The sequence below is a fragment of the Brachypodium distachyon genome, chromosome 4, assembly GCF_000005505.3.
Source record: "Brachypodium distachyon strain Bd21 chromosome 4, Brachypodium_distachyon_v3.0, whole genome shotgun sequence".
NCBI lineage: Eukaryota > Viridiplantae > Streptophyta > Magnoliopsida > Poales > Poaceae > Brachypodium > Brachypodium distachyon.
In genome coordinates, this window is record NC_016134.3 from 25565135 (window position 1) to 25707443 (window position 142309).

Sequence of the window (142309 nt, forward strand, 5' to 3'; positions counted from 1 at the left end):
GCCTTTATTTGCCGGGTCGTCTATGTAGAAAACTTGCTTGCATTGTTTAGCAAAGACCCATGGTTTCTCTCTTGTTCACGAGGGATCTCAGGAGGTAGCACCATCGTCGTGAACCTATGACTTTCTTCTTTGTCACCTTTGGTCCATCTTACACGGAACATTGGGATCTTTATGATCGAGTACTCCAATTTCCAGATCTCCTCGATAACGCCGAAGAACGCTTTGGTTTTGCTGTTGTCGTCGGTCGTGGTCTCAGAAGTCATGACTACACCACTATTTTGATACGTACTTTTACGGTCCTGAGACGCAGTGTAGAAGTTTTAGCCGTTGATCGCATATGATTGCCAAGTAGAGACGTGATAAGCAGGTTTCAGTGACAAACATGCAACCGTCTCTTCTGATACATTGGTCGTCTTCCTTCCGTACCAATAATTCTTCAGCCACGCTGCGAATGTTTTATTGTGCTCCCAGTGGATCCAGACTTCTCCTCTTAGGGTTTTCATTTCGCAGTTGTTCCATGTGCATTTCCTGATAAGACCAGCAACAACCGACAGTTTGCAACACAACCAAATGTGCTCTTTCAAAGTCAGCTTCCCTTCCTCTTCCATAGACATTAAGGTATGTATGTCCAAGGCCACCTTTGCCATCGAGCTTGCCCATGTGCCGTGATTCGGGAACACCTATTGATTTCTGATCGGCCAACCAATCCGTGCAGAACTCGATGCACTCTTCTGCCCTAAAGCCTTCCACGATGCTACCTTCCGGACGCGATCTGTTACGAACGTACTGCTTCAGAACCCCGTTGTATCGTTCATGGCCATACATGTTATGCAGGAACGAGAGCCCTAGGGACAAGATCTCATCGCATATGTGGATCATTAGATGGACCATGATATCGAAGAATGATGGATGGAAGAACATCTCGAGCTCGCACATAATTTGTATCATACTATCGTTCAGTATCTGGCATCGTCTAACGGTGATTGACTTCTGCGAGATGCTGTCAAAGAAGTCAGAAAGCTTCATGATTGTCTCCCTTACGTGCGGCTCCATGATACCTCTGATTGTGACTGAAAATAACTGAGTGAGTATGACATGGTTGTCGTGAGACTTCATGCCAGATAGCTTGTGACTCTTCATGTCAACTAGATGCTTGATGCTCGACGAGTAGTTCGATGGGACTTTAATGCCCTGCAGGCACTGGCAGGGTTGTAACATGCAAGACGACAACGCGTGGTCACCGTCACGAAACCATTCTCGTTGGCTGCCGACACTTGATCTTTGCCCCACAACTCTTTCCGGATAGACATGAGTTCCAGGTCCTTCCGTGCATTAGGTCCATCTTTCGTCTTCTCTTGAATGTTCATCAGCAACCCCAGCACGCTGTCGCATACATTTTTCTCCACATGCATGACATCTATGCTGTGGCGGCATTCTAAATGTGCCCAGTACTACAGGTCCTAGAATACGGACCTCCTTTTCCACACGACGCCTTCAAGTTCCTTATATTTCTTCGCAGCAATCTTTTCGAGGGCAACCTCAAGATCGTTCACAATTTCAAGGATTTGCATACCAGACTTCTCCTTCGGCGCTGTCCCGTGCTCCGTCTTCCCATTGAACCTTTCCTTGTCATCCCTCCAAGGGTCTTTAGAATCCAACCACTTTCGGTGGCCCATGTAAACAATTTTGAATGAAGTGGGCAAGTTCTCCGATGTCGTGTTTTTCCCGCACTTTGTACAGGCCTTGTACCCATGTGTCACCTGGCATGAAGTATTTCCATTCGCGGGGTAGTTATGCACGCAAGTCATAAGCGCTGCTCTCATCGTGAAGTACTCCCTCATGTTTGCGTCCCAAACCACTCTGCCAAGGTTCCAAAACTACTTCAGCTCATCCTTCACTAGCTGCAGATACACATTTAGGTCAGCTCCCGGCTGCTTTGGACCCTGTATGAGCATGCACATGTGGATGTACTTTATCTTCATGATTAACCATGGAGGAAGGTTGTAGACAAATAAGATCACTGGCCATGTGCTGTGCTTGTTGTTCATGTTTCCGAAAGGATTTATCCCGTCAGTGCTGAGACCGGGCCTCAGGTTTCTGGGCTCTATCCCGAAATCCGGAAATGCCGTGTCGAAGTTCCTCCAGTGAGTCCCATCGGCAGGGTGTCTTAGGACCCCAGGTTCCTCCACACGGTAGTGCCCGTCAGGATCGAATGCAGCTTGCGCCGGATCGTGATGGACGAGATACCTCGCGTCCTTAACGTTCTGCATCCAACGTTCAACTCGGCCACCTGCCTTAAGATACCAGACAGTCTTTGCCGGCCCGCCCTTCATCACTTCTTCCCCATCGTCTTCGCCAACTCTGGCGTTTTTCTTCTTATATCTCGATGCACCGCATATGTGGCAGCTCTCATGGTTCTCGTACTCTCCAATGTATACCATGCAGTCGTTTGGACATGAATGATGTTTCACGCAATTTAATCCGAGCAGGCATGTAATCTTGTTCGCCTCGTATGTGCTCTTGGGCAACTTGTTTGGCTGTGGAAAAACCGATGCAAGGTAACTCAACAAGTTCGTGAAGCTCTTGTCTGACCAGCATGATGCTGCTTTCAGCCTCAAAAGTTCGAGCGTCACTTCGAGCACGTTGTTTTCTTCGCCAGCTCCATCATACAAGGGTGTGTTTGCGTCCTCCAACAATTTTTTGAACTGAGCAGACTCTGCCTCATCTTCGGGGTCCTCCAGCTGGTCCCGTAGGTACGGGTCATCTAGCATTTCGGCAATCCTGCCACGTGGAGCTCCTTCACCTTCCACATTAGCCTCCTCATCGACCCTTGTTTCTTCCTCGGAATCATTCGCCAGATCATACCACAGGACATCATCATCTTCGCTACCGCTACCGACATCAACCGCATCCTCCCCGTGACAAGTCCAGCGAGAATAACCTTCCACAAAACCCGATGCCAGCACGTGCATCTGAACATCTTCAGGCTTCATCATGCATGTGTTTCCACATTTGCGACATGGACAACGCATCATCAAAAGTCCTTTTCGTTCCGTATCACCTTTCGTGACTCCAAAAAAGACCGTCCATTCGGTTATCCATCGAGCATTGATTCTTTCCTTGGCGTATATCCAAAAACGGTCCTTCGATCTACAACACAATACGCAAGAAAACAAACAAAACAAAATAGTTAGCCTAGTCATTGACAAGGGGATTAAGGTGTTAATTAACCGAAGCTAACTAATAATTTGAAATTAGAGACATTCGGAGAGAAATTGGAGGCCGGCGAGAAAGATCGGGAGAGAGAGAGAGCTCGCAAGCGAGAGGGAAGCTCCGGGCGACGATGAGGAGGCCGCATTTTGGCCGGCGGCCGCGGAGCTAAATTTTTTGAAATTGGGGAACTTCAGAGAGAAATTGGAGACCAGCGAGAGAGATCGGGAGGGAGAGGGAAGCTTCGGGGTCGAGAATCGGAGCTCGCCGGCCGTTGGAGCTCCAAAAATAGAGCTCCGCGGCCATGGCCGCCCGCCAGCCATGGAGGCGGCGCCGCCGGCGCGCGGGGGGAGGGGGGGGGAGAGGAGGAAGGGGGAGGAAGGAGGGGCTACCTGGGGGGCTCGCCGGCGGCCATGGCGCCGTCGGGCAGTACCTCGGCGTCGCCGGAAGTGAAGGGGCCGCAACTGGTCCGTTACGACGCGCGGCGCGACCAGCTGCGGCTCTGCTCAGCGTATTTAAATCGCGACGATTATCAGTGTCGGTCGGGGTTTGCGCAACCGTTACTGATAATCATTGGCACATCAGTAACGGTCGCTTCTTAGCCGACCGCCACTGATGTAACTCGCGAGCTATGATTATTCATCAGTGGCGGTCGCCTCGTGCGACCGCCACTGATGTGTGGCTGGGCGGGGACGGGCAGAGCCTGCTCTGTTCATCAGTAACGGTCGCGCCGGACCCGTTACGAATGTTCCGTTGCATATAGACCGTTTTGTAATAGTGTACGACAATGTTCGTACTATAAGACGGGTTAGGTTTCATTAAGCCAAAGATTTGATTTTTTTTACACAAGAAAACATGGTTCTAAGTAACAGCTCTTCTACTAGTGAATTTAGCTGTTACTTCTTCTATTAGAGAAAGTAAACTTGATGCCTGGATCAAAAGGAACGAGGTGACGAATTTCCTTGATAATCGGCCTCAGCGTTGATCTTGTTTCAGAATCGTCTAAGAGGAGCGAGATAAGGTTCTTGCAGTCGCTCTCCACGATCAATGGCAAATGACTGAATTACTTTGTATATTGATATTTGATTTATATGATACAAGTCTGTATTACTAGATTCATTTTTAAAAGTACTTGTTAATAATTGCGATTTATATCTTATAAAGCGCGTACTAATAGAGTAATTCTTGATCAAATTCTTGTATTGATGCGCACATTATATTAGATAATAATGGAGTTTGGAGGAGTATCTATTAATTATATATATACTACCGAAGCAGGGGGGGGCAAGACGCTATAGGTTTTGTTGAGGAAGATGTACACCAACACATTTAAAACATCAACTTACAAGCTAATATGGGGACGACTTCGTCTGGTCACTTAATTTATCGGCCGGAAAAAAAAATTGTTACAAGTTCCGTGATGTATGGGCTGGCCGGGCTGCAGTTTTTATCACGTACGGATATATATATATATGGTGTTCTTTACACAAGCACACCGTTACAACTACTGCTCCGTGATATCTCAAAACGAGCTCAAAACCGTCTATGATTAGGCTCTATATATGGGTACCATTTCTGTAGTAGCACATCGTTGTTGTTGCAGCTAGCACCTTCTCTTGCATTATGTTAATTTGGATATCTTGTCATGAAATCAATAATGTGAACACCGTTTACCAGAAAAGGGAGATGCCAAAAGAACGAAAAGAGTGGAGACTGACAGTGTTAGCCTGCCATTGCTAAGCATCTTTAATTTCCCCCTGCAAGCTCCAGAGCACATTCAATATTACTTACAAGGCAAGTAATGCACAGCATGGACTCGAAACCGAATCAAATTATTAACCAAAATGATTGATCACTAGGTTCTTGCTTTATTTCCACCTTTTCCCGTTTATGTGTGGATGATCTTTGATCAGTGTACAGTGTACTTCGTGACCAGCTAATTTCATCTAAATTATTATGTGCAATCAGAGAGAAAGACCGGAACTTTGTAAGTTAGTGATCGATGTAAAGGAAAAGATAAAAGGTGAAAGGGGATACATAGAGCTGCAAGCCAAGCTAAAGCAATAACAAGGTCATATTTTTGGCCTCTTTAACCCTTTAGACCAAGTAAGAATCATGCACTTTAGAAGAGAGATTTCTAGCAGGAGTCTTCTAGCTAGCATACAACTACAAGAGGAAGAAGCATCATCTTTAGTTGCATGGCATTGCCACCTCTCTCTCTTTCTCTCTCTCTCTCTTTCGCTAGACGGATCGATGAAATAACTTTGTGGACGGCATGCAAGGTAACTGTTATTTTGTCAGTGCACATGCATGCAACCTGGTTCTATAATATATATGGTGATCTTCATCTTCAAGCTCCTCGTGTCAGATTAATTCCCGTTTGATGTTATACACCTTTGTATGGATTGGCAGGCGCCTAGCAGGAAGTAGCCTACGGTATCTTTCCCATTTTAATTTGCAGGAGGAAATTGGATTTACTTATTCAATCGATGCCCTTTTGTCATTTAACGATTAACATAGGAGCTATCCCAATTCATATGAGCGTGCACATGGTTTACTATGCTTGCGAAAGCTCCTCAAGATCCACCTCGCTCGTAGGCTTCTTCCTCTCTGAAGGTACGGTGATGCAGGAGGGAACGTGGACATGGAGGAGGACAGGAACCACAGGAGGGAGGAGATCAGTGAATGGATCAACATGAGATTGGAATGTGAGAGCGGATAAAAAGAAAGCATTGAATTAGGTTTAGGGTTTACAGAGCCTCACGGAGGCCTCGCGATAAGATATATAACTCTATAAATGGCTGAAATTTAGTAAACCCGGCGTGAAGTTTTAGTGAAAGTAAATGAAATATTCATAATATTTGAAAAAATTATTTCGTTATTCGTTCCGGCTACACTTTGGTTAAAATCCCTTTTCACAACCAAAATGAAACATTAATGGCAATTTAAAATCTTAGTGAAATCGAAGTGAAAATTTAATGAAACCATAATGAAACATATATAAAATTTGAAATGTTCAAATTTCACTCCGGAAGTCTGAAATAACTAAGTTTTCCCCACAGTTTGATTACCCATACAATACAGTTTTGTTATCCGCTTTATAAATATAGCCTTGGTTAGCTTGAACTCTATTGGGTGATCAGCATGAAGGGGCAATGTTTTTCGGAACGATTTTGCTAAAATTTTCTTATCCTTTCCATAAAATATATTATGAATGTACTTTTATTACCGTCTTCAAAATGTCAGTTTTAGTAAAACCGTCTCAAATAACCATCATTCGTGTTGGTCTTTCTGAATCTCGAACTAGGGTAAAATTAAACTAGGGTAATAATTACCACGTAAGGTTCTTACGGACTAGGATCCCCTGACGTGCTAGAGGTGACGTTGGGTCACTGACATGTGGACACTCGATTTGTGAGGCCCCACACGTCACCCTACAGCACGTCAAGGCCAGAATGCATCTCCGTTTTTACTATTTTTTTCCGAAAAAGAGGTTGAGACTTCTGACCTCTGCATATCTCCGTTTGTACTATATGGCTTAGTTTGCAGTTGATCGAACCATGTTCTGATGAACTTATTTGATAATCTACAAACTGTAAAAATACACACACAAATGGAGAAAGTTGGTTAAAAAAAGGACAAACACATGTAAAAGCGGGTTTCAAAAACAGAATAACGATGATCCACCTCAATATATACCAATCGTCGCTTAAATCTACACTTCTCGACCTAGTTCCTATCGGCTTCGACACCCGGTGTGTCAAGGTACGTGGTACCGCATCATGATGGGCATGCTTAATAATAAGAAGCGCTACAACATTTGCAACGTGATCCACATAGTATTAATTGAAATGGATCTAAGAGATACAGCCAGGATCCGTATGTCCCGCTTCTAAGCTAATATCTAAAAAAGTTATTTAAATTTTCAATAATTTATTTGAGCTAGCAAATCAACTAAATAGGATAAAAATGATAGAGGATCCCTGCATTCTTGCCTAAAGTTGGGGTCCTCCCATGCTTCCTACTGTTGACGTACGCACTCAGAAGAGCTGACGCACACGTCCCAAGTATGATAGCTGGGGGTGCTCTTCCTGGTTTCGAATGGCAGCAGAGAACGCTTTTGCATGGTCACACTGGATGCGCACTCACTTCCTCACCTGGTTTCCTTTTCAGTTTTATATGAGCTGATCATCCAGATATATGTATCCACTGCACCGCTGCCTTTGCTTTTGACTTTTCTAGTTTAGCCTCTCTTTTCGTACATACGTAGGCCATGGTGTGCCAAGAGAGACCGATCGAGACTGGCCATCGATGAGGCTTGGGCCGTTCACTACTTGTGAGAAATCGGTGGAGATGTTTTTTTTTTCGGAATAATGTACTCCCAGTCTCCCGCCCTCACATATTAATTGACTCAAATTTATCTAAATATGAACGTATCTGCTAAAAAAACGTTGTCGTACCAGTGGCTCACGGAGTCCTACTGATACGGGACGCGTGGGTCGTCACTAACGAAGCCCCGTCAGGAAGGCCTTCCGGTAAGCAACGAGTCCGGCAAGCCTGCCCCAAGGAGACAGTCTTTGGTAGAGGTGAATCTAAGGGCGGAATATAAGAAGCCACCGGGAACCCCGGTCCCGGGAAGCTGAAAAACCGCTTCCTGGCAACTAGCCGGGTGCGCTAGCCGGGAAGGGGCACCCCAGCAACCCACGCTCGGGCATGCAGACAGCGCCCGCGGAACAGTGAAGACAGGACAAGACGACGGGCGCAGTGCATTTAATGCACTGACAGTAGTCTTATCAGCAGGCCTAGGCTTACTTAGCAAGGTTAGGGCGACTACTCTGCGAACCATTTTTTCTACCGTGTACAGTGGACCGGGCGCTGCATGGCGTCCAGCGTGGATCAGCGGGCCCGGCTTGCAGGAGCCCCGAGACGTCGCCTGCATTCACGGGGGAGCGTACGCTCTCACGTCTCACGCTGCCGTGAAGCGGCTTACGCGTGAGGTCGGCGCCCTCCTCCCCAGTGTGGAGGCGCAGCAACCGTTGAGGGGGTCGCATGTGCCGATCACTTTCAGCTCGGACGATCACCCGATCCGTCCCTTGGGGTCAAGGGTACTCCCCCTCATGGTGTCACCGATCATAAACAACGTGACGGTGACTAAGGTACTGGTGGACAGCGGGGCAAGCCTCAACCTGCTGTTTGCCAAGCTGGTGGAAAAGTTTCAGTTGCGCCTGGAGCAGATGAAGCCCACCGACCCGTTCCGGGGGATCAACCCCAGAGTGGTGCATCCCATGGGACGAATCACGCTCCCGGTGACCTTCGGTTCCCGGGATGCGTTCCGGACTGAGCACATCGTTTTCTATGTAGCTCACACCCTGTTGCCATACAACGGGATTATTGGTCGGCCAGCGCTGATCAAGTTCATACGGCAACCCATTGTGCCTATGGTGTGATGAAGATGCTGTCAACATATGGCGTACTCTCCATCAAGTGCGACTTGAAGGACGCTGCTTGGTGCGTGGGCGAGGTCGTGAAGATCACCGTAGTGGCGGACCCCGGCGACTACAACATTGCCGGGAGCGAGGATCCACTTGCGGGTGAACAACCCGCATAGAAAAAGGCGCGAGCCGCTCCCGGACAGGATGTCGGGGGCAGCTCCAGCTCCAGCCCGCACGTTAGCAAGGGCGCGAAGCTGAAGGAGGAGGGCGCCAAGGTCATGAAGGTGCCCCTGCATGCCAGCAACGAGACACGCACCCTCTCCATCGGTGCGAGCCTCGGTGACAAATAGGAAAGCACCCTCGTCGTCTTCCTCCGGGAGAACTCTGACGTATTCGCTTGGGAGCCATCAGATCTTCCCAGAGTCCCCAGGGAGGTGATCGAGCATCGGCTGGCGGTGCGGCCAGACGTGCGGCCCGTCAAGCAGAAGGTTCGCCGGCAAGCACAAGAACGCAAAGACTTCATCCAGCAGGAAGTGGAGAAGCTCAAGAACGCCGAGGCGATCAGTGAAGTGTTGTACCCCACTTGGTTAGCAAACCCTGTTGTAGTCCCTAAGGCTGGAAATAAATTGCGCATGTGCGTAGATTTTACTGATCTTAATCGTGCATGTCTTAAGGACCCCATCCCTGTACCCCGAATCGATCAAATAGTAGATTCTACAGCAGGTTGTGAGTCTTTGTGCTTTTTAGATGCCTTCTCCGGCTACCATCAGATTAAGATGACAGTCGAAGACGAGGAGAAAAAAGCGTTTATCACCCCGGTTGGTTGCTACTGTTACACATGCATGCCTTCCGGGCTGAACAACGTGGGCTCGACATTTCAGCGCGCCTTGCGTGAGTGTTTGGGACCCCAGCTAGGCCAGAATGTCGAGGCCTACATGGACGATATCGTCGTCAAGTCGCGACGTAGAGACTCGCTCGTTGGCGACCTGCAGGAGACGTTCAACAACCTCCGCAGGATCAAGCTCAAGCTTAACCCCGAGAAGTGCACGTTCGGTGTGGACTCGGGGCACCTGCTGGGCTTCCTGGTCTCTCACAGGGGAATCGAAGCCAGTCCACAGAAGATCGAGGCGATCGTGAAGATGGAGGCACCCCGCAAGGTTAGAGACGTCCAGCGCCTCAACGGGTGCGTTGTGGCACTTGGGCGTTTCATCTCAAGGCTGGGCGAGTGAGCCTGGCCTTTCTTCAAGGTGATGAAGAAGAAGAGTCCAATCAATTGGACTCCCGAGGCGGAAGCGGCGTTCCAGGACTTGAAGAGATACCTAAAATCGCTGCCGGTCCTCGTTGCCCCCAAGCCGGGCGAACCGTTGCTGCTACACCTGGCAGCGACGGACCAGGTAGTGAGCTCCGTGCTCGTTGCCAAGAGGGAAGAGCAAGTCCCGGGGGCTGGGGCGGAAGGGCCGGGGGCTCCCGGTGAGCTGAAGCAACTCCCGGCTACCGCCTCATGCAGGCTGCCTCCCGCAAGCGACTACTGCAGCACCCTGTGTATTTCGTCAGCACGGTGTTGCGCGATGCCTGAGTACGGTACCCACAGGTCTAGAAGCTTCTGCTTGGGATCCTGCTCGCTTTAAGGAAGCCGCGCCATTACTTTCAGGCGCACAGCATCACGGTGGCATCGGGGTTCTGCTTAGAGAGGGCCCTCACCAACCATGAAGCCACCGGGAGGGTGGCCGAGTGGAGGATGGACCTAGCGGAATTCGGGCTGCTCTCGCTGACTTCGTTGTGGAGTGGACATCGACGGGCATAGAGGAAGAAGAGCCGGAAGCGAGCCTTCCCGGCAGATTAGACGAGGGGTACTGGGTCATGTACTTTGACGGCGCCTTCTGCTTGCAGGGCCTCGGTGCCGGAGTGGTGATCGAGTCTCCCACTGGAGATCAGCTCAAGTTTGTAGTATAGCTCGACTTCGCCAACTCCACCAACAACACAGTAGAGTACGAGGGACTGCTTGCCGGGCTGCACGCGGTGATTGCCCTCGACATCAAGCGCTTGGTTGTTCGTGGGGACTCCCAACTCGTGATCAACCAGGTAAATAAGGACTACGACTGCCCCCAGATGGCAGCGTACGTAGAGGAAGTGCAAAAATTGGAGTCTAAATTGAAGGGACTTCGGTTTGAGCACGTGAAGTGCAAGGACAACTTTGTTACGGTTGAACTGTCCAAGTGTGCAGCGGAACACAGCAAGGTGCCTCCTGGGGTGTTCGTGCAGGAGCAGTCAAAGCCCTCTGTTGACCCCAAGACAGTTGCCGGGGAAGCCCCTCCGGCAACTCAAGGTGACCCTGTAGCTACGAGGGACCGTGCCGCCAAGTTGGTGGCATACACTAGCTGGGAACCACCACCCTGAAGGACCGATATTATTCGTTACCTCAGGGATGGGACCCTCTCGGAGGAAGACGTTGCCGCGGAGCAAGTAACCCGGCAAGCTAAGATGTACGCCTGGTGGACGGGGAACTCTACCGGAGGCGTCCTAATGGAGTCATGCTCCTTTGCGTGCCCCAGGAAGAAGGGCGCACGTTGCTGGAGGATATACATCGGGACACATGCTCGCATCATGTGGCCTCCAGGGCACTAGCTGGGAAAGCGTTCCAGCACGGCTTTTACTGGCCGACAACACTAGCCGATGCCGAACAATTAGTCAAGACCTGTGAAGCGTGCCAGTTTCACGCCAAGAAGAGCAACCAACCAGCGCAATCCCTGCAAGTCATCCCGTCCTCGTGGCCGTTCGCGGTCTGGGGGTTGGACATCGTCAGCAAGTTGCCGAGATCAGTTGGTGGCTACGAGTACTTGCTCGTGGCCATCGACAAGTTTTCGAAGTGGATCGAGGTGGAGCCTGTCCAAGCCGTCACGGTGCAGGCGGCCATCAAGTTTGTCAAGGGCATTGTGTGCCGGTTTGGTGTGCCTAACGGCATCATCACCGACAACGGCATGCAATTCACTAGTGCGGTGTTCCAAGCTTACTGCGAGGACATGGGCACTAAGATTCACTTTGCTTCTGTTGCTCATCCGAGAAGCAATGGGCAAGTTGAGCGAGCCAACGCAGAAGTGCTGCGGGGGCTCAAAACAAGAACTTTTGACAAGCTCATGGGCCACGGAAAACACTGGATTGATGAACTCTAGCCCATGCTGTGGTCGCTGCGGACCACACCAAGTCGCGCGACGAGTCAAACTCCGTTTACCCTTGTCTACGGGGCAGAAGCTGTGCTGCCCCTCGAGCTCAAGTATGGGTCACCTTGGGTACACGCGTACGGCGACAAGAGCCAACACACGCAGAGGAGTAATGACCTTACCTTTATCGAGGAGATTTGATGCCGAGCTGCTGTGCGAGCTGCAGGCTACCAGCAAGGACTCCGTCGTTATCACGACAGGAGAGTCCGTCCCCGGGGTTCAAGGTTGGAGACCTCGTCCTGCGCCGGATACAAGGAACGAAGGACGGTAACAAGATGGCTCCAATCTGGGAAGGCCCTTTCTGGGTAGTGCAATTGACCAGACCAGGGGCTGTCCGGCTGGAAACCGAAGAAGGCTTGCCGTGCCCAGTAGTTGGAACATTGAGCACATGCGCAAGTTCTACCTGTGAAACGGTGGCGCCTTACCCACGGGTGACGCTGCGGCAGCGTGTCTCTTTAAGTTAGTGTACCGGGCAAGGCCCGATTGTAATCCGCTAGCACAAAGTTGAATAAAGATAAGTATTGCTTCAATGAATATTGTGCTTTGCTATTTACGAGTGCTTTTGCCTCCTGCTCTAGGTGCATAGAATTGTCTCCTCGTCCTTGGCTGTGAGCAGGGGGCTGCCGGAACCCCGAAAACCAAGCTCGTTGCCGGAACGTCCAGGAACGAGGCCTAGCAGTTGCCGGACCCGTCCACAACGTGCTACGTGCCCGCAAGGCACCATGGGAATAGGAAGATGCTCACACCCAAGTCTTAGGTCGACTCTTCCATGCCCGGGGGCTGGGAGGCAGGAGGTTATCCAGTTTGAACCGTTTTTCGTGCATTTCAAATTTTTTTGCTATGCACCTTGGGCACTGCAGGAATCTGATATGCAGGATAAAGACGGGGCGAAGGCACACTGTGATGCTCGTGGGGTGGTCAGGGGTGTCATCGTCTTGCGAGTAAGTTGTACATATATGGCATTTACTTCGAGGCTTGATGCAGGAAACTGAGACAGTGCCAGTGCCTCCACACAATGACAGGTGGTCCCGCGCGTGTGGAGGCAAGGGCAGTGCTTCGGCTATTTAAGGAGACCGGGGCAAGTGCAACACCAGCAGCTGGCAAGAAAGCAAGAAATGTCGCAGAGAGGCGATGGTGGTGCATCCCTCTGCGCTTGTCGCTGAGGGTGTTCCCACCATCACGGCCCTACCACATCTCTTATAGAACGACATCAGAAATGGCGATGAGACAAGCGAGAGGCGTCGTAAAGACGCAGTGGCGGTGCATGCCTCTGCGGCTTCGAGGGTGCTGCTGGAGGGTGCACTGCCACCACGTCCTTGCCACGGCTCTCAACAAGGTGCTACGAGACCAAAGAGAATGGAAAGCTAAGTACTTTGTCTTAGGTCCTTAGCTCTTCCTCTAGTAACGCTGGTTTGCTGAGGTAAGCTCGGTCCCTGTGTTGTCGGAGCATAGGAAGGACGCTTGCGGGGTGAGGACGCCCCCCACACGTGGCTCGCGGGTTCGTCCCGGAGGCGTGCACGCTGGGGTAGTTAACTTGTAGGCGGAGTGACTAGCCGCTGCTGTTTGATCCTAGGTTGGCACTGCGGGTCCGTCCCGGGTCCCTAGTCTGGCCAAGCGTGTAGTTGGCGAGTCCCCGGATATGCAAGGCTAAAGCACGAGAAGGACATAGCCCCTCCCCGGCAGGCTAGTCTTAGACAAAGAAACAAGTAAAAGTGGCATTGGATATATTGAAGCATGAGCAAATGAGTTAACAAATAACACTTGTGGTGATAAGGAAAAGCTAACATGAAAAGTTCTAAGACGCCATTCCCCACTTGCAGGAAAATAAAAAACATAAAAACAGACAATCATGCGGGAGGTGCTCCCGGGGCGGCTGCGTCGGTGTCAGGTGCATCCTCGGCATCGAGGGCTTCTCCGGCAACCTCCTCAGCAGCGGCTTCGTCTTTGTCGACCTTGCGCTGCATCCGCGCCACCATCTCGTCCACGATGCCCTGCACCGCTTCTCGGTGGGTCTTGGCTTCTTCCTCGTCAGACCAGGCGTCGACCGACTCGAACGGGAAGTCGGGGTGGGCGGAGTGGACCCGGGTGAGAATTTGCCCGGCGACCTGCTCGGCTGCAAGGCCGACTTGCCGGTCCCCGAAGGCCGTAACGCAGCTCTACAGGCCGCTCAGCCGGCCGACGAAGTCTGCGAAGAAGGAAGTAAAGCTACCCATGTCCGCCCCGTTGAAGGAAGCCACAGGGATGTCGAACCCCTGCAGCGCCTCCACCGCCAAGTCCGCCAGCTTCTTTAGCCTGGCCACCTCCCCTATCCTGCGGGCCCGCAGCTCGGTGCACGCATCGCGGGCCATCTGGGCCTGCAGCTTGTGTTCGCGGCACTCGGACTTCAGCCTGCCGATCTCGGACACCTTCTCGGTGTTGTCGTCGTCGATTAGCTGGAGTTCCTGCCGCACCATGTCGAGATCGCCCTGAAGGGACGAGCTGGCATCTTGGGCGGCCTTGAGCTGCCCCGCAAGCTCGCACTCCCGGGAGCGAGCCTGGTCCTGCAGCTCCTTCTTCCGGCGCGTTGAGGCTTCGGCTGCTGTTGCAGCCGCCGTCTCCAACTCTCCGACCTCGCGGCGGAGGCACTGGATCTCCAAGAAGTAGTTGGACAGTAAGTTCGTCTTCTCCCGGAGACGCCCCTGGAACAAGTTCAGAGCCGCTTGGTGCTCCTCCTCACTCTTGGCGTGTGTGGCCTTCACCAGCTCGAGCTCCCGCTGGTGCTCTTGCTGGAGATCCCACAGCTGCTGGAGAACTTCCGCCTCCGGCACCCCTTGCACAGCAGGCGTCGCCCCGACTTGCCGCGCCTGCTGGAGCTCCTCTTGGAGCCGCTGCAGCTCGGTGCGCTACTCCTCCGCCTCCCGTCGCGCTGCGCCCCGTTCCGCCACTACGCGGGCGTGGTGCTGCTGCGCGTCACTGAAGAAATCGACGAACATCCGCTGCTGCTGCTGGATGTTGTCGATCACTTGGTGTCCCTATTGGAACACGCTGGGGTCGAAAGTAATCCGACCCCATGTCCGCCCGGCGAGCTCCCCTGCTCCCGGGTTGAAGGCGGCTCCGGCGGAGGAGGAGGACCCCGCCGCAACCATCTGTGATCCCGAGGGCGCGTCGGGATTTGACGGCGCGCCCCCGGCCTGGCCAATACCCGATGCTCCTTGCCCGTCCAAAGGGGCGGGCTAGGGGCTCGGGGGCTTCTCCAGAGCACCGCTGTTTGCTCCGGCTGGCAGAGGCTGCTCTGTGACAGCCACCACAGATGGCACCCCCTGTGTAGCATCGCCTGCAGCAGCAATCGCAGCCCCGGCAGGCTCCGTGGCCAATCGCTGGAGGGCTCCGATGGAGGCAATCTCCGCCAGAGCATCGTCGTCGACCTCGCCGGTGAGGTCGATTACCCGCACCTCAGTGGGCGTGGGTGCCGTCGGAACATCCCCGACAAGTGCACGAAGAGCACCTGCGTCAAGTATGGGAGATGGCGCGAGTGGGTGAAAGAAATGTTGGAACTCGCACGTACCTGCCACCGGACCGGTGCCCTGCGAGCTTGAATCAGGGACCCTCGGGTCCCCAGCGGCCGCTGCCACCGTCACAATAGCCGCGTTAGTGGCATCTCGGTCGCCGCCGCCCGATCCCGGGCGGGGCTTCTTGGTCGGGGCTGCCGACGACGTGCTGGTCTGCCCCCTCTTCCTCGACGAACTGGAAAGCGCAAAAACAAGTTAGTCAGGCACACAAAAATTTACGAAATCGCAAGTGTTCTGGACAACGTTCAGCTCACCCGCCGGTTTGAGCTTGAGCACCCTGTCCGCCAGGATGCTCATCGCCGGGGGGGGGGGGGGGGGCGCTCCGTGCGGGTGGGACTGGCGGAGCCGCCAGGTAGTTGGGGCGGCTATCGCTGCTGCCGGAGACCCCAGCCCCCACGTCACTGTGAGGCTCCTAAGGCTGCGGGCTGGCCTCTTGCCTTCTCGCCCTCTCCGCCGCAGACCGCCTCACCAGGGGGACATCGTCTTCCTCGTCATGCTCCTCTGGCGCGACCACTCCAGCTGCCGGGGGAGCGTCATCGTCGTCGTCGCTGAGGTCTCCTCCAATGCCCAACGAGGAGTCATCAGAGTCCGAGCCCTCTGGCGTGGCGGAGGCCTGGCCTGGGCCCCCCTTCCACGAGTCGGCTCCTTGCCCTTGTGGGGCCTGGGCTGCGGGGGGGGGGGGGGGGGGAGGGTTACGCCGAGGGGTCCTTCACGATCCCCCACTCGTCGCAGAGTGGGAGAGTGGGAGATCCCGGGCTCCCGGGTTCGGGATCGCGTGGAGCGGGTGCGCTCCAAGCGGGGGCAGCCGGTAGGCTTCGTCCTCGCCGGTGATACCCTTCACCCAAACTTGCACCTCCTACGGGAGGAGGTCTGTGCGCTGCAGCCGGGTCCGGTCGTCGGGCCCGGTGTACATCCACGCCGGATGTGAGCGCCGCTGCAGGGGAGCCACGCGCCTCCCAATAAAGTGGCGCGCCCCATCCGTGTCCGCGAACCCAGCCTCACGGAGCGCCTTGATCTTGGCACAGATTGGGGCCAGCTCCTCGTCCCTCTGGTCGCGGAGCGTCCAGTCGTCAGAGCCCTTCGAAGGCCCGAGGGGCTCCTCGTGGAACTCCTGGAGCTCGTCGGTGCGCACCCAGCACCAGTCGCGGCGCCACTCATGCTCGATCTTCTTCTTCCCCAGCTCGATGAACTCCGATTTGATCCTGTCGCGGAATCAGAACACCACTCTCGAGGACAGGGGAGCCTTCTTCTCCACCCTTGGGTAGTAGTAGTGGCGAAACAGAGCCACCGACGGCATCACCCCCACGAACGTTTCACAAAGGTGTTGGAAGACAGCCAATGTGTAAAACGACGTGGGGTGAAGCTGCGCCATGATGAGCCCCTAGGTCTCCATGATGGCTGAAAGAAAGAAAGAGTGCGGCGGCACGAACCCGGTTTGGAGGAATTTCCTGAAGATCCGGAAGTACTACGGGTCGCGCTCCGCGCCGACGGGGAGAACCCGCGCCGGCCCATACTCGTTGTGCTTGGTGGCAAGCGCCAAGACCAGCTTGTCTACCCCCTCGCCGTTGTACCCGGGCGGGAAGAAGACGAACTTAGCCCGCATTTCCTCATCCTTCCGGGCTCGGTCCGACAGCTCCTTCTTGCTGACCTTCTCTCGCTTTTCCCCTTTGCTGGTTCTCCCCTTGGGACGGTTTTGGCCGTTGGAAGACATCGGCGGAGGTGGAGAGGTGATTTGGTTGGAGCTGGGGCACGGAGAGCTTGGGAGGAGGCAATGGCAGGAGCAAGAGGCAATTGGGAGTGCCCGCCGCCAGCCTTGGGTATTTATCGGGGTTGGCGGGCTGCAACGGACACCCCCACGATCGGCAGTAAAGTGCCCTAAAGAATCGAAGATTAAGAGGGGCGTGCGCGACGTGGCCTTAACTCTCTGGTGATTAAGGGGGATAAGGCATGAAATCGTGCGCCCGACCGTTTCGCTCGGAGAAGTGGAGCCATAAATGCGGCCCTTGACCAAGGATAGCACTTGCTGGGAGCTTCAAGACTACCGGCCCACGCCCGGGGCATACTGTCGTACCAGTGGCCCACAGGGTCCCACTGATACGGGACGCGTGGGTCGCCAGTAACGAAGCCTCGTCAGGAAGGCCTCCCGGTAAGCAACAAGTCCGGGAAGCCTGCCTCAAGGAGACGGTCCTTGGTAAAGGTGAAGCCAAGGGCGGAATATAAGAAGCCCCTAGGAACCCCGGTCCCGAGAAGCTGAAAAACCGCCTCCCGGCAACTAGCCGGGTGCGCTAGCCGGGAAGGAGCACCCCAGCAACCCACGTTCGGGCATGCAGGCAGGGCCCGTGGAACAGTGAAGACAGGACAAGACGACGGGCGTAGTGCATTTAGTGCATTGACAAGAGTCTTATCGGCAGGCCTAGTCTTGCTTAGTAAGGCTAGGGCGACTACTCTGCGAACCATTTTTTCTATCGTGTATAGTGGACCGGGCGCAACATGGCATCCAACGTGGATCAGCAGGAGTACTTTTCTTATGGCTGTGACACGCGTCTAGGAGACGTGTGGTGCTGCATGCATAGGCACCTGTGGTATCCCCTTGTTTATAAAAGGAGGACCAATGGCACCGGTCAAAGGGTTCTGTTCCGATCAGTCTTAGTTTGAGCCCTAGTTAGAACCATCACCAAGTAGCTCCTCGGGAACTCCCGGGACACTCTGTAAGCCACGTTCGTAATCTTGAATACAGCAAAAGGCAGGACGTAGGGTGTTACACCTCCGTGTGGTCTGAACATGGGTAAATTCGTGTGTCCACATTTCGTGTCTATCGTCACGCCGGCGATTGCCTCGCCCTCCACCGAACCAAAAAAGGGGGTGCTCGGCATCCCCGGTGCCGGAGACTCGTGCTCCGACAAACATATATATACGTGTAATATTTTGGCACTTAATATGGGACGTTACGTTAATCTATCAACGAAAACATAATCTATATTTTTTTGCAAGGAATATAATCCATTTTAGTAACACACCACAACTCAAAGACCGGACCCAAAGTGGTTGCGAACTGAGCCTAACTCAGGTAGTTGGTTCCTTGTGGTGGAACCAGCCAACCCAGGTTCAAGTCTCCAACTTGACGTGGCTACTCGTATTTTCTAGGATTTATTACAAGAACTAACCGGCGTTGTGCTTTCAATGTAAATGATGTACCCGTCAACTACGAGGCGCTTGTGGTGACTTCGTCAGTCTCAAGATGATGTACCGGACCAGTCTCTCGGAGGTGCTCATAGGGATAGGGTGTGCGTGTGTGTGTTCATAAGGATGAGTGTGCGTGTGTTCATATTAACGAATTGTACTGTGTTTCCTCAAAAAAAAATATTTTGCAACAGGTAGACCCGGTACAATTCTTTACTGTTTCTCACACCAAAATAGTCAATTTCTTATTATCGCTATGTACAAGGTGATCATGGATTCTAATCGATTAGAAAAATAGTTAATTTCACTTATTACCTCCTGTAAGAAAATTTGTCACATATTTTACTCCATTTAACAAAATACCTTCGTGTTGCTCCATTTAAGAAAGTTTTAATATTGTTTTACCCCTTTTAAGTTTTTGGCCATCCGAGAGAGTAGCCCTACATGTCAGGCCTATGTGGTGCCTCCACATCGGAGAGTATATCATGAATATGCTTCCTACCGTTGTTTAAAATTGTGCCAACCCTAAAATTTTGAAGGGTCACCAACATTTGGAAACCCTTGTGGCATTTGACAAATTTTTACCAAACTTAAATTCTAGATTCTAGGATTTAAATATATTTGTTTCGATTAATCATTATAGAGGAGCCCCCCGTGTCGGGCATACATGGTAACTCAGAGCAGCGAACGTGAGCGACTTAGCCAACTCGGGCTTGAGCGACCCCAAATTGTCAAAAATTCAGTGGGCAGAAATGTCTACCTCAATTTATTTAACTAGATTAATGAAATCAATATCTTGACAATTTAAGTTTGGTCAATATCTGTCTAAATTCAATGAATTCTTGTCAAGATAATTATACCGAAATGAGGTTTTCAAATTTTATAAAATTTTGTGACTTTGAAATTTTAGGGTTCCTGAAAGTTAAAATCCTGAGGAGATACACCCCTATCGTGGAAGTGCCATGTAGGCCTAGCATGTGGGGCAATTATGTCAGGCTAGTCGAAAAGCTTAGAAGGGGGAAACTGTATCATTTTTTGTTTTACGAAACAACACAATATGTCATTATATTGCCAAGAGAACCAACAAAACGTCGAGCCGAGAGTCACAAAAAACCAATCAAAAGAAAAAGAAAAGAGAAAAAGAAAAGCCCTAAGAAAAGGAACCTAGATCAAGCTAGGGACATCATCAACTCCGGACAAAAAGTTTCAAGCCCTACATTCCCGGCAGTGCACCACAGAGCTGCCTCCTCAACAAATAAGCGGACCACGTCTGCATGAGTGGAGTGTCACAAGTTTTAATAGAACGAATTAATTTTGCTAAATGGAATAAAATGTGTGGCAAGTTTTAATAGTGGGAAAAAGGTGGAATTCATAAAAAAAAATCTAAAACTGTTGAATTTTTTGCTGTGTTGGCCCCTCAGATTTCGCAGTTGACAAAAATGGCTCCCTCTCAAATGCAATGTCAAAAATAGCCTGGCAGAAGGCCCATAAAGCATCACGTTGGGCTTTCTGCCAACTGAGCGTGCGCCGGGACCTTTGTGCCATTGTGATTGGCGGAAAGGCCTCGACACGGAAAAGCGTGGTGGGCCTTCTATCCTTTGCCTCCCGACACAAGACGTTGATTCCGGTGTGGGCCCTATCGCTGCTTTTTTTTTTCCTGAGATCGCTTGTTTCCCGTGCACTTGGATGCCTCGTGGCCAGACGCCAGGTGTCGATTTCGTTTGTTGGCCGCCGAGCAAATATTATGATTTTACTTTTTTTTCTTCTCTTTCATTTTCATTGACTTTTTGTATACTTTGATTTCCTTCGCCTTGTTGCCTAAATAACTTTATCTTTCTTTCCCATGGTAAGAGGGGGATTCCTTGTCGCCGTGCAAAAAACCTTTGTGGGTTTAACACTTGAGATTTTCTTTGTTGCAATTAAGCAAATTAGCCTGTAGTTTAAATAAGAGCGGGATGTAGAGCAGATGTGTGGATGAATAAAGGATAGGAGAAAGCAAGACGGCGATGCTTGTCATGACAAAAATTGTGTTTCTGTCATCAGTGTATTGAACAATATTAATTAGTATCTTTATATGTTTATTATTGTCTGTTACAATATTTAATTAGTATTTATATATGTTTATTATTTTCCGTAACAACGCACGGGCACTATGCTAGTACATAGTACTGATTCTCTTCCGGACTGGACAGAGGGCCCATCCAAGTCCTTTCCGCCTATTTAGAAGGATTTATGTGCTTTCCGCCGATCCCGTTGGATTTAAACACGTTCCGCCTATTTTGTTGGCACAAAGGCCTTCATTTTTGACATTCCATTTGGAAGGGAGCTATTTTTGTCAATTGTGTTTGCCAGGCGGCTAAAGGAGCAAAAAAATCCCTCCCTATAGCCGACCGCCAGGGTCTAGTAATCGATTAAAGCACATGAAAAGAACAATGCGGCGTTGTGGCTGATCCAAGGAAGGGATCGATCGATGCTTATAAGTTGAATATGTGCATGTTGGTTGATCTCTTCACGAGGAAAAGAATTATGCTTGTATAAAAGTACGGCTATGGTCATTGGCTATATAGGCTGAAATAAATATTGCTTTGAACGCCATGCTTCAGGGAAGCAAATTGAACGGATGCACTTGGAACCTGTCTTTTTGAACTGCGCCATGATGTCTCAAAGTAAACATATTGGGGAAGACCCATAAGCTAATGATGCTGTGCTTTTATTTTCTTGTTTATGCCGATGTTCTCCGTAGCATTGTCCCTAACCATATTCCTGCTGATGGTCAAGTTTGAGCTCAGTCGCCGAGGGCTTTACCTTAATTGGGTTCAAATTTTGAGTCAAACAGATATAAAAAAAGACTTCCTTTTTTGTTTTGCAATGTCACTTTGTAGAAATATGGGTACAGGAGTGCTCCTGAAGAGATTGTGGAATGCCCTAGAATAATTATAAAGCTAAAAAAGTAAGAGCTCGAAGTGATAACCTTTTTCTTAGAGTCATGTTTCTTGAGGGGCAAACTGATTACACTCACTAACTAAATCCAATCAGAGAAATAGAAACCAAGATGAGCAAGGCCCTTTGACAAAAAGAAAAGTTATCTCAAACCCAATGTACTCCTAAGTCGTCATATATTACTTGAGCCTTCAGATTGCAGCTAGCATTATTCCAAGCCTTCAGAAGAACTGCTGAAAGCCAAATCTGCAGAAGTAGCTCGAAGGTTTTGAAAAACATGCATGAGTTGTCTACAAACTAAAATTAACATGCTTAATCAACCAGTTAAGATCATGACTAGCCGAAACAAGAAAACCACACACAGAATATGACAGACTCGACTCCATCGTCAGCACCACCGCCACCGCAAAATTTGATCTAAGTGTAAGGCGTTTTTTTTGAGGGAAACGGTACATCAATGATCTACTGCAATTATATTAAGATAAAAAAGGTGCTATGTACAAGGCAGATAACCAAAAATTATCAGGTCAACACTTAAGCATCTATCTGAACCTATCAACACTAACCGTAAGGCGTTAATCCACACTCCACAAAACACTGCATCCAAGTGATGACGCAAAACCCTCAAAAAAAAGTGATGACGCAATGACAGAGTTTATTGTTGTTAAAAGAAATAAAAGAAAAAAAAACTCTTGATTAAAAAGAACAGGTTTGTCTCTGGGCCAACTTATCAACCAGTTATGCAACAGGCCAAGACTCCAATGCTCCAGCTGAGTACGTCGTATAGGCTTTGGGCTTACATTTTGAGAAGCTGGGCTTTCACGTTATGTACTTTCTGAACTATGGCCACTATTCTTGTGATCTTGAAGCGGCCGTAAGCCCGAGATTGTTTATCTAGGTTGTGATGCTAGAGCGTTGGTTTATGCACATCCCATATTCGGTCATCAATCTGTACTTTTGCGTGTTGGATTTGCTACTACTTTATAAAATCGTGTGCACACAAAAAGCCGAAAATCCCACCCCATTGTAAATCGCATAAATTCTCATCTGATTAAGCTTTGAGCCGTCACTTGTCATGCCTTCTCATCCAGCACTATCTATTCTTCTACATTATGTGTAAACAATTAATTTACTCTAGTTGATTAGTATGCAACACTTGTTAATTCTTTCAGTGCGGGGCATGAGCTAGCTAGCTGATAGCTAGGCTACAAACCTACAACACTGGGATATATCTGGATCTCATTGAGCATATATATTATGCTTTCCATGCAAGGAGTTTTTCTCCTTTTCGAAAAAATATGCATGCAAGAATTTTGATTGGTTTGCTCCATCGAACAGAAAAGACCATGCGAGTAGTAAGGTCCCTTTAGCACCTTCTATATTACAAGTATGTACTGTGAAAGTTAAAAAGAAACCATTGTGATAATCAAAGTCATTCAAGAACTTACTTCATCCTTTCCTAGTTAAATTAAGGTGTTTTAATTTTGTCCTAATAAATATAATAAATTATACTCTCTTTTTCACAAAGGTTGGCGTTTGGTTTTTTTAAGACAAGTGTTTGACCAATGATAACTTTGTGATCAATAGGTAATTTATATGATACGAGACCACATGCATAATTATTAGCAAAAATTTTTGAAGACCAATCTACTGATATAAATTTAATCTTTGAAAAAACACATATTGTTGTAGTAATTCTTGGTCAAAGTTTTGTCTTAACGAAACCAAATACGCTAACCTTTTTGAAAATAGGAAATATACCACATATAAAGATTTAATAAAACTAATTATAGATGTTCTAAAACTTTTAGAAGCTTGACTTAAGATAAACTTTTTTTAAGGGAAAAGACAGTAGATCATAGATCTACCGACATATATCACAAAAAATTATGTACAAAGGCAGAGCCTCAAGGTTCTATCTAAAAAGTGAGATCCATGTCTCAAAATTTACATATTTCTTTCTCTTAGATCTATGAAAGACCATATTGAGTTCCTCCTTGAAGAGTCTTCTGCAACGATAGAAGCTTGGAATAACATTGTTGGATATGTAATCATTCCTCGTTTTCCAGATGCTCCATGCACATAGTGTCATGATCTCCACATGGAAGGGTACGCTGAGCTCTTCTTTGATATGTGACACATTGGCATGGACGTTCTGTTTAGCAGAGAAGTTAGGGCAAAGGTATCGCCAGCAGGTCTTAGAAAATTTGCAGTGAAAGAAAAGGTGATCCCTCTTCTCCAGAACATTTTCATCACACATGATGCAGTTATATGATGGGACCTGGAAATTCTTAAGGAGCATGGCTCAAGTGTTGAGTCTGTCAACGAGAAGAAACCAAAAGAAGAATTTATGCTTAAGTTGGCAACAGCTTTCCCAAAGCCATTTGATGGAGCTAGGAATGTCAATGTTGCTGATCTGGGCAAGGTAGGCATGTGCAGGAAGGAACTCCTCTTTGTTCCAATTGACCAGGCCTCAGGTAACTGACTGAGTTATCCTCCTCTCCTCTGTTTTGTTTAGTTCTTGGGGTTTGTACTTTGTACTCTCTTAGCCAGGAGTTCATTCTAAATTTAATTCCTGCACTTCATTGCAGACATGGCTATATGTTTTAGCAAGGTATTATAACTAACACGACTCACTCGTTCAACTCTGTCTTAATGAGTTGACGACCTGACGTCTGGCTGTTCCTCTCCGTCGATCATGTTAATAAAATGGACTAACGGTGATCCCATGCCTGCAGATAAGCAAGATTTAACTTCGATTGTTGCGTGTCATTCATCTATTTGTCCCCAAATTTTCATATCGTTTTGACTGTCTTGATGATGCACAGGTCATGGGACAACGGGCCCCCCTGATTTGGCTATTCGCCACAATAAATTGACGCAAAAAATAGTGTGACCATGACAGCAACACCACCTTCCTTAATGCGGCAAAGTTAACAATGCACACATGGTTCCTCACAAAGGTATTTAGAGAAAAGATCAAGGGGTCGCGTGCCTGGGCGGGCCTTTACGCGGGCTTTTTGCTTCGAGCGAGAAAACGCATCGGCAGAGACAAGCGCGTCGAAGAGTTTCGTGTCAGGATTGTTTCCATTAGATCTGACTGGATGTTTTATTTCCTATAAAATGTGAAGGGTAGGAAACCAATCCTGTGAAACCTAAATTCCAGTTCCTGTGTTTCAAAGGACACAAAGGAAAATTTTCCTACAAAAATCCTATCCTACAAAATTCCTACGAGAATCCCTTGTTCCAAACGAGCCCTTAGTACAGCTGGGTGGTTCTTCTTTGAGCAGCAGGGGCTCAAACACTGGACGTCGCTATACCCTCCTCTTCTCATGCACAGCCGGCCAGGTGGCAGCAAGTGCAATCACATCACATCTGTATACCCATGGTCTTGATCCTAAGGCTGATTTCACCCAAGCATTTGCAGCTGCATATATGATGATTTCTGTGTGTCCCTTGTGTCATGTAAGGATTTGTTTCTGTAGAATTGTTCTGTAGATTGGAGCTAGATTTCATTTGGAAACCTGCACGATCACCACTTATAAATAAAAAACGTAAATTTTTGTCTGGTAATTAATCTATTAAAAATATATTCAAATTGATAAAAAATATTTATTATCGCTCTAAATTTTTGAAGTCTAAAATAGTTGATTTTCTAAGTTTCGAAAATTGCATTTTATAAGATCAATAAAAATTGATGCACGTAGGGGGAGGCCACTGCTTAAAACATACAGTTTCAAAGAAAAAAATTGTGGTCAGCAACGTAATAATGCTTCCTTTGCTATACAGATTACATAATATATGCAGAACCATGCATGTCAAGAATATGCTTCGATTCCTTTGCTCTCTATAACTGGCGGGCGTTGCGTGCAGTCATGCGTGCCAGACGGATCTCTAGTTCTTCAGTAAACCACTGAAAGTTTCTCATCATTTTAATAATCCACGAACACATGTCAGCTAGCTATAGCTAAGCAACGAATTCGTATCTGCCGTACTGATCCATCAACACCGGATATGATTCCTCTTGCCTAATCACATATATCACGACCCCTGTTATGTTTTATTCAAATCAAATTGCGCGGCCCACTTGGATCGATGATCACAATTGAATATCCTCATGCATATATGATATATCCATGGTTAATCATCAAATCATTTTCCAAGTCGCATTGTATATAGTCGGCCGTTTGCTTGCCGACCTCACTCAATTGATTGCCATCTCGATTGATTTGTCTAGTTTTAAATATGTTGGGGAGACGATTGCATCTGCAAATTTACATGCATATGCTTCCAATTGTGCCAACGTTGGTGTACATTGACAATATGGAACGGGACGTCCATGGCTGCCAACATTGTTGTGCTTTTGAATAGTCGGAGGAGGCCCCACGTACAGGGTGCAAATTCATTTTTTTTAAAGGCAAGTGGCAAGTCCTTGTATGCACTATGTAGTCATGCCTTTTAATTGATCATATCGGATAGGACCTATGTCTAAAACGTAATCATATAGTATCTGATCAAATCTGACAACATTGACGCGTAGATATATTCATGTGGGAATTAGAAATTCAATATACACACTTTTTTTTAATACAAAGTAGTAGTCGTTACTTAAAACGGAATGCCTTCTTTGTTTCTTATATTCCCGTATATATGAAAATTGAATTTGGATTTCAATTGTTCTAAAAACGCCTTTTATCTTGGTTCAAACTTAAGGTTAGGTCCTGTCATAAAACTATGTGAGACGCAGACTCCATAACTATAAGACAACTCCAATCGGATCCAAACACGATCCGAGAGTCAGCGATGACAATGAACCATTGAAACACACCGCGAATTCATTGCCAGATAGTAGCTCCAAGCTCAAACGTTCCTAGAGGCCTAAGGCTCTCCCACCTGTGAAGCACGGAATTCGAGAACTATGGTGTCCACTGTAGTCGGCACCCCCCCTCCGGTGCCCGGCCAAACTCCGAGCTATGACATTATAAACCAGCACCAGGATGAAGGATGGGTGAGAGCTCGAAGACGCTGTAGTCGAACAAGGAGGAGACAAATGTTGATTTCTTGGAGCATCCCTAACAGGCCTACGTAGCCATATTGTACCCCTTTTTTTCTAAGGCATTACTATTTTTTCCGATTTTGTCCAAAGTTATTAGGAGTAATGATTTCCATGGATTTCTTGGTTTGCAGCTCCAAAAACCAGCTATGGTGGATTGTCCCTTTGTTTGTTGGATGATCTGACTCTGTTGATTTGGTCCACCTAATCGAAAAATTAGCATAATGAAGGCTCCGTATTTCTGTGTTAATTAAAGAAAAAAAAGATAGAATATTTTTTTATGAACAGTTACGCTTGTGTTCGTACAAAAATACGTGTCGTATTCGGCCGGACATGGATGCCGTGTGGGCAACCAACCTTGATGCTGCCCTGCCAACGTGGCAGGGATTTTATCCTGGGGGAGCCAATGGGGGAGAGAGCCCCCTTCAGCCGGGCAGAATGCAGGGCCACTAGTAATACGTGGCGGCTAGCCATACGACACCCCATGCCTGCATCTAATTTCAATTCCTACCTATGCTTTCTAAAGGAACAATAATCAAAGAAATGAAGACTCTATCCATTCCTGAAAGAAATGCTAGTCTGGAATTCCAAATTTAATTTGCAAATAGTTGATGCTTTCTTTCAGAGATCTCTTTCTGTTAACCTGATGGAGAGCTAGTGTTGCCGTAGCAGTCATCACGAGCACTGTGTAAGCCTGTACGCAGATGATGCTGATGTTTCGGTATGGATGGACAGATGGATGGTTAGTTTCCTGCCAGATCAATGACGCATTGATGCTCCTTTTAGGAACATTGATTGTGCATTAACAATCTATGATGGGTATAGTATAACTCAGCAAACTGCTTTGCATCTGTAGTCTGATTCTAGCTTTTGGTTGGGTTTGTTATCATTGAAAAACAATGTTTTCTTGAAATGAAAATTAGTTACATAGAAACATTTTCTTAAAAAAAAATCCCATCATGCATTCCTTATGTGTTGTGTCCATTGTAACATATAATGTTTCTAGGCAAACTAGAACGAGAATCAGTGGGTGTCCACAATGAGATCATACTAATGTTCCATATTTCGGTCAAAGGGGACATTACAACGCCAAGATAAAAAATCTAGCGAGTGTCCAATGTACCATGGTAGTATAATGTAGGTTCGTCCTCACATTGTCACCGAAACTATTTTGACGGACATCTAAAATTATACATATCTTTTTTTTAGAAACACGGTACAAACTCAGACGCTCACAACACGTGCGTACACTCACCCCTATGAACGCACACATGTACACTCTACTCCTATGAGCACCTCCTAAAAACTGAGCCGACAGATCTTGAGAGATTGACGAAGTCACCGTAGACGCCTCGCTGTTGATGGGTACGTCACCTACCACTGAAAGAATAGCGCCGGTTAAATTCTGAAATAATTCAGGAAAATGTGACACCCATATCTTGCTAGACCTTAGATCTAAAGGGGGGCGGGATTGCAAGCATGACAGGTGGCGGCGACGACTCAGGACATAGAAGGGCATTTGGAAGTTTGTGGTCCGTTTTGCATCGGTTTTAGCCGGCGTGGGTACGATGCAATTGTCATGGTGTTTTTAGTTCATTGACAGTTTTGAATGGTGAAGTAATGATGTATTATAAACATTTTTGTCGGTGAATGACGAAGATGATATGTCCGAGAGTTGTTAATAGGTGGAGCTACTAAATGATGGTATGTTTTTTGCTAAGGTTCCTATTTCGAATTTCACATTTTTTTACGCTCATTCACGGGGTAACAATTAGGTATATTTTTTTTCTCTTTCCGAAAATAAAATCAAGCCAAGACCTGATATAGGCCAATGCTACAGTATCACGGGTGACCTATAGCTTTGGGATTTTGCATGTCTCACTGCTGACCTCATTTCAGGCCCCTTTCCACCCAACCTGACGACGACCATACAATGCAGCTCTAGCTCCTCGTGTCCTCATGCCGTAGCATTGCCTGCAGAGGAGGGTCACTCCCACGTTGTTGGAACAAAGAAAAGAAAAGAAAAGATATACTTCACAGAGCTGGAACCGCCAACATCTTGAAGGGAAATTCTCACGAACTGCCGTACCGTGGATCCCTCAACATAAACAGAAAACAGCTCCTGCTGATATTCAATTATCCATTCTGACTTTCACGTAGTACCGAAAAGTCTTCGTGTTGTAGTACCTCTTGTTTGTGCAGTTAGCCAGTAAAAATGGCCGGTTAATTATTTAATTTAACATACCCAAAATAGTAAGTCCACTTCTACATATACATGGTGCGTTACATGATTCCACGACACTAACGTGAAGCATGAGCAAACGGGGATGTCTCGTTTCCATTGGCGAAGCCAGCCGACCGTATGAACCTGCGCAAGTTCTACTGATTTCTCCGTCCTAAATTAACTGACGTAAATTTGTATAATAATATACATAAATCCGCGTCAGCTAATTCGGGACGGAGGAAATACATGTGTCTACTTCTACATATATTTACCCAAGCAAATGTGTCTTTAATCACCTGAAGCGAAGCTATTTGCCGCTCCCTCTGATTCATAAAAGTGCCACTTAGCACAAAATTATACTTAGTATAAAATGGGTAACACTTTTTATGTATCGGAGGGAGTAACCATGTCAAATTTTGAATTAAAATTTTGACTAGCAGGTTTCTAATAGCCTGGAAGCGAGACATAAACAAGTCCAAGGGTCCTGCTTGCATCTTCGTGGGCAAACCACCTCTTTCTAATTCATATCTACATGTTTGGTTGGGTGACCACGGATTCATTGTTACCCACCATGGAGAGGATTAGCCATATATGTATTTGTGCAAAACATTGTAACTAGTGCAAAATGAATCTAATACGCCCACATATCGATCCCATGCATATCCACCAAATCGTCACGAATAAGTAGTATTGACAAAATCTGGGGTTAAAAAACTTGTGGGATACCAAATGAAAAAAATGAGAATCCAAAAACGCGTGGTATGTGCCCCCTTATTTGTGACCCTCTTGGGGTGACTACTCGGAAAAATTAGCTCAAAAGTAATAATAAAAACATGTGGATGAACATTCATGTACTAGTGTGTGGTTTCGGTGGAATATCAAGAACTTTTCTTGGAGTATAGAGATTAAAATGATTATAAAAAAAGCATAACAAGGATTATGGGGAGTCTTGGCCTGCATTCTCCTCCATCTATTTGCCGTTTTAACTACCCCTTTGTATTAACATGTATATTTAAATACAATCTGATCAGAAACGTGATTTGCAAGGCCATGTTTTGCAAGCTTAGATCTTGGAATCGGACTCGAAAACGGCTACAAAATGTCAAATTGCATAGTGATAATGCAAGTAAAACCAATCGCGGGTGTTTTGTGCAAATGAAATCAAATTAGGCCCTGGGGGGTGTGCAATTTACTCTATGAAAACCTCAAACCACTAGAACATCACTCTTTTTGGAATGTACATACAAAACTGTATTGTATTATTTCCTTTTAGAATGAGATAAAGCCTCCCATTTTTAAGAACAAACTAAGTCGATGCAGACTATCAAATTTTTATTGATGGTCCTAATAAGAAATAAACCCATTTCGAGGTAACCATTTCCCAGGTGTTCTCTGTCCCCATTTGCAGAGAAACCTCTCAGCATCCACGAGAAGGAAAGGAGGCAGGACGGCCGCATGCCGCCGTTCAAACGGCACATCCTCGTCAGCATGCCATTGCCAGAAAGAAATGCCGCCCACAAAAGTCAAAACCACATAATAGGCCACTCGATACAAGCCACTCGCTCTTCCTTCCTTCTTCAACCGCTGTCCGTCCCTCTCCTCCAAACCCAGCCAAACGGCGCCCTCCCTCAGTCCCTCTCCTCTTACCTCCTCTGCTCCTGCGTTCTTCTTCCTTGGTTCTTTGGTCTTCCTGCTGCCTGTTTGCTCTTCATTCGACGAGAATAGGTGTTAGAAGCCAGACGAAAGAGAGTTGATCAGCAAGGCCAGCGGAGTGGGGATCAATTGACCAGGCTCAGGTAACTGACTGAGTTATCCTCCTCTCCTCTGTTTTGTTTCATTCTTGGGGTTTGTACTTTGTACTCTCTTAGCCAGGAGTTCGTTCAAAATTTAATTCCTGCACTTCATTGCAGACATGGCTATATGTTTTAGCATGGTTTAAAATCCCTTTTTGCTAGCTGCTTGCACAATCTGAGAAACAAGAGTAATTAAGTATGTATGTTTTACTCCTTTTTGCTGCTTTATACACGAGTGAAACGAAAGGTACAAGTACAATGCAATTCTGTTTTTGGAGTTGTATGATCGTTTTGATAGCGAAATGATCCGACGCCTCTAAACAGCGTTCCAATGCCTGTAAATTGACTCTTTTTTTAAACTAACCTCCAAATTGGTTTCTGTCTAGTCAGTTGCCACAACCTGAGCTTTAGGACCATAGTGCGGTACCATGACCGGTACAGGTTTCTACAAGGAATTTAAAATCAAAATTTGGATGGCTTTCGGTCGATGATCATCACCTCGAATTATTTTTCATCAATTCAAATTCTATTTGTTCCATTTCAATGCGATATTTTTTCCCGGCCCTGGGGTTAGCAGGGTTTACCGCCTTTCTTATTACATAGCGAATGGAATTGAAAATTTCTGGTTCAGAAAATAGAAATATAATTTAGAAGATACAACACCCATCTCCAAGATTGATCCATTAATACGGTAAAACATATTAGCTATAAAACATGGTGCATACGAACTATGTTTAAAAAAGAGTAAAATACACCATTAGTACATGAACTCGGCAAAAATGAACACTTTTAGTCCACAAACTTGGAAAACACACACTTAAATCCCTAAATTGGGACTACTGTGTCACTTTAGTCCAAAAACGGTTTGGCGAGGCTTAATCACCGCCACGTGGCCGCCACGTCGGCTTCGGTGACCCCTTCACCGGCGTCCTCTCGTCAAAATTGAGCATTGTGGACTTCATAGCAACCTTAGGCGAGGCGGCTGGTGCAACGACGTGGTTGTCAGGGCCCCAGAATCCACGTCTGGTCGAGGCCGCCTTGCCCCTCGTGAGCGCTTCGGGCATGGTGATTTTGCAAAACAAATCCTGAGAAAATCGAGTAGGTGCCCGCGGTCCTGGCTGAAGCTGATGTGGTGGCCACGTGGTGTATTTAATCCTCGACGAACCGTTTTTGGACTAAAGTGACACAACAGTCCCAGTTTAGGGGTTTAAGTGTGCGTTTTCCGAGTTTGTGGACTAAAGTGTTCATTTTTGTTGAGTTCATAGACTAGTGGTGTATTTTAATAATGAATACACAGACAGTTAGGTTAAACTAACTGCTGTTATATATAAAATTTCTACTATTTTAGTTTTGTCAAGTTAGTTTGTGTAAAAGATGTTCATGGAAAAGATAGCAGTCTTTGTCTGAACATATGACCACCAACAGTTTTTCAATTGTAGATGGTCAATGAATTTTGATTCACATGGTGTTCTTCTGTGCATATGAACAATTAAATATTCACTCGATTTGATAAGTCTGGAAGACAATAAGTTGAATAAGGTATTTTTTCAACCATTGTCATAGATAGCAATTTTGAGTAGTACTAGTATTATTTTCAAAGTTTTGAGTAGTATTAGTACTGTTTTTACTTGGAAAGATTGTAGTATTGATCTCTCGGCCACTGCATCAATTCAAGACTCAGAGGATGTACACAGCCCAGGTGTTCATGAAATCAAGAAAAAAACCCTTTGAAGGAGCCATGCGATCCATGTAGCTAAATCCTCTACCAAGATTAGTTTTCAAGTTTTGACCAGCACCCATGCAGTGAAGCCAAATACTTCGAAGAATCATGCTAGCCAGCTATCGAATTTAAAGGTTACACTAAAAATATATTCTCTACCAAGAGTCCCGGACCACAAGCTACATAACTGGGTCCTGACTCCTGAGACAAAATAAGTTGGGTGACATTTCTCTCCCTTCTTTTCTGATAAAACATATAAATATTCCAAAATTGGATTAAATTTGGTGGCCAATAAGTTTCACTTTACAGATCGGTCATATCGTGTCGTCTCTAGATTGCACTAATTATCCATTCAGGCACCATGACTTAGCCCACGTGTCATGTTAGACACACAGACATCACACTGAAATAGCAAGTGCTAAAGCATATCTCCACTAAATTTCCTTGACCACCTTTTATTTCCCCAGTGTGTGCACTTCATCATCTGACCCCATTACATTTTAGGAAGTGCTCTGCCTTTTCTTACCCCCATCACCTTATTAACTTAATAGAGAAAATAGTTCATGTGCCATTATGATTGGTGACAACCTAGTGCAATTTTGGTCCTGTGAAGTGAGAGAGGGAAACAGGGGATGGAGGGAGTGGAAAGTGGTAGCTGGCAGGTCATGATCTCTGGAACATGCAGTTACGAGGCCTAAGCAACTTTGGTATGTCCAAATCAGGTACCAACTATACAAAGTTCTGGCGTTGAATCTGACGTTGGATTTGTCATGTGATCCTGTATGAGACGAAGTTTTCACTCAGAAAAGAAAGCAGAGAGCTTTATTTAAAGCCTCGTATATCATAGCTGAAGTGGTTAGCAAACAAATAGAACAGACATAGTGCATACATCAATCCAAATATTAATTAATAAATAGTGAGTAGTGAAGATGCAAAATAAGTAGTTAAGTAGAGGTGCCATAACTAGAAGGCTCACATCACTATGGCTTGGTTTTGAGATTTTTCAGGGAGACCGAGAGAGTTTGTCTTTTGCAAACAAACTTGTTTCCATTCAGCTTGTAAAGATACTCTGATGTTTTTTTTGTTTCTTCTGACTTTTTTTCTTGCAAAAAAAATTACTAATCCTATATCTGTAAAGCACAATCATTCTCAACTGAAAACTTGGTAAGAACAGAAGCACAAACATATCCTATAACAAAGCTGGATGATGGCTAACTAACAACTCCCATCTCTTACAATTTTTCAGGTCAAACTCCAGGACAGTTCTAAGCACCCATGTAATCAACTTCCTTCAAATTTCCAACAACAATGCTTGCAATGAGGATATACATCCAATTCTGCTTCCATCTCATCATACTCTGCTCCCTCTCCATTGTCGCCCCAACCTGCCAAGCAGATCTCCAAACAGAGGCACTTCTCCAATTCAAGGCCAGCTTAACAGACCCTCTGAACCATCTTCAGACATGGACCGAGGCCACCCTGCCGTGCCGCTTCCTCGGCATCCACTGCGAGGGAGACACGGTCACCGAGATCTCGCTGTCGAGCATGAACCTCTCCGGCAGGATCTCGCCGTCCATCTCCGCGCTCCGGAGCCTCGAGAGGCTCGAGCTCGACTACAATTCCTTGTCAGGAACCGTACCCAAGGAGCTGATCAACTGCACCCAGCTCAAGTTCCTGAACCTGTCATGGAACACCCTGACAGGAGAGCTGCCGGATTTTTCATCCCTGACGGCGCTGACCACCCTCGACGTCGCCAACAATGGCTTCTCCGGCAAGTTCCCGGCATGGGTCGGCGCCATGCCCAGCCTGACCTACCTCAGCATCGGCTTGAACAGCAACAGCTACGATCCAGGAAAGACTCCTCCCAGCATCGGAAACCTCAAGAACCTGACGTATCTCTACTTATCAAGCTGCAGCCTGACTGGGGAGATACCGGATTCAATCTTCGAGCTCACTTTGCTCGACACGCTGGATCTCTCCATCAATAATCTAGTCGGAAGGATCCCGGCCGCCATTGGCAACCTCAAAAAGTTATACAAGATCGAGCTGTACAAGAACAGCCTCACCGGGGAGCTGCCGCCGGAGCTGGGGAAGCTGACGGAGCTCCGGGAGTTCGACGTGTCCCACAACCAGCTCAGCGGCGTCATGCCGCCGGAATTCACGGCGCTCAAGAACTTCGAGGTGATCCAGCTCTACAGGAACAACTTCTCCGGAAATATCCCGGATTCCTGGGGCGAGCTCCGGTATTTGACAAGCATCTCCATCTACGAGAACCGGTTCTCGGGCGAGTTCCCGGCGGAATTCGGGCGCTTCTCGCCGCTCGTCAGCGTGGACATCTCCGAGAGCGGCTTCTCGGGCCCCTTCCCGAGGTTCCTCTGCAGCAGCAGGAAGCTCCAGTTCCTCCTGGCCTTGCAAAACGGCTTCTCCGGAGAGTTCCCGGAGGATTACGGGGACTGTAAAAGCCTCCAGAGGTTCCGGATCAACAAGAACAGCTTCACGGGCAACATTCCCGAGGGGATTTGGGGGCTTCCCGAGGCCACGATCATCGACGTCTCCGATAACGGGTTTACCGGAGAGATTTCTCCGGTGATCGGCCGGGCCGGGAATCTGAACCAGCTCTCGGTGCAGAACAACCGGCTCCGGGGAGAAATCCCGCGGGAGACGGGGAACCTGGCGCAGCTCCAGAAGCTCGACCTCTCCAACAACTCCTTCTCCGGCGCCGTTCCCCCGGAGCTCGGGAACCTGGCGCAGCTGACGTCTCTGCACCTGGAACGCAACGCGCTCACGGGCGAAATCCCCGGGGGGATCGGGGGATGCGGGAGGCTCGCCGAGATCGACGTGTCCATGAACGCGCTCTCCGGGCCGATCCCAGTGGAGCTCTCGTTGCTGATGTCGCTGAACTCGCTCAACGTTTCGCACAACGCCATTAATGGAGTGATTCCGGGGGAGCTGCAGGCGCTGAAGCTGAGCTCCGTGGACTTCTCGGCGAACCGGCTCACGGGGAACGTGCCACGTGGCCTGCTGGTGATCGCCGGGGACGAGGCGTTTGCCGGGAACCCCGGGCTCTGCGTCGGCGGCAAGTCGGAGCTCGGCGCGTACTGCGATGATTCGGATGACGGTAATGGCGGCCGTAGCGGGAGGGGATCGACACGTGTCCTCCTGCCGGTTCTCTTGTCAGCGATGCTTCTGCTCATTGTCGGGATACTCTTCGTCAGCTACAGAAGCTTCAGGCTCGAGGAGTCGAGGAAGAGGAGAGACATGGAGCGCGGCGGGGGGAGCGGCGGGTGGTCGGAGCAGTGGAAGCTGGAGTCGTTCCACCCGCCGGAGCTTGACGCCGACGAGATCTGCGGCGTAGGCGCCGGGGACGACGTCGGCGCCGACACCGAGAACCTCGTGGGGTCCGGCGGCACGGGCCGCGTGTACCGGCTGCGGCTCAAGGGCGCCGGCGGCACCACGGTGGCCGTGAAGCGTCTGTGGAAATGCGGCGACGCGGCGCGGGTCATGGCGGCGGAGATGGCGGTCCTCGGCGTCGTCCGGCACCGGAACATCCTCAAGCTCCACGCTTGTCTCTCCCGCGGTGAGCTCAACTTCATCGTGTATGAATACATGCCCCGGGGAAATCTGTACCAGGCGCTGCAGCGGGAGGCAAAGGGCGGCGAGGGGTGGCCGGAGCTGGACTGGCCGCGACGGCTTAAGATCGCGCTGGGGGCGGCTAAGGGGCTCATGTACCTCCACCATGACTGCACCCCGGCGGTTATACACAGGGACATCAAGTCTACCAACATTTTGCTGGATGAGGACTATGAGGCCAAGATCGCTGACTTCGGCATCGCGAGGGTCGCCGCCGATGACTCCAGTGAGATCAGCGGCTTCGCTGGCACCCACGGCTACCTCGCCCCCGGTGAGTGTGTAGAATCTTATACTAATGTGGTTTGTCATTGTGTGTTACAGAGTTGTCTCTTACAAACAATTTTGTACATGTTAATTGTCACGTCTGCAGAGCTGGCCTACTCTCTGAAGGTAACGGAGAAGACGGACGTGTATAGCTTCGGCGTGGTGCTGCTGGAGCTGGTGACCGGCCGGAGCCCCATCGACGCGGGCTTCGGCGAGGGCAAGGACATCGTGTTCTGGCTCTCCAGCAGGCTCGCCTCCGAGAGCCTCGACGGCGTGCTGGACCCGCGGTTCGCTGTCGCATCGTCGTCGGACAAGGAGGAGATGTTCAGAATGCTCAAGATCGGCGTGCTCTGCACCGCCAAGCTGCCGGCCACGCGGCCGACGATGAGGGACGTGGTGAGGATGCTCACGGACGCCGGCGCGGGGCCTTGCTGCAGCCCGCGCGGGAGGCCGCCCGGGAGGAGCTGCAGCAAGTGCTCCTGCTGAATTTTAGAGCAGACTCTGAATGTCACGTCGATCTGTTTCTGCGACTAAAACTCTGAAGCTTATCTTTGCGGTGTATTATAGGATCGTACTAGGATATATATAGCGCGTTAATTTGCAGGTATTTTGTAAAGTATTTACTGGAATTCGATCAAACGATGAAGTACAAAATTCACATAGCTGCTCTGTCTGTGTAATCACTTCCAGAAAAGGTATGCAATGTACATGAAAGCACAGATTAACAGGAACCGACGGAAGTAATGGCGGGGAGGGGACGCTCGAAAGCGGGGCGGGCTGCCACCCAAGGCTCGGCTTAAATGGTGCTTCCCGTGCGCCCCAGTGCCCGATGCGGTCAAGATCTTTGGCGTGCTCTCCTTCTCCACCGCCACGATTCCTCCTCCTCTGACGACGACGGCGGCGGCGATCTCCGGGCGTCGACGGTGAAGGCTCGAGCACGCTCCCGGCGAAGACGACGGCGCCGGACACCTCCTCGAAGACGAAGAACGCGAACGGGCACGGGTGGCGGGCTCATGGGCATGCCCATGCCGCACATCATCAGGCGGGGGACGGCCGCCGCCTCGGTGCCTTCCTCGTTCACCTTGATCACCGCCCGGTGGAACACGCCCTGCTACTGCTTGCCGTGCTGCCGGCGCTGGCGCGAATTCTTGCTTGGGTTGTTGTTCGCCGCGTCGTCCATATTCTACGTGTAGCAGCAGCCTGCAGGTTGCCTAGCTATTTATTCGTGGAATCCAAGCGTTACGTTACGGATCGGGGCAGTACCAAGGATGTTTGGTTTTGACACGGGTAGATCATTTATTTTTTAAGAAAACTTTTGACTAATATGCAGAGCTTCCAACAAATATTAGGCGCTTTCACCTATAGCTTCCAACTAAATCCATTGCCTGCTAATAGATTCACCTAATCTTTTTCAGCACTATAAAAGGACTGCATGGAACTTTCGATTTTCTTTTTGTTTTAGAAACATCTAGCTTTATCGATTCTATCTCTGATGAAACTAAAAGTTGCATCACGATATCCGTCATCTGTATCTTGATGTCCCTTCCATGTCTCTCGTGATGAAACTGCAGGAGACCATACCCGCACAAGCCGGATTAATAACCTCATAGGTTTTGAATAGCCACGGGAGTCGCTCACTCCAAACGATGAGAACTTAAGATTGTTGAACGCACAATGGCCGAGGAAACACCCCTTGCAAGACAGGTGGTTGTCGAACCGCTGATTCGTCGTCAAACGGGCTGCAAATCATGTTTTGGGTGAATTGGGAAGATTAGTCTGAAAAAATGTGGTTTCGTGACAAAAAAAAATGCGATCTGTGGTTCTATGACACGAGTGCCTCAAGAAGTGTGGCTCCTTGAAAGTGTGGTTTCGTGTAAAAAATGCACTTGTAGGTTTGAAGAATAGGATATCTAGAATATTGATGGTCCAGTCTCACGAGGTTCTTCTTTTGATGTTGCATTTGTGTGGGTGTGGCGACTAATTGTGGATTATTGGCAAATAAATATTTCTTGAGTTGACACTTTTTTTGGCACCGTCACAAAAAGCTCATTGTAATATAATATTAAGGATTGGACTATTGTCGAATAAAATAATTGTATTTTACTTTCTGTTATCAATCACTTCTTTTCATTGGGAGGATTGTGAGGATTAGCAAACAATGATTCTGAAATGTTGGAAGATATTTTTTAAAAAAAAATTTAGTATCGTGAGCTTATTTCGTTCGTGAAAAAAAGTAGATTTCCTTTTCAAATTCGTATCACTGGCCGGGATCCAAGTCCGAGTTGATAGGCTACATGGAAGACCCTCCGATCGCCTCCTCTCAGGACCCGTGGCACACAATCTGTGAAGCTATGAGGTCTCGAAAGAAAGAACTCAATGACGAATGCTATGTGATTTTCAGAAGATGTCGTCGTCTTTTGATAGAGTAGAGTATAGAGACAAAATTTTTAGAAGAAACCTTTTTTAAAATGATGATTGTTGATTGTCAAAGAAAAACAAAATGAGAAATTTTTTATACATGTCTTCGACTGTATCATTTTAGTAGTCCATCCATTCTTAAGGGACAACTATTTAGGAACGAGGGAGTATCATTTTATTTGTTATCTCGGTGCAAGGCATTTCGGCTAGTAAAAAATAATTTGTGACATCAAGGCTCCTGCCTGCCTGCCTGCCTGCTGTGAACGTGGGCACCGTGAAATCCAGGAGCGATCAAGGGGATAACTGCGATGGCGATGGAGAATACGCAAGTGTCCTCTGTCTCGCCGAGTTTTTATTTACAGTACTCCAATTTGTTCGGAATCAGATTAGCCCTACCCTAACTACATCGCAGGCGCTCAGTGGCGGCGGAGGCGATTCAGGCGCAGGCACGTGCCGAGGAGGAATTCAACTCCAGCGCAGCCTGCCACCGTCTCTACCGCGCCGACCGCCCCTGCCCGCTTTGCCCCTCCCGCTCTACCGCCGGTCCCGTCCGCGCCCAACTGCCTGCCCCCTCCCGCGGTGGCGCCGCCCTCGACCCGCGGTGGATGCATGCTCTAAGAATGCTAGCGGCCGGCAGCGCAAGTCTGTTTTTTTTCTTAATGTGTGTCCTTTATACATAACATAAAATTCTGCTCATCTAGCCTGCTAATTAATTTACTTGTCCCAACTCAGTTCAGGCGCCAGAATCATGTGGCTGAGTCTCCATCTGGACGGACGCAGGTGGAAACGCCTGTCTCCTACTTGAGCAAGTTGCTCGGCACTACAACATTGAAGGAACCTGCCGCTTCCTCATCCTCCCCGCCTACGCCACCCTCTAAGCCAACCGTTTTGGTCAACAAACCTCATGGCTGGTACTTCAGCATCTTCATCAGGACCGATCTCTCAGGATCTTTCCACACATATCCTCATCTCGGTGGACCATTCAAGAGCCTGCAGGAAGTTGAAACGGCTATCGAGTGCTATATTGAGGCCAAGCGGCATAAAACGCTGTATGGTTTCTCCCCATTTTGTTTCATGTTTTTTATTCGTTGCACATCTGCATGCAGTCTATGCCGCTTCATTTTGTTGGGTTTGTCCAAAAATCAATCACATGAAAATACACACGATTAGAAATTTATTTGGTCAGAGGCACCCTCTCTTTTCTTTTTACTTCTCAATATCTCACAACCTTACAAACTTGATTACAAGTAGCGCTGACTACCCATGTATTTATACACACACATATCCTAGCTACCTATACTAAACTGACTACGACACAACACCTATTCGGACTCCAATCCAAACTCACAAGGATACTACTTCTAATCGGACTCATACTAGGACACTAGCATTAACGGACCCAAGATTAGACTAACACATTTCTCGCGTGCCCACACTTGCATCTGCACCTCATTATTTCCCCCGAGATCAGACCAGATTTGGTCTTTCCTTGAAGTTCCTGTTTGTGGAACACCATCAAGTTGTCTGAACTAGTACACAATTCGCAAGTATGGTTCCATGTCGACGCTGCCGCTTTCTACAGTAGGTGTCATCAGCTGAATTGTATCTTGCACAATTGGTTAGCTTTTCGCTAGAACACCCATCTAGTGCTTGTTGCCTTTTGTCACACAAAAAACACCGGTGATTAAGATATGAATTTTATCTTTTTGCAGTAACAAGTAAACATGTTTTCCAGTACCTAATGATACACTTGTAGGTGGGACGAGGAAGCTGAGTTGGACATGGTTGTAAGAAAGGCTCTTTACTGGCCAGATGGGACAACAAGGAAGTGTTCAGATGAGTATGTAGTGGAGCATACCCGTCAGCAAAAGAGCCTAATGCTTCAAGCATTACTGGACAAGTATAATGAGGATCACAATCTTTTTGGGGTCTCTCTCTCTCTCTCTGGTTATGTCTCATTTACCTTAATGTAATTATTGCTCATCTGCTCCATTCTTTTAGGATCTTGCATATGAACTCAATAATATGTTGCACTATGGGACAATTTGTGAAGATCTTACTTGGTACAAGCATTTTAATTTCATTGCAAAGGCTAAAGATGGCGTTGAGGATCTTTTCTTTGCTGAAGTGACATCTAAGCATGAAGGACGTGAATTGGTGGCCAATTCTTTCTGCAAAATTAAATCTAATGAAAATGGTACTGTTCTTATTGTTATCGCTATTGTTGCATGTGTTTGTGCCTAGCTATAATTTTCATGTCTTGCTTTTCTTACTTGAAGGTCACTGCTATGGCTGTAAGAATAATGGAAATATTGATATGAAGCACCCCGACAAGGCTGATGAATACATTGGTGGCCATTTGGATACATATCTTCCATTTAGCCGAAGAAGTCGTCCTAACACGTGGACGGGATCTAAAGAAGATTGATTATACTTGACTTTTATCATCCTAAACTGGTGGTCACAGATGTCTCATTATCCTTCTCTTTGCAGATTGCAGCTGAGGAAGCTAGGCTAAAATATATTTTCGGTGTACGCTGATTATGATCGTCTTCGTGGAAGACTGAGAGGCTGCGGTGGAAATAATATTTTTATACTTGATGTCTGCCTAGTGTATGGATGTGAGGAGGAAGGTCTAACTTGGGCCTTTGGGGCGAAGAGTTGTTCGGCCAGATCGGACGGCAACTACAGAACACGGACACATTCCTATGGAAAGGTGGGAATTTTCCCCGTAGATCACGTCCGTTGATTTTTTTTATGGTTCAATAAATCGATGGCCAGATATTTTACTTTTTTGTGAGATTTTTTAGCCTTTTATCTTTTTTCTGGTTGATTCATCATGTACGTTTAGTATATAATAGTGTGCGGGCAATATCTTACAATGGTTTCTTTATTAAATTAAATTTTGTATTCTCATTTATGGAAAAGTTTATCTATTATTTACTAAAAGCATAATATAGGGTTTCCGATGGCAAGCACCATGTTAATCCACATCATGTGAATTACCGGCACAAGACAACTGATCGGCTCCCGATCCCCCGATCCGAAAAACTTGCCCTCCCTTTTCTAGCCCCAAGACAGCCACTGTCCTCCCTCTCCCTTGCCGCCGCCAGTGCGCGCCGCTGGCAAAGCCCGCAGGGCGTCGACGGTGGCGAGGCCTCGTCCTCTGGCTGTGCATGTGGCGGACGGCAAGGCGGCCAGATCCTACGTCTGAGGCGTGTTTGGCTCTGCACGGTGGCTGCAGTGGCTGTTGTGGCAGCGCTGGCCGCGCGCGTGCTGCTTGGCAGATCGGAGCAGGGATGGCGTGACGCGGCTCCTCTTCGGCCGCTTGGCCCCCCTGGGGTTGTGGCGGGCTGGATCCCGCCGAGGCATGGGAGGTGGTCCCCCCTTCATACGGATCATCCGGACCTATAGCCGCCGGCAGCCGAATAATGGCGAAGAAGCTCTATCGTTTCACGTAAACGTAGTCGAGGACTCGAGGTACGTTACTACTTCGTTGGCCATATTTCTCGCTGGGTTCATCACCCCTAATCGTCTTTTCTTATCCCTTCCAAGTTCCAAGATGGACTTCTCTCCACTATCCCTTCGGCTGTCCATGAAAAGGTAATCTCATGTAGGGGTCGCGCATAGCTTGTTTTGTACTAGTGAGACACAAGAGCCATGGCACGATTCATCCAATGATTTAGTTTTCTTCTCAGGTATTATCTCTCTCGTCATTCGTCGCATCCATCTGTTCTTGTGTTTCAGGACTGAGAGTGCTCGTGACGTGTGTTTGCTTTTCTTTATAGACTTCCGTTAGCTATGTGGATGATGTTTTTGTTCAAAAGGGAAAATGGACAGTTTGAATCACATATTTGGTTCAGTTAGAACAAAGTATAATCCATATGGTTGTGGATTTAATTAATTAATTTTAGGAGTATCTGAGCCCTATAAAGGAGTAAAATACACCCGCGGTCCTAATATTATTGACGAGGTGTCAAGTTAGTTCTAAAATTACTAAACTGCATATTTAGGTCCTATTTTTTTGGAAAGTGTGTCATGACAGGTAGTAAGCTCATCCAAGAACGTTTGACCAGCCTATGTGGCGGGCTGACCGAATACACGTCAGCTAAAGGGCTCGCTGGACATGACTGAAGCTATAAAATTAGATTAAATGCACCCTCGGTCCTAATATTATTGATAAGGTGCCAAGTTAGTCCTAAAATTACTAAAACTGCATACTTAAGTCCTAATTTTTTGGGTAAGTGGGTCACGACTGGTCCTAACCTCGTTCTCCTTGACACCTATGACTAACCCCGCGCCCCTCACGGTCTCTAAGCTATGTTGCCTTGATCGTCTTTCTCTGACGAAGCTAGAGCCACAAGCCAGTCCTGCTCTAGTGCCCTGTACCGGAACGTAAACAACATTTTTGCGCTGTTGCATGCGGTCCTGGGCACATTGCGCGCCGTCGCTGTACACGCCTTCCTAGCGGCAACTCCAGTGACTCGCCGGCAAGAACCGCATCGATGGGTGAGACAACACACTATTTCATAGCACCAATTATGCCAACAGGCCCCTTAGCCGACGTGTATTCGATCACGTAGGATGGTCAAACGTTTCTAAACAAGCTTAGGACCTCACTTAACAAAAAATTAGGACCTAAATATGCAGTTTAATAATTTTAGGACTAACTTTACACCTCGTCAATAATATTAGGATTGCGCATGCATTTTTCCTCACGTCAGTTATGTCCAGCAGGCTTTTTGGCTGACGTGTACTCGGTCAGCGCGCCACGTAGGCCGGTCAAACGCTCCTGGACGAGCGTAGGACCTGTCGTGACACACTTAGCAAAAAATTGGAATCTAAATATGCAGTTTAGTAATTTTAGAACTAACTCGACACCTCGTCAATAATATTAGAACCGCGGATGTATTTTATTCCCCTATAAAGCTATGATAATTGAGGATTTATTTGGTGGAATAATATTTGGGTGTTTCAGTGTTGTGGGGATTTTCATCTTTATTTCTTCAAGCCCTGTTAGAGAAGATGGACAATGGACACTTTTCTCTATATACAAATACAAGATAGGATATAGGTGTGTATTGTACTACAAACAATTTTTTATGACAATAATGGCATATTAAGAGACAGGATATAGGCGTGTATGTGTCAGAATCCATCTTAGCCAATTCTGCATTTATTTAGAGAAATTTATCACTGTGTTTGATGTTTTGAGCATCAAGTAGTGAAGCTGCAGAATTCAGCTCCTCGGTTTTCGACAAGTGGAAATCTACATCTCCTTGCTCATTCTCATGTGCTTTGCAAACCTACGGCGTGGACTGCAACGACTATACAAGTTTACCAAGAAAAGTACGTGTACAAAATCTCATAATTTTAGGCACATACTGTTTGAAAATTCTCTTTTATGTTCCGTCTTTTGACAGTTCTTTGTGTTCCCATCTCCTTGGGATTTCAGGTACACATGAACGATGTTTTGAACCGCTATTGATGAATATCCTAAGGGAAATTATGATTTTATTATCAGACCTTTAATTTTGGGGCGATCTATCTCCCCCCCCCCTCCCCCCCTTTGCAACAGCTGCCTAAGATTTGTTGGGCTGGCCTTGCCCAACTGTATGACTAAAGAACATTTGTGTAGCACTTCTCATTTTATTTTCTAGAATAAATGCAATGTTGGCTATGCACATTGTCCCCTTTTGTCATGTGAGACCATGAAATAAAATATTTGTCAAGTGCTTGTCACACAAAGGTAATAATAATTATTCTATCTTATGATTCTACATCGACGTCAACTTTGATCATTGTGTCATATTCAATTTGAAATATCAGCATTGTATCCTTATCCTTTTGTTTTCCTCTGCAGTATTGAAACGGTAAAACTTTAACAGTGAGAAATTGCAATCACTAGCTTATGCCAGAATCCAAGGGACATGAAATCCCGTTGCTCATTTTCGGCAACTCCAGTTTGAGAAACGAAGATAAGTGATGCCACCCCATCCCCTTCCATTCAGATTGCCCTAATGATGGAGATAATGTACGCTTGTTTTCCTTCTTTTTATTGTTTTTAGGATTACTTGTCCTTTTCCGTCCACAATAGAGTTGTCTCTTTCAATAACCCTGACCGCAGTTGTAGATGCTCATAACTTAGCCAATACACATTGAAAAGTGCTTGCTTATTCTGTTCCAACATAGCAGCATTGTGGTATCTTAAATTTTTAGTTCCGTAGCTTGATGGTTGTTCTGGTAGTTATGAGGCAGGCCTTTGTTTGCTCCAAATGAAGGCAATAGCCTTATTATGATGTACCGCCGAGTAATGCCATGCTCACTCTGCTCCTATTTGTTTGTTCATCACTATGCGGCCACAGTTCTAGGTGCTACTAATTTAAACTACCATTGATTCCTGGTAGCTAACCTTCTAGGAATATGCACACTTATCTTCGTATATATTTCACATAAGTTTATAATCTACGTAAGAACATTTTGGTATAGATATAACTTGCAGGCTTGCAACAAGTACATCCGTAATGTTAGAAAGCAGGCTGAAATTTTGGCATTGGTGTCATTTCTGCTACAAAGAACCAATCTGGAAGGTGAGAGAGACACTCCATGACTTGGCTGCAGGGAAGCTGATATCAACAATAGGTACCCTGGTCTTCTCCATGGATCGTAAACACCAGTATCTGGTGGTAACAGCAAACAGAGCAATAGTAATGAACTATTGATGCAGAAGTAAGAAACAAAATCTGAAGTAAAGCAAATTAAAGCTTTCATCTGCCTGGGTTTATATTAAGTAACCAGCTTGTGGCTGTAGATTTGTCTTGGCACCATATTTGACACTCAAGAAATTTGAAAGTTTAAATCTGAGGAAAATGGACCAGGTCATTCATCTTTTGTAATGGAATGCAACGTCTGTCTGTCCGAATTATTCAGCACAAGCAGGCTAATTATTCAGCACTGTCTCCATATGTGGCTGTCCGAATCAATCACACCTGAGATGAAACAGAAACATGATCTAAAAAGGAATATCTTAACCTCGATGTTACCCGACTAAGAGGTTAAGATATTCCTTTTTTAGATCACTAGGAGTTGAGTTGTGACGTACCTGGTAGACAACTGCAAACCCAATCTGCTGCTTACCAGAGAAACCATTAGTTATTTCTGCTAGAAGTGATAATGGCAGGGCCTTCGGCTCTGCCATTTAATCACAAAGCATGCCCTCCAGGTCACTTCGTGTAACAATTGATTGGGAATCCATTTGCAGTTACATTCCTGCGAGCAAGTGCAGTAGTTTTGATGTTACTAGGACAAGCTCCCAAATGACTCGAGTATATATCATGAAAGCACAAACAAGAAATACACAATGATTGGCACTTTTCTGGATTGAAAGTAGTAACAGAAAAAGTTTAATAGCTCTTATTCCCTCTGGACCGTTTTTTTCTTAAACGATAGCTCTCCCCATCGATTTCCGTTGGAGAAACCGCCAGCAGTTTTACAAGAACAAGTTCGAAACAGAACGGGTTTTTTTTTATACTCTACTCCAATTCGAACCATTTGGATCGGAGGCAACGTGAACTGAAGTCTATTCCAATCCGAACGGAATGGGCAAGACCGGTGTGACCCCAAACAAGGCCTCCCAATTGGGGTAAAAAAATATTGACAAACTAGAATTCTCGGTAGATGACAAACCTCTCGACGCGCATGGCAGATTTTGTTTGGTGAATAATAGAGAGCTGCTATGAGAAATATGTGGGGCGGACGTGTAGCACTACATATACTCTCTCGAGTCGCACTCATACACCTGCTGGAAGGGTGTGATATATAATGGCCCTGATTCATGTACCAAAATTTCTTGCGTGGCCCAACTAATTGTCAATAGTTTCATTTTCATGAAAAATTGTCTGTTTGATTTGCCCGGTACACATATCTTTCTCATTGGATATATATAGGCAGCACATAGTACAGAGCTTGGGATCTTTGGGGCAGTAAGAGTTTGTGCTTTCTCCTATCCAAAATGTATGTTCTTTTTTAGACATGGAATATGATAGTCTTTAACGTGATATTTTGACCACAGATTTCTGTCTAGAATATTCGTCGCAAAAAAGAAAAATCTATCTAAAATATGCATTGTATGAGGACATGTTGAGAGGCAGGGCATGTTTACCTATTGGATATTTGTAGGTGGCCCAGGAAGCATGACTGCAAGACTTCTTTTTATGAGGCCCTCAAAAAAATCTAACTCGTCGATCTTCCAAATGCCTGCTTAATGTGAAGGCCCATAGTTTATTTGGTCAAAAACAACCGATCGACGAAGAATAAAGATACAAATATCTGCAAGCACATAGAGAAGACTGCAGTCAACATTTGAAGTGCTAAAAGGCAAAAGTTATCTTTGAAGTACGTACTACTACTGGAAACAGCTTGAACTGAGAATAAATAACCAAAGGACAAGGTGGTCTTCTTTTCTCCTCCTGAATTAAACCCACAGAATCTTCAACACTAGAAGTCAGCTCAGGGGCAGACCACGGCTCCTTGCTGAATGCTGAACTGGAATAAGATCTAAAGTTGTTCCGACCAAAAGGATAAAATAGCTCAGGCACAGGCTTGAACCTCTGGGGAAAATCCAATAAAAATAGCAAGCAGAGAGAGTAGAATAATCTTCCAACCACGATTATAGCAGTCCAATAGATAAACCAGCCAACAGATCATAGAATCAGATAAAACAGATATCGATAAATTGCTAGTGAACAAGTCCAGAGAAGAGCTATATGATGTTCGTGGATCTGAATCTGACAGGGATTATGGTAGAAGATCGCAGACCTGTTAATTGAGTGGTTGAGCGCAGTGGGAGCAGACTTTGGTTATGGGAAGACCTGGCCAGGGTCAAGACTCAAGAGTAAGGGCTGAGAAGGCAATTGATTCACAAAAGTTCTTTTAGAGCCACTTGCTTGAGAGATGCCATGACCCAGCTCTATATAACCTAACAACCCTTTCTTGCAGTCATCCTTCTTTATTCAAAGTCTAGACCTACCACGGCAGGTCACAGCTAGCCAATCACCGTGGAGAAAAACCGGGATGACGTATATTTTGTTGTTTCAAACTCAATTCAATCTATATTTTTAAGAGCAACCAGGTAGCCAATTGATTTTCAAATGCAAATGGAAAAATGTTAAGGAGATACCGTGCTATCTTCTTGTCTAACCTGCTGTGTTGTACGTCATTGGTGCCGTATTGCATAGGTAGTGTCATCGAGACGGGGAATTAAAAATGACGACCTAGAGTCATCTCACATTAAGTCGTCTTGCTAATGATCTGTCCATTTGAATAGAAGAACTTTGCAAAAATAATCACAACTTGTCTATGTCTTGCCAGATAAAAAAAACCTCAATTTGGCAATTGGGCACCTCTTTTCCTAAATATGAAAACGATGGCTTGCAGGCATCTCATATTATATCGTCTGCTAATATGTCCATCTGGACTGAAGAACCCTTCAAGAACCACGAGTTGTCTATGACTGCCTTGAAATCGAGCGGAAAGACATGCGTTCTAACGAGAGGCTCACAGTGAATATCCTGACGCGCTCAATGGGGAAGGAGATGGCCGGCGTTGAGGGCGTCCACGGGGCAAGACCTCGCCGGACTTGGAGAAGATAAAGTCCATTCGCTCGATTTGACGCGAGACCCAAAGGGGAAACAGATCAGGAAGGACGAGGAACGAGAGGCGAAACTCTTGGTGTGCTCGGAAGCTGCGGAGGCTTTGCCTGGATGAGCTTGCCGGCGTCAATGGCGGCACTGCGAATTTTGTGCGGGGGTTTGGGGAGTTGGGGGAAGAGAATAGGGAGGACAGGTGGAGGGCTAGGGTTCCCTGGCGGCCCAAAGAGGGCGAGGGAACGGCCGGGATAGACGCTGGGGCGGCCGGCCGGTCGGCGCCGCGCCTTGCGCTTCCCCGGTCAGTAGGTGCCACGCGGAAGACGAAGTCTGACGCGTGGGGCCTACTGTTCATGGAGAAAATAAGAACCGCAACACTTCTGCTTTCTGCCGATTTGGGGCAATCCTCCGTTATTGACAAACTGTAGAAATTTCAACTCAAAAAATTTGATTTACATTTCAAAATTCAAAAACAGAAAAGGTGCCATTGTGATTATAATTTGGTTTTGAACTAAGATCAACAACGAACCTTAAAATTCAGAGTTTCTGCTGCCATTTCCAAGTCCCGTACATGATGAATCTAAAATAATCCCTTCGATCCATATTAATTGTTTCAAGTTGGCTCAAATATGAATGTATATATGTCTAAAAAAACGATTAGATACATGTAATATTTCGACAACTAATATTTTCACAAATCAAAATATCACCTTCTGAGTGAAATGAATAACAAGGGCCCTTCAAATAGCTCAAAGTTTGCAGAGTTCTTTCTAATGAATGCTAAATTCAATTTAACTAAGGAACACCACTCTTTTTTTGCCTGACTGACGTTACAAGAACTCAGGAGAGTGTCAAAAGAAAAACTCAGGAATGCACACAGAAGAGCTACTGAAAAGGAAAAGCTAATGTACGAATGATACCTCATGCCCTCATGGTGAATCACATCGGAAAAGTTGTACGCAGATATATATTCTATACAAATGGTATATATACCCTTACATAACACCAGTACAGAAACATGTAGGAGTAACAGAAACAACACAAAAAGTACAGGTTCCTCTGGGATGCAATGAACAACAATCTGTGAGCAAATCGTGTTACGGTACAGAAGTAACGATGATGTGCTACAGGGGATCTCAACAATCACAAACTTATTGGAATGATTAAAAGGTGCACCAGATGAACCATACAAGAGTTGTCGCTGCAGAAAGAACCAGCCTGCAGCATCTAGACACGAACCTCTGGAACATGCAGCATCTTTTGATGCATTTCGTTACTGTCCCGCTGAATTCTGAAGTTCTTGTGCAAGTCCAGCAGCCAGAGCTTCTTCAGGGAGCGAAGGGATTCAATGCCTTGAGGGACCTTATCCAGCTTCGGCAGCGACACAATGTGCAAAACTTCAATGCATGGAAGAGCGCCATCAATGAAATTTAGCCGGCTGACATCATGCATGTGTTCCAAGACAAGTGTATGCAGGTATGGAAAGGAATCTGCAGTGAGAACCAAAGTACTTGCACTGTGCATGTTATTAAGTTTGAGGAATCTGAGGTATGGCAGGTGTTGTGCGAGTATCTCGAGTGGATCTTCCCCAAGGTGACACCAGCTTAGAGCTAGATACTTGAGGTATATCCGGTGGCTGAGAAATATTGGGCAATTTAGTGTTCCCTTGGCCCATTGTCCTCTGATAACCAACTTGTGCAGATCTGCAGATCTTGGCTTGAGATCTTTGAAGCAAAGTGCCTCATTCTCATCTTTTGAAGCATATCTGACAGTGTAGCAAACAGATTTGCACAATCAGCAGCACTTATGTTGTCAATGCACACACTTCTAAGTTGCATCAGTTTCTTCAGCTGCTCGGCCAAGTCATTGCTAGATTCCACAGTCTCCAGAGTTTGCAGTTCTGCCAAGTTGGATAGCTCTTTAGGTGATTGTACTCCAATAAAGTACCCGGACTCCGCCCACTTCTCACCATCATATCTGTCGGCTAAAAGGTGCCGCAGCTTCGTGATCTTCCCAAGCCCTCGCGGTAGCTTCTCTATTTTGGTTTGCTTGATGTCTAGGGTTTGGAGGTTGGACAACTTCTGAATAGACTCTGGCAGTGACTTTACTTTGGTGCGTCTTAAGCCTATGTATTTCAGATTAAACAGATGCCCTATAGATGCTGGCACTTCAGTGACTTCAGAGTCTTGAAGCTCGAGAACATTAAGGTAACTAGATCCAGATAAAATAGAAGATAACGTGTTAGGGTATAATGAAATTACTCCAGGAGCCAATACTGTTCGAAGACGTGGGAGTTTAACTTTCAGTGCAGTGTCGTCTTTCCATCCATATGATGCTAGACGACGAACATCCCTGTCAATCTGTATCACTGTGCCGTAATCATTTGCTGAAGCAAAGCCCTGTTTTTTCGCAACAGAAATAGCCAGTTCACGCACAATATTGTGCATCTTACAGGTGTTGACCCTACCAAGCTCATCATAGTCCACCACTTCAAGCATATTGCAGCTGATTAATTCCATGAGATTCCCCTCTGCTACCATCTCGGGCGTGTTCTTGTCTTTACTTAGCACAAAGCCTTCTGCAACCCAGAGCCGGACAAGGATGTCACGTGACATGAAGTGGTCTTCAGGGAACAGACAGCAGTACAAGAAGCAGTTTCTGCGGTGGTCTGAAAGGTCATGGTAGCTCTGATGAAAAATTGCTCGTACATGACCATTCTTTGATAACTCACTTTGGAGCTGGTTGTATGTTTGTTTCCAAAAGTCTAATTGTTGTCTGTAAGACAACATGCTACCAATGGTGACAATTACTAGCGGTAGGCCACGACACCTGTCAACAATAGAATCTGCAATGTCCTCAAGCTCACTGGGGCACACGTGTCCCTTCTTGTTGTAGAAAGCCCTTCTGCAGAAGAGGTCAAATGCGTCACGATTAATTAACGGCTGGAGCTCAAGGTGACGTGTGGAAGAAGAAATTCCTGCCACATGGTCCTTCCGGGTCGTAATTATGATGCGACTTCCTTGGAGATTATGGAAAACATCATGTATCTGGAAGTATACCTCTGGCTCCCAGACATCATCCAGTACAATCAAGTATATTTTATTTTGAAGTCTCGGCTGTATTTCCTTTTTCAAGTCATGTACGTCCATTTTGTCAATACCTGCTGACAATGGTTGTTCTGTATATCCAATCTTCCATAGAAGCTTCCTCAACAGGGCATCAACAGTGTAAATTTGTGACACAACGATCCATGCATGTGCAGGGAAGTTGATCTTTTCACGTTTATACACATTTGTCGCCAAGGTAGATTTTCCCAACCCACCCATGCGCGATACTGTTATCACAGTGCCCTCGGGCTCTTCAGAGTACAACCATCCAGTCAGCAATATCCTGTTGTCTCTGATTCCTACTAGATCTTCTTTGACAAATTTTATGTTGGTGCCAACGTGGAAGCACCGCGACAACAACTGCTGTCCCATCTTCCTAACTTGCTGGATCTCGTTCTGTACCTCAAATACCTCATCAGCAATTTCCCTGAAAACTTTGACATTACGTGTTCCTTTTTTGAAGACTTGCTTCAGGAACCCTTCCTCATTAATTTGAAGAACATGGTACGAGCATTTATCCATTACATCTTGAACATGGTAAGCAATGTTGCAAACTTCTGAAATCCAACTGTTGACAACTTCGTCCTTGAAATCATGATGGCTGCCTATCTTTCTAATAACATTGTTCATCACACTCAGTTCCTGCTTTATGTTCATAACCTTGCTCGGCAATTCCTTCAAACCAGTAACTTTTTCAGACAGCTTAGCTATGGCAGCCATGGTGGCTTCCTCTGCTAGAACTGAAGTAATCTTTGACACAGCAAGGAGTACCACCTCGGACATTTGTGCTGGAAAACAAAGACAAAAAGCATATTACGCGGTTGAAGAACAATTTAATCCAACTTAGCTCATGCCGTCACATATGAAGATGAATATTTTATCGATTTTGCTACTTCACAGTACACTGAGAGTCGACGATGAGAGTCGTTCAATCTGCTCCAAGATTCATGCCACCTTTTGTATTTGTTTGTGCTAAGGACTAGAGATACGAGAAGATATCTAGTGCTACCGGGGCATAGGGTGCTCCCATACAGCGCCATGCTCCGGAGCACCATCCAATAGACAGGACTAACGCATCCGATCATTTTTGAATGAGGTCGTTAAGTTTTTTAAAATAAACCCGCACTCTACCTCTTTTTCCAGGGTGTAATTTTCTTAATGATGTTTCAATGAAATTTCATTGATGCGTCAATGAAATTTTTATATCAATAATTTATCGATGAAAATTCAATGATATATTAATGAAATTATATGTTCATTAAATATATCACTGGTTTATCAATGAAAATTCAATGACATATCAATGAAATAACGATATGTTGATGAAGATATGAATGAAATCAGGACGAGATATCAATGAAATATCAACAAAATCAATAAAATATCTTATGTCGACTGCGGGTCGATTTTGACAACAAACAATGGTGTAAATGAAAAGGTGGCTAGAGAGAGGAGTGAAGCGCGGGTTGATTTTCACGAAGAGCAAGGTTGTAAATGAAAAATAACTAGAGAGAGAAGTGGAGTGCGGGTTCATTCCCAGAAAACTTAAGGGCCTAAATAAAAATTGTCAGACGCTTAACATTGTCCAATAGATTTACATCAAATAATCTAAAATGCTCCGGAGCATGACACGGTGCAAGAGGACCCCATGCCTTGGTAGCACGATATCTTCTCCTAGAGATACATGTTGCTTCTCTTTTTCTCAGCCCATTTAGGTTTTCCCATGTTACCTCAGTATTGGCCTGATTTTGGGCCGGATGTGGAACATAGGCAGTGGTTTTTGTTCACACGACCTATTGAGCTTCTCTTGTTATTTATTGTTAGTAAAGAACCATTTTTCTGTCTTCCTTTTTCATTTATGTTTTTCCGTTTTCTTCTCACTTCGTTTCCATTTTTTGTTATTGCACTTATTCATTTTTTCCCTTATTTCACTTTTACGTTTCAGTTTTTCCTTTTCGTTGTCTCCTTTTCCTTTTCTTACTTTTTATTATCATTTTCCTAGTTTTGTTATTTTCTCGTTTTTCACCGTTGATATTATGGTTTTGAACACTTTATTTGAAGTGCTCAAAATTATTTCCCATTTCTTCTGTTTGTGTTTCATTTAGATTATTATCTTTGGCAGTTAGGGTTTATAACTTTTACTACTCGGATGTATTGCTCTAGTCTATGGTATAAATGCATGTATTTTTTTCATGAGCGAAGCATTTGACTTAGGTAGAACCACACTATGGTTTCTAGCTTTCTTGTTCATTAAGTATGCGGTCAAATGTATATGCATTTTCAAAAACATTTTATTATATTAACATCGTTCATTGTTCCGTGTTGACAAACTTTTTATTATAGCTTCAATAGGTCCTAGTTTTGTGGACAGAATTGCACATTCCAATTTCCAAATACTGCGGATGGACAAATAATATACGCGCAACTCGCCTGAGGAATTTGCAACTTGGATAAGCCATACTGTGATGATTAATTAATTGGTGTGAGTCTTTTTTTAACATAAGGCCCTAGTAGTATGAAAAAGAGTATTAATTTGAGTCCTAAAAGTATCGTGGAGTGTCAAGTTAGTCCTAATACTATGAAAGTCATACTAACTTGAGTCCTAAAAGTATTGTCAGTGAGTAATAGGAGGTCCTCTTTGTACTACACTAGCTCTAGCCTGCACACGTAGTATGTTGTCCACTGCCACATCTGCAGTGTTCTGCAAAATCCCCCCTAACAAGTATCGTCTTCTCATTTTGTGCACTATCCATTACTTCCACCACCTCAAAGTACAAAATCATCCACACATCCAATGTTTTTGTACTTTGAGTTTAAGGTCAGGGAAGGTACATGGGGTTACAAAATGAGAATAGAGGACTCTTTAAGGTTATTTTGTAAAATATTGCATATATGGTGTTGGTCAACCTTCCACATGTACATGTCAGATTGATGTAATAACACAAATGGGACCTCCTATTACTCACTTACTATACTTTTACAACTCATATATGTACTTTCATATCATTAGGACTAACTTGGCATCCTCGTGACACTTTTATGACATCTAGTGCATTTAGCTCTTTTATGTACCTGAAACCCGTAGTTGCACATATAAACTATGTGCAATGGGTGCAACATTTCCTAAGATTAAGGTTTCACACTTTTCTTTTGCCTTATCTCCCAGATTTAGCTCTTTAAAAACCTTCTTTCATTCATAGGGTTTATGGACTCTATAATAGAAACATCCCCATATATTACTATTTTAACTTTCGATTACTAATTTTCTGACTTCTACGAACAATTGCACATCCAATTACCATAGTTGCAAACATATTTTTTGTGCAACACTAACATCAGGAATGTGCAATTCGGATAAGTTGTACGTTCTAATGCTAAGATTGCAAACCTTTTTGTCAAGAAGTAATTTTTCACTAGTGTTGCTTGCGATGGTCGATTCGGGGTTTCAAATGTCCAGGAGTAGTTTTTGTACCATCAAAACTTTGTGACTCTCATTTTTGCATATCCTTATTTTCTTATGGACCTGCACATCCCAAGAGTCCTAGTTCTAGAAATAATCTACTCCCTCTGACCCATATTACTTGTCGAAATATTATGTGTATCTAAATGCTTGGGAGGGAGTATTAGCTTCTTATGTTTGATCTTGCTCCTCTTAGTTAACTCCTTGGGATTGAAGTTTATTCTATCCCAGAGGGTTTCTACATATCTCAGGAGAAGTATATCAAGGATCTTCTTGCTTGTGCTTCTCTTATAGATCACCAAATGGTTGGGACTCCAAAGGAGATCAGTCACCACCATCAGGCTTCTGATGGCAAGCCTCTTTTGTTGTCACTCATCCAGATATCTCCTCTCTGAACCAGATTTTGAGTTAGTTTGTCTCTTCTCCCACTCAGGTCCCCTACAACCACTTTCTTCAGGTTCTACAGTATCTCCACGGGACTATCTATTGCCGTATTTTCAGTGTTAAATTTGCCATAGAGGTGGCTATTTTTGTGAGTTGGCTTAATATTCCCTCGCACCCACTTCAGATGGTAACCTCTACAAATTCATATCCCCGTAGCAGTGCCTATGAGTTCTTCCTTCCTCAATTTCCCCACGAGAGAACTAGCGAGAGTAGTCCCTTTGAGTTCGATCTTCCTCGACTTCTCAAGAGAGATCTAGCGAGGAAAAGAAAAAGGGAAGAGAGATTTGGATCTAGTTGAGCATCCAAGCAAGCAGTTCACCTATCTCCAATGAAAGGTCAAACCTTTTCTCTTATTAGGGTTTCCTAGATGGCTAGGAGTTGCTCGACAGTCACAAAGTTTGCCATGAGCCTACATCTTTTTATGAAGGGTGGGATTCGTCACCAAAATTAAAGGATCGCAAAGACAAGATCAGTATGATGAAATCTCGAGAAAGGATTCCTAGAGGATCCAAACTACGAGGTTTCTTGGTTTCATTTCTCACTTTACATTGAAATCTTGGTCTCGTTCTTTAGCTTTTTCAGCTTGTATTGGTTAAACGCCCTAGGATTGCATTAGACAACCTTCCCATTCTCCAATCAAAATAAAAGGTTTAACCTAAAATAAAATAAAAACATGGCCTTTTCAACCCTCCCAACCCCCAGTCGAGATCTTGGTCCTTTATGCATGATGCCATACAAACAATTGTGTTACTTATCTAGAAGATGTTTGATTGGAATTGGCTACACATATTGTGAATACCTGCTGGCTGCCTCTGATCCAAGTATAAATTTGACGATATTGAAGATGAGAAATCCTAATAGCAACAAGAAATGTTAATGTTCATACAAAGTAAGACATGAGAAAATATTAATGATATTGAAGATGAAGAATCCTTATAGCAACAAAAATGTTAATGTTCATACAAAGTAAGACCTGAGAAATACTATAAATACTCACAATATAAGGTTGGGTGCTACGTTGCATACCATGCAAATTAGCAATACATAGGGGTTTTCTGAATAATTATTGTGCTACATCATATTGCATATGAAAATTAGCCGTATAAAAATAAATCCTCGCTTTTTTTAATTAAATTGCTACCCTCTTCTATGAAAAAAAAAATGATCTTTTGGGAAATGCTACTTGTGAGGAAATGTGCATCTTGATCTATAGCCAAGGGTCTAGGATATACGAGATAAACTAGGAATTATAAATACCAACCAGTCCTATGTTGGGTTACATGAGGAGGTCTACATTCACCACCACTTGGGTATTCTAGTCATGGCGGCATGTGAATTGTGACATCTTTGTCTCTCCTTTATGGTCTTAAGCAGTCCCTTTGTGCCTAGTTTGAGCGCTTCACCTCGGAGGTCTCTACTATTGTCTTTTTCGTGAGGATGATGATCCAACGCTTTTTATTCACATTTTGTCCCTTGGCCAGACACTTCTCTATGCTGATGACATGATTATCAGTGTTGTTAGCCCATCATGAAAATATGCCCTAGACGCAATGATATTTAATTGTTTATTTCCAAGTTTATAATTAATGTTTATGTTTCTGTGCTATAATTGCAATGTTTCTCGAACGTGAGAATCAGAGGAAACTCATCTGTATGTGTGGATACATAAACACAATAATAAGTTCTTAGTCACGCCTCTATGACTAACTCAGAAATTACTGATGACACTGTTTTCCTGGTCATGAGCATATGCTAGTCATTATGAGAACACATTGTTTGTGGAACAACGGTGTTCAACAGACCCAACTTACAACATACTGTGAGATTGCATCGTTTCCTTGTAATCAGTAATGATGTAATATGTCATCACTAACATAAATCCTTAGACCATGAGAATATTAAGAACCTACATATTGAATGGGTACTTTGGAGTTGCCCAACATCTCAACGTGACTCGGGTATTCTAGAAAGTATGCGCTGAAGTTGATAGTTCAACATTGGGATTTGCTCCTCTTACAATGGAGAGATAGACTCCGGCTCACTCAGTATTACGATATCCAATATCGTCTGGCCAGACACTTCTGATATGATCATGGGATAGCGGAATACGGTTACGAGTAAAGAGTAAACGAGGATAACTTATGAAGTCTCATCTCGGGTTTTGTAAAGTAACGTGAAGCAAAAGGATATACATATATGTGATGACAAAGCTTCGCTCAATAAGCTTATCGTGTATGTGGGAATTAATATGGATAGACTGGTCCCACTATTAATTATTGATCGAAAAGTTTCGGGGTCATCTATAAACTATATAAAGTTGAAGCCCACTAAGTGCAGTTAATTTAGCAATCTTGACATGCAGCCTATCCACATCAGCATTCATCTAATCTACTGCATGCAATTTTCTTTTTTTTAGAGGAATCTAATCTTCCGTCCGCGCGGCCGGAATCGCTCGATTTCTTGGTGCATGCCGCACACAGTGTTTCCTTCTTGCACGTGGGCTGTTGAAAGCCCAGCAGTCCTAATCGGTTTTGTTCTCGCACAACACATGCATCGTGTTGAAAAAACACAGCGCATGCACCGAAATTTCACAGCTGGCCTCCCCCGTGTAGCCCATATTGGTTTCGTCTGTTGGGTTCTCCGCAGTCCTGTGGCTTCAGTTTTTTCATTTTATTGCTTTCACTATGACGATCCATTTTTTTGTCATTATGTCTTTGCTTCATATAAATATGAAAACTCTACAAATACCCGTTCATGACTGTCTCTCTCCTTCGGGCTTCTCCTATTCCTGCGCGTCCCTCTCTTTTAGCACACAATGGCCTCTGCCTTCTATTCTCAAGTGATATTCTCGCCTTCTCAACTGAGAACCTTCAAGAACTGGTGCAAAGTTTGCCCAAGCGTGGCATGACATGCAGTTGCAGCCATGGGGGGATGCCATGTTACATCGGCCCTGCAATAATCCTTCACAGGCATCTTGCCTTTACCATTTCTAATTGTAGGTTAAATTTTTGGTTGAAGCATGACCCCTGTTCGTGTGGTAGCCATGTGTTCATTACTTTGTTGTGTCTGTTGGTTTCGGCGTCGCAGCCCTTGCAATTGCAAAAAAATAATAATTTATCACCGGAAACAAATTCCGCTTCATTAGTTCATCGGCTACATTCTAAAGGAAAACTTTTTTATTTTGTTTACAAATGATTTGATAACTATATTCTCATATGTTGAATTTAATTTGCAGGCGATGAGGCAAGCTATCATCATACCCACAGATCGCGAGGAACAGGTGTAGAAGCTTCCAAGTCAATTTTTCAAAAAAAGAAAGAGGGAGAAAGAGCCGCTAGACATATGTGCATGTATTTTAAAATTTAAATACACCAGCTATGTCCATGTGAAACTATGGAGTGTCACTGCCAATATATAATTGCATAGCAATTGTTATTCCGCTTCCAACTAGAATATGTAGTTAAAACTTACCATATGTAATTAAAAATTATATTTTCACAAAAAAATCAACAATATGTTTTTTGCAACGTGATGTGCATTTTTGGCACTTTTACACAGTGATACGTTACAAATACCCGTAGGAACGCGTGGGGTATCATCTAGTTTCCACATATTGTCGGACCTATAGGGTCACACGCTTAACGTTCCAAGGTTTGTATTTGAACTATAACTTATTTGTGAGATTGAGAATACAACATCCAAGTGTTCCGTTGGATCCAGAATTATTGTTCTTGGAGTTGTGGGAGTATGGAAGGTATTGGGAGGTACTAGGAAGATTCCGGTAGATTTCGAAAGGTTCCGGAATATTCCATAGTTCCCTAATGGTTGTACATATGGTTGGATCAATTGTATAAGCCTATATGGGCCTTAGTGGCCCATTAGTGAAGTCTAACTGATAAATAGGCAAACCCACCTAGGAAATAGGAAAGGCAGGGCAAGAAAGGAAACAGGAGATTGCCACCTCTACTTGCCTTGGCGCCGGCCTCCTAAAGGAGGAAAGAAGTGGCCAGCGCCCTATACTTGGAAAGGGAGGCCACTGACCCTAAAAGGGAGGGGCAAACCTTGGCCGCCTCCTCTTCTATATAATGAGGGGAGGGGCTGCCCTGGCCACCTCTACTCTGCTCCTCCCACACCTTGCTGCCGCCACCTCTCCTCTCTCCCCTGCTAACCCTAGCCGAAGCCCCCTCCTGCTGTGGCCATGGCTATGCTCTGCCCTCCTTTATACATTCTCCATTTAAATACAAAAAAGGCATTTTATGCATTACATAAAATTTCAAGCAACTCAGATTTAAGTTTTCCCATAACAAAACAACTTCCAAATAAAATATTTCATGGGTTTGAAGTTACATTTACTATATTTGAATATTTTCAATATAGTTTTAGTGAAGAACTAATTATTTGGCCATCCAAATAATTTCCAAATAAAATATTTCATTGGTTTGAAATTTGGAGGGACTCATATAGTATCATTTGAGCTAGTGCGAAAATCCTCAAGGTCATTGGTTAAATATTGTATGTGGGCTGTTTAGCAGGGTTCAAGTTAGGGCTCACGACACCTTATTAAAATTTTTAGTTCTTAGTCGATTTCATTAATGCACAAATGATATCATGATTAACCCTATTTAGTCTTTATTGACATTGATCAAACTTAACTAAATATAATTACGCTTAATTAATTTTATTGACATTGATCAAATAGAATATTATGAGATCCATTCGAACGATTCATCTAATCGGCTATTCGTTGAATCTTCGTAGGTTGTGGGGGTCTCAATTTTCCCAAGGGGATTAATGGACTTGTGGGGCACAAAATGGTGAGTGGATAGAATGAAGGCTCCAAATAGCCGCTTCTATGGGCCCCTTGGGAAGGTAAAGGATGTCCATCGACCTCCCACCGTCAACGAGTATATTTGCAATCTTGCAATTTGCAATAGTTGTTATGAGAAACAGTGCATCATCTTGGGGGAAGAGGATTCCCTTGTCATGACCCCTCGGTGAAGTTTAGCGGCACACTTAACCATCTTGATAGAAGACTTGGGGCAAGAGCCCCCATGATGTTCACTTCTCTTGTGCTGCTTCTTGGAGCCCCATCCTCTCGCGAGCCTCTGAGTATCACGTGGTGATTAGACTATTGGAAAGGGAGATCTTCCACCTTGGGTGCGATGGCGACACAATATTCCCTTTTGCAATATCACGAGTTATTGGACATACTCATGACAATCGAAACCAATGCACCTACATCTCTTCATTGGACTGTTGTGAAGAGGATTTTGCGATATGTCAAGGGGACTGTATCCTTGGAATTCGGTTCAGTAGATCAAGTTCAAATATGGTCGGTGCATTCCCTGATGCAGATTGGGCCGGATGCTTAGATGATAGAAGATCTACTTGAGGTTTTGTTGTTTTTCTAGTAAATAATTTAATATCTTGGACTGCTTGCAAGCAGTCTACTGTAACTCGGTCTAGTACTAAAGCTGAATGCAAGGCACTTGCAAATGCGACTACTTAGATTATTTGGGTACAAACTTTGCTTAGTGAGTTGGGAGAACCTCAACCCAAGGCAGCTTGTCTTTTGTGTGATACTATTGGGCTACTTATCTTTCAATGAATCATGTGTTTCATGCAAGGACAAAACATATTGAAGTAGATTATCATTTTGTTCGTGAAAAGGTAGCTCAGAAGTTACTACATATCATATTCATCCATTCTGGTGATCAGGTTGCGAATGGGTCGGGTATGGGGGAAGAAAATTTTACCCAGAAAATACGGGGAGGGTATGGGCATTACCCAAAATCCCCAAATTGCTGCTTGATCCCAGAAATCCAAATCGATCTCACACAGCCGCCGGCTTCTCGCCGCCCTCTACAGCGGCACCGTGGCGTAGAACCTTCACCAGGCGCAGGACAGGATGCTGCGGGTGGCCTGTACCACCGGCAAGAGGAGCAGGGTCGTCCAAGAGACCGAGTTGCATCAGGGCAAGGAGGAATTCCTCACCGGTGTTGCCGCTGTTGCTGTTGCTGTTGGCGTCGCCGTGCTGCTTTTGCCAGTTCTTGTTGTTGCTGCTGGGCGGGGCCGGGGACGAGTAGGCGGTCATGGCTGAGGCGATGGCTCGAAGAAGGCGGTCATGGCTGAGGAGGAGGTCTCGGGGTGGTGTGCGAGAAAGAGGAGGAGGAGAAAACGGAGGAGGCGCTCATGGCCGAGGATGAGGCCTCAGGGTGGTGCGTGATCAGAGTCATATTTGTATGATTTTTGCCTCACTTTGTTGATCTTTTTGTATCATTTAGAGCTAATTTTTTCTCAAATGTGAATATTATAAGTACAATATTGACCAAATGAACAATTTCATACCACGTGTATTATTTTTTGCAGATCTATACATTTAATCATAAATTTCTCTCATTTTGGACATGCTGCAAATGAAGCAATATTCTTGAGGGAGTACAAGAAAGCAAGGGCTCATAGGAAGAAAAAAGGACCAACTTGTGGGAGAGAGAGAAAAGAAGAAGGGCCGGAATGCAAAATCGACATGGGGGTTAAATCCCTAGCCGCCGCGGCCAGGCCGGCGTGGCGGCGCGCCGCGAAGCTCGCTGCTGCCCCGTGCCCCCGACCTGCTGCTGCTGCCGCCCATCCTCCACTCCGCCGGGCAGTGGACTGCTGCTGCTCCTCCTCGTCTCCTCCAAACTGCAGCAAAAGAACAGCGATTCCGGCGAGCACGACGACCACCTGAGACCTCTTCCCCTTCTCCAACTCCTGCTGCACCTTCACCTGGGTTAACCCCATCCAATTCTCTCCCTTTCCCCCTATAGTTTGCATGTTTCTAAGTGAATGAGTAGAGAACTTGTTTCCCGCTGCATGCCAAGTGTTTGATGTAATGTTCACATGGATTAGAAACAAATTTCACTCTGTCCCTGTCTACTTCTTTGCTAATCTTGTCCAATTCGTGAATTGTGTGAGATATTGCATCATCACCTGTCATTGTGACTATATAATTGTCCTTGTCATGAGATATGTGTGTGCTTTGTACTAGTGAGAGTAGTTTAATTTTCTGTGATATTATACATGTTTGTGCCCTGTTATGTGATTCTTTCCCATACCTCAACAACTTGCTTCTCTCCCTGACTTTTATGTTTGCTCGTGAGATTACTTGTTGTCCTTGTTCATTGTCTTTGAAATTCTGCCCCTGTCCTTGATGTATGCTTGTTTTAGAGCTCCTGAATAATTATTTTTCCTAGTTTTTACATCTGTCCAGTGTTGTTTGAGTTCAAGAAAAATCACAAAAATATTGTTTAGTGCTAGTTTGTTGCATTTATTTTCGGTTTGCATATTATCCCTGTGATTGATTCACCTAGCTTTAGTCCTAACTTGATTGTTAATCGCCTAGTCCCTGTGGAGAACTTCATTTATATTACTGCTAAAACTACAGTCTGATCAGTGCGCGAGGAAGAAGAAAGAGGAGGAGAATCGGGATCTAGATATTATCCATTGGGTAAATTAGGTAATGGGTAATTGCGGGTAGGGTAAATATGGGGAATTCCTTTTCTGGGTACGGGTAGGGCAAAATATGGGTGTACCCGCAGGGGCGGAGCTGGGCCTGGTGCTACCCGGGCTGTAGCACCGGTCCAGCAAATGTCCACAAAGGAGCGGAAATAAAAAAAGAAGCCCAAACCAGTATAAGCTAGGCATTAGCACCACTCGGCCCAATGTAGCACCATGCCTGGCGGTGGCGGGCGTGGAGAGGTCTTCTGCGCAGGCTCCAGGCGTCTCCTCGGCTCCTCCGAAAAATAATCCCACGACCAGTCGACCACGAACCCTATTTCCCCAATTCTGCAAGCACGAGTCTCCAAGGTACACGAAGGCAGCGCGCGATCTCCACCCGCCTCCGGCCTCGCCTCTCAGTTGATCTCGCCCCAATTCCCCATTGAGGTGTGTAAATTTCTTGTCTATTTCTTTCTAATTGCTTGATGTTAACTCTAATTAATTGTGTCAAATTGTTACTTGATTTCAGTTTGGTAGATATGGAGAGATATTTTCCAATAGATGTCTCCATCAAAAGTTCAGTGACACACAAAAAAGCACGCATTGAACTTGATATGGATGATATTGTTGCTGATCCGGGGCTTCGAAAACCAATTGATGAGTTTGATCCTAATATCAGAGATGAAGCTAAGAGAGCATATTTGTCTATTGGTCCATGTCAACCACGTGGCCATAAATTTGAGAAGAAATGGCAAGGGGATCAATGGAGGGTTTTTGTAAAAACATGGTTTGATAGATTTGATTGGCTAGGGTACAGTGTGAAAAATCAGGCAGCTTATTGCTTCTACTGTTATCTCTTTAAGCCCCCAAGGATCAGTAATTGGGGAAATGATACATTCACCAAAACTGGTTATGATAATTGGAGAAGAGGAATGGAAAGTTTCAATGCTCATGTTGGAGGACCTAGCAATGCTCACAACATGGCAAGGAAGTGTGCCGCTGATTTCAAAAATCAGAGACAAAGTGTGGCTCATGTATGGTCTGAGAAAAGCACGGAGAAGGAGGAAAAAATATAAAGCTCGCCTGATTATTATTTTAGGTGTTGTAAGGTTTCTTCTTTTACAAGCTCTTCCTTTTCATGGACACGATGAGTCCTCAAGCTCAAGCAATAAGGGTAATTTTTTGGAGATGTTGGGATGGTACAAAGACAAGGATCCGAAAGCAGCGAGTGTTCTTGGTGATAATGCTCCTGGGAATTGTCAAATGACTTCCCCTGTTATACAAAAGAATATAGTGAAGGTTTGTGCACATGAGACAAGGAATGCAATTATGCTTCAGTTGGGAGGGCGTCGTTTTGCAGTGCTTGTTGATGAGTCTCGTGACAAATCAATAAAAGAGCAAATGGCGGTGATTTTGAGGTTTGTAGCTACCTGCTAGCAACACTTCAGATTTACCTTGTTATAAATTTTCATTTGCTGATAAATATTTGGTTGTCATGTAGGTATGTCAATGGTGAAGGACATGTGATTGAGAGGTTTCTTGGGATTAAGCATGTTTCTGATACTACATCATCTTCTCTTAAGATAGCGTTGGATGCTATGTTTGCAAAGCATGGTTTATCTATTTCTCAATTGCGAGGGCAAGGATATGATGGAGCCTCAAACATGAGAGGTCAGTTTCATGGGTTACAAAGACGCATACCGGACGAAAACCCATATGCCTTTTATATCCATTGCTTTGCTCATCAATTGCAGCTAGTGGTTGTTTCAGTAGCCAAGTGTTGTACTTCTGTTGAGGATTTCTTTAACTATGCCACTATGCTTGTCAACACGGTGAGTGCTTCTTGTAAGCGGAAGGATCAACTTCTCCAAGACCACCATGATAAAATTGTGGACAAATTGGAGAATGGTGAAATATTTTCAGGAAGAGGAAAAAACCAAGCTACTAGTCTTGCAAGGCCTGGTGATACATGATGGGGCACACATCATAAGACTTTGGTTTGTCTTCAACTAATGTGGACATCTGTACTGGAGGTATTGGAAAATATATGTGAAGACGGAGACAGTGAGCAAAGAACAAAAGCATCAGGTTTAATAGAAAGGATGGAACACTTTGAATTTGTACTTGTACTGCATCTTATGATCCGAGTGTTGGGGAAGACCCAAGAGCTGTCACAGTGCTTGCAAAGGAAACATCAGAATATTGTTCGCGCCGTTGGATTGATTGGATCAGTATTGAAGAATATGAACGAGATGAGGGCCAATGGTTGGGATGAGCTGTTTGAAGAAGTGAAGGGCTTTTGTCTCGAAAGGAAAATAATTGTGCCAAATATGGAGGATACAATACCACTGAGGGGCAGATCAAGAGGTCGTGGTGCAAAGTTAGTAAGTTACTACCATCATTTTCATCATGGTATTTTCAATGTTGTCCTTGACCAAATTCTGGTTGAGTTAAATAATTGTTTTCCTGAAAAATCAACTCAGCTATTGAGATGTATTGCTTGTCTTAATCCCAAGAATTCTTTTGCCAACTTCGATGGAGACAAATTAATTGAGCTTGCGAAGATTTATGTGGCTGATTTTTCAGAATATGATTGTGTTACTCTTAGGGATCAACTCGCCACATTTGTCGTTGATGTCAGAAGTGATGAAGAGTTCTCTAAATGCAATGATCTTGGAAATCTTGCCGTGACTATGGTTCAAACTGATCGACACACATGCTATCCATTGGTGTATCGCCTAATTGAACTTGCCTTGATTTTGCCCGTTGCTACTGCAACAGTTGAGCGTGCATTTTCAGCTATGAATATTATCAAGACTGAGCTGAGAAATAAAATGAATGATGAATGGATGAATGATAGCATGCTATGCTACATTGAACAAGGCATGTTTGCAAAAATTGAAGATGACAAGATTATGCGGCGTTTCCAAGGTTACAATGATCGCAGATGCCAATTACCCAGAGCCATCGATAGGACTTAGCGAGTTAGTGGTATGTTTTGTATTTAAGAGTTTTTTTTTTACCTTAATTCTTATTTCCCATGCCGATATATGATATATATATATATATATATATGTGTGTGTGTGTGTGTGTGTGTTTTGATGTACATGCAGCTCGAATTCTCAAGTGGATTAGATGACTTTTGGTGCCAAATTGTCAATACTTCACGGAGACTGGACATCTCAATATGGCATGGTATTTAACTAGATAAGCTGCAATGTTTTGTGCCTTTATTTGCATACTATAATATTTTTCGCACACGTCCACATTGTGATGTCCAAACCATTGGAATCATTTGGTCACAATCTTGAGTTGGACGAGTATTGATTGAGGGGGGGTGTTATTATCTTCTCTTTCTTCCTGTAAATCTCCTTGTATATTTCTCGCAAAGAAAAATCTCCTTGTATATCTATAATCTCCATACGAGTTTTGAAGTGTCTACCGTATTCATGTTGGTTACCTTAGAGTACACGGTTGAAATCTATTGTAATCTATCTTGTAACAAACTCCATTGCCTATCAATATACGCCACGCGGCACCGATGGGGTAGTACGCTTCCGATAGATTGTTTCACAATGGGCAGCCTAAATATTTGAAGTTTAGGTAGGGGTGGGGGAGGGCGCTAACTGACCTCAGAGCTTGTCTCTCCTAGCGTCATCCGCGAATCTTTATCCAGCTCAATCGGATCATTTTCTGCCTGCCAAAATAAGGACACTTCACCTCATCCGCCGGCTCAGAGAAACAAAAGTACAAACGCAGATGTACACAAGCTTACTAGATTAAGTTTTGTGGGACAATGTAGAGGGTTATAACTTACCAGCTGTGAAGTGATCACCCCAATTCCGATATGTTCGTCCATACTTTCCGTTTCACAAAGTCTACCGATTATATGTTGTGTATCCGGTCTCTTCGCCGGGTTGAAGTCAGTGCACTGTATTCCTATCTCAGCACATACTCGTACTTGTTCCAGCTGTAAGTCGCTCTGTGATTTCTTGGACCCGTTACTCCAACATTCAACTACCTAGAATTGGATTAGTGAGTTATGAAGAGACGCACTATCTGTTTAGATCTGAAATTCAAGTCATGTACTATATACTAGCCCGGGGCATGGTTTCAACACAATTACACAAAACTACATCTACTAATTAAGACTACAGGCCAACAATATTTTGTGTGATTTTGAATTACTAAATATTGAGGCAGCATGACAATACTTTAGACCTACATGCAAGCATATGGTTCATGAGAGCCGCATCTTGGTGGAGTGTGGTAAAAGTGAAAAGAGAGCGATATTATGCTGCATCTAAAAAAAACTATCATCCGCAAAGCAATGCATTGGTTTTAAAGTCGAGCTTTTATTTCAAAACGAATTTCTTACATTCTCAACATCGTGATAACCTTTTTCTCCGGTGAGTATCTCCATTATTGTTACACCAAGACTGTACAAATCAACATGGTATGTGATTACACCACTGAGATATTCTGGTGCAAAATATCCCCTGCATAAATACATATCCATGTGTTTGGTTAACGAGCAAGGTAGTGCAGTACAAATGATAGCGAAAAAGAGAGAAAACTATCAAGAGGCTTAGCAATCTTACATCGTTCCAGATACTTTCTGAGTAATAGCCCGGCTTTGCATTTTGTCCAAGCACCTCGAGAGACCAAAATCAGTGATTTTGGGCACCATATTATCATCCAACAAGATATTTGCAGGCTTTAGATCTAAATGAATAAGATTGTTCTGATGAAGATAATTTAACCCCTGACAAATTCCTTTTATAATTTGATAGCATTTTCTCCACTCGAGTTGGCTTGACGCATCTACGAACGGGGGAGGATTAAAGGGTTTTAGCATTATCACTTGAAGTCCTTAATATTCGATACAACTTTTACGATGGTTGGCGATTTTAGAAACCGTCCAACCTACTTGATCCAACGGTGGAGTACTAGGATGTACTGGAAAGTACTAAAATAAAAGTACTGGAAAGTACAAATATTAGTGATTTATTTTTTTAACTTAATTAGAAGATTGCATAATTATTCTGTGCGCGAACACTCTGTCGCCGTTCGCGGTGAACACGTCAAAACCAACTACCCCCGTCTCCCTCTCTCAGTCTCTCACCCTCGTCACTCTCTCGATGCAGCCACCGCCCCGGCACTGCAGCTCCGCCCACTCCCCGGCCTCCCCTGTCCCGCCGGCGCGGCCTCTGGCCCGACCCGCCACCGCCTGCGTGCCCCCCGTCGCCCCCACCCCCGGGCTCCCCCGTCCCGGTGGCGCGGCCCGCCTCCGGCCCCACCCCCGGTCTCCCCCGTCCTGGCCCCACGCCCCCGTTCCTCTCCCCGGCCTCCCCCGTCCCACCAGCGTGGCCTCTGGCCCGACCCGGCACCGCGCCCCCGCTCCTCTCCGTCGCCCCCACCCCCGGGCTCCACCCGTCCCGGTGGCGTGGCCCGCCTCCACCCCCACCGCCGGACTCCCCTGTCCCGGCCCCGCGCCCCTGTTCCTCCACCTTAGGCCGACAGCTCCTTGTCTCCTCCCTCTCCTCGCGGCCTGCCGCCGCCGACCGGGCTGGTTGGCCAGATCCGCGCCGTCGATTGTGAAGCATAAGGTATGACCTATTGATCCCGAGACTTGGTAGTCTTGCTTTTCTATGAATATTAATGGTTATGATTCCGTCTATTGCTAAAGTCTGAGACAGTTGTGTCTGATTTGTGCCTTACAAAATAGACCTAGATGGCTTAGTTTTCTTGTGCTGATCAGGACTTTAAGTAGAAGGTTTCAAGCTTGCTAACTAACCAATCAGGCTTGATTGAATTATTAGCCCTTAAAAGTCACCAACATTGTGACAGTCAATTATACAGAAAGAGAAGCTACTTAGCTTGAAGCATCATAAAGCAAGCTAATCTTTTGTTATGCGATCTGCTTGTGTGCTTGAAGAAGCAAAGGCCCATGCAAATCAGCTACGGTAGCACATCAAGTACCAAACTGGCTACTTCCTTGTACCCATTTAGACTGAACCAAATAACTCATCTAGGACCTAGGGTCCGTTTTTTCTGCAAGGAAAAGATAAACAAAATAAAGGAGAAAGATATATACTTGCCAAGTTGTCATGCAGGATCAGGTCAACCAAGAACTTAGGTAATTAGGAACAAAGTTTGGGCAAGGTAGCCTTTTCCTTCACGCAGGAGATGAACTCCTTCACCTGTTCCTGCCAAACATGTCACCATTTGATTTCAGCACATAGTTGCATATGTTACCGAAGATGAATTTGTTAATTAGTTAATTGTGTTTCTTAGAACATGATTTCTTTTTTCTGTTTTTGCAGGGCTTAGAACATGATTTCGCCTTCAATGTTTCATTATAATTATGGTGGGATTCAGGCTAAAACGCAAAATGTAACATCTAAGGGCGATTCAGATGGTGATAATGATATCGTCATTGTGTCAAGCTGAAACATAGCAGAATACCTGCCCAAAGCTACATAGGTCAGGCATTTTTTGAACTCAAAGCCACGTAACATTTGTTTTCTCTCTTTCATGACTGGGACGTTCTCCTCTTTGCACCAAATGTTGAGTAATGGCATAACCTTGTCTAAACAATCCAGGATCACTTTGTCTTGATCGTATCGGAGTTCATATATATTCCATGGAAATACACGAAAGAAGGAGTAACTAAACGAGCAGCTACAAGGTATGATACTTCATGCACTCCATCTATAACAATTAAGTACACTCATAAACTGAGGACTCATAGAAGGAACAATTAAGGAAGCATGCATGTACTACTGTTACCCATAACTTATCTTATAATTAAGTACACTCATAAAGTGAAGAACATGTCGTTTCAAATTGTCACTCCTTATGAACCTCATATTTCCTTGTATAGGCTCTTTGTATGGCGTCCTAGTTGGGTTTTCCTGCGTGCTCTGCCCTCTACACGTTCAGCGATTGCATTTGTGGCAAATTGCTCTATCACAGCGACATGACTAGTAGGTTTAGGTGGCGTAATCTTCCTTGGGCGTCCACGTTTCCGCTTTAGGCAGCCGGATGTCTCGGATTTGCTAGCATCATGCAGAGGGTTATCTTTTTTGCTGGCAGCATCTGGAGGGCTGTTCTCCTTGTTGTTGGCAGCATCTGGAGGGCTTTTCTCCTTGTTGTTGGCAGCATCTGGAGGGCTAATCTCCTGGACATCATCGTCTGCAGCATTGGGTTGAACAAGCTTTGCAATGCTTGCTTCGTAGGCCGTCTTCTGTAGAGCAGAAAGTGGTGCGCTAGCTGTATTGTGCAAACGCGAAAGATTAAATATTGATGAACCGAATTGCCGGTTGTGTAGCACTAACCGTTATTGGATTCTTATAGGATTCTAGCCGAAGCCGGTTACGATCTGAACGCAGCATACTTGAACATATTTTCCAGCTGAAAATATGTATCTGTGACTAAATATGATAGCAGCACATATCTTAGCGTAACAAAATTAGTAACTAGAAGAGTGGAAACAAAATTAGTGTTTTGCTCACCTGTGTGAAATCTTCGGCCATCTTTTCCCCGTCCCATGACAACATGTATTTTAGTGTGTATGCACCACAAGAATGGCTGCAATGTGAAGTTTAAGCTCAGTAATCTTTAGTAGTTCAGAAATAATTTGTAATGCAACACGTACCGTCTGTCGGTTGTGGTATGTTGGTATAGCATACATTATTCCATTGAGAAATGTTGATGGGCACTGGTGCTTGTACTAAGCCGCACTTGACTGCATCTTCGATGCACGTCTGAATAGACTCCGTTAGGCTAGTTTCCTTGGCCTCATCACGAAGGTGTGGTATAGAGTTGAGGACCTGAATCTCTTCCTTATCGAAATTCAATATCAGTAGAAGCCAGTGGGAATCATGTACATTCAATGGGATTTGTACCTGCGGTGAAATTTATGCTGTCTGAGGTTAGGTAAGAATTCGGATAACACAATAAAAATATAGTTTTGTAGGATCGACGAGATGAAATGATGCATGTAGTTTCAGAATATGAAATAGGAAAGCGGAACACGCATACCTTTCGGTGTCCTACAAGTTTCTTTACTATGCGATCAAGCCAATTGGTATCTCGTCCGCTAGTAATACCCCCACTTTGCCCTAACAACTTTCTCGTTTCTTTTGGGTATACGACTGATGTAGTATCAGTCTCTACATTGCTAATGTATGCGTATGCATGAATAACCTGCAAAAGTTGCAATCATGTAATATGCCACCAGTTGGTATAGTCATAGGAATTTGCAATGTTAGGAGATTACCTCATCGAAAATGAATCCGCGGGTGACATTAGGCCTTAGTAGATGAACTTGAAGGACAATCTCTCCAACGTCAACTACTTCAGCCGGGGGGCAACTTTGGCGGATGAAAGCCGTGACCTCTATGTCTTCTTCTGTCAACATGTAGTCATTGTCGAATACAGGCATGCATGGTGGGGTGAGTTTGTTGGTGACATCTTTCTCCGGGTGCTTGTTGATTTCCATGTGATCATCACGGGGTGTTGTAGCAGCAGTCTTAGATGGTTCAAAACGAGGAGTTGGTGCAACCTTGCCATTAATAACGCCGTCTTGTTCCTATAAGAATGATTGATCATAAATTTGTTCATATTAGCAAGGAATATATGCCTACAATTCTCACCTGGACAAATGCAGCCGTAGACGTTGGTTGCGTGTTGCCATGAACCATTTTCCTAAATCTCTGGACCATGAAATACATGTAATGAATATATATCCAGGATGTTACATGGGAAGATGCATTTTAAACCGATGTTAGTAGTATCAGATACCTGGAATTCTCTTTTGACCTCGATGAGTTCATCCTCCACCTTAGACAACCTTGTTTTGGTAGCATTTTGTGTCCTAATTTCTCCGACCTCCTTAGTCAAGGCGAGAATTCTGGAATCAATTTTGTGCTCCATGTCCAGTAGTTGTCTGCCTATTTTTTCTCGATTTCTAGTCTTTGCCTGGAGATAGTTTGCATTATCGCATCCATCTGTCACATAAATATCGACATATAATGTACAAAACTAAATTAGTAAGTAGAGTGCGAGATTTTATGGTATTGAACAGAGTGTGACTTAGTTGGTCATACTTGTTGGTTGCTAATACCAAGATATCTTGGTTGTGCTTCGAAGCTGAAATCTCCATCCGCGTGTATCTTTTCATTTGCTGGCATGGTAGGTTGAGCATTGGGAATGTTCATCCGTCCATTGTCATCACAAATGTTCATCGTAACCTTGCAAAAGGTAGAATGCATCGGTCATAAGAATTAAATAAGCTAAAATGAAATAGTTGTGCATATAAAAGTACCTCTCCTTGATCTGGTCCTCCACTAACATAGGCTGCCGCTCTTAGTGATGCGTTTCCTTCATCCCATCTTGCCATCAACGGAGGGGATATAGGATCATAGGAGACCGGCCCAGCATGGACATGCTCCCAGTACCAGAACTACATAAAAGTGGTAGTTAATATACTGAACTTACTCAGGGATATTTGTCGAGTTTATGTACTGATTGTGTTTTACTGTAACAACACTTACTTGTAGCAAAGGTAAATTTCCTTGAAGGCTTGTTCGGTCTAGTTATTGAAAATTCCAGATGGAATCGAACAAGTGAGCCAATGTGAAACATCCCTAGTTAAATTTGGGAATGTCTGCCACATCCTTAACCAGGGCCAAATATTTGCGGTCCACATGTTTGTTGTCGGTGCTAAAATAATACCAATGGTATACATGGCATACAGAACGAAATGCCTGATGAAGTGATCATCAGGAGTTGTGGAGGTTTTGATCAGGGTCTCAAGGGTTGTTAGCATTAGTCTATTGTCAGTCTAGTAAGCATTAAACAAGTCCATGTTTGCTGATCCTTGTCCTTCTATATGTTTATAGATATCCTCCCCTTGAATCGGAATGTCCATTATATGGGACACATCCTTTTCGGTCATAGGAATTTCCTGTCCACACAACCGAAAGGTTTTCTTGGGGCAAATGCAGCGCTTGGCAAGTCTCACTAGCATTATTCGTTGTAAAGACGTTGGCTTCATTTGCATGAGCCCTCCAAGTCGGGTTTTTTTTCTGATGGCCGCATTGTGGGCAGGTGACAAACCTTGACAGGTATTTGCAAATCTAGTTGGCGAGCATACCAACTTCATTTTTGCAAATTTTACAAAAAGTTCCTGCAACACACATGAATTATTTGTAAGGCTAAAAAAAATTTGTGTGTAAAAATGCACCGAGAGGATTCAAACAATACCTCTTTTGTTTCTTCATCAGGTGGTAATCCTGTGTCCGCAACAATTTGAGTAGAAGTATCCATCTTATTTGTTTCCTGTAAAGCTATACCCCTAAACTGTATTTGTTTGCAGGGAGGAACTGTGACTGCCAGGACAAACAATTATGGAGCAAAAATTTGGTTTTGAAGCAGAGAAAACTTGACAAACAACAGTCTTTTGTTGGTTTTGACGTAAAGTATGTGGGAACATGGTGTGCCTAAGCATTCCAGCTTATGGCAAAAACAGTAAATCCTGTCCAAAGAACCTTCCTTCACCTCACAGTGCACCTGGAACTTCTTCTCTCTTCTATCCTTCTTAGCCACAACATACGTACTCAAATTGTCTGCATCTAGTATCTCAAACATGGTACAGTTACTTGCAGCATTTGTACTCCATCTGACCAACGCAAACATTGCACGAGTGAAAACTTGTGCAGCGTGTTTCTCGAGACTTGAAGCATCAACCTCTGTAAATGGTACGGACTGCAAGGCCACAATGTCTAGGATCGACTCGTTTAGGCATCGTGTCGAAAGGCAACGCTCATAATGTTCTAGCATTTTAAACAATGTCATGCTACCATCAAGATGGGTATGTAGAACAGAGTTCAGGCTCTCGCTCCTCTGATTACTGCTCAATCCTAAGAAACAGTGCCCCACCAGATATGGGGCACACCACAGCTTCCTCATCTGATACATCTGATGCAACCACGACTCCTGACTTGTTACTTTAGTCCTTTCTAAGAAATCCAGCCATTTTTTCTCATGCTCTTCTATGGGAGAGCGATCATATATAAAAGATCTGAATTCTACCTTAACCAAAGCATCACCAAGATGACGTACGATGTTCTGCTGAATGTGCCATACGCACAACCTATGAATCGTGTCAGGCCAGACCACCCTTATCGCTCTCTGCATTGCCAGGTCCCCGTCGGTGATCACAGATATCAGGTGCTTCTGGGCCATGGCAGCAGAAAAGGTCCGTAGCATCCACTCGTAGGACTCGCTTGTTTCATGAGAAATAATACCACATCCAAAAACAACAATGCTGCGGTGGTGATTCAGCCCAACAAACGGCACAAAGGGCAGGTTGTACTTATTGGTCCTGTACGTGCTATCAAAAACAACAACATCGCCAAAAACCTCGTGGTCAAGCCTGGATTGACTATCGGCCCAAAACAATCCCTTGAGATGCCCCTCTCCATGGACCAAGTACTTGAAGAAAAAATTTGGATCTCTCTCCTGGCGCTCCATCATGTGACAGATCACCATTTGGGCATCACCGGCAGCGACTGTTTCTTGCTTATAGAGATGGCAGAAATTATAAATGTCCCTCGTGGTACATCCAACTTCATCATATCCACCGTACTGCATCACCAGGATATCCATGATTTTATGTTTGCGGAGCCTAGATATTTCCATCTCTACAATGTCCGCTTTCTGCTCGTCGCTGATTCTTCTATGCGAACGCAACAGACAAGCAAGATCCCGTGGGGCAAGAGGATGGGTGTGCTCATCGATGAAATCCTTCACGAACCAATGCCCTGTTTCCTTGACTCTTGCAATGACCGATTTGGCTCGACACCCAACACGAGTGAGATTGCGTGGCCTCCTCTTCCTGTCTTCTCTCTTCATGTGCTTCTCTTCACGCGAACCTTCACGACTACAGACAAATTTCCTCAGAATTATCTCCTCGTTGGCTTCATCCCACTCAACATAGCTTTTCCGCACACTAAAACCTTTTTCAAGAGCATAACTGTTATAGAACTCGAAACCATCATTCTCGCTACCAAACGTCCTCTCGACGATGTCAAGGTACTCATCAACCATGTCTTTAATCACATACAAATCAAGATTATGTCATGAAAGCAAACCAAAACAGGAACTCTAAAACGGCATTATTGCATTGGAATTATGGAATTTCAATGCATTGAGTTCATCAAGAGCAAGAAATTAACGTAATAATCAATCTTTAAGAAGATTCGGTCATGCCAGAAACCTCAGTGTGCATGAAAAAAGGTACAAAGTGCCAGATTTTTTGGATTGAATTTTACACGAAAAGAAAAGAAAAAGGAACTAAATGTTACCTCGGCGGTGGCGGCGGCCAAGGCCGTGCCAGGCAACGCTCGACGAGGGCGGGGCCGCCGGATCCGGATGGGGGTGGTCGTCGGCAACCCGGATCCGGCCGGTGGGGACGTGGGCAGCGACGCGGGCGGAGCACGTGGCGGCCGCCCGAGGGGAGCACGCGGCGGCGTCGGCGCGGGCGGAACGCGCGGCGAGGGCCGTGCAGTCGGCGGGAGGAGGGGAGGCGGCGGCGGCGGCACGAGGGGAGCAGGTGGGAGGCGGCGCGCCGGCCCAAGGGGAGGAGGCGGCGGCGGCGGCGCGAGGCGAACGGGGGGAGGAGGGGGCGGCACGAGGTGGACGTAGGGAGGAGGCGGCGGCGGCGCGAGGTGGACGGGGGGCAGGCGATGCAAAGCAGGAGAGCAGGTCAGGGAAGGAGATGCGGGCGAGTAAGCGCCTTAGCAGGGAACGGGTTCAATTTTAGATCAACCCAATAATCAACGGTTCTAATTAATTCTCGCGGAAGTACTGAGAAGTACTGGAAAGTACTCGCCAATCACCGTAAAAGAGCTCAACATTCGAATGTATAGATAGCAATAACATGGTGAGTACCGTCTTTGAGATACTCCATATAATCTTTAAAAATGAAGATGAAGATTAAAAGAAATTTTGCATGCCTATGATCCTACCAGTGATATACTTATCAAGACTCCCTTTAGGAAGATACTCGAAGCAGAGCAATTTTTGTTGTACATCTGCAATGACAAATTCCCCCTCGTACTTTTCCGCTCTTCCTTGTGTGTCAGCACAATATCCTAGAAACCGTACTACATTTTTGTGCTTTGCTATCATGAGACATTCAACTTCTCGTTTGAACTCCTTCTCATGCACATACGGATTAGACAGACTCTTCACAGCGACATTCCCTTTCTGAAGTATTCCCTGCAGTCACAAGATGACTTGACAGGATCAAGTTGAGTTCAAAGATCAACTTTGATCAACTCGGACAGTTTAGAGTTGTAACATACCTGGTAAACAACTGCAGACCCACCTTGGCCAATTTTCTGCTTATGTGAGAAACCGTAAGTTATTTCTGCCAGAAGTGACAATGGCGTTGCCTTCGGTCCTGCCGTTTCATCACGAAGCATGCCCTCCAGCTCACTTCGTGTAACAATTGATTGGGAATCCCTTTTAGCCATTTGCAGTTACATTCCTGCAAGAAAGTGCAGCATTTCTGAGGACCAGCTCCCAAATGACTCAAGTATACAATCATGAAAGTAGAAACTAGAAATACAAAACGATTATCACTTTTCTGGATTGGAAGTAGTAGAGGAAGTAACAGCTAAATTCACTAGTAGAAGAGTTGTTACTTAGAACCATGTTTTTTGTGGGACCAAGCATAATAAACAGTAGATATTTTGAAGTCTTAGCAACAAGGTGAAGAAACTATTTGTTGGAGGAGTTGTTACTATCTCCCTTTTCTTACCAACAACCTTATTAATGGATTCTTAGGATGCCCCAATGGCCCATTTCCTGTAGCCAAAGTTCCTGTTTGAACCAATTATTGGTAATAGTTTCTCTTTTAGTGGAAAAGATCTGTTTATTTGCCTGGTATATACGTGTATCATTCTCATTTGATATATCCAGGCAGCAAATAATTAGGAACTTATATTAGGATCGTTGAAACAAGAGTTACTCCCTCCGTTTCATAATTCTTGTCGAAATGTTACATGTATCTAGACATTTTTTAGAAATAGATGCATCCATTTTTAGACAAATTTGAGACAAGAATTATGAAATGGTACTTTCTTCTATGCAAAATGCACGTTCTTGACATGATGCAGTATTCAAGGTGATATGCTAACCATCATTTGCATGCAGAAAGGTTTGCCTCACAAAGGAAATAATAAGACTTCATAAAAGTACATATATTTCATAATAAATCTCATAGTATTAATTTGGAAAGTTTGACTTGTGAAACTCTAAAACAAAATACATATTGGAATTTAGAACGGAGGTACTCCTTCTGATCCATATTAATTGTCGAAATATTACATGTATCTACACGCTTTTTACGTATAAATAAATCCATATTTGGACAAACTGAGACAATTAATATGGATAGGAGGGACTAGTAAGTTCTTTTAACGGACATAACAACTGTATGAGGACATATTAAGAGCCAAGGCATGTGTACCTATTGGATATTTGTAGGTGGCTCGCTGATCTTCAGGGTGCCTGCTTAATGTGAAAGCCCATAGTTTATTTGGCCAAAATCTGGCCGATCATTTGATCAATATAGAGAAGATTAAAGATGCATTTTCTGCAACCACATCGAGAAAACTACACGATCAAGATTTAAAGGGCTGAAAGTGTAAAAAAAACATTTCAAGTGCTGAAAGTTACTAGCCTTCAACCTACCTTGTATTTAGAGACAGGGGTAGTATCTTTGAAGTATGTACAATCAAAACAGCAATAAGTGATCAAGTAAACAACCCAAGGAGATAGGGTGGTCTTCTTTTCTCCTCCTGAATTAAACCGACGGAATCTTCATCAGTATAAAGTCAACTCACGGGCAGGCCGAGGAGCTAAGCTCCTGCTGAACTGAAAGATGATCTCAAGTTGTTATCGCGTACCAGCGCAGCACGCTTGAACCTTCAGGGAAATCCCAAAAAAAAGGAGCGAGAAGAGAGAGTAGAATGATCTTCCAACCTCGATTGCAGTAGTCCAATAGCTAAACCAGCCAACAGATAGAATCGGATCTTATCAAACAAGAAATCGCTAGTGAACGAGTCGAGAGAAGAGCTATATGATGTTCATGGATCTGCTAGGGATTATGGGATTATGGTAGAACATCACATACCTGTTAATTGAGTGGTTGAGTGCAGTGGAGCAGACTCTGGTTAGGGGAAGACCTGGCCGCCAAGTGGATCTGACTCTGGTTAATTAGGGGAAGACCTGGTCGCCAAGGTCGAAGACTCAATAGGAAGGGCTGAGAAGGCAATTATTCACAGAAGTTCTTTAGAGCCACTTGCTTGAGAGATGCCATGACCCAGCTCTATATAACCTAACAACCCTTTCTTGCAGGAATCTTTCTTTATTCAAAGTATAGACCTACCGGGCAGGTCACAGCTAGCCAATCACGGTGGAGAAAAAACAAGACGACGTACATTTTGTTGATTCAAAATCGATCCATTCTATATTTTTAAGAGCAACTGGGTAGCCAATTGATTTTCAAATGCAAATGGACTCAGCAGTCAGCAAACAATTGATTTTGTTTGGTTTGATTGATGTCCAGTGTTTAGAGGTTGGACAACCATTTTTGCTCCGTGAACGTCCAACACGGACTCAGCAGTCAGCAGTGCTAGGGACGCAAGCAAAAACAGAGGAGGAAGGAGAAACGAAGGCGCGAGCAGTCGTTGAGCCGAGCAGGTCGATCGATGCAATCGTCCAAGCTGCTCTGCTGCTGCCGCCGCACCGATAAGTCAGTAGTCCACCGCGGCATTTCCCACATTGCAAGCGAACAAGAGCTGGAGCCTGCCGTATGATGAGTTGGCCGGAGTCTTGTTTGTTTATTGCCTGCGGTTGCTGCTTCGCGGTCGGCTGGTAATCAACAAGTGCATTTCTGCCTTGTTGGAGTGTTGTAGGAGTATCTTTTTTCCAAGAGAGGTCGGTCGTCGGCTCGTTGCTGGGCTAAAAACCAATATAACAGCATACTGTATTCTCGGCCTGAATTATTGCCAGCCTGGGGGAGGGAAGGCATCTCTCGTTCCGAGGAAAGCACCAACCGGATTTATATAACGCGCGCGGTCAGTCGTCGTCTTCGCCGGGAGTGGACAGGACAAGAGGGCAGGACGGACGCACGCACGCACGGGTAGAGGAATCAGCATCAGCTGACGACAACGCTCCCAGCCGCAGCCGGAGATCCGCCATGAGCGACGCCCAGACTGCTACTCCCGGCGGTAAGTATCCTGTCTGCTGAGCTGCTACCTTATCCAGTTATCCTAATTTCCCTGGTTCTCCTCGATCTCACTGGCCGGCCATGGCCATGATCGAGAGCTTGGCTGGTCGGTCAACGCATGTGTCTCTGTGCCACCTCTGCGAGCGAGCGATGAACCAAACTAATTGGCGCCACCATGAGATAATCTGATTCGCAAACAGGGATTTCGCTTGCCCTCCGTCGGTTTCGTTGACTTTCGCCTGCTAATTTTTGCTGAGATGAATTTCGGTGCTTGTGAATCTGTGGCTGCAGGCTACTTCGTTGGCCGTCCGGTGAACTCTGACGCGCCGGAGAAAGAGCCCGTCGTCGAACAGGCCCCCGTGAACGATAACATCCCCGGTGGTAAGTAGCCATGATTTTTGCTGTATACTTGTATACACGTTCGATTGGAACCTGGAGTAATTGGCTGATTATGCTTACTAAATCTCTGCATCTTTTGTTTGCTGCAAACCAGACTACTTCGTCGGACCCCCGGCGAACCAGCAGCCGAAACCCGCAGCTCAGGCCGCTAAACCGAGCTTCTTAGCCCAATGGTACGGCACCTAGTATTCACTACTCATCACTGTTATCAGCGCTTGGACTCTCGTAAAGATGGATAAATCCGTTCAGTGCTTGCTCGCTGCTTCTGGTTGGATTTATGCCTTGTTCTGATGCTGCTTTTTCTTGCCTTCTTCTTCTCCAGCTGCCCGTGCCTAAGCGGCGGCGCCGCTGCCAGCTAGTAGGCCGCCGACGAGCCCGGCCGGCCGTGCTGCGCGTGGCGTGGCTCCGCGGAAGATTGATTTGAAGTGAAATCTGAATCCATGGAGCAAGTTTTTTAACTCTGTATCGGTCGCTACGAGTTCTGTTCATCTTTGGGAAACCGCTTGATTTTTCTTCCTTTCCCTCCCCAAACATTGGATTCCCCCGTGTTCATCATTCCTGTACCACCCGACAAACGCAAATTTGTCATCTGTCTATGTGAAATGATGTTGATTTATTTAATTATTTATATATCGTCATGATGTTGATTGCGGACTTATCCCAATTGTGAGCTCTCTTTTTTTCGCGAATAATTGCGAGCTCTCATAATTGAGGATCTCTTTCTGTCCATTTTGTATGGACAGCGGCAGGTTGGCAGCTGATATTGTATGTTTGTATCGGACGACTTGTTTGCAAGTCTTCCTTTTCATCAAATTGCATGGATTTGTGCCAGATATGAAACCAGTAGGCCGCTCAATTGTCTGCACTCACTGCAAATAAGTTGCTGGAAGACGTGGGGACATGCCTCGTACAAACACGAGGTCGTGGCGAATCCTTTCATCGGGCCACACCGAAAGACCCTAGGTTAGATCCAAAACGACAAAATTCCTGGAATCTAAGCTGGAGTACTACCTCGGTTCCGGTATAAGAAAAGATTTAACTAATTTAACATAATTTTTATTATAAAAAAATATATCATTACAAAATAAAACATTTGAAAGTTTTTAATGATATTTTTTTTAAATAAAACTCATGTTAGATTAATTAAATCTTCAACCTAAGTATGCATGGGGCCCTATAAACCGGAACGGAGGGAGTATCGCCTTAGCAGCTCGCCCACCTGAGTAGCTGCCTTTGGATATTGATTATTGGGCTGATTTACAAAAGAGGAATTCAAAGGAATTACCTTTTCAGGAGGAAAAAAAATCTAGTTGCAAATTTATGCATACTCTATTTTTAATTGTTACTCTGTCCTTTTCAATTTATAAGGCCCACGTGCATATTCCTAGATGATCAATTCGACCATTCTGATATGTTTTACGTTATATAAAAAAAAAGTATACTCTGTTATTGAATTTTTGTTCGAATTACATTTTTTGATATATGACTGATATTTACATGAAAAAAGGGGGCTTGCTTTGCACTACCTGCGTGCCACCAGCGGCTCTCTGGGGGTGCACCGTAGACTTTGCCAAGTCTTTTCTCGACAGCGAAGTGTGAATCTTTTCGGGGAAGGTGAAGACGACTTGACCTGAGCAAATTAAAAGAACCAATGGAAAGTGAGCGTGATACCTTAAAAAATTCCGACGGAGACAGGGAAGGTAGCGACGGCTCTATGGCTCACTGCCTCACTGATTGCATAGATTCCATGCCATTTCTCCACTAGCTTCCCCTCTTCTTCCTCTTCCCTATCCTGGTCTCCTCCCCTCACCAGTCACGGCCGAGTCAGCGAAATCCATGCCCCATTGCTTAATCATCGCGTATAGACGGGCAGTTCCCCCCAGATGAGTCAGATTCGCCAGCCGTTTTAGCTTTGCTCTCGTCTACAGCTGCAGTGCGAACCGCGACTGACTTGCTTGACTCCACTGCGGATCCATCGGTTTTGTTTTGCTCTCGTCTCGTGCGGGATTGGGCTTCGGGAGCGGAAGGCCTCTGCGTTTCCTTCCCTCAGGTACTTTTCGATCCAATTAGTTCGTGGATCCACCTTTTGTGCAAATTATGTCTGTTGGGGGTCTTAGCGAGCCCCCCCCCCCCCCCCCCCCCACACACACACACACACACAGATATATATATATATATCTCTTCATGTGGAAGTCATTTGTTCCAAAGTCTGAAGTTCTGAACAGGCTATACTAGGAGGTCTGGCGCGGCGCAAGCGTCCGTCTTGTTAGGATGCGTTTGGTTCAAGGTCAACCAAAGAGGGACAGGGATAATGATCATACAGACTAATCACTTCTTTAATAAATTGGGTTGGAATGCATAGCTTACAAACGTTACATCAATGCCTAACTAATGTGCTAAACATATGCACATGTACAATATCAACCTGAATGCTCCAATTACGGACTCAAATCGAAGTCATAGTTAATGAAACATTATTGTTTTTATTAAATATCGGAAGTCACTTGCACCACCAATTATTCCCGTGAAGTTAATCTTAATTGTAGCAATCTCACTTCATATCCTCCTTTTCGAAAAAAAAAGCAATCTCACTTTCAAGACTGAAGTTCATTGTATTGTAGGCCCTGTTTGTTTGGGCTTTTGCTTCAGCTTTTGATGCTTCTAGCAATCTCAAAAGCACTTCTCCCGTTTACACATGAAGCTGAGAAACACCAAAAGCTGAAGTAGAAGTCCAAACAAACGGGGCCGTAATAGAGTAACAAAAACTTACAGCTAGTCCATAATTTCAGAAGACTGAACCTTGGATGCTTACTTTTATTCTCATTAATAAAATGAGACTGGGAAGGGACCCCTATATTTCTAAAAAAAAAAACTCAGGAAAGGAATTCTCAGCTTCTTGCACCTGAACAACACAGAGCTGGAGTAAACATATTGACAATATAATACATATGCCATGTGCAAGGAAAATATAGGAATTCTATGAATCAAAGGGGGCTCTGTTTCCGTTATGTACAACTTGCAGGAAATTACCACTAAGATAAAAGACTCTTGAGTACTCATTCATTCTACTGTACCTATACACTTAGCTGGACAAAGGTACTTGCAAACTTTTATGCTAGTAAAGCTTCAGATCAAATTAGAACAGGTAAAAAACTTGAACATACCTGGCTGTAAATAAAGATGACAACACACAAAAGTTCTAATGCCAAACCATGGATGTTCTCATAAGAAATAAGATGATCCTAGCATTGATGTCTTCACAAAGCAATGAAGGGACGTATGGACTCAGAAAACCATTTCACGGGTTAATTTGGCAAAACTGAAAATAATATCAGCCCCGAAGAGCCATAGATTGTCTAACTTGGTTTGCTCATATGCCCAACTTCTAATAGCCATAATATTCAGATATGAGCACTGCAAAAAAAATAGTTGAGACAATTTTGTATGGAAGTTATAGAGCGAGAAGAGTATCTGCAGGCAAAACATAAAGGCACATGTAACAGCCAATGCAATTCTTAGTTTTGTAGATTATTTTAACTGCAAATTAACCTATATGAACCATTTGAACGCACTAATATATGAAATGTTTGCATACAAAGTAAACTATTTTTTTAGTTTCATGTAAAGTAAACTCATTACTTCACATGATATACTGACGTGATGTTGAATACTTTTCCTATCATCACGACTCATCCTTATACCATGCGAATATTATAGCAAAACTGACATGTTTTTGCTAGTGTGTCATATGATTAAGAAGATAAAACGTACATTGGAGTTAACTTTTGAATGTGTTGTATTTCCTTTATTTGCAATACAGTAAGAATCAATTATTTCAACTGGCTTCACCTACACATAATAATAGAAAATGCTGCAATATGTACCTCCAGTGTTGTATCGTGGAGCTGAGACAGTTAGCTGAGACTTTATTAGCACCAAAACGTGATACAGTTAGCCGAGACCTTATTAACAACAGCACGTGAGACCGTTAGCCAAGAGCTTATTAGCACCAGCACAAGTAACACCTGTATGTTGTGCTTCTCTAATAGAATAAAAATGTTTCTAATCAATCATCTCATATAATGATGGGTAGACAATTCCAAAGGTTCATACTAATTAACATAAAAGCAATGTTGCTGAAACTCTTCACATTGGAGAATATGCTTAAGAAAGAAAATATAGCACATCTGATGTCTTGAATTTACAAAACTTACCTATAAGAAAAAGGCTGACAATGTTTCGCCATCTTAAATGATCTGCAGAGTATATGAAAGCAGATGGATGCAAATTGATCACCTGTTAAATACTTAAATTAAAGGAGCCGGCATAAGATTATTAATAAATATAGATATAGGGTGGAGAGAGCAGGATTGCTTGAAGTCTTATATCTCTTCCACTTTCTGACTGCTTATATCAAGCATAAACAATATAATTGGATAACCTAATAGATGAAAAATTGTCTCAGAAATAACCTCTGACAGCCTCTCGACCGGACTTGCAGATATCCCCAACCTATTCAGAAGATATATATTAGTATCTAAAATAAAATGAAGGAAAACTGGTATCGCGTAGCTGAACTTTTGAAGTCTTAACTGCACCTGCATTTAAAGTATTCTCTTTTCTTCTGCTGCAGACTTGCAGAGTTGATCACACTGGTCTGTTGTTCGGCCCCTGCTTTCACCATCCTCTCTGCAGACCGCCCACTACACATATTCAGCAGGTGAGCATTAGCTGATCATATGAGCCACATCTTGATGCATTGATAGAAAGAATAAAGTTGCATTTTGAGAAGATAGATCTGCGCCCTTCAGTTTGCCAAATATATGATAAATTTGCAAGACAATTGCATACATGTTCCAAGAAATCCTACTGGACTGCTACTATTACGGTTCACCTTTGCATTTTGAGAAGATAGCTCTGCGCCCTTCAGTTTGCCAAATATATGATAAATTTCCAAGACAATTGCAAACATGTTCCAAGAAATCCTACTGAACTGCTACTATTACGGTTCACCGCCTTCATAGACGACAGTTCATTTCTAGACAATATTATTGATTTCTTTTTGTGTGCATGACGCTTCAAAGATTATTGCAGTTGACCATTACAAGTGTCAACTGCTGCATGGTATCTGAAGCCTGTGTAGCCTCCTGCAATCAAAATCACAGAGTTCTAGTTCAATCATTAGTCCTACTCCTGATAAAATTTAAAAGGGGTGACAAACTGGATATTATGTCCACTTGTCCAGTCTAGTAGCCCCCATTCGCTTTTGAAATATGGGTTTTGTCCTATTCATTTTTGGAAATACGGGTTTTCTCCTGTTCTTATCTTTTTAGACCTGTCATTCAAGTTATTTTATTTATTCATGTTTGGAGTGTGTTTGGTGCTTCAAGGTAGTGTTTAGTTCCAGAGCAAGGTGGAATGTAACAGAACGGTTCTACTTTTCTATATCCTAGGAACCAAACACTTGAACCACTGGTTCCACTTGGTACCAACTTATTCATACTTTTTTAAGGAATGAGATGGTTAGGCATATTGGGGAAATATTCCTTGTTGAGTAACCATATGGTTCCATTCCAGTTTTCTATGTTTTAGGAACCAAACACAGTAATCATCTCAACTTTTAGAACCATTCCATTACATTATACTCCATGAGCTCAGCCAAACACTACCCAAATTTGATGCTTTAGTTGGACTGCACCTTTGTTTGTGATACAATTCATCTCTAGACTCTAGGATTGAACATTGCCATTCAAGAGTATGAGCCAAATTCCTATTATCTTCTCCAAATTCTGCTAGGTGAAGTTCGTTCTGCTAGACAAATTCCTAGTAATACAACAGAGGCTGCCTCTCCATGCTTGTCCGCCTGACCAGCTCCCCTGATCACTTGATTGGTAGGGTTTTTGAACAGTTTTCCTTCTCTCTGAGTTTTTGGTTTCTTCCTTTGTTCCTAACTTTTTGTAGTCTTTTTGCTTTTGGTTCGGTTTGTTTTGCTGTTGGCTGTAAGACTTGTGTCATCTTGGCATCTTATTCTAATACAAAATGATGCGCATTTAGGTAGCTTTTTGAGAATATTCATTCAGAAATTCCATTTGTTACTGATTCTACTAACATGGGAGTATCTCAGTAGACAAAGAGGGATATTCTGATGTGGTGAGACCTGATATTTTAATGCATATGCTGTCAATTGATATATTTCATCAATGCAAAATGGAATAAAATGGGGCCAGGGAAGAAATGCTATTAGTGTATGAGTACATTAGCTAATTCGGTGCCTATAGTTATGAATGAAATTTGTTATTCTACCATGTAATATGCTCTATCTTTTCTGTTCAGCTAAAATGGCTGAAGCAATACTTATGGCTGTGACAAAGATTGGTTCCGTTCTAACAGAGGAAGCAACCAAGGCCGTCATAGCTAAGCTATCTGAAAAGGTTACTAATTTGAAGGAACTGCCGGTAAAGATTGAACAAATAAGGAAGCAACTGACTATGATGGGCAATGTTATAAGCAAGATAGGCACAGTGTACCTCACGGACGAAGTTGTTAAGAGTTGGATTGGGGAGGTCCGCAATGTGGCCTACCATGTTGAAGATGTAATGGATAAATATTCGTACCATGTTCTTCAAATTAAGGAGGAAGGGTTCCTGAAGAAATACTTTATCAAAGGAACACATTATGCCAAAGTTTTCAGTGAAATTGCGGATGAGGTAGTTGAGGTAGAGAAGGAGATCCAGGAAGTTGTACGGATGAAAGACCAGTGGTTGCAGCCCTGCCAGCTTGTCGCTAACCCACTCACTGAGATGGAAAGACAGCGATCCCAAGACAGTTTCCCAGAATTCGTCAAAGATGAAGATCTCGTAGGAATCAAAGACAACAGGATATTGCTGACTGGATGGTTGTACTCTGAAGAGCCCGAGGGCACTGTGATAACAGTATCGGGCATGGGTGGGTTGGGAAAATCTACCTTGGTGACAAATGTTTATGAACGTGAAAAGATCAACTTCCCTGCACATGCATGGATCGTTGTGTCACAAATTTACACTGTTGAGGACCTGTTGAGGAAGCTTCTATGGAAGATTGGATATACAGAACAACCATTGTCAGCAGGTATTGACAAAATGGACGTACATGACTTGAAAAAGGAAATACAGCCGAGACTTCAAAATAAAAAATACTTGATTGTACTGGATGATGTCTGGGAGCCAGAGGTATACTTCCAGATACATGATGTTTTCCATAATCTCCAAGGAAGTCGCATCATAATTACGACCCGGAAGGACCATGTGGCAGGAATTTCTTCTTCCACACGTCACCTTGAGCTCCAGCCGTTAAGTAATCGTGACGCATTTGACCTCTTCTGCAGAAGGGCTTTTTACAACAAGAAGGGCCATATGTGCCCCAAGGAGCTTGATGCAATTGCTACTTCTATTGTTGACAGGTGTCATGGCCTACCGCTTGCAATTGTTACCATTGGCAGCATGTTGTCTTCAAGACAACAATTAGACTTTTGGAAACAAACATACAATCAGCTCCAAAGTGAGTTGTCAAACAATATTCATGTACGAGCAATTTTAAATCTGAGCTACCATGATCTTTCAGCGGACCTCAGAAACTGCTTCTTGTACTGCTGTCTATTCCCTGAAGATTACTTCATGTCACGTGACATCCTTGTTCGACTCTGGGTTGCAGAAGGCTTTGTGCTTAGTAAAGACAAGAACACGCCAGAGATGGTAGCAGAGGGGAATCTCATGGAATTAATCCATCGCAATATGCTTGAAGTTGTGGACTATGATGAGCTTGGTAGGGTTAACTCATGTAAGATGCATGATATTGTGCGTGAACTAGCTATTTCTGTTGCGAAAGAAGAGAGGTTTGCTGCAGCAACTGATTATGGCACAATGATACAGATGGACAGGAATGTTCGTCGTCTGTCATCATATGGATGGAAAGACGACACTGCACTGAAAATTAAACTTCCACGTCTTCGAACAGCATTGGCTCTTGGAGTAATTTCATCATCCCCTGAGACATTATCTTCTATTTTATCTGGATCTAGTTACCTTACCGTTCTCGAGCTTCAAGACTCTGCAGTCACTGAAGTGCCAGCATTGATAGGCTCTCTGTTCAATCTACGTTACATCGGGTTACGTCGCACCAACGTCAAGTCACTCCCAGACTCTATTGAGAATCTGTCCAACCTCCAAACTCTGGACATCAAGCAAACAAAAATAGAGAAGCTACCACGAGGTCTTGGGAAGATCACGAAGCTGCGGCACCTTTTAGCTGATAATTATACTGATGAAAAGCGGACAGAGTTCCGATACTTTGTCGGAGTACAAGCACCTAAAGAGCTGTCCAACATGGAAGAACTGCAAACTCTGGAGACTGTGGAATCTAGCAATGACTTGGCCGAGCAGCTGAAGAGACTGATGCAACTTAGAAGTTTGTGGATTGACAACATAAGTGCCGCTGATTGTGCAAATCTGTTTGCCACACTGTCAAATATGCCGCTTCTTTCCAGCTTGCTTCTTGCTGCAAAGGATGAGAATGAGGCACTTTGCTTCAAAGATCTCAAGCCAAGGTCTGCAGATCTACACAAGTTGGTTATCAGAGGACAATGGGCCAAGGGGACACTGAATTGCCCAATATTTCTCGGCCATGGGACACACCTCAAGTATCTAGCTTTAAGTTGGTGCAACCTTGGGGAAGATCCACTTGAGATGCTCGCACCACACCTGCCGAACCTCACATATCTCAAACTGAATAACATGCACAGTGCACGTACCTTGGTTCTCTCTGCAGGTTCCTTTCCAAACCTGAAGACGCTTTATTTGAGACACATGCATGATGTCAGCCAGCTACATTTCATTGATGGTGCTCTTCCATGCATTGAAGCTATGTACATTGTCTCTCTACCAAAGCTGGATAAGGTCCCTCAAGGCATTGAATCCCTTCAATCCCTGAAGAAGCTCTGGCTGTTGGGCTTGCCCAAGGGTTTCAAAACTCAATGGGTCAGTAGCGGAATGCATCAGAAGATACTGCATGTTCCAGAGATTCGTGTGTAGATGCTGCAGGCTGGTTCTTTCTGCAGTGTCAGTTCTTGTATGGTTCATCTGGCGCAACTTTTAATCATTCCAATAAGTTTGCGATTATTCACATCGCCAGCAGCGGGTCATCATTACTTATGTACCCTAACACGATTTGTCCTCAAATAGTGTTGTTCATTGCCATCCAGACACCCTGCCCTGTACCTTTTGTGTTGTTTTGGCTACATGTTTTAGTACTGGTTTATGTAAGGATTTAATGTACCATTTGTATCGAACAACTTGTGTGGACAATCCTTCAAACATGTCATCTGGCATATAGATATAACTTGTTCTATATCACTGTATCATCCCAGATGTGATTCACCATGAGGTATCATCCATACATGCGTTCATTGTCTGTTCAGTAGCTCATCTGTTTGTTTTCCTGAGCTGATGTAACCAAATATTTCAATATTCCAAGACCAGATATAAAACGCTTTATTCTTATGAGGAGGATTATTGAGAGATCATCGGTAACATCCATTCAACACAACTTGATTCAACACCATCTATTTGCGTTAATACCAATCTGGAGAGGAGACTTGCAGGTTTGTGAATACTTTTGAATCAATCCAAGATAAAAGTTGTTGGAGATGATGAGTGGTGAGCTGGTGACCGTGTGAAAGGGTTGACCGGACTATTTGACCTCTGCAATCTGCAATTCAACCATGACACCACTTGGAAACATGTAAGTGAGTAGAAAGTTGTGTGATGGATGACCACAGAAGCCTGCAACTCGATAGAATGACACTTCAATATTTTCAAGGAAAAGTTTTGATTGCTCTCGAGCGTGCCCCTATCAGTCACCGTGCCTCTCGTCCGAAGCACAGGACGTCAACACACAGTACCAACGTTTCTTTCACAGAAGACTGCAGTGTTTCTCCTATACCCCATCACTGTTTGCAGGATCGTCCCCACCACAACTATTCTTCACATCATTTCACCTGAGCCAAGCTCGTTGGCTAGTACTATGGGCTTTTATTTGCTGGATGTTCTCATAGAGTAGTTATGAATCTCATGGAACACATCTCGTAAAGTTTTTTTTTTTTTTTTGCAAACATCTTTTCTGGTCTTGTATTTCTAAGACCACATCCAACGTAGAACACAAAATGATCTCATTTTAAATTAATTTTGTCACCCAATATTTAACGACAACACCAGATGCTGGAGTATATTGAAATGAGAACATTCCGTGTTGGGTACAAGAGAGCAACTGCGGCTGTGGATCCAATAGACAAAGAAAACACATATTCTTGTGAGAGAATGGATGTGTATATATATATGTAGAGAGAAAGAAAAAACACATATTCTTCAGAGAGAATGTATATACATATATACTGAGAGAGAGAGAAACGAAATCAAATAGATAGAGAAAACACATATTCTTGAGAGAAAGTGGATACATAGAGAGAGAAAACACAATGTTTCTTAAGAGAGAATGGATATATATACATATGAAATAGAATCGATCTGGTAAAAAAAATCAACCGCCACCCAGCGCCTCCACCAGGTTGATCTCGTCTCCCGGCCAGCCGGCCGGCAAGGGACGACGCCCTGCTTCTTCTACGTTTGGTACTATTGTATGTCTTCAAGTTAGGATTTGGTCAACCGGCAGCGGCGCTGTGGTGCTGATGGCGGCACTGTAAGGGTCAAGAATAAGGTTTTCCCGACTCCTCGTCCACCTCGTCAACGGCGATCCTGCCGGTGGCGTTGAGGAGTGCGGGACGGTTGGTCACTGCTCTTCTGGAGTGGTGGATCTGGTTCTGTGTTTGTGTTTTGCAGGTCGTCGTGTATCGTTTTATTGGTTTCTTTTCCGATCGATGAGACTCGGCCAGTTTTGACCTCATCGTGGAGTTAGTGCGGCCAGGTCTTTTCGGATCCGTCTGGCCGGATCTGGGATGGTCATCCATCCCTCTTCGTCGTTTTCTTCTCCGGGACGGCGGTCTGTTTCTCAGATCACTGTCACCGGCGTCTTCTGATTCCGACCGGCGACTTCCCGACTGCTACGTCAACAACGGTTTCCTGGCTCCGACGTGGTTCGGAGGCCCAAAGGCAGCATCAAGATTCGTTCACGGCGCGCCACCGGCGAGTGCAGGAGGAAGACCACAACGTTTACCTACATTAACTTACGTGTAATTTTCTTTTACTTTAAAGATGGTTCTGTAAGGATTGGTTCATTTTAGTATATGACCTTGGCGTTCTCGCCAAAAAAACCGCGGTTGTGGATTGAATAGACAAAGAAAACACATATTCTTGACTGAGAATGGATGTGTATATATATATAGAGAAAACACATATTCTTCAGAGAGAATGTATATACATATATATTGAGAGAGGGAGAGAAACGAAATCAAATAGGGAGAGAAAATAATGTTCTTAAGAGAGAATTGATATATATATATACACATGAAATGAATCTGGTAACCCATACCTCCCGTGCAATCGAAATCTACAATTACTCAACAGTTGTACACGAAACAGTGATTTCACAAAAATGCCGTCGGCGCCATCTGCTAAGTCACCCATACCTATCTGCCCCTCCGTTTTCATTCAGTCCAACAATCCGGATTGGTGGAGCAACACACTCGAGAGTATTTTTAAATAGGTCCGGTCAGCTCGTGGAACACGACCGACTCCTATGTTAGGAAGAGCGACGACCGTCGCGTTTGACTAGTTACTTGGATTATCACCAACTTCACCATTAGGGTTATTGGCAATTTCTCAAACTCGACGCTAGCAATAAGTGTCGGAGATTTAGTACAAAATTATATGAATCGGAGGGAATACTAAGGATTTCCTTGGTCTGTCCTTGGGCTCCTCCCCTTGAGTTCATTCCAAGTGAGAAAGGAAAAATGAGATAAACAACCGTAGGAGAGTATTTATATTTTAGGGTCCACGAGAAATGATCATGAACGCCCTTTGTTGAGACCGTGAGAGAGTATAAGTTGAATATTTTCCTAAATTACTTTGGGATTCTTCTTCTTCTTTTCTTGTGAATCTTTAGGACGCTTCTTCTTCTTACGCTTGTGTCATATCTCTCATCATAACATGATAAGGTCATTTTCTCTCATATAAGTTCTTACCTTGAGTTGTTTCCAAAAAAAAGTTCTTATAGGTGTGTTTGGATCAGGGGTCGGGGCCAACCCGCGTGGGTTCACAAGGCCCAAAACATCTCTGCTCCGTGTTTGGTTCTAGAGCGTGGCTCAGCCCGACCGAAATAGGCCCAAAACGGCGGTCCGCATGAGCCAGCGGAATTGGCCGACTCACACGGCTCACGCGGGTGGATCGTGTTGTGCAACCTCTGCCGACTGGCCGGTCCCGGGGTTGCACACCAAGATCATAGTCGAAGGAGTCGATCACACACACAATCACGAAGTACAGTAAAGTAGATGAACACCAGGAAGTAGAGAGGAACAGTAGCTTTTTATTAATTTCTGATCCCAAGTGTACGTACAAGGGGTAGCCTCCTCTCCTTTATATAGGTGGATAAGAGCCCACAACAAACTATTAGGTGGAGTAACGAGTCAACAGGGGGGTTGGTGGGGGGCGCACGACTCGGTGGCCACCCCACCCCGTCGTTGGTTCCTCAACACTCCCCCTTGGACGATTATCCGTACGCCATATGCCTCAAAAACTCCGAAAAAACCCAGGTGGGAAAAACACATGGAGAAAGAGAGCATAATATACGTTGCTATGTTGCACAGATTGCCTCGTTAAAAACCTCATGCGAGAAACATAGGAAAACTCGCTGAGGGAAAAGAGTACAACCTACTCGATCTCCAAGATGAGTACTTGATCGTCATGATTAAGATTTAACGATGAGTATGTGAAGTATCTCCCCCTGAACCTTGCATCTCCCTAAGTCTCAACATATCGATTCCATGCACACACCTTTCAAAAGTGGATGCCGATAGTGACTTGGTGAACAAATCAGCAAGATTTTCACACGACTTAGTATGCAAGACCTTTACCTCGTTCATCTTTTGCAACTCATGTGCATAAAAAACTTAGGATTTATATGCTTGGTGAGGTTACTCTTCACATAACCTGTTTGTACTTGTGCAACACAAGCTGCATTATCTTCATAGATAATGGTGAGGGTCTGGACGGTGTTCAGCCCATAGGTCTGCTGAATGTGGCGAACCATCCGTCGAAGTCATATGCACTCACGTGATGCTTCATATAGTGCTATGATTTCCGAGTGGTTCGTTGAAGTTGATACAAGACTTTGCTTTGACGATTTCCATGAAACAGCAGTTCCACCACATAGAAAAACATATCCAGTCTGAGACTTGGATGTATGCGGGTCCGACAAATACCCTGCATCGGCATAACCTATCAAAGATAGGTCTTGATTCCTTTTATAAAATAGCCCAAGATCTTTGGTCCCTTGCAGGTACCGAAAGACATCCTTAACACCTTTCCAATGTTGTTTGGTAGGTTCAGAGCTGTACCTAGCCAGCAAATCGACGGCGAACGCAATGTCCGGCCGTGTATAATTCGCGAGGTACATGAGTGCTCCAATAGCACTCAGGTAAGGAAATTCTGCACCCAGAACTTCCTCCCCCTCTTCTTTCGGCCTGAAAGGGTCCTTGTCTTGCTGTAATGACCGCCCAATCATGGGAGTCTTTGAAGGATATGTCTTGTCAAATCCAAATCTTTCCAACACCTTTTGAGTGTAGGTAGACTGGTGCACTAGAGTCCCATCATGGGAATGTTCCAGTTGCAAACCTAGACAGAACTTGATTTTACCCAAATCCTTCATCTCAAATTCCGACTTCAAGTAGGAACTTGTTTCCTTAATATCCTTCGGTGTACCGATGATATTCAAATCATCTACGTATACCGAGATTATACAGAATCCATCTTGGGATCGCCGTATAAATACACATGGACAATCTTCATTGCTCGTGTAGCCCTTTTCATGTAGAAAATCGCTCAGGCGATTATACCACATTCTACCCGACTGTTTAAGTCCGTACAGTGACTTCCTGAGTTGAACACTGTATAGACCTCTGTTTGCCCTGTCTTGGTTCGGAACCGGGAGACCATCAGGTATCCTCATATAAATGTCCGAATCCAAGTTACCATACAGATAAGCAGTAACAACATCCATCACTTTCATTTTTAAGTCCATATTGACTTCCATTGAGATCAAAAATCTGAAGGTAATTCCATCCATGACCGGGGAGTAGGTTTCCTCATAATCGACCCCAGGTCGCTGAGTAAACCTCTGAGCAGCTAACCTTGCTTTGTACCGTACTACCTTATTATTTTCATTTCTCTTGCGGAGAAATACCCACTTATAGCCGACAGGGCATACGTGGGGAGGGGTTCGACACACAGGTCCAAAAACCTCTCTTTTGTGCAGAGATAATAATTCGATAGTTATTGCCTTCTGCCAATCTTTCTAATCCGACCTCTTCTTACAATCAGTGAGCGAGTTAGGCTCGGGGTCAAGGTCGATGATTGCGGCAATTTTCTTAGCAAAGTTTATGTCGACATTAGCAGTTGCTCGGTTTATTGATTCTCCCATGTTAACATAATCTATGGCCATTTCGTCATGGGGCGCATCATGCGCATCCTCTGTCTTCACAGGATTTCCCATTCCTGGAGTGAGGTCCTTTAGTTTTCCCGCGCCGATGTGTGTGCTTACATCTCCGTTGGGTGCTTCCACTGTTGGAAGGTTAAAGTCCGAAATTTCTTGCGCTGGAGATCCGTACTTGTGCCAGGTCTCAATTGGCTCCGCTCATTCTCTCGGGGCTTTTTAGTAACCGAGTGTGATAAATCCCCTTTGTCCTTTTTCGTCGGGCATCCCCGAGTACTTGGGATTTGAGGAACCGGATTTCTCGTCCTTTTAGGCCTTTGGACTCGAGCGGGTAGACCCACATGATCCTTGGGTATCTCTACCCTTTCCGGTACATTGCGCGCAGGCACATGTGATTTTGTCACACTTCTCAAGTCACTAAAGTGATCAGGCAGTTGATTCGCTAAAGCATGCAAATCTATTATCTTTTGGACTTTTCTATGTGTCTCACTTGTGCGCGGGTCATTTGCGTGGATCCCCGTGGCTTGCCACGTCAATTCTCGACTTTTCTCATCAAGAGGTTGATTTCCTCCCCCTAAAGTCGGGAAGAGATCCTCGTCAAAAATGCAGTCAGCAAAGCGGGCCGTATGATAGTCTCCTATCATGGGGTCCAGATACCTGATTATGGACACAGTCTCATAACCAACGTATATCCCCGACTTACGGAGCGGTCCCATTGTTGATCCTGAGGGGGTGGTATCGGTATATATACCTGGCAACCGAACCTACGAAGGTGGGAAATTTTCGGTGCCGACCCTTGCGCTAGTTGGATAGGTGAATGGATGTTGTAGGCCGTGGGTCTATAGTTGATGAGATTTGCGGCGTGCAACACTGCATGCCCCCAACACGTGGTTGGTAAATTACAACCCCGAAGGAGTGGTCTGGCAATGAATTTAATCCTCTTAATCAATGCCTCCGCTAGTCCATTTTGTGTATGGACATGCAGTACGGAGTGCTCAACCTTAATGCCAAGTGTCATACAATAATCATCGAATGTTTTTGAAGAAAATTCTCCAACGTTGTCCATTCAAATAGACTTTATACGATGATCCGGAAAATTATTCCTCATTTGTATGATTTGCGACATCAACTTGGCAAAGGCATGGTTCCGTATAGACAACAAATTAACACAGGACCATTTAGACGAAGCGTCTATGAGCACCATGAAGTATCGAAACGGCCTCGAAAGGGGCTGAATCGGACCACATATATCACCTTGGATGCGTTCCAAAAACGCAGGGATTTCATTCCTCACTTTCAATGGTGATGGTCGAATGATTAATTTCCCCGTCGCGCATGCCGAGCACATGAAATCAGCATGATTCGGGAAATTTTTAACATTCACCCCATGCCCATTTGAGTTGTTAATTATATTTCTCATCATTCTAATACCCGGGCGGCCTAATCTATCATGCCATAAGCAAAATAGTTCAGAGCTTCTAAATATAGTCTTTAAGGTAGTGTACACGGGCGGCGCTACAATCTTAGTGTAGTAAATCCCAGTGTCGAATGAAGGGAATTTTTCAACAACATGCTTACCATGGGCATCGCGCTTTGTGATAAGTAGGCACTCTTTGCCATTATCATCATCGGTCTCCACATGGAGGCCGTTTGCGCGAATGTCCTTAAAACTCAAGAGAGTTCGAGTCGACTCTGGGTACAATAATGCTTCCTCAATGAGCAAAGTTGTTCTCACGGGGAGTATGATAGTGGCTCGTCCGGAGCCTACTATTTTTGACTTGCCCCCTGCGATAGTCATTATACTCCTTGGAGTCTTTTTAATGGACTCGAAATAACGAGTTTCTCTCAAGATGGTGTTTGTGGTACAACTATCCACAAGGCACGTTTCCTCCATTCAAGCGCCACGTGTTCTAAAATATAGCATCTAATTAATTTATGAAGCGAGGAAGTAGCAACATAATTAAGTAAATGCATTACATAATTCAGAACATAACAAGCCATCGATATTAAATAAAGGAATTAATGGATGAACTCACAAATCATCCAAGCGTTGAAAGAACAATGTTTTGCTTGCTCAGAGCATATACAACCACCTCAGGTGATTTTATATCATAGAATCATCAAAATCAATTGACAAATGAATCATTAGGAGGGCCAAGTGCACTTGACGATGGTGTCCTCATCCTCCGCACATGTCACAGTTCGGCATGGTCTCATCCCATCATCAGCTATCACGGTAGCGATAGTCGGGAGAGACGTGTGTGAAACCACACATAGCACAAACTCAACGGGGGTTGGCCAAGCTTAATAGCATCAGTTAGTGCTTCCATTTTGCGCCTCCCCCTTTGAGTTATAGCGAGGTTAAACCTCGTGCTATTACATAGCCTGAAAATACTTATGACATGCGAGGAGGAACAACATATGTGAAACCAGGACCATCTGGTAAGGCATAGCACTTTCCCAACATGTATGTACTTGTCCAAAAGTACAAAGGGATGGTAGCAATGCCTAAATGTTCTCCTCGCAGGGTGGTGGCGGTAGTCAACAAGACACCAAGCTGATCAACCTCCTCAAAAGCTATCAAGCTCCGAGAACAAATCCACATCCAAAAATCAAGTCCAACCATTTTAGGTCGGCTCCTCGAACTGCAGGTTCGTGATTCATATCATTAATGCGAATTTTTACGAGATTACAACATATAATCTCGAGGTAACCTCATGTAACCCATCGCATAAATGTGATAAAATGATATAATTGTTCGTAACAACGTTCCAATATTTAAAACATGCGAGTTCATGTCTTACTTAATGATTAAAAGCAATAAAGCATATTTACAATTAATCAACAACGGTAAAACATGGTAATACAAGCATGTGCATAGAGATGGCAAGTTAAACATTTCCTAAACGTGAAACTTAGCCCCAAAAACACATTCCTTAAGCCATTTTGAGCATAAATGTGCAGTTTCAGCAAAAACTGACACTTCCAGGGACTTACGCACAAAAACGCAGCACATCAAACATTTGTGCGTGATTACGGTAAAATCCAGGGGCTAAAACGCAAAGCCTTGAGATTCGGCCTACCCACGCGCCTATTGGGCCGGCGGCCCGAGCCGGCGACCTAGGCGGCGTCCGTGGCGGCTCGCTCCCGCGGCGCGGTGGCAGCGCGCGTGCACGGCGCGACCGCAGCGTGCCCGGCGCGGCGGCATGGGCCTGCGTGCACGCTGCGGCGGCCTGCCCTACGGCGACGGCGCGCGCTCGTGCCTGCCGCGGCAGCAGTCAGCGCACACGGCAGTGGCGTGCGCGCCCGGGGCGGCAGCGGCCTGCGTGCCCGCGGCGGCGCCTGCCCTGCGGCGGCGGCACGCGCTCGTGCCTGGGCGGCGGCAGCGTGCCCGGCGCGGCGGCAAGAGGGCTAGCGGCGGCGGCCAGGGCGCCCGCGCGGCGCACTCGGCAGCGTCGACGTTGGTCCACACCCAAGGCCGCGGCTGTGTGTGCGCCAGCGGCTGTGGCGACGTCCGCGCCGCTCGCACCATCGGCAGTGGTAGCGCGCGCCCGAGGCTGCGCACACACCCAAGATGGCGGCGTTCGTGCCAGGACGGTGTGCGTACGTCCGACATTGACGGCTCTCGCGGTCGACGGCCGCGTTCAGCGACGCGTGAGGTCAGTCCGTGGCGGCGCTCTCCAGCGGCTCGCACATGGCGGTGGATCGCATGTAGCAGCACCCAAAAGGCAGCTCGCGCATGGCGGCGCCTGGCTGCGTGCGCGTCTCGCTCAGTAGTGGCTTGGGACGGCTCGCGGCTTGAAGCCTGCGGTGGCTGGCGGTGAAGCACGGTGGTGCGACACCGTCTCCCCATGGTGATGGTCAAGAAGTCCCTCGTGCGGCGAGGATGATCGGCATTGGCCGGCTTCTTGGTCGGCAACATCTCGCGAGGAAAATCCATACCGTGGGTAGAAAAATCCGAAAAATAATCTAATCGTAAAAACGGAATCATAACACAAAGAGGAATCCATTTTTGCAATAAAATTTTGGATCCAATACCTCCGTGATTTATGTCGAGAGTCTGCTTGGAGGAGGCTCGATGAAGGCTCGGGGTAGAGGCTCGTGCTGATAACATGTTGTGCAACCTCTGCCGGCTGGCCGGTCCCGTGGTTGCACACCAAGATCGTAGTCGAAAGAGTCGATCACACACACAATCACAAAGTACAGTAAAGTAGATGAACACCAGAAAGTAGAGAGGAACAGTAGCTCTTTATTAATTTCTGATCCCAAATGTACGTACAAGAGGTAGTCTCCTCTCTTTTATATAAGTCCAATGGATAAGAGGCCACAACAAACTATTATTATTATGTGAAGAAAGGAGTCAACATGGGGTTGGGGGCACACGACTCGGTGGACACCCCACGCGGTCGTTGGTTCATCGTCTCTCTCGCTCACTGTCGCGCGCTCTCTCTCCCTGTCTTGCTCACCCCCTCGCCGGACCGCGGCCTCCGCGCGCGCTCGCCCTGCAGCCGCCTCTGCGCGAGGCGACCCCGCCGCCTCTGCGTGCGCGTCTCTCTCGCTCGCGAATCCCTCGCCTGATTTGCCGAGACCGCCTCCTCCGAGCGCCACCACGAAGCACTGGCTGAGACTGCCTACTCCGACCGCGGGGAAGGAGGCCATGGCGGCGGCGGCGGCCCTGTGCTGGAGAGGCAGCGGGATCCATGGCGGCAGGAAAGGGAAACGACGTGTGGCGGCCAGACCTTCCAGACGACGCCCTGCGGCGGCCTAGAGCGCGACGGCAGCGGGCGTGCGACGCAGCGGGGAATGAGGCCATGGCGACGGCCTCGAGCCCGACGCCTCGAGCGCCACGGCGAGCGGCGGTGGCCTCAAGCGCTTTGGCGAGCGGTTGCAGACTCGAGCGCGCTGGCAGGCAGCGCGGCCTGTGCGAGACTGTAGAGAGAGAGGGGAGACTCGCGAGCTGGGCCGGCGCCGGAGACGAGGCCGAGGGCGGCGCTCGGAGTCCTCGTCAGTTTGAACAGGTGAACCAAACATGAGAATTGGCTGGCTCCATCTCTCTTAACCAAACACCAAATTTGGCTGGTTCCAGCCCTAAAATCTGGTTGGGCCCAACCCACCCTCCTCGCTCAGCAACCAAACACACCTTGCTTAGTTCAATCCTTACTTAGTTGGCGTCGGACCGGAGGACTGTGCACCTGCCACCCATCAACCACGACCTTCCACCGGCCGCGAAAGTAAGCTCCCCATGCCCGCCCGGATTCCACAAATCCACATGCTTCCGCCAGCCTTCCCAATTAATTTTCTTGCTTGCTCGTCCCTCTTTTCGACCCATCACGTGTTTGTGATAATGCCTCAGAGGAGCCTCATACTAGTTCTTGTGCTGCTGTTGATTCCTACTAGATGTTTGTGTATTTACCGATGTGTCTTCAAATTCCTGCAACGTACATTTTCAATAGGCAAACTGTGTTGAATTTTTTGGTGATTATCACTTATGTTGAGTGTCGCGTTACTGTCACGGCAGATGTCATGGGATGGATTATCTTGGGGTCGATAGACGAAGGAGGATTCGGAGGAGGGAGGACGTGAAGGAAAACACGCACGAATACACTAGCACACATATATTTACTCAGGTTCGGAGCCCTCTTGCCGAGGTAAGACTCCTACTCCTGCTTTGTTGTATTAGCCGAGATAAAAAGCTCTACAATGGCGCTCCTTTACCTGTATTCTTGAGGAAGAAGAAGAAGGGGAAAACCCTAGATGTTTAAGTCTTGGATCCCTCTCCTGGGAGGGGTAGTGCTCTATTTATTGACCGTCCATGTCACACTGACATGCGGGCCGGAGCCTAACGTTATCTTCTTTGGGCCCCGTCGGGCACACGCCTTGGTTCCCCCCGGGTGGCCCCGCAGGAGACAAGACAACTTTACTTTTCCTGGCGCCCTGCAACAAGTACAGCAATCATCTGCCGGCTTCCGTCAGAGATTCTCTTTCGGTGCTTCTTTGCGCAGTCGCCTAGCACGGCAACGTAAGAGGCGACTACTTTTCGTGATAAAGATAGCGCTGCTTTACTTTGCGCCACGCGGTGAGGATAAGACCGTTGAGATATCTCGGCGCTGGCCGTGATCAGAGTATTCGTCCTTATCCTGCAATCTCATAAGACAAGATAATCATGCCGGCATACACCTGGTATGCCGGCTTAGTATTAATTTGACTTAACGATGCCGGCATACATGACTATGCCGACTTTGCCTTCGTCATCTCGGCTAAAGCGTGTCGTTATGACCCTATCCGGGGTCATCCCCCCGACACTAGTCCCCGAAGCTGTTGCGGTCCGGCAGGGAAGAATGTCCGACCCCGACAGTTTCCCATAAACAAACCACCGAAACCTACCAGGGCTTAGCCGAAGAGGATGCTGAAACAACCCCGAGTTCTCTTAGCCGAGATCGAGTTACTCCGACATATCGAATCGGCATGCTTATTCAGCCTTGAGCCGACATTCCTTTCTCCTCCATGGCTGACAGTAGTAAACCTGCTCTTGCCGACACTGGTGCCACCTGTCGCTCGTACTCTAAGCTCTGCTTAAGTAACGGGAAGATAAGACCCGAAGTACAGCCGGTGCGCTTTTTGAGGCGAGCGCGTCATCCCATCGTACAGTAAAACCGACAGAGCCATTAAGAGAAGAATTTCGGGTCCCACGCGGATACTTATCCTCCCGGATTCGACGGGATTCTTTGTGCCACGCCGTGCGGTTTCCGAACGCATGCGCGTTAATGGGGTTGAATGCCCCCATGATCATGCGAGTTCTTTCCGTTGGCCACAGGGATCGTGGGCGCGGAAGATCCTCGCCCCATTAGTGTGACCCGGGTATAAATAGAGGGAGGGGGCGCGGGTAAAAAACCCTTCACACTCCTCATCTCTCTCGCTCTCCTCTACTCCTTCGCTCCTTGCGCATTCCGCCATTGCTGCTAGCTCCAAGTTCTTCCGCCGCCGTAGTTCCTAGCTCTTAGCCACCGAGCTCGCCGCCGCAAACTCGCGCGCGCTCGCTCAGCTTTCCGCCGCCGCTTTTCTTACTCGCTCGAGCCTTGCGCTAGCACCCTTGTCGTGGTGGTGTCACGGCAGATGCCATAGGATGGCTTAACTTGGGGCCGATGGATGATGGAGGAACCGGAGGAGGGAGGACGTGAAGAAGAACACGCACAATTCACACGAGAACACACCGATTTACCCAGGTTCGGAGCCCTCTTGGCGAGGTAAGACTCATACTCCTGCTTTTTTGTATTTGCCGAGATAGACCAGCTCTACAATGGTGCTCCTTGAGCTGTATTCTTGAGGAAGAAGAAGAAGAAAGGGGAAACCCTAGAATGCTCCAATCTCCTCCCCCTACAGAGGGGTAAAGGTTATATTTATAGACCGCACATGGTACACTGCCATGTGGGCCGAGTCTAACGTCACCATCCTTGGGCTCCACAGGGCACGCGGCTTGGTTCCCTCTAGGCAGTACTGCGGGGGACAAGACAGCTTTACTTTTCCTGCCAGCCGGCAGCGGGTACAGCTATCCTCTGCCGGCTTCCGTCATTGATTCCCTTCCGATGCTTCTTTTGCGTGGTCACCTGACACCGGCGTACAGGCGCTGACCGCTTTTCCTGGAGTGATGATGGCGCTGCGTTACTTTGCACCGCGTGGTCAAGATAAGACCGTTGAGAGATCTCGGCTATCGCCGAGATTCCCGTGCTCATCTTCATCCTGCAAACTTACGAAGCAAGATAGCTATGCCGGCATACACCGGGTATGCCAGCTCAGCGTTAGTTGTACTTGGAGATGCCGGCGTGCTTATCTATGCCAGCCTTGCCTTCATTATCTCGGCTAGAGTTGTGTCATTATAACCCTACCCAGGGTCACCTCCCCGACAACCCTCTCACCGGAGAAGCAAACCCTAGATCTAGTTTTCCAATGCATGGCTTCTTCCTCCCGCGACGCCGCTGTCGACCCCGCTATCCAACACCCTGAGGAGGAGATGGGCTCGGAGCGAGCTGGCTGGGAGGGCTCCGACGTCTCCCAGGCGGACATTGAGTGGCTCAGCTGCTCTCGGCGGGTTCCAGAGGATGTGGAGTGCCTGATCCCCGTCGACGAGATAGTGCCGGCACTCGAATCTGGTGAGCGCGTTGTTTTCCTCGCTCACTTTGAACGCGGTTTTGCTCTCCCGGCCAGCGACTTCACTAGGAAATTTTTAGACTTTTTTGGCCTCCAGCCGCACCACCTTCCGGCAAACGCTATCCTCACTCTCTCGGCGTTTGTTACTTGTTGTGAGGCCTATCTCGGCCTCTGGCCTTCCACCGACTTGTGGGCCAAATATTTCATGTTTCAGCCCCAAGTTCTTCCCGACAAGGACAATCCCGGTGCCGCCAAGCCTATGACCCAGTGCGGCGCCGCCACTGTCATACCCCGCTGGGGTTCGGCTTTCCCTAGAATCCAGGGTCTTGAGTCCTGTAAGAAGTGGCTCAAGACCTTTTTCTATGTCAAGAATTCATCCAACACCGACAAATCAACTTGCCGGGATTCGTAGTCAGCCCTCCGGAGGAGAAGAAGAATTGGAAGTATGATCCGAAGGAAAAGCTTCTTGAGATCAACGAGATTCACGCCGGCCTCCTCAAGCTCAAGGCAGAAGGGATGACGGCCGATGACTTGCTGGCCACCTTCGTATATCGGCGGTTGTGCCAGCTCCAAAGCTGGACGCACAAGATGTGCTTCTACAGTGGTCAGTTTGACCCAAACCGGGTGTCCACCGTCCGGCTTGACCAGGCTGAAGTCTGGCGCCGGGTCAAGGCGATCGCGAAGACGAGTATGCCGGAATGCTGGGAATGGGGTTTGCCAGCATACAGCCGGAAACACCGTTCGCTCCCGCTGAGTTTTTGTTTATATGTATTTTCTGTTCTCATTCGACATACGGTTATGCCGGCTATCCCTTGACAAAGACTCATCTAAGTGCAACTTAATTCTTTTGTGTATAGGTTCACCCTTCAGCGCAAGGAGGACGGGAGTTCCCCTGACAAGCGCTTCGGGAGCCAACGTCGGATGATCGATCATGAAGATCCAGATTCAGAGGATCACATGCCAATCGCTCATGCCGGCCCTTGTCTGGCCGAAGGTAACATCTCCCGACATCTTCTCATAGTTATTATGACACTTTTCATCAAGATGCTTACGTCTGCATTAATCTGGAAACAGTCGACTCGGATGAGCCCGCCGCTGCTGAGGCGTCGGGTCCGGCCACGGCTGCTGCGCCAGCCTGCGAAAAACGCGGAGCCGAGAAGGATCTTCCGCGAACCATGAAGCGGAAGAAGACTGCCTCTCGTGGACCAAGGCCGAAACCCATGGTCGTTGGGTAAGGTTTACAATATTTCAAACCCTTATGTCGATTTTCTTCTTTACTGCTATGAAGATAACCAACTCTCATTCCTACAGGGCGGCTTTGACAGCTACCCAATCTCAGACATGCATCGCGTCTGAGATCCCGGCAGCTCCCTCTCCCCGTGCTGAACCTACAACTCAGGCCCCGGGAGAGGCTGACACTGCTGCTGATCCGACATCTCCCGCCCGGGATGTCGGCCTGAGCGCCGACGCCTAAAGCATCACCCAAGCCGGGGCGTCGCAGCCGGGACTTCGACAGTCGGGGCTGCTCCTTCCTCGGCGGCAACCGAGACACAAACGGAGCCGCTTGTCACAGAGACCCCGCAGCAACCGACAACGGGGCCCCAAGAACCACAGACGACTCCGACACCACCATCATCACCGCCGCAGCCGCAAGCTACTCAACTTGCGGCTACACAAGCTAAGAGAGCTAGGAGCTCCGCTATCCCGGCGGGACAAGCGCCTCCGAATTCCTCCAACTCACAGCCTGCCCGGGGCAACCAGGGAGTTCCCCTCAGGACGGCCAGTGGGCATAGCTGGGGGTCACTGGGCCAGTTCGTAATGGACTGGAACAGTGCCGACGGTTACGAAGTGACTTCCAGCACCCTCCAAACAGTGCGGCAGAACCCTCTGGTGGGACCCGCGCCGGTGGCGACTCTAGAGTCCATGCCGGCCCGGATGTTTCAGGCAAGGGTCGCCTTATTCGAGTCCAGCCGTGCTGCAGAGGTATGAAAAAATCCTCTTTGAAGTTTTTTATTCTACTTCTAGTATCCATACTCCTAGTCCCCGAGGTTTAGGACGAGTAAGAATTAGTCGGCCTGAAGCTTATCTTAGAAAACTTCAAACACTTATTCCCCGAGATTCAGGCCGGGTTTTAGAATAGTCAACCTGAAGCTTAAAAGCTTCAAACACTTATTTCCCGAAATTCAGGCCGGGTTTAGAATAGTCGGCCTGATGCTTAAAAACTTCAAACACTTATTCCTCGAGATTCAGGCCGGGTTTAGAATAGTCGGCCTGAAGCTTTAAAACTTCAAACACTTATTCCCCGAGATTCAGGCCGGGTTTAGAATAGTCGGCCTGAAGATTAAAAACTTCAAACGCTTAGTTCCCGAGATTCAGGCCGGGTTTAGAATAGTCGGCCTGAAGCTTAAAAACTTCAAACGCTTATTCCCTGAGTGTCTGTGAACCTTCCACTGTAATAGACTTATCTGTGGATCATTATTTTCCAGACCTGCATGAATAAGCGCACCGCCACCTTCAAGACTTTGCTAGCGAAGTATAAGAAGCTGGAGGCGGAGCACAAGGCTTTGGTAGCCCATCGCCGGAGCCAGAGTAAGTATATTTTTACCGTCATAAAAACTTTGTCCGAGTATTGATGCACATCAGAAACTGATACGTGCTCTTGTTTACAGCCGGGAACAATGCCCAAATATCTGAGCTCTTGAAGCGTGTCGCCGAAGTACAAGGTATAAGCTTATCCTTATCCCGAGTCTCATCCCTTTTAAACTCAAATCTTTGTGACACACATCTGTTAAACAGATGAGAAGTCCCGGCTCAAAGAGCAGCACCGGGATGAAGTGACCCGTCTGAAGGCGCAGCTCGAAGCGCAGGCGGAGGCGCACAAGACCGAGGTAGGTCAACTGACCTCGGCCCTCTCCGCCCAAGCTGACGAGAAGATCTGCCTGGAAGGCGAGGTGCAGAAATGCAAGGATCTCGTCGCCAAGGTCGAGACCCGCGCCAGTACTGCCGAGAAGGAAAAGGCCGAGAATGCCCGCCTGCTCAGCGTGTGCCGGCGTGACCTCGTCAAAATCGACGCCATGTTGACTAGTAAGTGGCCCTTGTCCAAATCTCTTCCTCTGATCACCTGTCCGTTGATAGCAATAGGGTGCCGAGACTCATTACTATCGTTTTGCCTTTGTCAGAATTTTTTCCACAATCTGTCGAGACCGCCCAAGCTGCCGTGATTAAAGCCCGTAAGAGGAGGGCTCCAGCCGGGCAGAACCTTTCGAATACGACTTGGAGGACTACTTGGTCAGCATTGCGAGCCGGGTTAAGCCGTTGAAGTAGTTCGGGGTGAATATGCTCAGAGCCGGCATCCGAGCCTTCCGAGCCTTGTGGCCGGGCGAAGAAGCTCTGACCGGCATCCCGGAGTTGGCAACGCGCCTTTTGGAGGTGGAGGATCATCTCAACGAGTGGTGGGAGTCGGCCGCTCGTGTTGGCGCCGACGAGGCCTTGTCGTTTGTACTTTCTTGGTATGACGGCATCAACCTCGACATGCTGCAGTCAATGCGTGTCGGCTCCCCCTATCTCTCGGACCCTGAGCTGATCGCAAAGCGTCAGGAGCGGGCCTACTCCTTTATCCAATATGCCGATGTGCATAAATTTGTGGAGGGCCCGGTATCCGAAGCAGAGGCAGAAATGGCCGAGGAAGAAGATTAGGAGGCAGTCGACGAAGAGATTGTCATCGAGTCAGCTTCCACGGCAACGGATGCTCCGAGTTCCGCCGCCGCCAATCCTTCTGTCTCTTCTTAGACATGTCGGACAAAATACTTTAAAATTATCAGATAACCGGGATGCCGGATGCAGATGTAACCGAAGTATAATACTTTTGTTTATGAAGCATCGTACTTTTAATTTATTCAAGTTTTTAATCACCGAGTTCTCCAACCGAGTCCCCGAGTATATTTTTTCTGTTAGTGAAATTTTATGACTTCGGTTCTTTTGTCTGCCTTGTCGGCGTTCGACGTATGAATTGCAAAGTCATAGAACAACTCTTTCAAAAAATTAAACTCGACAGACTCACTTGGAAATACCCGAAACCGGAATGAAATGTCAAGTTAAGTGGAACAACGCGCATCTCGGCTCGCTTCTTTGTTTGTTTCCGCAATCATTTATCATGTGTTCAGTTATCTCGTTCCCAATCTCTAGCTTGCCATGAAGCCGGGTTGCGGACAGCAGCGAAGTCATAGAGGAGATTTTCAATACCGACACAGTACTAAACTGACATAAGATTACACAATTAAGCCATGCCGACATACAAAATGATAATTGTAATATAACATGTAAATAGCATGGAAGTCCCCGAGTTCCTTTTGAGAACCCGATGGATAATTTCATTGTTTCAAAACATTCAGCATAAGAAGAAAACGATACAAATACTTATCTCTCAAGTATAGAACGGACGAAGCAAAGCTTCATTGCATGGCCTCTTGGTCTCCTCGCCTGACTGGTCTATCCTGTTCGCTTTGGGATCCTGCGCATCTATAAGATAGTAGGAATCATTGTGCGGCGCTTTGCTCACAATGAAGGGTCCTTCCCAGGGGGGCGACAGTTTGTGCATGCCGGCGGTGCGCTGCACAAGTCGGAGCACGAGGTCTCTTTCCCAGAATACTCGCGGGTTTACCCTCCGGCTGTGATAACGCCTTAGGTGTTGTTGATAGATGGCCAACCGAGATAGAACCAATTCCCGTGCTTCTTCGAGTAGGTCGACATCATTTTCTCGGGCCTCTTCTACCTCGGCCTCCGTATACATGGTCACTCACGGAGAGTCATGTTCAATGTCAGCTGGTAAGACAGCTTCCGGCCCGTATACGAGGAAGAATGGTGTGTAGCCTGTGGAGCGATTTGGAGTCGTCCTGAGACTCTATAGCATAGCCGGGAGTTCATCTAGCCAGCATCCCAGAGTACGTTCCAATGGCTCAATCAGCCGAGGTTTTATGCCGGCTAGAACCATGCCGTTACTTGTCCATTGGACTGAGGATGTGCCACGGAGGCAATGTCTAGCCGGATTTTCTTTTCTGTGCAAAACCGCGCAAAAGGTCCTTCTGCGAAGTTCGTTCCGTTATCCGTGATGATACCGTGTGGGTAATCATATCTCAAGATGATGTCTTTCAAGAATGATACCGCGGTCTTGCCGTCACACTTTCGTATCGACTTCACTTCGATCCATTTGGTGAACTTGTCAACCATGACCAAAATATGCGCCATGCCTCCTCGTGCCCGCTTGAAAGGTCCCACCATGTCCAAACACCAAACATCAAATGGCCAAATGATTGGAATAGTTTTGAGTTCGGATGCTGGCATGTGAATCTTGCTGGCATATCTTTGGCAACCGTTGCTTTTCCAGACCATGTCTTCTGCTTCCTGCAGCGCACTCGGCCAGTAGAAACCGTGCCAGAATGCCTTGCCCACTAATGTCCTCGAAGACGCATGGTAACTGCATTCTCCCTGATGAATATCTCAAAGTATCTCTTGCCCTTCTACTGGCTCAATGCATCGCCGCAAGACGTTAGTAACACTTCTCTTGTATAACTCGCCATTGATGATAGTGTACGCCTTTGCCCTTCTCTGGATTTGCCTCGCCGAGACTTCCTCTTCCGGGAGACTCCCATCCTTAAGGTAAAACATTATTGGTTGTGCCCAAGCCGGCACGGGACGAGTGGCAAAGATCGGCTCATCTGGTACGTCTATCTCCATTGGCTCCACCACCATTGCTTCCGCCGAGTTAGGGTGCTCAGTCCCTGGAACCGCTACCGCTGTCGATGTCCATGGGGGTGACGTCAGCTTCTGAGCTCGCCGGGATAAAGATTGACCCCGATTCTGGTGATGGCTTGATGGATGGTTTGCGTAGATGCTCCAATGCCACACCAGCCGGGATAGCCTGTCGTGTTGAGCCGAGCTTCGACAGAGTGTCGGCTGCTTCGTTCTCCGCTCGCTGTATATGGTGGAATCTGCACCCTTCAAAGTGACCTCTGATTTTTTGAACATGGAACCGGCATAGCGTCATATTGGCATCCAATGCATCCCAATTGCCGGAAGCTTGCTGGACTACCAGATCGGAATCACCGAAGCATTGAATCCGGCGAACTCCAATTTCTTTTGCCATCTTTAGTCCGTGCACAAGCGCCTCATACTCGGCAACATTGTTGGATGCTGCGAAGTGAATTTGCAATACATAATTAAGTTGGTCGCGCTTTAGCGAGGTCAGAACTATGCCGGCACCAAGCCCGCTTTTCATCTTGGAGCCGTCAAAATGCATCTTCCAGTAGTTAGTTTCAGGGGGCGCTGGTTCATACTCCATCTCGGCCCAATCCACCAAGAAATCAGCCAGAGCCTGAGATTTGACGGCAGCCCGTCTGTCGTACTGCAGCGTGTAGGGTGCTAGCTCAATAGCCCATTTCGCTATCCGGCCGCTTGCGTCTATGTTGCGCATAATTTCCGAGATGGGCGCCTCCCATATAACCCGGATCTGATGTGCACCAAAATAATGCTTCAGCTTATTCGCTGCCATATAAACGCCGTATGCCATCTTCTAGTAATGGGGATAATTCTGCTTAGACGATGATAGCACCTCGCTCAAGTAATATACCGACCTTTGCACCGATCTGCCGTCTTCATCTCTTTCCACTACTATGACGGCACTTCCGACTCAGTTTGTTGCTGCTATGTATAACAACATCGGCTCCTTCTCCATCGGCGAGGATAATATCGGCGCCGTAGCAATCATCTTTTTCAGCTCTTGAAAAGCTACTTCTGCCTGTTGCGTCCACACAAATTTGTCAGTTTTCTTCATCAGCTGGTATGAGGGCATTGCCTTTTCACCCAGCCGACTAACTAAACAACTTAGTGATGCTAGGCATCCAGTGAATTTTTGCACATCTTTGAGGCATTTTGGCACTTTCATTTTCTCTATGGCGGCTATTTTCACGTGGTTCGTTTCTATACCTCGGCTTGATACCAGGAACCCAAGCAACTTCCCTGCCGGCACACCAAATGTGCATTTGGCTGGGTTCAGCTTCATTCGGAATCTCCTCAGATTTGCGAATGTTTCCTGGATATCATCCAGGAGCGTGGCGCTTTCCTTGGTTTTTATGACGACATCGTCGACATATACCTGCACATTTTTGCCAAAATGATCATGCAAGCATTTCTGCATGCATCTTTGATAAGTAGCCCCTGCATTTCTCAAACCAAACGGCATAGTGCGATAGCAATATGCCCCGAACGGGGTGATAAATGATGTCTTTATTTGATCATTAGGATTCAACGGTATCTGATGAAAACCAGAGTACGCGTCTACCAAAAGAAAGCAACTCACACCCGGCAGTGGAGTCGATCACTTGATCGATCCGAGGTAACGGAAAAGGATCTTTTGGACATGCCTTGTTCAGGCTGGTGTAGTCGATACACATGCGCCACACCTTGGCAGCAGTTGGGTCGTCTTTCTTCTTCTCAACCATGACAAGGTTTGCCAGCCAGTCGGGATGCAAAACTTCCATGATAAAGCCGACAGCTAGAAGCCGGGATATCTCTTCCGATATGATTTTCCTTCTGTGTTCGGCGAAGCGTCAAAGGGGCTGCTTCACCGGTCTTGCGTCTGGTCTGACATATAATGAGTGCTCAGCCATCTCCTTCGGCACACCCGGCAGGTCCTGATTGGACCATGCGAAGATGTCCCGATGCTCACGGAGGAAGCTGGTGAGCTCGCCTTCCTATTTTTCACCCAGATCGGCACCAATGATGACGGTGTGGTCCGGGAATTCACTGTCGACCTGTATTGTCATCGTCTCCTTGGCTGCCTGAAAAGCCATACTTCCATGGGGATTGGTCATAGCCGGCAGACCAATTTGTGCCGCCTGGGCCATCGTGACAGCTTCCTGTAACTTCTTCTTCTCGCTAGCGATGACTAGTGACTCGGTCAAAGCAGACCCTGCCGCCGCGCACTTTATTGAACGCTTGTAGTTGCCAGTGATGGTTATGGTACCATTAGGTCCCGGCATCTTCATCTTCAGATAGCCAATGTGAGTAGTCGCCATGAATTTGGCGAGTGCCGGTTTGCCAAGCAGCGCATGGTACGGACTGCTAAGGTCCACCACCTCAAACACCAAGTTCTCGGTCCGACAGTTCTCCCTGGTGCCGAATAAGACGTCAACTCGGATCTTGCCTACTGGGACACAAGACACTCCCGGCACAATACCATGAAAGGTAGTCCGGCTAGGCTCAAACATGTTATCAGTGATCCCGAGCTTAAGCATCGTGTCCCGGTACAGGATATTTATGCTGCTCCCATTATCAATGAGAACCCGAGTGAACTTGACGTTAATGTCGGGCCCGATGAGTGTCGGGTCAACCACCAGAGCATATCCACCAGGGTTGGGCATAACCTTGGGATGATCTGCCCGGTTCCAATTGATCTCCTGCTCTGACCAGTACATGAACTTCGGAACAGCCGGCAATACGGCATTGACCTCCATCTCTCGCCTGCGCTCACTTTGCTTGTCAGTCGGCTCTGTGATGAAGATCATGTAGCTTTGGTGATGCTCCTTATACTCATTTCTTCCGGCATATTCCGGAATATCTTTGTCTTCCACCTGGTTGACGGCATTATTTGCCGGAGGGGGTCCCTGGATCTGTGCGTTAGCACCTGTGAGGAGGGGAGGAGGGGGCAGCCGACTGGCCTCACCCTTCTCGGCCCGCTGCATCCAGCTGCATTGCCGCGTTGTGTGATTAGCCGGTTTGTTGGGGTTAGTCGTGTGAAAACGACAAGGCTGATCCGGCATCACCTCAAACGTATACTTCGGCTTATCTTGCCAGGATTTCTTTTGCTCTCCCTTCTTGACCCACTCCTGATTCCCTTTCTTCTGACGCTGGCTAGAGCCGACATCGGGTTGATCCTGAATAGCGGCGACATGGGCTGGCCCATACCGGTAATCCGTCCTTTCATCCCTTCTCGTGTTGCGGTGGTCTTGATGATCATTCCTCCGGAATGCTCCGGCAGGATTGTATGTCGGCTGCTCCCTTTGCGGTTCCACCGGCATCAGCGATGGCTGAGTCGGATCACCGAGCGCATACATGTCGGCGATCTTGATCATCTCAGACAGAGTTGCCGGCATTTCTCTTTGTTGCTTTTGCCACAACATGCTGCCGTGTCGGCATCCTTGGGCAAACCACGCTATGGCTTGCGACTCCACTATCCCTTCACAGGAATTGCGGAGGTTGTTCCATCTTGTCAGGTAATCCCGGTCAGTCTCGTTGTCACTTTGTTTGCACATGGACAACTGCTGAGGGCGGTTTGGCCTCTTGTAGGTGCTAGTGAAATTGCTGACAAAAGCTTCTTCAAAGTCTATCCAGCAATTTATGTTGCCTTCCGGCAATTGTTCAGCCATATCCTTGCCGGCCCTACCAGCATTTGGGGTACATATCGCACTGCCTATCGGCGATTGCTGCCTGCCACATACACCGCCGTGACATAATCTTCCAGCCAATCCTCCGGCTTAGTACTGCCGTCATATGTTCTCGTACCCCTGGGCAGCTGGAAACCCTAGGCTGGTGTCTCCCTCATGATCCGATGCGCGAAACAACGCGGTCCCGGTGGGCCTTGTTCTTCGAGAAGCTCCGACAGATAAATTCCGTTCATCCGATGTCGGGTGTCCAGCGGCGACACTTGTCTGTTCCCAACTCGGGCTCCGAGCGGACCGAGATTGTCACGCTCTCGCCTGAGATAACCTTCATCACCCATGCCCGAGTACCCATCATCGTAAAGGTCTTGCCGGCGATTTTCACCTCGATACAGGGCGTTGCACCCGACACCGTGCTGACCTGCAGCAGTATTGGGTGCCGGACCCTGAGGTTGATGTCCATGACCAGCCGAGTGACGCTCTTGCTGATCTCAGCGATTGTTGCCGAGACAGAGACCACTCTGGCTATCATCGACTCTCCTGACCATGTGTCTCTCAGCCAGAACCGGATCATAATGCTCTAGGCGCTTATCTCGGCCTGAGTTAACACTCTTGTCCCGTTTGCCACCAGGCGAGGACGCTTGATTTGTCAGCCCGGCCATCGGCGCCCACTGCCGAGTGAATGACTTGAGATGCATCGAGCTTGCCGTGCAACCTCATGTATGCCTCATTCTGCTCGTTGGTTGTGTGGAGCAATTCCTTCACGCGCAACTGCTGCAGCCGGAGTGCCTCTCCCGTGAGATTCAGCAACTCTTCGGCCGCAGCCTCGGCGGCCCTGAGATTCTTGGCAGGGGTGTTATATTTTGGTCTCAGCGCCGAGGCAAAACTTGCCGACACTGCGGGAACTGCTCTGCCATCTTTGGCTATCTCGGCATTCAAGTTCCTGCCACGGTTACGCACCTCCCCAACTCAGCTAGGGTTAGTCAATGAGGTAGAATTGAGACCATGGGTTTTGTTATACTCACGGAGCAAAATATCAAGTTCTTGCCGAGCGCGAGCCACATCGATGGCCTCCTTCAGCAGCTTTTGGCGCTCCAACTCCAACTTCGTCTGCAGCTGGGCCGGGTTAGCGTTTGACGCCACCGGCGCAGTCAGCCGTTCGATGGAGGCCTGGAGCTGAGTCGGCTTTGGTGGCAAAGCCGACGTGCCGGCTTCAGCAGCGACGTTATCCGGCTTCTCCAGGGGGAATTTCGCCGTTCTGCCAGACTTGCTTGGGACCGCGCCATTCTCTGCGGTGCCCTTGCCAACATCAACGTCATGAGCCGTCACCATGACCTCCACACGGTCAGCGGGGCAGTCGACATGCCGGCCACGAACCGTGCAGACAGCGGGGAGATTTTCGGCCACCACCACCTGCTCGGGATACCTGCAGGGACTGTCAGTAGCGACTTAAACCTCATGCATGCCGAAGTTGATGAAGCGGCCCGCGCAAGGAAGCGGTGCGTTGTTGAAGCAGCCCGCGTTGTTGTCGATGAAGCCCAGAGAGCCGAATCTCTAGACCAAACCGGAGACCACGCGTTCTCTGGTGGCGAGAAAGCTTCCCGTCCGGATGAAAACTCCAGCCAGCGCCGCCGCTGGCCCCACGAGGGGCGCTAACTGTCGTGGTAGTGTCACGGCAGATGCCATGGGATGGCTTATCTTGGGCCGATGGACGAAGGAGGAGCCGGAGGAGGGAGGACGTGAAGGAAAACAGGCACGAATACACTAGCACACACAGATTTACCCAGGTTCGGAGCCCTCTTGCCGAGGCAAGATTCCTACTCCTACTTTGTTGTATTAGCCGAGATAACAAGCTCTACAAGGCGCTCCTTGAGCTATATTCTTGAGGAAGAAAAAGAAGAAGGGGAAAACTCTAGATGCCTAAGTCTTGGATCCCTCTCCTGTGAGGGGTAGTGCTCTATTTATGGACCACCCATGTCACACTGACATGCGGTCCGGAGCCTAACGTTATTTTCTTTGGGCCCCGCCGGGCACGCGCCTTGTTTCCCTCCGGGTGGCCCCGCAGCGGACAAGACAACTTTACTTTCCCTGGTGCCCTGCAACAACTACAGCAGTCATCTGCCGACTTCCGTCAGAGATTCTCTTCCGGTGCTTCTTTGCGCAGTCGCGTGACACCGCAACGTAAGCGGCAACTGCTTTTCCGTGATAAAGATAGCGCTGTTTTACTTTGCGCCACGGGATGAGGATAAGACCGTTGAGATATTTCGGCGCTGGCCGAGATCAGAGTATTCGTCTTTATCCTGCAATCTCATAAGACAAGATAATCATACTGACATACACCTGGTATGCTGGCTTAGTATTAATTTGACTTAACGATGCGGGCATACATGACTATGCCGACTTTGCTTTCGTCATCTCGGCTAAAGCGTGTCGTTTTGATCTACCCGGGGTCATCCCCTGACATTGAGATTAATTTTCTGCTACGGAAGGAGCTGAATATTTGGTTTATTCTGATTGTGACAGGTTTTTTTAATAGGGGATTTAGGTTGTGCTTGTTCGAGTTCTATCTTAAGTGGGGGATTTCTTATCTAGATTTAGGCGAAGGCCATGGAGCCGCTCACCTGCATCCATCCATGTTCATCATCTGGTAAGATAATTTTATTGATACAAAGTTTCTAAATCCCGGGTACCGAATGCATAATCAGCAAGCCACCAAGTCTCTCGCCTCCGGGTACCCAAATGATTTACAATTACAATGTTTCTAAATCCCGGGTACCGAATGAATAATTAGTAAGGCGCTGAGTTTCTCGCCTCCGGGTACCGAGATTATTTATTAGACACATAAATAATCTTCTATATCTAAGTAAAACCAACCGACTACTTGATTTCTTTAAACATGCAAGCATGCCACATCATCACATAATTAATTTGTTCACACCTATTTTGTGAAAGAACCCATAATTTTGCACGATGCATGCATGTTACTTTCGTCAAGCTATTCCCACTACGCGAAGAATGTACAATTTAATTATATGTTTTCAAATTTGAATACTCTTTATGTTAATTAAAAATTTCCGCGACAACGTGCGGGACATCATCTAGTTTTAATTAGTAATCCTAACTACTTTATTATGTACAGAGTATTTCCAATAATCATGGGTACCAAGCACATATTTTATTGGGACACCGATTAGATGAAATCGTGGTACTTTTTATCGAGATTTTATTTGCATTGAAATAATCAAAATGAGACTTTTCATGTATCGAGACTTTTCAATCCGGGTACCGAATGCATATTCTATGGAATTTGATATTTCTCAGGCGACTGAGAAATAACAATTTTCAGTCGACCATATTGACCCTCGGATGAGGCTTTGAGATTCGTGCAAAATGTCCTCGGCAGTTTTTGCCCTTGTGTCCGTGTGTCCATCTGCAGGCCGTCAGGCCCAACGAGCCCATGTAGCTGGAGGTGTGTGTGTCTGTCATCTGTGGGTGTGAGATCGTGCGCGCGCGTGCGTGCGTGTGTGTTGTGATTTTATTTTTGAGTAAAATACACCAATAGTCCATGAACTTGGTATAAATGAACACTTTAGTTTATGAATTTGGAAAACGCACACGTAAACTCATAAACTGGGATTACTGTGTCAGTTTAGTTCAAAAACGGTTCGGCGAGTATTAAACACGCCACGTCGGCTTTGCCTAGGACCACGCACTGCTACTTGATTTTCTCAAGGTTTTTCTTGCAAAATCACCAACTTGGCTAGTGTAGCGTCTTTGTAAATTGCGGTGGACAGTGTGGCTAGATCTCCACAGGGTTCAACTGCAACCACTACATGGCCACCAAGCTGCTGATCTTCTACGCCAAGATTGGGGAACTAGCCGTCGCCCGGAACCTGTTCGACGGAGGGGCGTTGTGGCATGGAATGCCCTGATATTGGGGTGCACGCGCGGTGTGCTGGAGGCGCAGGCGCTGGAGATGTTCGGCTCGATGCGGACGGAGGGGCTGATGCGGGACCAGTTCACGTTCTCGTCCATGCTCTGTGCGTGCGCGAGGCTGGCCGCTCTGGAGCACGGCCGGCGCGTGCACACCGTCATGGTCGTCGGTGGCAACGTCTTCGCCAACAGCGCGCTCATCGATTTGTACCTCAAGTGCAGTAGCACCGAGGGTGCACGCCGGGCTTTCGCAGCCGCGTCAGAACGGAATGTGACCGTGTGGACTGCGGTCATATCCGGGCATGGCCAGCACGGGCACGTGGGCGAGGCGCTGGCGCTCTTCCACCAGATGACGCGGGACGGTTTCTGGCCGAGCGACGTGACGTTCCTCGCCGTGCTCTCGGCCTGTGCGCACGGCGGACTTGTGAACGAGGGGCTGAGGCACTTCTCATCCATGCCGTTGGACTATGCCCTCACCCCAAAGGGCAAGCACTGCGCGACGGTGGTTGACATGCTTGCCCAGGTCGGCAGGCTCCAGGACGCCTACGAGCTCGTCAAGAACCTTCTGGGCTGCCAGGAGCACTCGGTGGTCTGGGGTGCACTACTGGGTGCCTGCAGAAAGCACGGCGATGCGAGGCTGGTCGAGCTCGCCGCGCGACACTTCTTCCGGCTGCAGCCGGGGAACGCCGGTCATGCAACTAGTGATTTTGGAAAAAGAATCATGAGAAAATCGAGTAGCAGTCTGCCGTCCTGGCCGAAACCGACGTGGCGGTCACGTGACGTGTTTAAGCCTCACCGAACCATTTTTGGATTAAAGTGACACAATAATCCCAGTTTATGGGTTTAAGTATGCGTTTTCCGAATTCATGGACTAAAGTGTTCATTTCTGTCGAGTTCATGGACTAATGGTGTATTTTACTCTCTCTTTTTACCTTTAAATTTTTAGATTTTTATGAAAGACGGTTATGTGGCTGTTTAATTACACATATTTATAAATGTATAGTTCAGATTCAACTATTACAATCCTCACATATCATCCATTAGACATTTATCCTCCTAGTGTTATTTGGGAACACCGATATGTATTTGTTTTTATACTTTTATGGATTATATATTGAATAATAATAAGTAGTGGTTTTTGTAGTAATTTTTTCGAAGAGTGAGTTGCACATCATGTCCGTCCGCATGCACCTGAATGATTTTTTATTTTATTGAGTCGTTTTTTTTAGCCGAGCCCCGCTAAACGAGTTGCACATCGGGATCACTCGCGCGCAAGTAAACGTGAATTGCACATCATGTCCGTCGTGTGCAACTGAATGATTTTTTATTTTATTGAGTCGCCTTTTTTAAAATTAATTCTTTTGTCGTGAAATTTTTAGCCGAGCCCGCTAAATGAGTTGCACATCATGACCATCCGTGCGCAACTAAATGTGTGTTGCACATTATGTCCGTCCGTGTGCAACTGAATGATTTTTTATTTTATTAAGTTGCTTTTTTAAAATTAATTCTTTTGTAATGAAATTTTTAGCTGAGCCCCGCTAAATGAGTTGCAAATCATGACCATTCGCGCGCAAGTAAATGTGAGATGCACATCATGTCCGTCCGTGTGCAACTGAATGAGTTTTTATTTCTTGAGTCGCTTGTTTTTAAATTAATTCTTTTGTCGTGAAATTTTTAGCCGAACGTCGCTAAACGAGTTGCACATCGTGACCATTCGCGCACAAGTAAATGTGAGTTGCACATCATGTTCGTCCATGTGCAACTGAATGGTTTTTTATTTTATTGAGTTGCATTTTTTAAAATTAATTCTTTTGTCGTGTAATTTTTAGCCGAGCCCTGCTAAACGAGTTGCACATCATGACCATTCGCGCACAAGTAAATGTAAGTTGCACATCATGTCTGTCCCTATGCAAATAAATGATTTTTTATTTCTTGGGTCGCTTGTTTTTAAATTAATTTTTTTGTCATGAAATTTTTAGCCGAGCGCCGCTAAACGAGTTGCACACCGGGATCACTCGCGCAACTAATGTAATCTTTTTTTGTTGCACATCATATCCACTTGCGTGCAACTAAAAATTTTATGGAAATTTTGTTGTTATTTTTTCTACGTCTGTCTAGGATGAGTAACTGAGATAACGCGCATATATTTTTAAATTTCACATCTTGGCTCCATATTTTCTTCCGTGTGCCTTTTTGGCTCCATATTTTCTTCCGTCTGTCTAGAATGAGTAACTGAGATAACGCGCATATATTTAATTTTTGTTGCTAGCGCTCGTGAGGATTGGCCTCAGGTATTTATTCAGATCTCCCAAAAATAGTTTATCTAATACAAAAACTTTTCGTAGAGTGTCTTATTTTGGTTGGTTGCACGTCTTTATTGTTGGAGACTTTTAGTGGCTTGATACAACTAAGTTATAGTTGCATAATAGGAGAAAACCATGGTCTAATACAGAGACAATTGTATCCAGGCCCGGTACAGCCCATCTAGTGAAATCTGATACAATCTCCTGTTTCCAAGGATTAAAAAAAGGAAAAAAAGAAAGGAATCTGCCCATCAACTATTTCTCAGTTGCATGATCTATAGGCAGGCCCATACTCTATTGAGGTACCGATTAGATGAATCGTGATAATTTTATCTAGAATTACCTATGACGCGCGAAATAATCCAACGAGAACCAGGGTGCAAGCATGAGCCTCTCAAAAAAAAAACAAGTCGCATGCATGAATGCGCAGAGTCTGTGTGCATCGGAGTATTTCATGAAAAGTCACTGGGCAACACAAGTATGTGCACTGAAATGTCCACAGATGAAAGGCATGCGTTGAAAGGTCTGCTGGATAGTAGAAATGGATGCACTGAAATATCTGCTGGATAAAAGAGGCGAGCTACAACCATTTTGTCAAGCGGGACCACGTGGGATAACAGTTTTTTAAAAACAAAAACACCCCGTGGGATAGCAGTTTGGCCAGGCCAGCCTTTTCTTTCATTTTTTTGATCATCGCCCGGCCAGCTATGTACTGCCACTTTCTCTCGTTGTGTTTGCTGGCTCTTATCGGGGATGGAGAGATTCCTATTGCTCTGGGCTAAAGCAGCGGCAAAAGCTGACCCAACGCCTGAGAAAAAAATAATCCAAAAATAACCCTCGTAAGGTGCGTTGTTGTGCTGGCGAGATCATTAGGCTGTAGCTGGCAGGGTGGACTGAGCCGGCCCAGAGCCGAAAGGTCATGGGCCAGGCTCTCCCATTAGCAGTGGTCAGAGCATAGGCCTGGAGAGGTGGCGGCACGAGTGGGACAGCAGCAAAGCAGGCCAGTGTCGATTCCCGGAGGTGGAGGCGGTGATTCCCGGCTGCGGAGCAGGCCGGCGTCGGCGATTCCGGGCCGAAGGAGGCCGGCGGCCGGCGTGTCGGGTCCAGGAAGCAGCGGATTGATTCCTGGAGACCGGTTCAGACGGGACGGATAGCTCAATTTTTCTCGGGCTAACGGCCGCGTGACGGCGTGAGTTCCCGAATCAAGTCCAGTACGCAGCGGCCAGCGGCAGCATGCGATTCAGCAGCACAACAATCGCAAGGATATTTTTTTTGAGAGGCAATCTCGAGGATTTGAGCAGCGAGTTGTGTTTTACTCGACGAGAGTTCCGCGCGAGCGCGTGTTAGATCCGTCTGCCCCGTTCGTGTATACGGCGCCCGATTCCGGGAGACAGATCGATTCTTGTGGGATCAATGCGTGCCTGGAAGTTCGAGCTGGGCTCGGCGAGCTGGACCAAGCCTAGGACGAGCCGAGCCAGCTCGGCCTGAGCTCATATTTTTCTCGAGCGAGCCGAGCCCACGAAAATGGCCCGCGAAATCTTCGGGCCGAGCCGAGCCAGCTCGGTCCAGCTCGGCGAGCTCGTGAGTTTGGGCCACCTCCCGGACCGCGATCGATTCCGGCCCAGCCCAAGCCTCCGTCCAGCGTCCTAGGTCAAGTCCCTCCCGAATCCACTCGTTGTTCGCTCGTTCCTTCGTCCCGAGCGAGCCACCGCCGCCCTCCCAAGTCCCCAGTCCCCACCCCGAGCTTCGTTCCCCTCCCTCCCCACCCCGAGCGAGCCACCGTCTGCAAGTCGCGGAGCCATGCCCATGCACCCCCGACCGGCGACCACAAGCTAGTACCCCACTTTCCCTCCCTCCCTAGCCCCCAGTTCCCCACCTAGAGCGAGCAGCCGCCAGCCCGCCACCGTCATGGAGAAGGACCAGCCGGCGAAGGAGAAGGAGCGTCTCATCTCTTCGTTGATGCGGATGAAGCCCGCACCGTTGAAGGGGAAGAAGCCGACCGTGGGAAAGAAGGCGCCGGCGGGAAAGCTTGGGGACGGCAAGGTTCGCTCGAAGTTGAACCCAACGATTGTGCTCGTCAACGCTCCTGCAGCGGCAGCACCCGCTCCGGCAACGCGACGTAGGGGTCAGGGTATTCCTCCTCCTCCTCGCCGTGGTCGCCAGGATCTCACTGACCAGGCTGTGGCATCTGGTTCTGCCGTGGCATCTGGTTCAAGAATCTCTAGGGCCGGCGCCCGCGGTGTTGCTGCTTCAGGGACGACCGTGGAAGACGAGGAAGAGGTGAGAAATTGAGAACAACTACTCAATGGCAGATTGTATGATTGTGTGCTTGTATGAAATTGGGAATTGCACATGTTTGCATGAATTGTGAACAGCAAGTATCTCATTTGTTAAAATCAGTATGTTTCACGGACAGGACATCAAGCTAGTATCATATTTCTTTTTATCCATACAACATTGTTGTCATTTGTCAAAATCAGTATGTTTCATGGCAGCTTGTATACTTTAGTATGTTAAATTGTATATAAGACAACAAGTATCTCATTTTTGCAGTATCCATACACCATTGTTGTCATTTGTTAAAATCAGTATGTTTCATGGACAAGACAGCAAGCTAGTATCATATTTCTTTTTAACCATACAACATTGTTTTCATTTGTCAAAATCAGTATGTTTCATGGCAGCTTGTATACTTTAGTATGTAAAAATTATATATAAGACAGCAAGTATCTCATTTCTGCAGTATCCATACACCATTGTTGTCATTTGTCAAAATTAGTATGTTTCATGGACAAGACAGCAAGTATCATATTTCTTTTCTGCATACAACATTGTTGTCATTTGTCAAAATTAATATGTTTCCATGGACAACAAACAAAATGTACTCATTTATGTATACAATTCTTATATAGGTGCCCGAGGATAGCATGGATGAACAGAATAAGGAATATGAGCCGGCAGAAGAGAATATCAGTATGGATGAGGATGAAGATTTATCTGATGATGTCATGTCTGACGATGATCCATTATTTGGGTTTTCCCGTGGTACTGATGAGGTAGATTAAGAAACTGTGGCTCTGGATTCAGATGAAGGGCATGGAAGTGGAGAAAAAAGCAAGAAGGGTGTGCAAGTTGGAGGGGTCAAAATAAAATCCAAACATAGAGAGAATGCTCCGTGTTGGAGGGTATTTAAGAAGCAACCACTTGAGGAGGGAGGCAGTTTAGAGGGGGATTTGAAGGCTATTTGCAAGTATTGTGACAAGGAGTATAAGTACACTCAAGGCTCAAGTACTTCCAGCATGAATAGGCATATGAAAAACTGCCAGAAATTGAAGAGTCACGCAGCAAGGTTTCAAATTCAAACACGCCTTGGGTACAAGCCAGCGAAAGCTAGTAGTGCCTCAGATGAGTCAGTTCTTTTGGCACCTGGGTATGATCATGCCACCATGAAGGAGATTATTGCTCCATTTTATCAGTTCATTGGCAGGAAGGCAATAAGAGCTGAGTGTTTGAGGGTTTGCAAGAAAGAAAAAGAGATTCTAAAAAGTTCTTTGAAGAATGTGGAGTACATTGGTCTCACTACAGACATGTGGACGAGCAATCAGACCATATCTTACATGTGTGTTGTGGCACACTACATAGATAAGAACTGGAAGATGCAGACCCAGGTGCTTGCTTTTGTGGAGTTAGACCCCCCACACACTGGACATGTCATTGCTGATGCTTTGTGGAGCTATGTGATTGAATGGAAGATAGAAGATAAGGTGGTATCTATTACTCTAGACAATGCTTCAAACAATGATGTTGCTGTAAGAGATTTGAAGGCGAAGTTTGCTTTTCGGAGGGGGGTGAACTTTGAGGCCAACTACTTCCATGTTCGCTGTTGTGATCACATCGTTAACTTGGTTGTAAAGGATGAAACAACATGTTTGGAGGACTTGATCTCAAATCTGAGAGAGACGGTCAAGTACTTACAAAAATCCCTAGCAAGGCTACACAAGTTTGTTGAGATTTGCAGAGACTTGAGGATTGATGTTGGAGAGCACTTGCACCTTGATGTTTGCACAAGGTGGGGTTCTACCTATAGGATGATCAAGACAGGAGTTCCATACAAGCAAGCCTTAGCTACTTATGCCATTTCTGATGCCAGCTACAAGTGGGAGCCTTCACGCAATGAATGGGCCATGTTTGAGCAGATCGAGCCATTGCTGTTTGCCTTTGCTAGAGTTACCACTGCCTTTTCAAGTCAATATTACCCCACGGCTAACATTTTCTACCCCCATGTTGTGAGCATGAAGATAGCATTGATCAAGGCGAAGGAGAGTACGGATGAGACATTTCATGCAATGGGGATAGCTATGATGGAAAAGTTTGACAAGTATTGGGAAGAACCGAACAATCTAATGGTGATTGCCACTTTTCTTGACCCAAGGTACAAGATGATTTTTGTGCAGTGGTGCCTAAAACAGATCTACGGGGCTGAGAGGGCTAAAGTTGAGATTGAGCTCGTGGAGCAAGAGTTGGAGAGTTTGTATGAAAAATATGATGCAGAAAAGAAGCAAGCCGAACAAAGGCCTAGTTCATCATCACATAAGTCATCGAGCATGGCAAGTAGCTCCATGCCAGCTTCAGATGCGGAGTTCCTTAGTTTCTTGCATTCTACCTCAAATAGGCCATCCAAAAGTGAATTTAGAAACTACATTGATGATCCACATGTGGAAATGAGTGCTTCCTTCGACCTTCTTGAGTGGTGGAAGGTGAATGCACTTAGATATCCTGTGTTGGCAAAGATGGCAAGAAGGTTCTTAACCGTTCCCGCTAGCTCTGTCTCCTTGGAGTCTACCTTTAGCACCGGTGGAAGGGTGCTTGATAACTTCCGTAGCTCTCTAAAACCGGTCATGGTTGAGGCCTTGGTGTGTGGAGCTAGTTATATCAAAGGGTCTCACAAAGACTTGAATGCCATGGTATGGTTTCATATAATTTGTCATTTTCATTACAAGATTTACATCTACAAAATCTTATTGATAAATTGCACAAAATGTAGGAGGCAGAGGAAGATGAGGAGGATGATGCGGAGAAGATCAAACTTCCCAAAAGCACAATGGCAAGCAACTACTAGTAGGTAAAACAAAAAAATTAAAGTTTTCATGTGTTAATTGCATTTAGTTGATTCCTTTACTTACAATATTTCACAAATGTTTTATAGACCTTACATTTGGTTGGAGTAAGATGCTTGGAGTTGGAGGTCAAAATGTATGGAGAAAGATTGGAAGTTGAAGACCTTTTGTTTGTGTTTTCGTTATGTGGTTGAACTCGTCGTCATGAGGATGAACTTGTCGGTATGTGGTTGAACTCGTCGTAATGTGTGGACTGCCTGTGTAATGTACTAATGTGGAGTTGTGGACTGCCTGTGTAATGTGTGGCTGACTGGCTGTGTGCCTGTGCTGTGGAACCTGTGCTGCTGTCCTGTTGCTTGTTGCTATCCATTTTATATGCCCGTGTACTGCTTGTTGTGCTGCTGCTTGGGCGCTTGGCTACTTGTTGTTTGCCTGTTTAGCTGCTGCTGGCTGTTGCTGAAGTGCTGATTGCTGAATGTGCTGATCGCTGCTGCTGATCGTTACGTGCTGCTGCTTGTTGCTGATCGTTGTTGCTGCTGCTTGTTTTTGTTGCCTGTAACTGAGCTGATGGCTGCTGCAGTGCTACTGCTGTTTTTATTGAATTGCTTTGCTACCGGACTGAGCCGGACCGAGCCGAGCCAGCAAAAGTGGCTCGTCTGGTTTTCGGGCCGGGCTCGGCTCGCCGGCGGCAAGCTCCTGCGAGCTCGGGCCGGGCCGAGCCGAGCTGGCTCGGCGTCCAGGCGGAGATCAATGCAACGTGATTTCCTCTTCTTTTTTTTTAAGTCGAACGAGAAGGCAGCGGAAAACAAATCAACACCGGATCGGTCGAGGCATCGAGCAATTCCTGGAAGCTGGTGATCGATTTTGATGCCAGGTAGAATCAAGATCGACTGCACGTGGCGGGTTGGCGATGGTAGAGTTGGTCGCATGATCCGGCGTAACTTGGCTTTGATACCAATGTTGGAAATTTTGGGTGGTCTACTCCCTATTCCTCGGCGCTTTTCCGTGGTACCGCTCACAATTCTGCAATCTGAGGTTAGGAGGTAAGGACCTTTCTTATACTGCATTTACGGATAAGAGTCCTAGTTTTAAGTCCTCAGATTTAAACTAGTGACAGAGTCAAGATTAAACGACCAACCATGATATAATTCATCCGTTAGGGACTCTAACTGTGGGTACTTGGAACACGGACCTGTGAGCAATGCGCCATGATCATGTTTAAATTCCACTAATCATGTAGGTCAACATTAGGACTATAATCTAATCAATGACCTAGCTCCTTCCGATTATCAACGTACTCGGGTAGTCTTTCCAATATTGATACAAGATATATTATATTTCATTGATAATCACGAGCTTCCATAAAACACATAATTGTATTTAACTATCTTCCAACAAGCATATATTTTCATGCATCATATAACCATGAACACGTGTTTCCATAATGAGGTAACCGAGTATTAATAGTTCAATAAATAATAGTTGCAGGACACAAAAATCCTACATCTCTCTCTCTCTCTCTCTCTCTCTCTCTCTCTCTCTCTCTCTCGCTCTAGCATATCTACAGGGCACGATGGAGGAGCTCGGCGGCAGCGTGCGGGGCGGCGGAGCAGAGCAACGCGACAGCGAGCGGCGGCGCCCCGGCACGCGCCTCTCCTTCTCTCTCTCCCTCCGTTCTCTCTCTTTCTCGGCAGGCGGCGTGCAGCAGCGGTGGCTGACTCGTCTCTCTCTCTCTCTCTCTCTCTCTCTCTCTGTTCTCTCTCTTGATAAGGATCAACGTGATCCAAAAGGGTTTTAGGCCCAATCTTTGACGGCGATCGACGAACAAGCAGATCAGCAACCGAGCGAAATCAATCTGAAGTAATCCAGATCAAATCCCTTCAACTCCTCACGTTGGAACTGATTAGAATCAACTCCACCGTAGGGCATAACATCAGATCTTCAAGATCAGTAAGCAAACACGACAATATACGCCCCCAAACATTGGGTGGGACAGGCCCCACGCCACACAACTAAGGCCCATAGGCTGAACTAAAAGTGGTTTTGGACAGGCCCAAAAACCATCAAATGAAAATAAAGAAAACACTGCAGACTTAAATAAATCTCAAACTTTAAAACTAAGTAAACTTCAAAACTGGTGGCGTTCTGAAATTGGGCTTCATCTCATCTTTCGGAGGAACGTGAACGCAAAAAAAACCAAACCTCGGAATATATGGAGTTGGTGAAATAGCAGGAGTAGCCACTTGAGAGATATCCTCCCCTCATCATCCCCCCAACTTGAGAGAAAACCGTCCTCGGTTTCAACTTGGCTTGTTGGAACTTCTTCTTCACAGCAAATGTAGCCACCTTAATATCTTTGTCAAGCATAGGTTGCAGCATATGACGCTTACCTTGATGCCACAAAGAATAAACATTGGATCTGCCCAGATGTGTGGTACGTTTATCAAATTGCCACGGACGGTCTAGCAGCACATGACAAGCATCCATAGGCAAAACATCGCAGACCACCGTGTCCTCATAAGTACCCACTGAAAATTTTAGGCGCACCTTATGTGTTACCTTCAGCTTCCCTGAATTATACAACCACTCAACACAATGTGGCTATGGGTGTTTCCATGTAGGCAATGAAAGAGAATCCACCAAACTCTTGCTAACAATATTGGTGTAACTGCCACCATGAATAATCAACTTGCAAGCGGTGTTCTAGACTGTGCATTTGGTCTGAAATATATTCCAGCCCTGTCCTTGACCTTCTATGCGATCTTCAGGCACACGCTGCACCATCAAGTTAGTGCAATTAGGGGCAGCATCCTCGGGATACACATCGAAGTTGTCATGATCTTCAGACTCCACACTAGATGGCACATCACCCTTGTCATCGTCACTAGCAGAAACGTAGCCATCTTGTGTAAGCATCACCAGTTTGGTGTTAGGGCAATCACGCCTCATGTATCCCCTGCCTGCACAAGTGAAGCACTCAATGTTTGACGTGGATTGCGTACTAGAAGCAGCTTTGGACACGCCAGATTTGGGCGCCTCACTGTAAGAAACATGGTTGGAGCGTGACGAAGGTGTCGGCTTAGCACTAGAATCAGCAGCCTCGGTCTGGGAACAACGCCATGAATTTGCAGGAGATACATCTTGACGTCGCTTGAATTGTTGCTTCACATGCTCAGCTTGGTGCAAAAGATCCTGAATATCATAATAGCTAACCATCTCCACACGATCTTGCACCTCAATATTCAGGCCATTAAAGAATCGAGACATTGTGGCTTTCAGATTCTCCCTTGTTCATGTACGTATCATCAATAACTCTATCTCTTTATAGTACTCATTCACATATTTTGTGCCTTGAGTGAGCTGCTGCAATTTATTGTACATGCATATCTCTCTTGTAATGCTCAGGAACAAAGCGATGTCGCATGAGGTCTTTCATACCTCTCCACGACGTTGGACAAGTATGCATACGAAGAATCTGATTCCACCAAATCAGCACATAACCGGTGAATTCAACTGCGGCAAGCTGAAGTCTCTGCTCCTCACTATAATGATAAGAAACAAAAATCTGATTCATACGCATCTTCCACTCCAAATAATCTTCCGGTCCACGATCACCCGAGAACGGAGGTATGGACAATTTGATACGCCCAAAACCATCATCATCATGTGGAACACGAGCAGCATGACCAACCTGATCACGACCAGGTGGTTGTCCACGAAGAGCGCCTGTAGGACGAGCAAGAAACGGGCGCTGATCTAGTGCATCATAGTCAAGATCTCCATCAGCAGCATAGCCCACGCGTTGATGATTTTGATTATCAGCAGGGCGGTGGTGAACCACGTCGCGATGTGGTGCACCCGGAGGGGGCTGCATGGATGCACAGGCAGGAGCATCGCCCAATGCATCGATCCGGGTCGCTAGTTTGGCAATCTGTTCCGTCAGCGCGGCATGACTCCGACGAATAAAATCGCAAGTGCTATCAAAACAAGCCCGAACATTGGGAACCAAATCTGCAGCAAAAACAGGCGGTTCGAGCTCCTGTGGCTCATCTGTAGTGGCTATGGAATTTTCCCCTGTGCTAGAAGTCACCATCACATGCAAACAAGGAGGAGAAAATCTGCAGCGTCACGGCAGCAAACTTCAAATCGAGAAGATTGGGCAGTCACGAGAAAACAAGGACCGGCCGGTGATATACTCGGACGGGCGTGGCCCAACCTTATCTAGGGATGCGGCCAGGATTACAGGAGGAATACAACTCGGACAGGAAACGCCGCGCACGAAGATGACCAGAATGAGGACTCCCAGATTCTGACTCGGACAGGCAAATGCCGCACAAAGATGACCAGGACGAGGACTCCCAGGCGGCTCCGACTCGGACAGGCAAAAGCCGCGCACGAAGATGACCAGGACGAGGACTCCCAAGCGGCAAACAGTTTGATCCGGATGTAGCAGATGCAGCAAAGAATCGCCGTGAGAAACCCGACAAACCTGATACCAAGATGATAAGGATCAACGTGATCCAAAAGGTTTTAGGCCCAATCTTTGACGGTGATCGACGAACAAGCTGATCAGCAACCGAGCAAAATCAATCTGAAGTAAGCCAGATCAAATTCCTTCAACTCCTCATGTTGGAACTGATTAGAATCAACTCCATCGCAAGGCATAACATCAGATCTTCAAGATCAGTAAGCAAACACGACGATATGCGGCTCCAAACATTGGGATATTTCTGGTCTATTCTTAATCTCGAAAATTCAACTCTGTTTGTAACGACGGCTGCCAAGAACTCTTTATAGGGCGACTCGAACACAACTTGGGTGGGACGGCCCCACGCCACACAACTAAGGCCCATAGGCTGAACTAAAAGTTGTTTTGGACAGGCCGAAAAACCATCAAACAAAAATAAAGAAAACACTGCAGACTTAAATAAATCTCAAACTCTAAAACGAAGTAAACTTCAAAACTGTTGGTGTTCTGAAATTGGGCTTCATCTCATCTTTCGGAGGAACTTGAACGCAAAAAGATCCAAACCTCAAAATATATGGAGTTGGTGAAATAGCAGGAGTAATAGATATCCTCCCCTCCGAGCGCGAGCAGGTGACGGGCGGCGGCGTGGGAGGATGGAGAGTGGCTGCATAGGAACAGATTTCTTTTTTTCCCTACATTTCTTTGCCTGAGGGGAAAAATGGCCAACCAGAAAAGGCCTCCAGCAAAGAGCCCTTTACCGGCACATGTCCATACTGACGCTCTTTGCCTGAGGCACCGACGGAAAGCCTTCGTTATATGGGCTTTACGAAGGTTGCGGGCCTCGGGCAAAGCTAGGTTCTCCCGTACATACAACGGCCAATGGGTCCAGTGTTACAACTTATCATTAACGAAAATTAACATCTCGTGATATAGGATCGGAAAAGCAAACCAGACACACGTATAGTACACAGTAGGATGTGAACACGTGAATAAAAAAAGGAACACGCTAATGGCCCAAAACAAATACTCCTGGTTACTCCCTCTCATTCATAAAAAATATCATCCATTTTATACTAAGTTAGTACAAAGTTTGTATCAAGGACACGACTCCTTTTATGCAGTACGAGGGAGTACCAAGGACAAGACATTGCAAATCAGGCGAACCTTGCTAATTCTCCGAGGAAGGCGTCGACGTGCTCCTGCTTAACACACAGAGACAAGACATTGCAGCCGTCCACCCCTTGGCACGGCGGGCACAAAACACAGAACGGCGACCTCACCTCGTGCTGCATGTAGGGGATCACCCTGGCCGGCTTCCCCGCGCCGAAATCAGCCTCCTCTAACCCAAGGTTCCTGCTGCTCGTCACGCTACAGAAGTTGTACCCAAGCAGGGCGCCCAGCTGCCCGATATTGCCGCTACTGAACCGGTAGTCAGCATCCATCAGAGTGTTCCCGGCGTCCTTGGCCCGCTGGATCATCTTCACGGTGTTCATCACGTCTCCCTCGTCGCTGAACTGCTCAGGTATCTGGTCCATGGCGTGCTGGATCATCCTGACGACATCCATGACATCGCCATTGGCCACCGCCCCGCTGGAGGCCATCACGAGCTGCGCCGTGGCGCAGTTGCCGTAGTACCCGGCCTTGCCCCCGACGAAGCTGCGGGCGTTTGCCGTGAAACGGAGAGCCGACGGGGCCCCTGGGTCTGACATGATCGCGCGGGTGCGGCACTGCCACAGCACGGCCATGGCGGCCTGGAACACGCTGCATGGCCGGGGACGCCGGCCGTCGTTGGACGTGGCTGCAGCCGCGGATCTGGCCTTGATGTTGTTGATTATCCTTGACGGGATGGTGACGTCGAGCGTGGCCATGTCGAACGCCTGGATTCCCCGCGCGGCGAGCATCATGTCGTAGATGTTGGATGGCGGGATGCACGCCAGCGGCGTGTCGTCGTCCCAGTGCCTGACGGGGATCACGGAAGGCGAGGATAGCCCGCGTGCTAGCTCGCCGACGGCTTGCAGGAACTGGCCCATCCCGGCGCCGTCGGCAATGGCGTGGTTCCACGTCACGCCCGCGACGAACCCGCCGCAGGAGAAGTCCGTCACCTGCATCATCAGCAAAGGGTCAGCGGGGCCGCATCTGCCGCCCGGGTAGTACATGGCCAGGTCGTCGAGCAGCGGCTTGCAGGCGTCGATCGGCCGGAGCAGCTCTTTCACGGCGCAGTCCGCCGACGCGGCGACGAACGGCACTCCTTCTTCTTCCTCCCCGGTGGTGCGTAATATTATGACGGTCTCGCCCAAGGTTGCTCCTGGGGCAAGGCGGCCGGCCAGGGGATAGTACTGGACGAGTGCTTGGGACAGACACCTCTTGATCGTCTCGGCAGGTTCGTCGATCGGATGCTCGAACACGAGGAGGATCGTCGGTGGGCCGGAAGCACCGGCGATCTTGTCGTAGGACGAGAGTTTGATGCTCTCTGCGGCCGTCGTCACCGGCTCCGATGGCCTCACGACCACCGACGGGGCCTTCGTCACGACAAAGCTCATTCTCGTGTGTCTTGAGAGTTGATGAATGCTCTCAATTTTCACTGTGCGTTACGCCTCTTCCTTGACCGAGAGAGAAGCTGATCGATGTAGTATTATATAGAGATGCATGCTTATATGTGACGGAAAATACAATGGCCGAACGTGGGCTACCTCCTCTCCCCGCGCTGCGTACGCACCCTTCACCGTAAGCATAAACCTAAGCATATCGTATTGATTCGCAAAATCAATACGTTGAACTTCAACTACCAAATTAAAGCGACAACCAGATCCGTAAATTAAAGGGCAAGCCGCGTGTGAACCGATCAGATTCATTTTTTTGGGTGTTGTCTACATCCGGGTTTTTTTTCCGTGAAATCTCTTTATCAGGTCCTTATTAACGATGATTGTCAATTTCGTCATAAGATGATCTGAAATCTCAAGATTCTCCTGAAAATAAAGTTTTTTGCATGGCTCTTTTGTCGTGGTCTTGTGCTTACTAAAGATAACTTGGCCAAAAGGAAATGGCATGGTTGCCAAAAATGTGTTTTTTGAGATCAAGACGAGACAATACACCATTTGTTTTTTAGTGTCCGATGGCTCGTTTAGTTTGGAGAATTGTCTTTGTGACTTTTAATCTCCCACCCCCTCTTGTATCGCCAACATGTTTGGATGCTGACTTAATGAGATGGGGAAATCTCTTAAATCGCTCATACTTGTTGGTTCATGTGAGATTTTTTGATCCATTTGGAATTGTCGTAATGATTTGGTGTTTAAAAACAAGAAAGCTTCCAATTTCCTGCAGGTTATTTTTTGAGCCACACACTGTCTCCGTACCTGATCCCTACTGCTTCCGATGGTGGCCAGTGAGTCTATGGAATTTGGGTGCAGTCGTATGGAGATGATAGCACGGGAGTTTTACAGCCAGTTTGGGTGGCGCGCCGAGTTTAGACTTGAGGCTGACTGATTTCTTGGTCTCTTGTTTTATTTTTGAGATGTAACTTTAGATGATGATATTGTGTTGAACATTAATAATATGATGGATGTGTCCATCGATTGATGCAGAGGCCGGGGGGTTTCCCTCCTTTTCGAAAAAAGCGGCATGTGAAATATACTGCAATTTGCTCACCACCAAGTACACTGGACGAGTTGAACCGTGTTAAAACAAATACATAAATAGATCCTTAAATTAATAAAACTAATGAAGAAAATGTAAAAGTGCCTTTGTTTTACATTTAAAAGCAATAAAACATAAGTAGTCTATGGCAAAATGATGTATACGAAGAGACATAATTGAATTGATGAGGTGGCATGGTTTGAATTGACAAATTAATGAAAAATTGTACATAAATACATGCATGGTTTGAAAAGAGAAAAAACAAGCTAGCATGGTTTGAATGGCAATATTGTGTTTGCTTAGATGACATGGTTACATGTTGAGATAAATAGTTCATGGAGTGCTCTTATTTAGAAATATAAGATTTTCTGCTTTCTCCTCCATGCACATCATCACCGGTATCTCATCTCACCGGTATCTCATCACGGTCAAAGATGCCTTATGTCCGCCGCACGGGGCGACAAGGAGTGTTTGGACATAACCATGAATGCCACGATCTGCCCCCAGAACCAAGAAGCTCCAACTAATGTCAGTGTGGCCAGCGGCAGTACGTGCCATTTCCCAACCCCAAAAGACGTGTTTTGTGAGTTGGTATGATTTAGGAAAAGGAGGGTTGAATCCCAATAAATGGGGTGTCACTTAGGCCATTCCTTTTTGTACCATTTGATAAAAATATTGTTTCTTAAACTTCAAGTAAGTTTCACTGTCCCAAAAACAACCACTTCAGTATTGAGAGACTATCAACTCTCGCTAAGCAGAAACACACGCCTCAGACGACGGATGCCGTGTTTATGGGACCTGGATTCTCTGACTTAAAGTCAGTGACTTTACAGCCATTGACAGGTGAGGCCGGGTCCACGCATCAGTGACCGTAAAGTCACTGACTTTAAGTCAGGGGATCCCTCTCCGTGTTTATGATCAACAGTAACTTCTCCCCCACAGCACTATGAAGTTACTCCCTCGGTTCCGATATATGGGGCCCCAACGCATCCCTAGATTAAAGATATAACTAATGTAGCATGATTTTTATATCATAAAAATTGCACCATTAAAAAATAGAACATTTGAAGTTTGTAATGGTATAATTTTTGTAATATAAAACTCATGTTACGTTAGTTAAATAGATGCGTGGGAGCCCCATAAACCGGAATGGAGGGAGTACCGTATTATATTTAATTCATGTACTCCCTCCGACCGGTATTACTCAAGTTAGTCACCGATGCGTGCTTATGAATGAAACATAAAACTAAACATCATTAATTAATTGGCACAATCAATGCGCCGAAGTTCTACCCGCAAAAAATATATGCTGACGTTCAACTACCAAATTAAAACATCACCCATATCCATAAATTAAGGGCATGCAAGCAGCATGTGGAATTCTATAAACCTGGAGTATATAATACTACAATTGCCCACCAAGTATAAGTCCCTGCCTTCTCCTCCATGCACATCATCACATGTGAAGATCCCGGGGCCTAAGGGTATCTCATCACCTTCCAGGCATTATGTCGGCCATATCAGCGAGAAGATGTGTTTGGATATAACCATGAATGCCACGATCCACCAGAATGAAAAGAAGCTCCACAGCTAAGGTCACACTAGCTACTACAGAAACGATCATCAGTAAATGGTCAAAAAAGTGCATCACTAACGGATGGGACGCCCGCCACTAACTTCCTGCTAGTGAGCCATCATCAGTGGCGGTTGACACCCAACGACCGACACTAATATATTTCGACAATTAATATGAGACGGAGGGAGCATATTATATTCATGTACTCAAGGTAGTAGTCACCGAATTGATTGCTTATCAATGAAACATAAATATAGTTAGGCATCATTAATTAATTGGCGCAATCAGTAGTATGCTGAACTTTTTTCTCAAACAAGAATCGGCGTGTCGTTTTCATTATGAAGAAAAGGCGCGAGAAGCGCAAGTACAGGCACAACGAAACAAACACTAGTACAAAATGGGCCATTCGCGACCCCCATCAGTGGCGTGTAGAGCGGACACGACACTGATAGCAAGCTATCAGTGGCGGGTACACCTCCGCATGCCACTGATGGGACGACGATGGCCTAGGTCTCGTCCCTCGGGGCAACCATGAGTGGCGGTCAACTTGGAAAACGCCACTGATACCTAACTATCAGTGGCGGTTATAATCTAGGAAACGACACTGATAGGCAGGTTATCAGTGGCGTTTTTTCCAGGTGAATCCACCACGGATGGTTGGCGAGCATCAGTGGCGGGTCCTACGCTGCGTCCTCCACTGATAGCTCGGCCATTTAAATAGGCCGAGCGGCGGCAGCTGGTCGCGCGCTGCACGTCTTCTTGACCAGCTGTGGCCGCCATTCTCCTTCTCGACGGCGGAGCGCTGCCGCGGAATGGCGCCGGCCACCACTACTAGGTAATCCTTCTTCTCCGGCCCGGCCATCTTCTTCTCCTTCCTCCCCTTCTTCTTCCTCTCCCCGGCCCCCTTCTAGATCTCCCCTGCGCGCGCGTGTGGTAGACGGCGCCGGCCGGCTGGCCGCCGCCATCTTCTCTCTCCCCTCTGGCTCTGCCCCATCCTCCTCTCCTTCTTCCTCCCCCGGCCCTCCTCTTCTCCTTCCTCCCCTTCTTCTTCCTCTGCCCGGCCCCCCTTCTCTCCCCCTGGATCTGGTCTCGGTGAAACGACCGCCCCCATACATGGATTCGATCTATGTGCTTTTAGTGCTAGTCCCTGGATCGACTCACTAGCACACACAGTTTCAAGATGTAATATCATAAAACAAAGGTCTCAAGTATTACAACGCATCATCCAGAATTTAAGAGTACTTACAAACTCGCATAACCTCATGGGTTAGCTAGAAATAAAACAATTGTTCAACAGCGGAAAGCGAAAGATACAAGGGCTACATCAACACCACGGTGAGAGCGTGTTGGAATGTAGGCCCGTAACCCAAAGACCAGAATGTATCCTTACTCTTCGTCGGAGCTTCCTACATCATTAAACGATGCAGCCACTAGGATCAATACATTGAATGTATTGGCAAGATCACTAGAAGTTATATCAGAACCTACCGAGTATATGCATAATCTGGCAAGGTGGGGTTCAGGCTATTGGCATAAAAGGTAAATTGTTTAATCATATCATTTTAATCAAATAATTTTGTCACTATTGGACATGAGGTAGACACACCCATGCTCCTATTAAACTAAGGACATTGAGTAGACACATCAATGCTCCTAAACCCAAGTTCAAACCATTTATTTTATTAAAAAATTAGAATGAGTGAGACTTTCCTTACAGCTCTACTATCCAGTTGCTCATAATGGTCCATAATCAGGGACACGGCTAAGTATTTAGTTTTGACGCTCTCAAGAGTTTGTACACATTCCCCACAAGAAACCGACGGGTTAATCCCTTGCTGTCCTCAGCGTAGAGTAGCAACGGCGTCGATTACGAGATTTTCAGAGGTAATTCCCGAAACCACGAGAGAATCACGCTCCCCCTACACAGGCTACCTCAGTACTATTCTTCGGGTTTAGGTTCATACAACATACTCTAATCTCGCCAGAGCCCATTTAGCATGTGGTTGTATTGGAAGCTACTAAATAGGAAACTAGTCCAGTCTCGGTTACCCCAGGTGGCATTCCACATTTGCGACGCAGGCGCTCCCATAGACATGGAGAGACGACTCGTAGAAATAGACCCATAGAAATGGACCTGACGCCGCATAACATCAAAATCCTCAAAGCCGCCCACCCAGGATGGTTCATTAAATTAATTGTTTTGCCTTACTCTAATAAAACATCTCATTTCTCCATAGACATAACAATATCATAATGTAGTAATTTCCCCCACGATACTACCATAGCCTAGCATTCAACTACAATCGATGGCAAATTGGTAGTAAGGTAATGACGAGGGTAAAACTATACTACCTGGGATTTATATCTAGCATAGAGTACAAATAATATTCCTAATGCAACTCATAAATCAACTAGTGCATAGTAAAAATATTTGGGATATGATCAAAGTGAACTTGCCTTGTCCAAGGTTGTGGTAGTTCTCGCACTCTTCGCAACAAGAAGGTTCACAATCCACACAATCTAAAATAAAAGAATACACACACATAAACATGCTATTCAGTACAAAAACATGCCATGATGCAACAGTCATGATGATGCACACTTAGGTTGGTTCTAAACTTAACATGTTTAGTTTCTGTTTCAAAGAGCTTCACAAAAGGTTTGGATAGATTATAAACTAATAAAAAGGTAATTACTTTGTATGAAACAAAGATGAGCTTTAATTAAAAGTTTATTTGATTTTTGTAAAGCATGGAGCAAGATTAAATTTGTGTAGCAATATTATTTACAAAAGTAATTTACCTTCTGGTCCTAATGGACAGAGAGTATACTCAAAACATTTTTCAACATGCTAACGTGTTCAAAATCATTTTGAAACAATTCATATGAATTTTAAACCATAACTAAGAAATCTGTAATTTGGTTATGTTAAAGTTGGTCAAATTCAAAATTAAACTATGCCAAAAGATTATACAAGTTGTGAGGATTCCAGAAAGGTGAGGATCATAATTTTTGGCCAAACGGTTTAAAAGTTATGATGGTTTGAATATCCGAGGGCTTTTCTGCAAAAGTTCCTTTTTAAATCGGTCCGGGAAACGTTTTAATAAAATAAGGGACACGTGGCAGCACGTGATTGCCCGGTACCGGTTCGGTTCAAGAATAAAAGCGACCATTGGATTTAAAGAGGAATGGACGGATGAGATGAGCCCGTACCCTTTCGCTTAAGTGATTTAATTTGGACCCTTAGATGAAGATCCAATGGACGGGAATGCACCTACCTCAACTCCGGCTAGGGTTGGCTCCTCCGGTGAGCTCGGGTGGCGGCGGCGGAGGCTCGGGCGGTGGCGGCGCGGGCGTTCCGGTGATCGTTCGAGCTCGGGAAGAAGTTGGGGAGGGGTGGAGCGAAGAGACGAAGAAGATGGCGGTGCTGGCGATCCTTGGTTCGGGCGGAGGTGTGCGCTTCGTCCTCCAGAAGTCGACGGCGGCGGCGGTTACTTCGGGTTGGAGTCGACGGCGAGCTACGGGGCTCCAAAAATTAAACGGAGCGCGTCACAACGTCGGCAAAGATGAGGGGAAAAAGGAGAGGCAGGTAGTCGCGATTTTGTCTCACCGGGTCGACGGCGGCGGCAGTGGCTTCTCCGGCGAGCTTTTTGGGGGGCCTGGCGGCGTGGAAACGGTTGAGCGAGAGAGGGGAAAGGATGCAGGGGCGAGGTGCTTTTAAGTGACGCGGATAGCTTCGGGTATGGTGGAGTGGGCGAGGAGAAAACGGTCGTGGGGATCGTGGACGCGCGCTCGGGTTCGTGCCGGAGAAATAGGGGCAGTCGTCGGAGGTTGAAGATGAGCCCGACCGGTGGGTCCCACCTGTCGATGGCAGCGGCGGCGCACGGGCTGTGGAGATGGGCCGCGGCACTCGGATAAGTGGGCCGGCCCGGTTGGAGTCAGTCCGTTACCCCCTTTTTTTTCTTTTTTTTCTTCTTATTTTCTGTTTTTGATTCTAACTTTTGATTTAAAGCTTCAAATTGAGTCAAATAAAATGCAACAAAAATTGTAAAATCATATCTTCATATGATTCAACTTTTGGGACAAGAATTTCCTCAAAATAAAATATTTAAAAATAGTTTTGCCTATAAACTTGCCTTTAGGACTTTTTAGCTATTAAAATATTTAGAGCTTCAAATCCAATTCAAATACCAATATATGGGGTGGCATATTTATTGCATTAAACCCCTTTTCATGCCAAAACTCTCATGGGTTAAAATGCAATTAACAAAGTTTCAAGATGTAATATCATAGAACAAAGGTCTCAATATTACAACGTATCATCCAGAATTTAAAAGGTACTTACAACTCGCATAACCCCAAAGGTTAGCTGGAAATAAAACAACTGTTTAGCAACGGAAGCGAAAGATACAAGGACACATCAACACCAAGGTGAGAGCGTGTTGGAATATAGGCCCATAACTCAAACAAGCAGAACGTACATCTTACTCGTCGTCGGAGCTTTCTGCATCATTAAACGATGCAGCCACTAGGGTCAATACATTGAATGTATTGGCAAGATTCACCAGGAGTTATATAAGAACCTACCAAGTATATGCATAATGTGGCAAAGTGGGGTTCAAGGCTATTTGCATAAAAGCTTAGTTATTTAATCATATCTTTTGATCAAAATAGAATTTCATCACTAATGGACATGGGGTAGACACACCCATGCTCCTATTAAACTAAGGACATTGAGTAGTCACATCAATGCTCCTAAACCCAAGTTCAAACCATTCATTTTATTAAGAATTTAGAATGAGTGAGACTTTCCTTACAGCTCCACATCTAGTTGCTCATATTGTCCTTTGCCGGGGACACGACTAAGTACTTAGTTTTGACGCTCTCAAGAGTTTGTACACATTCCCCACAAGAAACCGATGTGTTAATCCCTTGCTATCCTCAGGGTAGAGTAGCAACGACATCGATTACGAGATTTTCAGAGTTAATTTCCTAAACCACGAGAGAATCACGCTCCCCCTACACGGCTACCTCAGTACAATTCCTCGGGTCTAGGTTCATACAACATACTCTTGTCTCGCCAGAGCCTATATAGCATTGTGGTTGTACTGGAAGCTGCTAAATAGGAAACTAGTCCAGTCTCGGTTATTCCAGGTGGCATTCCACATTTGCAACGTAGGCGCTCCCCAAATCCACGGGAGAGACGTCTATGGACGATCCATTCCCGAATCCACGGGAACTCGACTCAGACGGACCCATAGAAATGGACCTGACGTCGCTAATCCTCAAAATCCTCAAAGCAGCCCACCCAGGACGGTTCATTGATTCAATTGTTTTGCCTTACATCTAACAAAACATTTCATATCGCCAAAGGCATAACAATATCATAATGTAGTTATTTCCCCCGCGATACTATCATAGCCTAGCATTCAACTACAATCGATGGCAATTTTGGTAGCAAGGTAATGGCAAGGGTAAACTATACTACCTGGGATTTATAGCTAGCATAGAGGTACGAGTAATAATCTTAATGCAACTAATAAAACAACTAGTGCATAGTAAAATATTTAGGAGAATGATCAAAGTGAACTTGCCTTGTCCAAGGTTGTGGTAGTTCTCGCACTCTTCGCAACAACAAGGATTACACTCCACACAATCTAAAATAAAAGAAAGTACACCCACAATAAACACAACATTTAATACAAAAACATGCTATGATGCATATGCCATGATGATGCACACTTGGTTACATCTAATGTAACAAGTTTTGTTTCGGTTTTGAAAAGTTTTTCAAATAATTTGGACAGACTATACAACATCAAAGAGGTAATTAATGTGCATGAAACAAGGATAGGATTTAAACTAAAAGATTCCAATGTTTTTGCAACATAGAGCAAGATTTAAACTTGTATGCCATTATTATTCACAAAATAGTTGCTCTTCTGGTCCTAATGGACAGAGAACATGCTTAAATAATTTTACAACAAGCTAACATGCTCAAAACTATTTTGAAACAATTCATTTGAAATTTAAACCATATTCAACCATTCTGTAAATTGCTTCTGACTAAGTTGTTCAAAACTGAAATTAGACAGTGTCAAAATACTCTACAAGTTGTGACGATTCCAGAAAGGTGTGGATCATAAATTTTGGACAAACGGTTTGAAAGATATGATGGTTTGAAGTTACAGGGGCTTTTCTGCAAAACGCAATATTAATTCGGACAAAAATAAAAACTAAACAGAAAACCCTGCCACGTGGCGTGACGGGACTGGCCGGAAGTTAGGGCTTCCCCTGGGCAGCGGCGCGGGCGAAGGCGGCGCGGCTAGGCGCGGCGGCGCAGGGCGGAGGCGGCGCCAGCAGCGCGGGCAGAGCGGTGCGGCTGCCGGAGCTGCGGAAGGTGGGCGGCGCGGCGGACGGCGGTTGGCGCTGCCGTGCGAAATTGACAAAAACAACCGCGTCAAAACGTGCGCGAGGTGATGGGGAAGAGAATAGGCAAGGTGGGAGAGGCCACGGACCTCTGTGTCGCCGGCGGGAAGCTTCAATCCGGAGGCGGCCGTGCGGACTTTGGCGACAAAATTCGTCGGTTCGAGCGCGTAATGGAGTGTGGGAGTTGAGGGTAAAGAAGGAGGAGGGTCGGGGCTTCAAATTGACGCGCTTGGATTTGGAGATGGGGTCGTGTGCGCGCAGGAATCGAGTGGAGGCTCGCGCGGACTCGGGACGTGTTCTGCGCGTGGAAACCGGAGGCAGTTGTGGAACATGGAGGAAGGAGATGACGGGCGGGGCCCACTGTCAGTGGCCGCGAGCGGCTCGCGCGCGGGCGGAGCCGGTCGGTCCGGTCCGGTTCGGTCGGGTCGGTCCGGTTCGGCCGGTTTTCTTTTGGTTTTTCTTTCTGTTTTTTCTTTTTTCTGTTTTCAAACCTCAAAATTGATCCGAAGCTCCAAATCACTCCAAATAAATTGCAACAAAATTTTTAAAATCATATTTTCATATGATCTAACTTTTGGAACAAGAATTTCCTCAAAATAAAATATTTAAAAATACATTTGCCTATAAAATGGCTTTTGGGGCCCTTAGGCTATGAAAATAATTTCAAACGCAAATTTATGGGATAGCTTTATATATGCATTAAATCCCTTTTTATACCAACACCCTCATGGGTTGAAACACAAAATGCTTAAAAGCAATAACGAAGACCAAATTGAAATAAAAGAGTTTTTGTAGAGGGATTCTCAGGGTAAATTTTAGGGTTTTCAAATGTGATCAAAATGCAAGGGTGACATGATGCTTATGATATGCAATGCATATGAAGGGTTTTGAAAATTGGGATGTTACTGGCCGGCTGGCCCCCGCCCTTCTCTCTGCCCCGGCCATCTTCTTCCTCTCCCCTCTAGGCTCTCAATCCCCATTAATTTGGCCCCCACGCCCTCCCCACTGCCCAAACTGAGGCCGGTCAAATTCCGGGCAGCACGCCGCCACATTCCACCTACTATATGCAATGTGTTTTCAATTCATACCCGGTGATGTAATTTGTTATTAATTGTTTCAATTTCTTCTATGTTTTGTTAGCTCGTCTCTCCGTGGTTGGATGTATGAGGAGAGAATGTCGGCTTCTTGGGTAGCAAAATGGGTCACATTTTATGATTTCGCGGTAGCTAATATGAAGAGTAGGGGCAATGTAAAGATGTGTTGTCCATGTGATAGATATCGTAACACAGTGATGCACCTGCCAGTGGATGTTGAGATGCACGTAATGGCAAATGGATTCGTAGAAGGTTATTTTTGCGGGACTTCGCACGGGGAGGTTGCGGTAGAAGTGGGTAGTGGCTTTGAAGAAGAACACATAGATTCGACCAAAGTGGTGAAGAATATCGTGGTGACGACGCCATGGATGAAGAAACACCGGTCAATGAAGCTCCGCGTGGTCGGATGGGGGAAATGCTAGATAACTTGCACTTACAGAATCAACTGAAGGACCCCGACAATGCCACAGATGAGAAGAAGTTCCAAAAGCTAGTCGAGGACGCAAACACACCAGTGTATGACAATGCCGGCATAAACAATAATGTCCTAGAAGTGACACTTGAACTTCTTACGATAAAAGCAAAATCTGGGCTTTCTGACAAGGGCTTCACGAAGATGTTGAGTTACCTTGCTACAGTCTTTCCAGAGGGCAACAAATTGCCTAAGAGCACATACGAGGCGAAGAAGATTACCCGCCCGCTTGGATTAGACGTTGTGAAATATCATGCATGTCCACTGGACGGCATTGTATACACGGGACCGCACAAAAACAAGGACAAATGCCCAATCACGACAAAAGATGGCAATCACGACGAAGTCGATGAGGAAGAAGTGAGGAAAGGTCGGCCGGCGAAGATCGTCTGGTATCTTCCGATGGGTAGTCGGTTTGAGCGTTGGTTTCAGAACTGGTCTATCACGATCCGCGTGAGAAGATGTACGATCCAGATGGAGAGTACCGTACAGACAATACTGAAGCTGGGATCCTCAAACACCCAGCCGATGCGGCTCAATGGAGGACCTTGGACGCGGAATTCCCAGATTTCGCCAGTGATCCCAGGAACCTAAGGCTAGGGCTGAGCACTGACGGAATCAATCCATTCGGCAACATGAGCAGCACGCACAGCACATGGCCAGTGATCATATTTGTGTACAACCTTCCTCCATGGTTAATCATGAAGAAGAAGTACATCCACCTGTGTATGCTCATACAAGGCCCAAAGCAACCCGGAGCTGACCTAAATGTTTATCTTCAGCTAGTGAAGGATGAGCTTGCTGAACTTTGGAATACAGGTAGAAAGGTTTGGGACGCTCGCAGGGAGGAGTACTTCACCCTTAGAGCAGCGTTGCTGACTTGTGTGCATGACTACCCAGCAAACGGTAATAAATCATGCCAGTGCACAAAAGGGTACAAGGCATGTACAAAGTGCGCGGAGAATACAATATCGGAGATGTTGCCCACATCATGCAAAATTGTGTACATGGGCCACCGACGGTGGTTGCACCCTAAAGACCAGTGGAGGCTTGATGCGGAGAGCTTCAACAGAAAGGAAGAGCATGAGGGTAAACCTACGGAGAAGTCTGGCTTTGAAATCTACAATCAGGGGTGCCATGGAGCCTGGGGTAAGAGAGACAGTGATGAAGCTTTGTGAATTTTTTGACACGATCTCGCAAAAGTCAATTACCATGAAGCGTTATCTCTTACTACAACTTATGATGGTACAGATATTGTATGAATTTGAGAAGTACTTCCCTCCGACATTCTTCGATGTCATGGTCCATTTAATGGTCCGTTTCGTCGATGAGATATTGTGCCTAGGGCCATCTTTTTTGCACAACATGTATGTGCCCGAACGATACAACGGGGTTTTGAAGCGCTATGTTCGTAACCGAGGGCGTCCTGAAGGTAGCATCCTCCAAGGCTACCTGGTAGAAGAGTGCGTCGAGTTTTGCACAGATTGGCTGGCGGATCAGAAAGCAATAGGCGTGCCGGAATCAAGGCACAAGGGCAAGCTAGCTGGCCAAGGACTTTTTGGCAGAAGTATATCAAATTACATTCAAAGAGGAGAGCAGCTG

General features: G+C 46.1%; 8 protein-coding genes, 3 long non-coding RNA genes and 1 pseudogene across 18 annotated transcripts; 8 read left to right on the forward strand and 4 right to left on the reverse strand.

The window, feature by feature from the left end:
* Positions 1-30340: 30340 nt before the first annotated feature.
* On the forward strand, positions 30341-36892 carry LOC100830868 (receptor protein-tyrosine kinase CEPR2). The gene is made up of 3 exons (XM_003577637.4): positions 30341-30601; positions 33565-36219; positions 36319-36892. The coding sequence occupies exons 2-3, from the start codon at positions 33627-33629 to the stop codon at positions 36696-36698; spliced, it is 2973 nt and encodes a 990-aa protein (XP_003577685.2). The 5' UTR covers positions 30341-30601; positions 33565-33626; the 3' UTR covers positions 36699-36892.
* A 1614-nt stretch (positions 36893-38506) lies between these two features.
* On the forward strand, positions 38507-41550 carry LOC100841563. Its single transcript, XM_024454586.1, has 6 exons — positions 38507-38568; positions 38865-39272; positions 39368-39679; positions 40387-40558; positions 40632-40827; positions 40910-41550. Exons 1-6 carry the CDS (start codon positions 38507-38509, stop codon positions 41056-41058), a joined length of 1299 nt encoding a protein of 432 aa, XP_024310354.1. The 3' UTR covers positions 41059-41550.
* Positions 41551-45038: 3488 nt separating this feature from the next.
* Positions 45039-48169, reverse strand: LOC106866620. The gene is made up of 2 exons (XR_002960544.1): positions 46792-48169; positions 45039-45899 (listed from the first exon to the last, which is right to left on the reverse strand). It is a non-coding gene; the product is annotated as an uncharacterized LOC106866620 (long non-coding RNA).
* Positions 48170-49212: 1043 nt separating this feature from the next.
* LOC112268547 lies at positions 49213-66820 on the reverse strand (annotated as a pseudogene).
* Positions 61773-65994, forward strand: LOC100842165 (zinc finger MYM-type protein 1). 4 transcript variants are annotated; one of them, XM_014902728.2, is made up of 4 exons: positions 61773-63208; positions 63291-64179; positions 64263-64432; positions 64516-65019. In XM_014902728.2, the coding sequence occupies exons 2-4, from the start codon at positions 63650-63652 to the stop codon at positions 64554-64556; spliced, it is 741 nt and encodes a 246-aa protein (XP_014758214.1). In that variant the 5' UTR covers positions 61773-63208; positions 63291-63649; the 3' UTR covers positions 64557-65019. The 4 variants fall into 4 exon arrangements, with proteins under 4 accessions (XP_014758214.1, XP_014758213.1, XP_010237814.1 ...); XM_014902727.2 differs by adding an exon at positions 65875-65994 and having other exon boundaries at positions 61775-63208; positions 64263-65752; XM_010239512.3 differs by having other exon boundaries at positions 61776-63208; positions 64516-65994.
* Positions 66821-68214: 1394 nt separating the features above from the next.
* Positions 68215-80125, forward strand: LOC100831477. Of its 3 annotated transcripts, XR_001407730.2 has the most exons (8): positions 68215-68370; positions 69088-69247; positions 69367-69452; positions 78197-78275; positions 78408-79071; positions 79362-79451; positions 79564-79642; positions 79792-80125. It is a non-coding gene; the product is annotated as an uncharacterized LOC100831477 (long non-coding RNA). The 3 variants fall into 3 exon arrangements; XR_001407731.2 differs by lacking the exon at positions 78197-78275 and having other exon boundaries at positions 68216-68370; XR_732378.3 differs by lacking the exons at positions 68215-68370; positions 69088-69247; positions 69367-69452; positions 78197-78275 and having other exon boundaries at positions 78842-79071; positions 79792-80116.
* Positions 75656-78410, reverse strand: LOC100842476. 3 transcript variants are annotated; one of them, XR_002965953.1, is made up of 6 exons: positions 77973-78410; positions 77746-77843; positions 77531-77637; positions 77307-77432; positions 76138-76322; positions 75656-76051 (listed from the first exon to the last, which is right to left on the reverse strand). It is a non-coding gene; the product is annotated as an uncharacterized LOC100842476 (long non-coding RNA). The 3 variants fall into 3 exon arrangements; XR_002965954.1 differs by having other exon boundaries at positions 77307-77452; XR_002965955.1 differs by having other exon boundaries at positions 77746-77871.
* Positions 80126-81162: 1037 nt separating the features above from the next.
* On the forward strand, positions 81163-88892 carry LOC100832592 (disease resistance protein RPM1). Its single transcript, XM_003577643.4, has 3 exons — positions 81163-81519; positions 84103-84189; positions 85803-88892. The coding sequence occupies exon 3, from the start codon at positions 85808-85810 to the stop codon at positions 88532-88534; it is 2727 nt and encodes a 908-aa protein (XP_003577691.1). The 5' UTR covers positions 81163-81519; positions 84103-84189; positions 85803-85807; the 3' UTR covers positions 88535-88892.
* Positions 88893-103167: 14275 nt separating this feature from the next.
* On the forward strand, positions 103168-106061 carry LOC112268770. Its single transcript, XM_024454870.1, has 7 exons — positions 103168-103242; positions 103323-103479; positions 103560-104231; positions 104735-104837; positions 104918-104971; positions 105045-105332; positions 105428-106061. Exons 3-7 carry the CDS (start codon positions 104067-104069, stop codon positions 105565-105567), a joined length of 750 nt encoding a protein of 249 aa, XP_024310638.1. The 5' UTR covers positions 103168-103242; positions 103323-103479; positions 103560-104066; the 3' UTR covers positions 105568-106061.
* Positions 106062-115670: 9609 nt separating this feature from the next.
* On the forward strand, positions 115671-116435 carry LOC100843087 (pentatricopeptide repeat-containing protein At4g16470-like). The gene has a single exon (XM_024454587.1). It carries the CDS (start codon positions 115671-115673, stop codon positions 116433-116435), a length of 765 nt encoding a protein of 254 aa, XP_024310355.1.
* A 3166-nt stretch (positions 116436-119601) lies between these two features.
* LOC104584589 (zinc finger BED domain-containing protein RICESLEEPER 2) lies at positions 119602-123427 on the forward strand. Its single transcript, XM_010239517.3, has 4 exons — positions 119602-120198; positions 120831-122882; positions 122963-123040; positions 123125-123427. Exons 2-3 carry the CDS (start codon positions 121218-121220, stop codon positions 123035-123037), a joined length of 1740 nt encoding a protein of 579 aa, XP_010237819.1. The 5' UTR covers positions 119602-120198; positions 120831-121217; the 3' UTR covers positions 123038-123040; positions 123125-123427.
* Positions 123428-128476: 5049 nt separating this feature from the next.
* LOC100844001 (acyl transferase 15) lies at positions 128477-130157 on the reverse strand. Its single transcript, XM_024463016.1, has one exon. The coding sequence runs from the start codon at positions 130041-130043 to the stop codon at positions 128658-128660; it is 1386 nt and encodes a 461-aa protein (XP_024318784.1). The 5' UTR covers positions 130044-130157; the 3' UTR covers positions 128477-128657.
* Positions 130158-142309: the final 12152 nt, after the last annotated feature.

Excerpts from the sequence above, each read along its gene's own strand:
- LOC100841563 (XM_024454586.1), top strand. The coding sequence starts at position 38,507 with ATGGAAGACCCTCCGATCGCCTCCTCTCAGGACCCGTGGCACACAATC. Across the intron at positions 38,569-38,864 it reads ACAATCTGTGAAGCTATGAG|GCTCCTGCCTGCCTGCCTGC; the intron begins GTCTCGAAAGAA and ends TGTGACATCAAG. Across the intron at positions 39,680-40,386 it reads GCCAAGCGGCATAAAACGCT|GTGGGACGAGGAAGCTGAGT; the intron begins GTATGGTTTCTC and ends ATACACTTGTAG.
- LOC100830868 (XM_003577637.4), top strand. The coding sequence starts at position 33,627 with ATGCTTGCAATGAGGATATACATCCAATTCTGCTTCCATCTCATCATA. Across the intron at positions 36,220-36,318 it reads CCACGGCTACCTCGCCCCCG|AGCTGGCCTACTCTCTGAAG; the intron begins GTGAGTGTGTAG and ends TCACGTCTGCAG.
- LOC100842165 (XM_010239511.3), top strand. The coding sequence starts at position 63,650 with ATGATACATTCACCAAAACTGGTTATGATAATTGGAGAAGAGGAATGG. Across the intron at positions 64,180-64,262 it reads CAAATGGCGGTGATTTTGAG|GTATGTCAATGGTGAAGGAC; the intron begins GTTTGTAGCTAC and ends GTTGTCATGTAG.
- LOC100844001 (XM_024463016.1), bottom strand. The coding sequence starts at position 130,043 with ATGAGCTTTGTCGTGACGAAGGCCCCGTCGGTGGTCGTGAGGCCATCG.
- LOC100843087 (XM_024454587.1), top strand. The coding sequence starts at position 115,671 with ATGCGGACGGAGGGGCTGATGCGGGACCAGTTCACGTTCTCGTCCATG.
- LOC112268770 (XM_024454870.1), top strand. The coding sequence starts at position 104,067 with ATGGACTGGAACAGTGCCGACGGTTACGAAGTGACTTCCAGCACCCTC. Across the intron at positions 104,838-104,917 it reads AGCCCATCGCCGGAGCCAGA|CCGGGAACAATGCCCAAATA; the intron begins GTAAGTATATTT and ends TCTTGTTTACAG. Across the intron at positions 105,333-105,427 it reads AATCGACGCCATGTTGACTA|AATTTTTTCCACAATCTGTC; the intron begins GTAAGTGGCCCT and ends TGCCTTTGTCAG.
- LOC104584589 (XM_010239517.3), top strand. The coding sequence starts at position 121,218 with ATGAATAGGCATATGAAAAACTGCCAGAAATTGAAGAGTCACGCAGCA. Across the intron at positions 122,883-122,962 it reads ACAAAGACTTGAATGCCATG|GAGGCAGAGGAAGATGAGGA; the intron begins GTATGGTTTCAT and ends CACAAAATGTAG.
- LOC100832592 (XM_003577643.4), top strand. The coding sequence starts at position 85,808 with ATGGCTGAAGCAATACTTATGGCTGTGACAAAGATTGGTTCCGTTCTA.